Here is a 144,179-nt window from a genome sequence, read left to right on the forward strand (position 1 = left end):
ATCTAGCCATGGCGATGTATTAATCTGCACCCTGCCGATAACGCTCCATATCTGTCCTATCCATGTGCCCAGCAAAACTTCTCTTAAATTGTGATCTAGAACTCGAATTCTCCACTTCCGCTGGCAGCTCTTTCCACACTCTTATCAATGTCTGAGTGAGGAGTTCCTTCTCATGTTCTCCTTATTCATTTAACATCTCTCCCATAATACATGTGCTCATGTTTTAGTTGGATTACGACGAATTACCGAGCGGGACGACACGAATAGTCCCACTATTTCAATCGCAATCAAGGTCTGAAAGTCGAACTTCGCGGCAGATATTGTGAGTTGGGCTGAAACCGCTCACCCAGCAGGATTCATCAGAAAGGATGAATAAAGCAAATACAAGCGCAGTGGCTATTCTTGGAGCGGTCATTCCTTTGAGCGGGCCAGTGTTTGGCATGGCTTTCGCAGTTGTTGCTTTGGTCAGGGAAGGCAGTAGAAATGAAGGAGAATCAGTGGACATGGATTTTCAGAAGACCTTGAGATGAGCTAATGAGGCTAATAAGCAAGACTGGAATCCTTTGTAACACAGCAAAGACACTGACATGAACAAAGGATTCTGTACAGAAGAATTTCATAAGCATAACAGATCACTAGAAGATGTTGGATTGTGCATAGTGGCAGAATGTTTTATAGAAAAGTGAACAGGAGCCTTTGGAACTTCCTGCACAACACTACATAGATTTGCATTGTGCGTAGTGTAATTCGGCACTTTGGAAATAACTGATAAAAAAATAAGCTCGTTTTACGCAGAGAAGCCAAATTGAGAGTGACCATTGTGTGAGGGGCCAGTGCTAAAGTGGGTATTTGAGCCCGTTGCTTAAAGAAGACTAGGAGAGGCAGTGGCTACAGGCAAAGTATTCCAGGTAATTTTCGCTTTCTTTATCTTATTTTTTGCTTCTTTAGCAACGGGACTAACAGTGCAACACATACAAAATGCTTCATGAACTCAGCAGAACAGCCAGCTTTTATGGAAATGAATAAATAGTCAACGTTACTAACCGAAATGCTTCTTCAGAAGGGAAGAGAAATGAGAAGACGCCAGATAAATGAAGGTTTGGTGTATGCAATGTGAACTAGCTAGAAAATTATAGTTGAAGTACGGTGGTTGGGTAAGATAATGGGCTGGAGAAGAAGCATCCTGATTGGACAAGAGAGAGGAAATTGCGAATAGGGCAGAAGGAGGAAAACGGGGCAGGTAATTTTCTGATGGTCTGCAGTAAGCAAAAGGAGGTGTTTGAAAGTTGCCGCCGGGCCGCAGCATGGTAGAGGTCGGTAAACCATGCAACAGCAGTAGCCCGTTTGTCTGCCGGTTGATGATACGTTTGTGTTTGTGCAGAGACAGGAAAGCAGAACGTTCCGCGTGGTTATGTTTCGAGGAGAAGTGAGGATGTAGAATACAGGCTGGTTGATGTCTCGTTGGCAATTAGAACAAGTAGCGAACTAGAGAGGAGTGTCCAATGTCAGGAAGAGGGCTGAAAATAAGAAAACGGGTAGGTGGTGCCGGCTGGACAATACTTGCCGAAGAAGTGGATGTAGAAGGGGTGGAAGAGGAGCCTGGAATCGTTGCGGGCGCGGAACACAGAGAGCTGGGGGTTAAGAGGACGAAAGTAAAGGATCCTGCTGAATGCAAAACGTTCGGACTCCGAGTGGAGAGGTTCATAGGGAATGGGGATCACTCAACTGAGATTAGAGCTGGGATCGGAGGCGGAGAATATTGGTGGCCTCAAAGGAGGCGATTGAGTTTGTTTGTTCACGATAGATAAGATAGGAGAAAGAGGGAGGCGCAGAGCTTCCAAGCCTGAGAGATCCGATATTCGAGGCGAGCGGTAGAAGAAGATGTCCCCGTGGGCCCAGCGGCATCAAAATATGTCTCGGCCTGGAGGGGCTGGTGGTCGAGGTCCGCCAGCAGAATAATGACAAGTTCCTCTTGCAGGATGTGGGAAGGCAAGAGTCTACCAGTGCCACTGACAACTACACCTGCAAGGGTTAATTTAGCATCGAAGAAATTAGACCTGGAGTTCGATAAACTCCGGATTATTGGGGAGGCTGAGGAGTTGATAGATATGACGCATGGGAAATACGGCATAGAAAACGCAGTGGACACGTGCCCGCGGACGTCAAGAGCAGAAATTGAAAATTTTCAGCGGGAGTTTCTGATTGTAATGTGGCTGAGAAGCAGTAGAATCTGACTTGAATGTAGGTTTTCCAGGAGACTTCCAGCCGAGACCAGTTGTATCGAGATGCAGCACCTTGGAGAGCGTGATAGGAAAATTGAGCTGCAGTCTGATGATCTTCGTCTTGCTTGGGAAAGTAGAGAGGTGGGAGACAGTTGTGACAGCAAGGTAGACGTCCCAAGTCAACCAGTTGTGAGCATCCCTGTGCTCGCCCATCATAACAATAAGGAGTCCATTTTGATCTCCGTTGTGGCGGTGGGAGGCGGGGGGGGGGGGCTACCTGGCTCTTCCTCTGGCACTTGAATCAGGCTCTGTGGCTCAGAAGCGAAACAGACTGAAGAGCATGGCAGCAGTAATAGGGGACTCTGTCTTTAGAGGGACAGATGCGCAATTCTGCGGCCACGAAAAAGAAACGGATATCAGTGTGCCTCCCTGGTGCCAGGGTCTGTAATGTTTCCAAACGCTTCCACAATATCCTGAAAAGGGACGGTGATTACGAATTCGTGGTACATATTTGTATCAGCAACATAGGGAAAAAAAGGGATGGAGTCCTGAAAACAGAATACAGGGAGTTTCAAGGAAGCTGATAAGCAGGACCGGAATGATCGTAATCTCGGGATTGCTGCCTGTGTTACGGCGACGAGACAAGGATAGGAATAGATGAGACGGCAAATAAAAGCGTGGCTGAAAAGGTGAAGAACTGGAGCAAGATCAGGGATATAGATTTCTGCGTCATTGGCACTTCTTCTCGGGCAGGTGTGTCCTATACAAAAACAATGGGTTACTCTTAAATCTGACGGGGTTTAATATCCTGCAAGCAGTTTTACTAGAGCTTTATGAGCTGAGGATGAGCCACCAGGTAGCTGATGGATGTAATATGAACGTAAGGACACACAAGCCAATGAGTGGGTATAAATGTATACACTGCAAAGTGTGAAACTGTACCACAGTGGCAAAAATCAAAAGAGCGGGAAGATTTCAGGACTGAAGGTGAGTATTTTAATGCACATAGTAAGGTACATGAACTCATCGCAATTTGAAGTTCGGGGGTTTATCCCGCCTAAAAGAAGGTCATAGTTCAGAGCTTAATAACAAGGGATATATTTTGTTATCGGAAGGAATGCCAGAAGGGCATACAGAGTGGTGTGGCTCTGTTGGTAAAAGATGGAATTACACCTATAGAAAGAAGTGTCTTAGTGTCAGAGAATATTGTAAATTCTGGGTGGAGTTAAGAATCTTCCAAGGTAAGAACACCATGATGTGAATCATACAAGGGCTTCCAAAATAGTAGTGAAGTTGTGGGGTTGAGTTTGCACCGGGAGTTGGGCAAGGGCATATGGTAAGACCATAGGACCATTAGTATTGAAGGAGAATTAGGCAATCAGGCCCATCGAGTCTGCTCCACTATTTAATGAGGGACGATCCTTCTTTGTTTCCTCTTGAACCCCAGTTCCCAGACCTCTCCCTGTAACCTGTGATACCATTCCAATCAAGAACCTATCAATTGCTGCCTTCGGTACACCCAACGACCTGACCTCCACAGCTGCATGTGGCAACAAATTCCACAAAGACACCACTGTTTGGCTGAAGAAATTTCTCCGCATGCCTGTTTTGAAAGGATGTCCCTCTACCCTGAGGCTCTGTCCTCTTGTCCTAGATTCTCCCACCATGCGAAACATCCTTGCAACATCTACTCTGTCTAGGCTTTTCAACATTCGAAAGGTTTCAGTGAGATATGCCCCTCATCCTTCTGAATTCCAGCGAGTACAGACCCGGAGCCATCAAACGCTCCTCGTATAATAACACTTTGATTTCTATAATCATCATTGTGAACCTCCGCTGAACCCTCTCCAATGCCCGTGCATATTTTCTTAGATGACGGGCTCAAAACTGTTCACAGTACTCAAGATGAGGCCACACCAGTGCCTTATAAAACCCCAACATCACATCCTTGTTCTTGTTTACTAGACCTCTGGAAATGAATGTTAACATGGAGTTTTCCTTCTTCACCACTGACTCAACCTGCATGTTAAACTTTAGGGTATTCTGCACAAAAACTCCCAAGTCCCTTTGCATCTCAGAATTTTGGATTTTCTTCCCGTTTAGAAAATAGTCCGCACATTGATTTCTCCTCCGAAAGTGCATGACCATGCATTTTTCAGCAGTGTATTTCATTTGCCACTTTCTGTCGGTTATCCTAATCTCTCCAAGTCTTTCTGCTTCCTACCTGTTTCCTCAACACTAGCTGCCCTCCATCAATCTTCGTATTATTTATATAGAGCAATAAAAGAAGTGTTTCCAACACAGACCCCTGCGTAACACCACTAGTCACTGGTTAATTTATAATGCCACCCCAATCTCCAACGCTACCTTTTACAGAACCCTGGGGTGCAGTTCATCTGTTCATCAGTTCTCTCTTTTTAACAGTAACTGCATCCACGTTTCTTCCTTCCCACACGAGGCATACTGCTTGTGTCTTCTATAGTGAAGCCTGACGCAACATACTCATCTAACTTATCAGCCATCTCCTTGTTCCCCGTTATCATTTCTCTTGCCTCATTTTCTCGTCGTCCTATATCCACGGTGATTTCACTTTTATTTTTAGCATGGAAAAAACATTTACTCTGAACTTTGATATTATTTGCTAGCTGGCTTTAATATTTCATCTTTTCCCTCTTTTAGTTTCTCTCTATAGATTTTTAAGACTTCCCAGTCCTCTATCTTCCCACTAATTTTTAGTTTGTTGTATGCCCTTCCGTTTGCTTTTACAATAGTTTTGACTTCTCATGTCACCCACGGTTGTACTATTTTACTATTTGAGTATTTCTTCATTTTTGGAATACACATGTCCTGCAACTTCCTCATTTTCCCCCCCAGAAACTCAAGCCATTGCTGCTCTGCTGACATCCCTGATAGCATATCCTCCTAATTTACTTTGAGCAACTCCTCTCTCGTGCCACTGTAATCTCTCTCATTACACTGAAATACTGCTACATCAGACTTTACTTTCTACTTATCTGATGTGAATTTCAACACAATCATATGGTAATCATTGGTTCCTTAGGATTCTTTTAACTTAAGCTGTCTAATCACCCCATGTTCCTTACGTAACACAATCCAGTATAACTGATCCCGTAGTCGGTAAAAAACAAACTGCTCTAAAAAGCTATTGCTTAGGCATTCATCAAATTCATTCTATTAAGCATCATTGCAAATCTGCTTTCCCCAAACGATCTGCTGGTTAAAACCGCCCAAAATCTTCATTTCTGGACTCGCTTTTTCTATTTCCTTTTTTAGCCTGTGATCCATCTCTCAGCCACTGTTGGGAGGCCTGTATATAACTGCTATCAAGATTCTTTTCCGATTTCTATTTCTTATTTCAATCCACAAAGATTCAATATCTTCCAATCTAATTCCACATCTTCTCATTGATTTGATGCCATTTTTACCAGTGGAGCCACACACTCCAACGTCTGCCTACCTTCCTGTCTCTCCGATATGACGTGTAACCTTGGATATTCAGCACCCAATTACAGTCATCCTTCAGACACGATTCAGAGATGGCCACAGCATCATACCTGGCAATCTGTAATATTACAACTAGATCACACACCTTAATTCTTATGCTAGCGCATTTAGATACAACTCATTGAGTACCGTATTTGCTATCCTTTCTTATTCTGAATCACACCTGTTTTAATACCCAGCCTGTTGGCTGCAACTACGTCCCATCACCTGCCTACCCTTCTTGAAAATCTGACTGCACGCTATTTTTACTTTTTTACCATCCGCCTTTTCCTGAGTCTGATTTTTTTTTGCCGGTTATCACCCCCACCTGTGAAGTTAGTTTAAATCCTCCCCAACAGCTCCAACAAACCTTCCCCCGAGAAAATTAGTCCCCCTCGGGTTCCGGTGCTACCTCTCATTTTTGAACAGAGCATACAACCCCGGAAGAGATTCCAATGATCCAAGTACCCGAGGTCATGCCCCCCCCCCCCCCCCCGCACTAGCTTCTCGGCCGCGCATTTATCTGCCAACTCATTTTTGTTCTACTCACACTAGCTCGTGGCAATCCAGAAATTGCTAGATGGGAGGTCCTGCTTCTCATTTCTAACTAGCTCTCAAACTTATCTTTTTAGGACGCCATTGCTTCTTTCTTCCTATGTTATCGATACCAATATGTATCAAGACATCTGGCTGCTCCCCGTCCCTCTCCAAAATGTCGTGGGTACGAGCTGAGACATCCGTGACGGTGACAGCTGGGTGGCAACATACGATCCGGGTGTTCCTTTCGCGGCCACAGAATCTCCTGTCTGTGCCCTTCACTATCAAGTCCCCTATCACGACCGTTCCCTTCTTATTTACGTTTCTCTTCTACACCACTGTCTCATCGTCAGTGCCTGCAACCCGGTCGACCAGACATACTCCCGGAGGTTATTCCCCACAAAAGTATCCGAAGTGGCATACTTACTTTTGACGGGAATGGCCACCGGGGTGCTCTGCTCTAACTGCCTATTTCCATTTCTCCTACTGTCACCCAGCGAGATACTCACCTCCTGCAACTTAGGGGCGATTACTTCTTTGAACAATTATATCCACGCTCTCTTGTACAAGCCAGTGCTGCTGCACTGAACACGGTCTTCAAGAAACTGCACCGGATGCAACCTGCAGATGTAGTTCTCCAGGAGACATTTTTGTTTCCCAGTTACCCAAATCTGATAAGAAGAGTACACCACAACCATTTAAATTGTACAGTAACAGAGAGATAACAACAAAAACGAAACCTTAGCAGAAGCTTTCCACAGAGCCAACGCCTCTTCCAATCCGAAGCCTCTTTTTAAATACCCGCCGCTGACCTGCTACATATTCATCTTAGTTGATGCCGGTGATAGGCCAAATACAATGGATAAACGCACGGCAAAACTGCCACCGGCCTGCGACAATTAACCCCTGGTAGACCTTTATTGACACCGCTATTGACCACGTAAGGGTAATATCACAATTGCAATGGGGGGCTTCAATATGCAAAACGATTGCAAAAATCTTGTTGTTGTCAAACCGCAAGAGAGGGAATTTGTCAAATGATTACGAAATGACTTTTCAGAGCAGCTTGTGCTTGAGCCTACTAGGGAAGGCTTACGTAGATCGGGTGCTATATAACAGTCTGAACTTTATGAGGTAGCTTAAGGTAAAGGAACACTTTGGAGCCGGTGATACAATATATTTCAGCATATACTGCAATCCGAGAAAGGAAGCGTAATTCAGGTGCATCTGTATCTCAAAGGAATACAGAGAATTCCAGACGCATGAGGAAAGAGCTTGCTCTGGTGGATTGAACAGGATTCTGGCGGTGTTGAAGGCACAGCAGAGGTGGCTGAAGTTTCTGGGAATAGTTCAGAAGGCGCAGGATAGATATGTCCACAGAAGAAGATATTTTCAAATGGCAGATGCAGGCAACCGTGGCTGACAAAGGGAATTAAGGACTGCATAACAGTGAAGGAAAGGGCATATAATGTAGCAAAAAGGAATGGGAAGTTGGATGATAGGGGAGATATTAAAGTACAACAAAAAGCAAATAAAAGCAAGAAAGTGAAAAAAACTGAAATAAATAAAATAAACTATAATACTGAAAGATTTTTTCATTCATATAGCGAGGAAAAGGGAGGAAAGAGTTGATACTGGACTACAAGAAAATGATGCTGTTGAGGTAGTAATAGGAGACAAAGAAATCGTGGATGAAAACATAGAGAATAGAGACATAGAAGACCAACAGCACTATACAGGCCCTTCGGCCCACAAAGCTGTGCTGAACTTGTTCTTACCTGAGAAATTACCTAGTGTTACCCATAGCCCTCTATTTTTCTGTGCTCCATATACCTGTCCAGGAATCTTTTGAAAGAGCCTATCGTATCCGCCTCCACCACCGTCGCCGGCAGACCATTCCACGCACCCACCAATCTCTGACAAAAAAAAACTTATCCCTGACATCTCCTCTGTACCTACTCCCCAGCACCTTAAAAGTGTCTCCTTTTGAGGCAACCATATCAGCTCTGGGGAAAAAAGCCTTTGACTATCCACACGACCAATGCTTCTCATTATCTTGTACACCTCTATCAGGTCACTTCTCATCCTCCGTCGCTCCGAGGCAAAAAAGGCCGAGGTCCCTCAAACTACTTTCATAAGGTATGTTCACCAATGCAGGCAACATCCTTGTAAATGTCCTCTGCACCCTTTCTGTGGTTTCCACATCGCTCCTATAGTGAAGCGACCAGAACTGAGCCCAGTACTCCAAGTGGGGTCTGAGCAGTGCCCGAGATAGCTGCAACATTACCTCTCGGCTCCTAAACTTTGTCTCACGATTGATAAAAGTCAATACACTGTATGCTTTCTTAACCACAGGGTCAACCTCCGTAGCAGCATTGAGTGTTCTATGGACTCGGGCTCCAAGATCAATTCGATCCTCCACACTTCCAGGAGTCTTAACATTTTCTGTCATCATGTTTGATCTAACAAAATGAACCACCTCACACTTATCTGGATTGAACTCCTTCTGCCACTCCTCGGTCAATATTTGCATCCTATTGTACGTCCCGCTGTAACCTCCGACAGCCGTTCACCCTATCAAAAACACCTCCAACCTCTGTGTTATCAGCAAATTTATTAACCCAATCCTCCACTTTTTCATCCAAGTAATTTATAAAAATCACGTAGAGTAGGGGTCCCAGAACAGATCCCGGAGGCACAGCACTGGTGACCGACCACCATGCAGAATATGATCCGTCTACAACCACCCTTTGCCTTCTGAGGGAAAGATAGTTCTGGATCCACAAAGCAATTTCTGCATGGATTGCATGCCTTCTTACTTTCTCAATAAGCTTTGCATGGGGTACCTGGTCAAATGCCTTGCTGAAATCCATATATACTACATCTACTGCTCTACCATCATCAATGTGGTTAGTCACATCCTCAGAAAAAAAACATTCAGGCTTGTAAGGCATGACCTGTCTTTCACAAACCCGTGCTGACTATTCCTAACCATATTATGCCTTTCCAAATGTTCATAAATCGTGCCTCTCACGAGCCTCTGCATCAGCTTACCAACCACTGCAGTAAGACTCATTGGTCTATAATTTCCTGTGCTTTCTCTACTCACTTTTTTGAATAATGGAACAATATCCGGAACCCCCAATCCTCCGGAATCTCGCTCGACCCCATTGGTGATGCAAGGATCATCGCCAGAGGCTCATCAATCTCCTCCCACTGTAGCCTATGGTATATCTCGTTTAGTCCCGGTGACTTATCCAACTTGATTCTTTCCAAAAGCCACTGCATATCCTTTGTAATAATATCTACATGCTCAAGCTTTTTCAGTCCGCTGTAAGTCATCATTACAATCGCCAAAATCCTCTTCGTAGTGAATACTGAAGCAAAATACTCATTAAGTACCTCTGCTATCTCCTCCAGTTCTACACACAGTTTTCCACTGTCACACTTGATTGGTCCTATTCTCTCACGTCTTACCCTCTTGCCCTTAGAAATCTTGTAGAACGCTTTGGGGTTTTCCTTAATCCTGTCCACCAAAGCCTTTTCATTGCCTCTTCTGACTCTCCTAACTTCTTTCTTCAGTGCCTTCCTGCTAGCGTTATAAACTTCTAGCTCTCTATCATTACATAGCACTTTCAACCTTTTGTAAGCACTTCTTTTCTTCCTGACTAGATTTACAACAGCCGTTGTACATCACTTACAACAGCATTTATGCATCACATACAACAACCTTTGTACACCACGTTACAGCAGCCTTTGTACAACATTTACATAATTCAATGTGTGGAAGACACTAGAAGCGTACCAGAGGTATTTAATAGCCAGGGAGCAGGAGTGGGTTCCATTAATTTTGCAAAGTAAAACGTGCAAGCATGCTGAAAATTCTTGAGATGCACTACATCCCAGATTTCTGAAAAATACTGCTGAAGAGATAGCAGATGTATTGGTCATGACCTTTCAAGAATCACTTGATTCTGGCATGGTTCGGGAGGATTGGAAATTGCAAAAGACACTTCACGCTTTAAGAAGGGAATAAGTGAAAAGAAAGGAAATTAAAGGCGAGTTGACTTCACCTCAGTGGTTGGGAAATTACTGGAGTCCATTACTAAGAATGAGCGTTCGGTGACTTGGAAACTAAAATAAGTCGAAGTCAGCATGCGTTTTGTGAAGACAAAGGACAGGTAGTGGATGCCATTGTATTTTTAGAAGGCATTTGATAAGTTGCCTCACATGAGCCTGCTTAACAACGTAAAGTACCAATGCATTACCGGAAAGATATTGGCATGGATAGAGGAACGCCTGACGGACAGGAGGCAGCGAAAGCGAAATAAAGGGGCCTTTTTCTTGTTGGCTGCCAGTGACTAGTAAGGGGTCAGTGTTGGGAAGGAAAATGTTAACATATTTTTCAATGATCCGTATAATGGAATTGATGGAATTCTGGCAACATTTGGAGATGATAGGAAGTTAGGTGGAGAGGTAGGCATTGTAGAAAAAACAATGCGATTGAAGAATGACTTCAACAAATTAGAAGAATTGACAATAAAATGGTAGATGTAATACAGTGTTGGCAAATGATCAGCAATGCATTTTGGTTAAAGGAACAAAAGCGCTCACTATTATCTAAATTGTGAGAAAATTCAAGCATCATGTGAGCAAAGAAACGTTCAAGCGCCCGTGTAGGACTCTCAGATGGTTAATTTACTGGGTGAGTCTAAAAAAAGCAAATGCCATTTGACATTCATTTCAACTGGAAAAGAATATAAAAAAGAAGCAGATATGGCACTAGTTGTGCCGCATTTGGAGTATTGTCAACAGTTTTGGGTCGCATATCTCAGAAAAGACATGCACGTATTGGAGATAGTGCAGAGGAGATTCGCGAAGATGATTCCGGGAATGAAGCCGTTAAGATATGAGGAACGTTTGGACGCTTTGGACCTGTACTTACTGAAATTTATAAGAACGCGGGTGATGTCATTGGAACCTATGGAATATTGAAAGGACTAGATAAGGTGGATGTGGAGAGGATATTTCCTATGATAAGGATGTTGAGAACTATAGAGAACCTATTAGAACGGCGACCTTTTAGAATGGAGATCAGGAGGATCTGATGTAGCCATAGAGTAGAGAATCTGTGGAATGCAGTGCCACAGATAGCATGCCAAGTCTGTGGATGTATTTAAAGCGAAAGTTTATAAGTTCTTGATTTGTCATAAAGTTAACGTATATGGACAGAACACTTATCAGGATGAGTGGGACATTAGATTAGCCACGATGAAATGGTGGAGCAGACTCGATGGGCTGAAAGTCCTAATTCTGCTCCTACATCTTATGATCTTACGACAGCTAGTTACTCTCAAGTTGCAGGACATAGGTAACTGGGTCACCGTTACAAAGGGAAGTGGGATAAGTCATCAAAAGAGATTACTCTTGTAGCCGTCCCCCCTCATTAATAGGCATGTGGCAAACCCACTCTCTGATTTCTCCCAGGAAGACACTTCTAATCCAATTTGCTTCCACATAGTGAAGACCGAGCGACTGAACCTACTTCACCACTGTCTCATGAAGAACATTTTCAAATGCCTTACTAACTTCGCCCCCTTGCCTTCATCAACTTTCCTGGTAACTTCCTCGAAAACTCCCGAAGATTGGTTAGACATGATCTACCACGCTCGTTGTCATGCTGATTATGCTTAGTCAGTCTATGTCCATTCAAACACTTTTATATCCGGTCCCTCAGTATAGCTTCAAATAACTTTCCACGACTGATGTCAGGCTCACTGGCCTATAATTTCGTGGTTTACTTTGGAACATTCTTGAACAGCGGAACAACAGCGGTTGTCCTCCATTCTTTTGGTGATTCACCTGCCACTATCGATTACTCAAATATCTCTACTAGGGCCGGGCATATTCAGCAGTTATCTCCCGTAGTGTACGAAGGAATGCCTTGTCAGGTTCTGTGGATTTGGCTACCCTCATTTTCAACGGACAAGAAAAACTTCCTCCCGTGTGATCTCTACAGGGTTCATGAAGTTGATGCTGCCTTAGTTCACTTCTATAGATTCGTTGACGGTCTCCTGAACAAATGCAGGCGCAAAAAGAGAACGATCTCCCCCATTCTGTCTGGCTCCACACATGGAATGTCATTCTGATCTTCCAGAAGACCAAATTTGTCCCTTGCAAACCTTTTGTTCTCAACATATCTGCAGAACTCATCAGATACTCTCTCATTTTATATGCCGGGTTGACTACGTGTCTTTTTTTCCGCCTCCTGAATTCTTTCTTAAGTTCTCTTGCATTTTTATACTCCATAAGTGCACCTGTGTACCTGTTATGTACCTTTTTTATGTATTAACTAGTGCCTCAATATCTTTTGAAATCCAAGACTCCCTATACCTTTTATTTTTACATTTTGTTCTAACAGGCATATACAGGCCTTGTGCTCTCAGAATTTCACCTTTGAAGGTCTCCCGCTTGCCAAGCACACTTCTGCCAGAACACAACCCGTCTCAATTCCAGTTGGCAAATAGTTTCTGATATCATTAAAACTGGTCTTTCTGCAATCGGGAATCTAATTCTGCTTACCATGCCTATCTAATTGAACATTCACTTTGAAAATAATGGCATTGTGATCACTAGATACAAAATGTTACCATACACAAACTTCTGTCACCTGCCCTGTCGCTATCTTGAAGCAGGTGATGAAGAGCTGCCGCAGAGGACGAATCTCAAGTATGTGTCTGACACGTGGCAAGAACTGTAATACGCTAGTGAGCTAGCAGCAGTTCCTGTTACCACGCAAAACCAAAGAAGCAAGAGGAAATACGATCAAAGGATTAGATTCTCTCAATTGATGCCTCTGTACAGAAATTTAGGGCTACGACGAAAGCATACGGTGGCGACAACTTGACATCTACCCCTTTAGTATTGGACAGCTAGATGCGACACATGCTAGTTTTCTGGCTCAAGTCAAAGGATCGAAATGTTCCTGTCAATTCACTTTTGCAATCACCTTCCGCCCCTAGGGCAGGAAGTATGTGATGATCCAGAGCCTGACACGGAGCCAACACCTAGAAGCAGAACTCTGTACCGAAGAAAGACAACAAAAAGGCAACCGGCTGACAACAGTGTGCTTTCAGTGGAGAGGGACCAACCACTGAGTACCGTACAGACTCGGTGAATGAGGAAGTAAGACTATGGTATGTTTTATTTTATGAAAAACCCCAAGAATAGACTAAGAGATATCTGAATTTCTAGCCCTGACTCGGGCGTAACGGGTAGGACTTCAAGTGGGCAGGCAGACGTGACAATAGAGAGTGAGTGGAAACTGGGGTCCAATATAATTGGGAATGAATTGAGTTCAGTAAGATGGCCAGGAGACCTGAGATACTGGAAGGTACGAATGATAGACAGGGGGACGCATCCACAAGCAAGAAGTGCCTGAGGCGGAAGAAGTTGAAGCAGCTATACGAAAGTTTCAGAGAATGAGAAAACCCCCAGATCGGCCGACATATGTGCTGCGGAAACAGAGGTTTGCGTCGATCCCAATACTGACATATTACAGTTACAATTAGATTGGGGGGTCCTCAAATCACGGAATTCATTTGCATACTGTATTATCGATAATGCACTAATAAGTTCCAAAGTCATAAGGACATGACTATTGTTGCTGAGGGGAAAATGTAATGCCCTAGATAAGATTTCCTTTGCTATGCAATGAGGTCTTTTATTTTAGCAAATTTCTGTGAAATAAGTGTGTCCTGTGAGAGGATCAGAGCAGATGTCCAGAGGATCGAATATGAAGAGGTGATCTTGATGCAAGATAATGCAAGACGAAAGAGACCAAGAAGGAATGCAAGTTCTATCTGCGATTTGTGATGATATTTCAGCGCTGTGAGCAAAGCTGTGCACTGATCGACAACCGGATTGAGCTCTAACCTTTATGTGCAAATTTACATTGGCTTAATTGTTGTAACCCTCAGGCTCGGCCTGCACGCGTGCTTCTAGGAGAAGACAACTTCTGGCTCCGCCAAACTGAGAAATCAAGGTTGTGTGGATGCTGCGTGATGTGTTACCCGGTTACAAATCCGCACCGCAAAATATCAGACAGTACATCGTACCCAATTAAATGATTGAACTTTATATATCTTAATCTGAATATAGGGTTAGTAAAGAAAAATAAAGAAAATGCGCCCATTTAAGGAAACAGTCAAACGTGCACGTTGGAGCTCACTGATATGGCCCTTCATCAACCATCGACTTCCTCCCAGCGTCGTTGACCTTCGGACCCTCGCTCTCAGTCCACTCCATCCGGTGGTCTACCAGTTCTCTACACTCGCGTCTTCCTTCTTCTACTTTCTTCCCGACTCATAAGAAAGAACAATATTTCTCTCACTGGATAGCCCTCACGTTCCAAAGCCCCGTTATCTCTAGTCATAACCCAAACTTTGCTGCTACAGTGAAACCATTACATTAAAAATGAAGCATTACAGAGGGCCGCTACATTAGCAGTATAAACCTTACAGTGTGTTGCACTGAAATGCGACAGTTTTGCCGTATTAAATGTTTGAGAAAGTTGAAATTAGAAAATATACTTTCTTTATAATTTTCTGTTGATGTACGATGTTTTGTTTTTGGAGTATGATGACTTTGTACGGGCAATACTTGCATAGCATTCGATAAAATCGAGTTTTCTTTAATTGGATTTCCTAATGTTCCTGTTTGATTGAATTCCTAAATCATACCGACCCCAGGTGATTATTGATTAGAAAGGTGGCCAACAGCCCTTCCCTCCAGATGTTAAAGAGATCGAGTTTTCGTGGTCCTCGCATACAACCCCACGAGCCTGCACATCCAACACGTCCTTCTGCCAACTTAACGGTTTCCCACACCAGCCAAGTCTTCCTTTCGTATACCTTGTCCACTTTACACAGGGATCTCTCATGCACTCTGGCTTCCGAATATGCTTATCCCTCCGGATCCAACCCTATCCAACCCCAAACTGTGTTCTCTGTCGCTCCTTATCTACCCTGCACCGGAACAACGTGTAACATCTGTCCTTCAAATCTCAGTTGTACACCATCTAAGGCCCTAATAAGCACTTCCAGTTGAGAGAGGTGTTCATCCCCGTGTACCCCGGCACTATTTATTGCACGTGGCGCTCCTGATAATTTTCTCAGGGTACAGATGAGTTTGTTCACTGACTGGGTGGCCACTTTGCCAAGTACCTTCGCTTAATACATCGGCCATTTTGACCTACCGATTCTCAGCTGCTTAATTCCTTTGGCCGAAACCACATTAACCTGTCTGTTCTCGGCCTTATTCACTGCCAATGCTAAACATATACTGGGTGAACAACGTCCATTTTTACTTCTGCTCTGCCGACTACCCTAAGGAATGAGCAGTAATTTTTTGAACTGGAACCTCTCTGTCCAGTCTACCTCTCTTCCCGATATCCCTGACCCCCTTCACCGTGTCTTATTCCATTCCCTCATACCATCCATCTGAACTCTCCCCTCCACATCTTGCAAAATTTAATTCATGCGCCACCTTCCTCGTCTATTTGAAACGATCAGCATAGTCTCCCAGTTGCTAACGTCAGTACCTCTTTTCCGTCCCCCGTCTGCCTATCACCTATCCTCACGTGTATACAAATATCACCTGTCTCCTTGCTCTACCTCTTTTATTGCACTCATTCTCTTCACTTCTTTTTGCCAGATATATTACTTCTATATTTTTCTGTCCAGTTGAAGGGCCACGTCTGTTTATGTTCCTCACAGACGCTGTTTTGATCGTTGAGCTCTTCCATCATTTTTATGATGACCACAGTTTTACCTGTAGTTATCATAGCTATTCATTCCAGCAATTCCAGGAATGAGATATATCAGGTACAAGGTGAGAATGGAGAGCCTGTGTCTGTTCTCTCTGGGAAAAAAAAACAACGTCACAGTAACATCTTGCTGACCAGAAAAAAAAAAGGCAGATATGGTGGTGACTATCTTGCAGCCGCCATTTTGTTAACTGTTTTAACTGTCTTATTTTCCTCCGCGATAACATAATCAGAGCAATTGGATGTGGACACAAAGAGTTTCAGCTAACGACGTGCTAACTCTGAGCTGATTTTCAGACAAGTGTTATTTATTATGTAAACTGGCTGTCTTGCGGAAGAAACAACCTGTCATTTCAGCGTCTGGGTCACTCGGTTTGACGAGTTTAGACCAGTCAGATGTGCAAATAACGTGGGCAGAGACTACAGAACAATGCTAATTGTAGCCTTGGATCGGAACCCATAAGAAGGTGATTCAGGTGACCTATTGCTAACGGATCGGACATGCACCATTTGACTGATCGGGATCTATATAAGAGTGAGGGGCTTCAATTTCAAAGAAACGACAACACTCCAGAGACTAACCATCGTGGTTGTGTAGCACCTGATGGACACTTGGAGATGCCAGCACACAGTCCACTCCCTGCTAATATACCTTCTCTTCATTGACTCTTCTTGGAGGGTCATGGAATTCCAGTAGGTGTGCAAACCTAATTAAGTCGTGCATATTCATGTGCTCTTCATTTGGAAGAATGTAGTAATTGTCGGTAATTACAGGTACTTTCTGTAACTGATCATTAATAGTAAGGGGTAGGTCCCTGCAACAATCAGAAAGAGCATCTCCAGCGTAGGCAGGATAATCAGAGGGAGACTACTCTTATTAGCAAGAGGATCGAATGGGGACATTGCTTTAAAATGTTGAATAAACAAGTAAATTAAATTAAATTAAAGTAAATTAAAGTAAAGTAGTAAATTCTCAAGCACTATTGTCAATACCTTGACGTGAAACATATTAAAACACAAATCAAACCATTGGTATACTGATTTTTTTTAATCGATTACATCAAGATCGTTAACTCTCATGAATAAGAGAAATGTTTCCAGTGGTAAATCCCAAATAACTGTTGAACTATTTAAGTCACCTTGATTTCTGAACAGGTTTGTACGTCCAGAATCAGTAAAGGCAAAGCCAATATATACAGTACAGCAAACGGCTGTACATATTGATGCTCGTATTTTAAAGTTTCCTCTCATCCCACTTTACCCATAATATACTTCTTTGTGTTTCTCTCCGGTGTCATTACGATAATAAAGCACTTCGGTGCAAAAATGCAGAGCAGCAATCCAAAACTGGACGCCAGGATGGCAAACATTTCAACTGCCACCGTGTATTTCCCAGGAGAACTCACAGAAGCCGGAATAAAAGTGACCCAAACCGCACAAAAAATCAGCATACTGAAAGTTATACATTTTGCCTCGTTAAAGTTATCTGGCAGCTTCCGTGCAAGAAACGCCAAGACAAAACAAATGCACGATAACAGGGCAATATAACCCGACGCTGAGTAGAAGGCTGCAGAAGACCCTGTATCACATTCTAAAATTATCGTCTCGCGGTAATATTTAGTGTTGATCACTGGGAAAGGAGGCGCAATGACTAGCCAAAGTACACATATTAAACCCTGCACTGACGACAGCAGGAAGACACTGATCCTCTGTTGTCTTTGGCCAAACCACTTTATCCAGTTATTGCTGGGATGAGTGGCCTTAAAAGCCGTTAGCACAAGAATAGTTTTGACTAGAACACAAGAGATGCACATGACAAACGAGACACCAAATGCTGTGCGGCGTAACATACAAGACCAGCGTGACGGTTCGCCAATGAATGTGACCGAACACAAGAAACAGCAACTTAACGCCAATAGAAGCAGAAAGCTCAGCTCGGAATTATTAGCTTTAATCAGAGGAGTTTCTCGATACCTAAAGAAGAGACCCGCTGTCAGTCCGGACATGCACACTCCAACCAGGGCAAGTAACACCAACACCATGCCCAGGATTTCAGTAAAAGCCAGATACTCAATATTCTTCGGGATGCATTGATCTCTCTGATCGTTGGACCAGTACAGGGGAGGACACTTGAAACAGTCTGCAGAGTCTGAGAAAAATAACGACCATTATCAGACTGAAAAAGATGTGTTAACATTCTCTTAAGTTAATTTTCTGTCTTTTGGCTAACCTGTCGTGTGGCTAATTTCTCCATCAGCACAGATTGTACAGTCAAAACAACAGTTTGGTTGTCCTTTTCTGGCCGTTTTCCTTGTTCCAGGAGGACAACTTTCAGAACAGACTGCCCGTGGAATCTGAAAAACAGAAATGTAGACAATATTTTATCATTTACATTTCGTAACAGGCAGACTGCCCTCCAACTGTGCGGAAACTATGCTGGTGAACTAATACGTTGACAGTTATAAAGTATTTCGAACTTGTCAGTGCCCATAAATTCTACATCTATTATTCCTGTAACGTTTTCCTGTTTTATTTCTCTCCAACTTTCAAAATCGTTTTTGGATGAACATCGAAAACAGCTCCAAGGGCTTTGAAACTAATTGAAATTTGCTGTTCCTCGGGTTATTGCTCACGCAACCATAATAAGCCGTATCCTTCGGCCGCTAGAAAACATTAGTTAATACTGTCGCCACTGATCCACATCCTGATTATACACAGCAGTAACAAATGCTATGTGAGTAGAACAATGGTGCTGAGGTATAGCTGGCTGGATAGCAATCCTGTGACCTTGACGAACAATTACCTCCATATGACCTGTGCATTTTAAATTCAGGGCTAAAATAAAGCTCTGTGGTGAGCTATCACGACAAATAAGCAGCCCATTCACTCTTTTAGCTTAGTTATAAATTTTTTAATGCGACTCTATAGCTAGTAACATGGCTTAGCATGAAATGACTAAACACTTCTTCCCGTTTTCGGGCCAGTAGGATTGGATAATAAATCTGGAATTAGCAGAGACAATGAGATAAAAAAATAAGCTTCGTTTTCATTTCACTTTTCATAAATTTGTTTTTTTTTAAGTCTTTTGATTTCAAAATCCACAAAGAAATCTCGCGTTACTATATAAAATCTGGTCAGGTCATACGTAGGGTATTCTGGTCAGTTCCCGTGTCCTCATTAGAGGAATGATATGAAAGCTTTAGAGAACGTAGAAAAGAGATTAGCCAGGAAGGTGTCTTGAATATATATGAAAAAAGCATGTTTCTGAAGCAAAAAAAAAAGTGCACGCTATGGGCATTTCTGCTGGAGTGAAGAATGAGAGGGAAATTGTTAGAGCTGCATATTATAAGCTGGATAAATAGACTTGACGCCTAAAGCCTTATTCTCATGGTAGCAAGACTAGTATCACATTTTAGCTGTTTCTGCAGGAAAGTTTACGGGAGACGTTGGAAGTTGTCTATTTCACACAGATTGCGGTATGTGCTGGAAAGCATTGCCAGGCATCTGAAAGTGGGAGATTTAAAAACACTTAGACATGGCGATGAAAGACAAAAAAAAGAGAGAAGTGTTATGAAGAAGGAAGTAGATAGATTGATCGTGTAGGATGTCAGAATGTCAGGACAGGTTTATGTGTTGAAGGACACCTCTGTGCTGAACTGTTCTATGCTCTAGCGTTCTACATTTTCTACAATTTTCACATTTGCTGAGAATTGCATTGACTCAACCAGGTAAAATCCCGTCGTTAGGTAATGAGAAACGTTAATTATTTAGAATTTATTTAAATATTACATCCATTCCACAGCGTGAAGAAGTAACAATCTTTGCGATATATCTCCGTTGCAATGTACAGTCTTGTGAATTGAAAAGTCTAATGGCTTGTAGAAAGAGGCTGTCCCGTAGTCTGTTGGTCCTTGCTTTCATGCTCCGACACTGTTTGCCAGTCGGAAGCAGCTGAAGTAGTACATGGTTAGGATGACGGATGTCCCCGATTTTTTTGCAGTCCTTTTTTTTTGCACCTGCTGCAATAAATGTCGTCAATGGCGAGAAGTTCACGTCCACAGCGCTGGACTGTCCGTACCACTCTCTGCAGTGCCTGAAGATAAAATATTGTGCAGTTCCCTTACCAGGCGGGAACACAGTCAGCTGGTATGACCTCAATGTCGCCCCCGTAGAAGGTCATCAGGATTTGGTAGTCCATGCCGAACTTCGTCAGTCGCCTGTTGTGCTTTCTCTTACCAGACCGCCGTTCTATACAGTCCTGGTGAGAACGTCGGCGAAGAGTATATCGAAGAACTTCAAACTACACACCCTCTCAACTGCAGACCCTTTGATGTCTCTCCAATGTCAGTATATCACTTCTAAAATAAGGAGCTCACAACTGCACACAATACTCCAAATGTGGTTTCACGAGTGCTATATGGACCCTCAACATCAATTCCTGCTCTTATATTCTATACCTCTAGAAATAAATGCCAACATTGCATTCGACTTCTTCACAACAGACTCAACCTAGAGGTTAACCTTTAGGGTATCTTGCAGAAGGACTACAAAATCCCGTTGCATCTCTGCATTTTGAGTTCTCTCCCCGTCTAAATAATAGTCTGCCCATTTATTTCTTACACAAAAGTGCATGATCATACATTTTCCAACATTGTATTTATTTTGCGACTTCTTTGCTCATTCTCCTAAATTATCTAAATCTCTCAGCAGGCTCTCTGTTTCCTCAACACTACCCGCTCCTCCACCTATTTTTGTATCATCGGCAAATTTAGCCACAAATCCATTAATACCGTAGATCAAATTATTGACATATATCGTAAAATGCAGCAGTACCAACACCGACCCCTGTGGAACTCCACTGGTCGGTGCTAAGTTGCCTCATGTACGGCACCTTTGCAAATGTCTGAAAATCCACGTACACCACATCTATTATATCTCCTTTGTCTACCCTGCTTGTAATTTCCTTTAAAAAATTACAGTAGGTTTGTCAGGTAGGCCGTTCCTTTGTGGACACCATGCTAACTTTGGCTTATCTTGTCACATGCCTCCAGGTACTCCGTAATCTCTTCCCTAATAATTGACTCCAACAACTTCTCAACTACTGATGTCAGGATATCAGGTCTATAGTTTCCTTTCTGCTGTTTCATGCTGTTCTTAAATAGCGGAGTAACATAGTCAGTCTTCCAGTCATCCGGTACCATGGCACAATCTATCGATTCTTCAATGATGATCGGTAATGTCTGCGCAATCTCTCCAGCTACATCTTTCAGAACGCGAGTGTGCATTCCATCAGGTCCAGATGATTTATCCACCCTCAGACCAGCAAGCTTCCTGAGCTCCATCTCAGTTGTAATTTTCACTGCACAAACTTCACTTACCTGACGCTCTCCAGTGTCTAGTATACTGCAGACGTCTTCCCCTGTGAAGACTGATGCAAATTGCGTATTCATTTCTTCTGCCATTTCTGCATATCTCATTACAATATCTCCAGCGTTATTTCGTATTGGTCCCATATCTACCCTCGACTCTCTTTTACCCTATATATACTTAAAAAAAACTTTTAACATCTTCTATTATATTTGTCGCCAGCTTCCTTTCATAATTGGTCTTTTCCTTCCTAATAACTTTCTTAATTTCTTCTGCAGGTTTTGAAAAGCTTAGCAATACTCTATGTTCCCACTAGCTCTGGCTTCCTTGCATGCCCTCACTTTTTCTTTTACTTTGGTTCTGATTTCACCAGTCAACATCGGTAGTGTCCTCCTTTCATTTGAAAAATTCCTCTGGTATTTCCTCCAACAACCAGGTTTCGGTAAAGCATAAGATGTTACAGTGCTTCTTTTCCCGTCGGTAGAAGATTCCGCCTCTCAGCTTACACAGCTTGTTGTCTGCACATTTTTCGTTGGCCAGGTGTATGCTAGGGAGCGGCGGCCGATTTGCGCGCCGTGTTAACCTAACCAAGTTACAAGCTCTTCTTCCTTGCCTCCCGCGACGCCTCCTCGGTAATGCCGGTGTTTTGAATGACCCTACCGTGGTTCGTGCGAGCAGAGTGTCCCAGTGGTAGAAGGGCGGCACTTTCTGACTGATTGCCGTCTCTCCGATGTTCAAAATAGTCAATTGATCATACCTGCTGTGACTTTCTGCTTCTTGTAAGAGAAGTGCTGAGAGTAATGGAGGGATAAGCAGAAAATGACAATGCCAAGTGGAGTATTGACAGCTGTGGTGGATGGTTGGGAGGAGGAGTAAGTGATGGTACGGCTGGTTTTATTCCATCCTCTCTGCAGGGAAGATGATGCTAATGGGTGACAGACAGTCTTATGCTATGAGTCACCTTCCATTTTTCGAACATGATAAACTCCATTGAAACGTCCCAACTATCTCCATGTTAACGCTAACACGAGAAAAGAATCTTCAGATTCTGAATAGCTCAAGTAACACACTGAACATGCTAGAGTAACTCAGGAAGTCAAGCAGCATCTATGGATAAGAATAAACAGTCGTCGTTTCGGACCAGCTCCTTCCTCAGTACTCTTAACGTCAACTAATTGCTCTTTTCCATTGAAGCATTCTAGCCTGCTGAGTTTCTCCAACGTTCTGTATATGTTGCTAATTCCATGTTAATGTTCCTTCCCTTTGTAAAGAAAATCATTGTTCACAGATACTTTAGGTTCGTCTGATGAATTCTGTCAAATTTTAACCAGTAAAGCATGGTATTGAGGACTGAAAAAGTAAATGGAATCAGCTATTGCCGAATTGTTGGATGGCAGTATGTATGTCAGTGCCATTCACCCCAATATGTTCCGCTCAGGTGCTGTGCTTTCTCCTAGAGACTCAATGATCCACTGATTTGATGTCCACAATGTATGAATTTACCACACAAGCACGTTCACAGATCATTCACTACATCCGTTGACAGACGAGGCTGTGATAGACCATAGATTTTTCAGCACTATTTAGTTTTGCAAATAATTCAAATTCACTCTGTAATGTGATGTGGTATTTCATAGGTGTTTCGTATGCATTTTAAGTTTGCGTACGTTAATGTTACATTCTAAACACAGCCAATTCCAATTAATGTCATTAAAGCTACGCTAACTCAGAATTTACATTCAGGGGCTGACAGTCCTACCAATGAGCATCTTTAATAGCTTAATATTTTCCTGTACTATTGGTTGTATTAATTTTCCATTATAAAATGAATAATTATAATTAAACAGTCGGCAAGTTCCAATAGACAATCATACCTGACGCTTTCCACCGCTCCAAACGATGTTCTCTCGATTCAGCACAAGTTCTTTACCCGAAGGTGCTGATCCATTGTAATATCCAACTTTGAGTACATCGAGGCTACCGTTTGCGTTCATTTGCCAATTCACAAAGTCGTACGCAGCTGACGGATTGCCTTTCTCATCAAAATACACATTATCCCCGATTTTTGTTGTGAAGTAAGTTGACTTCATGTAATGGAGGAGCTAAAATTAAAGTGCAAGAGATTTTCTTCAGGTCGTATATATAAGAAGTGATTTCGCCTTTATGAATCTATTGCTAATTAAACATTTCTGACTCATAGAAACAAAGAAAGCCTACAGAGCAATACAGGTCTTTCGGACCACAAAGATGTGTCCAACATGTCCCTATCTTAGAGATTACTTACCCACAGCCCTCTATTTTTCTAAGCTCCATGTACTTACCCAAAAGTCTCTTAAAAGACCCTATCGTATCCGCCTACACCACCGCTGCCGACAGCCCACTCCACGCACTCACCACTCTTTGAGTAAAAACTTACGCCTGATATCTATCTGTACCTACTCCCCAGCACCATAAACCTGTGTCATCATGTGGCAACCATTTCAGCCCTGGGAAGAAGCCTCTGACTATCCACACGATTACTGCCTCTCATCATCTTATACATCTCTATTCGGTCTGCACCCATCCTCCGTCGCTTCAAGGAGAAAAGCCCGAGTTCACTCAACCTATTCTCATAAGGATTGCTACCCAAACCAGGCAACATCTTTTTAAATCTCCTCTGCACCCTTTCTATGGCTTCCGCATCTTTCTTATAGCGAGGCGACCAGAAGTGACCACAGTACTCCAAGTGGGGTCTGACCAGGGTCGTATATAACTGCAACGTTATCTATCGGCTCTGAAATTTAATTCCACGATTGATGAATGCAAATACACCGTACGCCTGCTTAACCACAGAGCCAGCCTGCGCAGCTGCTTTGAGCTTCCTATGGACTCGGACCACAAGATTGTTCTGATCCTCCACACTGATAAGAGTCTTACCATTAATACTACATTCTGCCATCATATTTGACCTACCAGAATGAACCACTTCACACTTATCTGGGTTGAACTCCATCTGCCACTTCTCAGCTCAGTTTGGCATTCAGTCAATGTCCCGCTGTGACTTCTGACTGCCCTCCACACTATCCACAAGACCCCAACCTTTGTGTTATCTGTAAATTTACGAACCCATCCCTTCACATCCTCGTCCAGGTCATTTATAAAAATCACAAAGAGTAGGGTTCCAAGAACAGATCCCTGAGGCACACCAGTGGTCACTGGCCTCCATGGGGAATATGACCCGTCTGCAACAATACTTTTGTCGGCAAGCCAGATCTGGATCCACAAAGCGATGTCGCTTTGGATCCCATAACTCCTTACTTTCACAATAAGCCTTGCATGGGGTGCCTTATCAAATGCCTTGTTAAAATCCATATACACTACATCTACTGCTCTTCCTTCATCAATGTGTTTAGACACAACCTCAAAAAATTCTACCAGGTTCGCCAGGCACGACTAGCCTTTGACAAAACCATGCTGACTTTTCTTAATCACATTTTACCTCTCTAAATGTCCATAAATCCTGCCTCTCAGGATCCCCTCTTTCATGTTACCAACCACTGAGGTTAGATTCACTGCTCTATAATTTCCTGGGCTATCTCCACTCCCTTTCTGGAATAAGGATCAATATCCACACACATCCAATCCTCCGGAACCTCTCCCGTCCCCATTGGCGATGCAAAGATTATCACCAAAGGCTCAGCAATCTTCTCCCTCCCCTCCCACAGTAGCCTGGTGTACATCTCATCCGATCTCGGCGACTTATCCAACGGTGCTATTCAAACGCTCCAACATATCTTCTTTCGTAACGTCCACATACTCAAGCTTTTCAGTCTGCTGCAAGTCATCATTGCTATCACCAAGATTCTTTTCCGTAGTGAATACTGGAGTAAAGCACATGAATTTATATAATTTATTCTGTTTCGTGTGATAAAGTGAAGCAGCAGTGACAAAGGTCCTTCGACTAATATGTCCATGCCAATCAGAGCATTCGCCAAGCTTCTACCAGCTACCAGCCTTCGGGCCATATTCATTCATGACGTTCCGCTCCTTGTTACTATCCAAATGTCTCTTAATTGGTGCAATTAGCTTTGGCTACTTTATCGAGCAGTTTAGTCGCTTTGCTCACTACCCTCTATGCAAATCCGTTGGCTCTCAGGTGTCTTTTAAATTCTCTCCTTTAAATTGTATCCGTAGCCTCATGGGGGTCTATATGCAATCCAACTTTCCAATATAATTCTCCTAAAGGGCTGAACAAAACTGCACACGATATAGCGACATTGGCCTCTTCAATGACTTGCATATCGACACTACCACCACCCAATTTCTAAATTCTATCCACTAGCTCACCAGTCTATACTGTAAAACGGCTTCTTCAACCTGCTGTCGGTTTGCACGTCGACTATAAGCGAAAGTATACTTCTATTTTTCACGACACTCTTCAATGCCTTTCCAATCGCTCTTAAACACCAACCCTGTTTTGAATGTCAAGCATGCATCCGATACATTGAAAGATATTTAAAAATATGTGAGGAGAAACGGACCCCGTTGCATACCTGCCATGGCTGAAAGGTTGAAAGACTAGCACATGAGTTGCTTAGGAAAGGCCCTTTGCCTCTTTCACACGAAAGCATATCGTGAAGTGCATGAGCAAAAACGTACACCGCTTTATATACATTGTAAGAGCTCCCGTCCATGGTCATGTCGGTATATGCGTTGCTGATTTTATGTAAACTCTCATTTCCGCTGCACTGCGGGAGCCGAACAAGTGAACCTACCGCATGCGACATGCTTTCTAAACTTAGAGTACACCTGAACGTGGTTTCCCAGAACTCCTTCACTAATGGATTACCGGGAAATCTAGAAGGGTGGACTGAGAGCAGAAAGTCCCTCGCCCCTGGAACTTCCACCGCACGCACGGCAGTTCCGATTGCCCCAGTAAGTAAGCGCCGGCCTCGATCTACAACGATATCCGATGTAATCCAGGCCTCACTGCCGACCCACTGCAAGTCGCTGAGATTTTGCCGTAGAATCTCCTCAAACAAAATGCCCATTTCTGCATGCCCAGCGAAAGCCACCACGACCTTTGTAGTGGCCTCTTTCATCACTTGCACCAACTTGGTGATCTTCTCTGGGGGGTCCGTTCTGTGAAATGATTCAGAGAAGGCAATGCAAATCCCAAAATCCTCAGCAGCCTCTATAAATGCTCTCATCCCAGAGGTGCCATAGTCATCGTTGCTATTAACCGTTCCAATCCAGGTCCACCCAAACGTCTGAACGAGCTGTAACAGCGCCTTGGACTGATGCTTGTCACTTGGGATCGTTCGATGAAAAGTCGGGTATTCGCTCTTGTCGCTGAGACACATACACGTGGAAAAGTAGCTGACCTGCATTCAATCAGACAGTTGATCTGTAGGTTAATGTGCGTGCATCACATGGTAAAATATTATAAATTAAGATGAAAGAAGGAAGTTTCAACACTACAAGGTATCAGTGATAAAACTAAAGCACCAGCCTCGTAGTTCCAAAGTTTCAAAAGTGCATTTAATGTCAGACAAATGCATACAATGTACATCCTGAAATGTTTTTTCTTCGCAACCATCCACAAAAACAGTGGAGTGCTCTGAAAGAATGGATGACAGTTAAATGTTAGAACCCCAAAGCCCTCCCCGGCTCGCCCCTCCCACGCGTAAGCAGCAACAAAGCAAGAATCTCCACCCCTTCCCACCCAGCAAAAAGCACAGGCACCCACCATCGAACACTTAAGCGTGCTGGAAAGCAACCACAAAGACACAAACTTGCAGTACCCCAAAGTCTGCTCATTCACCTGGTATTCGACATAGCACAAGCTCTCTCTTTCCCTAATAAGGGAGAAAGAGGTGTCTCCGTTTCACGTTTAAATACACGTTAACTCTACTTCCAATGAATAGAATCATTTTACCTAATTCTCACCAGTGGTATTTTAAATGGCCCTGTTGTTCTTGCAATGGCAATAGACACCGAGGAGCCAGCGCCACCAACGATGCCGGTGAAATTAAGGGGCCCGTCACACGCTTGATCCAGATATGTTTCCTCCTGCCCATTCACTAGCGCTAGAGCAACCTTTGTTGCAATCACGGGGGAATGACAGTCATCGTGAATCCTGTAGCCCAGAGTGATGTTAGGGAGAAGTTTGTCATCATTGTTTATTTCCTCAATTGCGAAAATCATCGTCTGTAACAGGCGGAATCCCATTAAATCAAAACTGAAAATCAACCACAGATTGGAATTGAAATTGGAATTAGTTTATTACAATTACATGAACTCTGACGGAGTCAGAGGATATTCTTCTGTTTTCTTGATATATTCCTATCTATAAACACTTCAAACTGTCCTGCAGTGAACCAGTAAGTAAAATGTAATCAGAATCCAGTCCGAGTAGTATTATATTATATCTGTCCTCAGTGTTTATGCTATGAGAAAGGAAACATAGCTCTGACCAACAAATACATTCAATGCAAGCCTGCCAGTCGCAACAGTCAGAGTTGGCATGCAAGATGGATCGTTCACGCTATCGTAACGATTTTCATACAACTGTTACAATGCAGGCGGCCCGGGTGCAATTCCACCACTGTGTGTAACGGGTTAGTGCGTTCTCTCCGTTATCGGCTGGACTTCCTCCAGGAGATCCGGTTTCTTCCCATTTTCCAAATAAGTGTGGTTAATATCTGAGAGGTGCTCACATGCTATGTTGATTACGGAAGCGTGGCGAGTGTAGCGGGCTGCCCGCAAAACAATCCTCACTAATTTACTTTAAAGCAAGCGCCGCATTTCACTGTATCTCGATAGGTCGATGCACTTGTATCAAATAAAGCTAATCTTTAATATGGTCTTTAATATCAATTCAGTACTATTTGATTCTTACATTGCCCTGAGTCTATGTTCAGTATCTCCAAGGTCAATCCTCACCGTAATCTGTCCTGCTCACACACGCCTCTGATGCAAACTCTGTACTTCCGAAGACAATAACTCTCTGAATTATGTCACTGCCCAGGTGTTAATGTAAAATCTGAACAGACTTCTTAATTTGGTGGACCGCGATGTTAGACGTTCGACACGACAGGAGGAGGTGCATGAACAAAGAAACATGTTGTCGTTGGGTTGCAGTCAGGAAACCGTAAGAAAGGCAGACAAACCTCCTGTCTTTGAAGACACATGTCATTTAGATATCGTTCCTTCAAATTTACCACAACAGATAATGGTACTGATTCATGTTTAATTTAAGTCATAATATTTAGGTTTCATATTGTGATAGGAACCTGCGATAAATAGTTCGGAATTCCTGGTCCTTAATCAATAACATAACCATCGAGACAACTGATTATACTGTATTGGTACTGTATTGGTTAGTACAGCTGCCGCACACTTCTAATGTCCATTGATATCCTACAGCGCGAAGTGCTCGCAGAAACGCACTCATGTGAATTTAACTCTTAAGTCATTTAACCAAAAAGAAAATAAAAACGCTTGGAGCAATTTCATCCCTATTTTGTACTTTAATTAATAAAATAGAAACAATATTCAGATCCACAAAATATCATACCAAATTGACTAACCTTTGACATCTGGTTTCTTCTGTTCTGTTGGTAAATAAATTTATCTTCTGGAAACTGCTTAAGTGCACAGTAAACATCCCTCCTAATATAACGTTCCCATCTTTAGATATGTTGGGAAGCTGAATTCTTTCCCGAATCTTACAGTTTAGCGCATCCAAATGCAGTGTAAATGCCAACCCTACCAGGACTCTGAACACAAAATGAAACATTGCAGTAATGCATGTGGCGGCTATTGACTGAATACATCTGATTGTGTTCCCTTATCAGTGACAAAAATGATTTCGAGTTTAAATAAGGAAGATGAAACCCTCAATAGGAAACCGTGCCTGCTAGAAATTAATCAGCGTCCCAAATGACTACAGCTAATTTTGTGGCACAGAGAAACAGTCCTTGTACATATTACGTAGTGATCATTTAAGCTGGAAGGCAATTCTAGTGTTTCTAATTAAATACAGGAAAAAAAAGAAACACAGCCATCAAGAATATTGCCGAACAACAATACCGCTTTATCAAATATACGATTATACAACTATAAGATTCACCACGGAGTTTCAATCTCTTAACTTTCTAGTGCTACAACTCTTTTACTAAATTGGAGAGCTCTTTAGTTTACTTTACATCTTGATACACTAAAATTTTTATTCAGATATTGCTCAGTTTTGATGAACTCATCATCCTGAAGAGTCCTTCCAAATCCCCTACTCAGAATCAGGTTTAATATCACGGACATATATCGTGGAATTTGCTGTCTTTGCCGCAGCAGTACAATGTAATACTTAATAATCTAAAAAAAATGAATTTCAGTAAGCATGCTTATATTAAACAGAAAAAGTTAATAAGTAGTGTAAAATAGAAATAAATTAGTAGTAAGGTAGTAGTAATGCGTTATATTCCATTCATAAATCGGATCACAGAGAAGACATACTGTTCCTTCAAGCTTCTGTATATCCTTCCCGCTAGTAGGAATGAGAACAAGGCATGACCTGGGTGATAGTCGCCGCCTTTTTGAGGCATCAGTCCTTGAAGATCTCCTGGATACTATGTAGGCTAGTGCCACTAAATTGATGTTGACTTACTATCGGTATGGTCCTCAACAATGTTGAGGTTAGTGCGTTAAAGTCTCTGGAGTCGCTGTTGCTGGTTATCATAAAGCATAGAAACAGAGAAGACCTACCGCATAATACAAGCATCTTCGGCTCTCAATGCTGAGCCGAGCATGTATTTACTTTACAAATTACCTAGTGTTACCTTTTGCCTGCTGTTCATCAAAGCTCCATTACCTCCATTATCTCTTAAAAAGACCCTTTTGTATCCGCCTGCACCACCATCGCCGGAAGTCCATTCCACGCTCTCACCACTCTCCACGTAAAAAAAAAAAATACTCCTGACGTCCCCTCTGTACAAAGCACATTAAAACTGTGCCCTCTCGTGTTAGCCATTTCAGCCCTGGAAAAAGCCTCCGAAGATACACACGATCAATGCCTTTCATCATCTTATACACCCCTATCAGTTCATCTCTCATCCTCCGCCGATCCAAGTAGAAAAGGCTAAATCCCCCCAAGCTATTCTCATAAGGCATGCTCCACAATCTAGGAAACATTATGTAAATTCAATTTGCACTCTTTCTATAGTTTGCACATCCTTCCTGCAGTGAGGTGACGAGGAGTGAGCGCTGTACTTCAAATGGGGTCTGACCTGTTTCCTAAATAGTTGTAACACTTCCTTTCGGTAAACCCTGTGGCTACCCCTCTGAGCCATAGGGACAGACTCTGTGCCAGTGGCACGGCCACTGTTGCTTCTACACAGCTATAATAAACGCTAAGTGATATAGAGCAGAGCAATTCTGCAGATGCTGGGAATCCAAAGCAACGCACACAAATTCTGGAGGAACACAACAGGCAGGCAACATCTGTAAGAAAGAGCAAACAGTCGATATTTCTGGCCGAAAACCTTCCTCAGTCTAGAAAATTCGGCTTTTCCATAGAAGATACCTGCCCTGCTAGATGCATCCAGCATTTTGTGTGCATTGCTATTTCCATGTTAATGTTATTTCTTCTTTAGAAATTTTATTGTAATTGTTCACAGTAACTTTATTGTCCATCAAAGAATTTTGTCAAATATGAACCAGAAAAACATGGGATTGAGGGCTGAAGTAGTCATCGTCGTGGCTATACATCGAGGTCGAGGATGATGGTCTTCGTTCTGTTGATCTATTTATGGGTTCTTAATTGGCTTATGGGCAGAGAGAAAAATAAAAACTAAATGCGTCAGGGATGGGGAACCATCAGTAATGCTTCAATACCAGTCGAGCTCGGTTTGAAAAGGCGAATAAAACTACAACTTGAGGATCCCTGTTGCACCCGCGGACTCTGTGATCTCTTTCTTAGAGGCCGACCCCAGGCTGTCTTTGATGAGGGCCAATCCTCTTAAGGACGCAGACACCAGAGGAATACCTGTTAAAGCTCTGAAAATGTGTGCCAGAGTATTCTAAGTCTTTTTCTATCTCTCGCTGCTACGGCCGAAAGATCGCAGCTGCTTCAAAAGGACCAAAAAAAATCCATTGCCCAGGAAGAGCCGAGTGAGCTGTCTTAACAACTATCTTTCAGATGCCCTCACCTCCATGCTAATGAAATCCTTTGAGTCACGGCTAGAATCAACTCTTACTTCAACAAGGACCTGGACCCACTGCAATCTGCCTATCGCCACAATATGTCTCGGGCGTATACAATTTCAATGGCTCTCCACGCAGCCTTGGACCAGCTGGATAATACAAGCAGCTTTGACGGGGCGCTGTTTATTGACTATAGCTCAGCGTATAACATTATCATTCCTGCGGTATTGATTAAGAAGCTATTGTACCTTCCTCTCCAACTGGATCCTCGACATCCTAACAGGAAGACCACAATCTTCGCCAATTAATAAGACGATCATAACTAGCGCACTTCAGGGATAGGTGCTTAACCCATTGCTCTGTTCTCCCTATACCGATGACTGTATGACTAGCTATAGTTTAAATGCCATCTACATATCTGATAATGATACAGTCATTGTTGGCTGAATCTCAGGTGGTGAGTACAGGAGCGACATGTTGCAGCTAGTTCAGTGGAGTCACGCAAAAACTTTGCAGTCGTCAGTAAGACGAAAGAGCTGATTGGGGACCAGAAAGGATAAGACGAGGGAACAAAAGCTAATCGTCATAGATGGATCCGAAGTTGAGAGAGTGAGCAATTTCATTTTCTGGGTATGAACATCTCTGACATTCTATCCTAGTCCTAACAGATCAATGCAGTTGTAAAATGCAGTAGTGGACTACTTGACAGATAGACCTCAGTATGTGCGGTTGGGAGACTGTAGGTCTGACACGGTGGTCAGCAGCACAGGGGCGCCGCAGGGAACCGTACTCTCTCCGGTCCTGTTCACCCTGTACACATCAGACTTCCAATATAACTCGGAGTCCTGCCATGTGCAGAAGTTCGCTGATGACACGGCCATAGTGGGGTGTGTCAGGAATGGACAGGAGGAGGAGTATAGGAAACTGATACAGGACTTTGTGATATGGTGCAACTCAAACTACCTGCGTCTCAATATCACCAAGACCAAGGAGATGGTGGTGGACTTTAGGAGATCTAGGCCTCATATGGAGCCAGTGATCATTAATGGAGAATGTGTGGAGCAGGTTAAGACCTACAAGTATCTGGGAGTACAGTTAGACGAGAAGCTAGACTGGACTGCCAACACAGATGCCTTGTGCAGGAAGGCACAGAGTCGACTGTACTTCCTAAGAAGGTTGGCGTCATTCAATGTCTGTAGTGAGATGCTGAAGATGTTCTATAGGTCAGTTGTGGAGAGCGCCCTCTTCTTTGTGGTGGCGTGTTGGGGAGGAAGCATTAAGAAGAGGGACGCCTCACGTCTTAATAAGCTGGTAAGGAAGGCGGGCTCTGTCGTGGGCAAAGTACTGGAGAGTTTAACATCGGTAGCTGAGCGAAAGGCGCTGAGTAGGCTACGGTCAATTATGGATAACTCTGAACATCCTCTACATAGCACCATCCAGAGACAGAGAAGCTGTTTCAGCGACAGGTTACTATCGATGCAATGCTCCTCAGACAGGATGAAGAGGTCAATACTCCCCAATGCCATTAGGCTTTACAATTCTACCGCCAGGACTTAAGAACTTTTTAAAAGCTATTATTAATGCTTTTTGAGATAGTGATTTAGATGCATATCATATTTTTTACTGAGTTAAGTATTGTATGTAATTAGTTTTGCTACAACAAGTGTATGGGACATTGGAAAAAAGTTGAATTTCCCCATGGGGATGAATAAAGTATCTATCTATCTATCTAAAAAAGGCAAGACAACAGCTCTTAAACACAAAGTAACTGCAGATAGACAATAGGCAGTAGGTGCAGGAGTAGACCATTCGGCCTTTCGAGCCAGCACCGCCATTCAATGTGATTATGGCTGATCATCCACAATCAGTACCCCGTTCCTGCCTTCTCCCCATATCCCTTGACTCCACTATCTCTAAGAGCTCTATCTAACTCATTCTTGAAAGCATCCAGAGAGTTGACCTCCACTGCCTTCTGAGGCAGAGCATTGCATCGATCTACAACTCTCTGGGTGAAAAAGTCTTTTTCCTGAACTCTGTTCTAAATGGCCTACCCCTTATTCTTAAACTGTGGCCTCTGGTTCTGGACTCCCCCAACATCTGTATCATTTTTCCTGCCTCTAGCGTGTTCAATCCCTTAATAATCGTGTATGTTTCAATCAGATCCCCTCTCATCCTTCTAAATTCCAGTGTATACAGCCCAGTCGCTCCAATATTTCAACATATGACAGTCCCGCCATACCAGGAATTAACCTCGTGAACCTACGCTGCATTCCTTCAATAGCAAGAATGTCCTTCCTCAAATTTGGAGACCAAATACTGAACACAGTACTCCAGGTGGGGTCTCACCAGGGCCCTGTACAGCTGCAGAAGGATCTCTTTACTCCTATACTCAATTCCTCTTGTTATAAAGGCCAGCATGCCATTAGTTTTCTTCACTGCCTGCTGTACCTGCACGCTTACTTTCAGTGACTAATGGACAAGAACACCTAGATCTCGTTGTTCTTCCCCTATTCCTAACCTGACACCATTCAGATAGTAATCTGCTATCCGGTTCTTGCCACCAAAGTGGGTAACCTCATATTTATCCAAATTAAACTGCATCTGCATTTGCATCTGCCCACTCACCCAACCTGTCCAAGTCACCCTGCATTCTCCTAACATCCTCCTCATATTTCACGCTGCCACCCAGCTTTGTGTCATCTACAAATTTGCTAATGTTACTTTTAATCTTTTCATCAAATTAATGTATATTGTAAATAGCTGCGGTCCCAGCAACCAGTCTTGCGGTACCCCACTAGTCACCGCCTGCCATTCTGAAAAGGACCCGTTCATCACTACTCTTGGTTTCCTGTCTGCCAACCAATGCTCCATCAATGTTAATACCTACCCCGAATGCCATGTACTCTAATTTTGCCCACTAATCTCCTATGTTGTTCTTATCAAAGGCTTTCTGAATATCCAGGTACACTACATCCACTGGCTCTCCCTTATCCATTTTCATAGTTACATCCTCCAAAAATTCCAGAAGATTAGACAAAACATGATTTTCCCTTCGTAAATGCATGCTGACTCGGACCGATCCTGTTACTGCTATCCAAAAGTGCCGCTATTTAATCTTTTATAATTGACTCCAACATCTTCCCCACCACTGATATCAGGCTAACTAGTCTATAATTCCCTGATTTCTCTCTCCTTCCTTTCTGAAAAAGTGGGATAGCATTAGCTACCTTCCAATCCTCAGCAACTGATCCGGAATCTATAGAACATTGGAAAATTATTACCAATGCGTCCACAATTTCTAGAGTCACCTCCTTAAGTACCCTGGGATGCAAGCCATCATCTCCGGGATTTATCAGCCTTCAGTTCCATCAGTCTACCTAACACAATTTTCTGCCTAATGTGAATTTCCTACAGTTCCTCCGGTTACCTTAGGTCTTCCTGCCACTATTATTACATCTGGGATTACTACACCAGTGAAGACAGATCCAAAGTATCTGTTCAAATCGTCTGCCATTTCCTTGTTCCCCGTAATATTTCCACCCGTTTCTGCTTCCAAGGGCCCAACTTTGGTCTTAACTATTTTTTTTTCCCTCTTCACATACCTAAAGAAGCTTTTACTATCCTCCATTATATTCTTGGCTAGCTTATCTTCGTACCTCATCTTTTTCTCCCCGTATTGCCTTTTTAGTTATCTTCTGTTGCTCTTTAAAAGTTCCCAATTCCTCTGGCTTCCCGTTCATCTTTGCTATGTTATACTTCTTCTCTTTTATTTATATACTGTCCTTGACTTCCCTTGTTAGCCACGGTCGCCCCTTACTCCCCTTTGAATCTTTCTTCCTCGTTGGAATTAACTGATCCTGCACCTTCTGTATTATTCCCAGCACTACCTGTCATTATTGTTCCACTGTCATCCCTGCTAGGGTATCCTTCCAGTCAACTTTGGCTAGTTCCTGCCTCCTGGCTCCATAGTCCCCTTTGTTCAACTGTAATACTGACCCTTCCGATTTTCCCTTCTCCCTCTCAAATTGTAGATTAAAACATCATATTATGGTCACTACCTCCTAATGGCTTCTTAATCTCGAGTTCCCTCATTAGAAATTCGGTTCATTACGCAACATTAGTTCCAGAATCACCTTCTCCCTCGTAGGCTCCAGTCCAAGCTGCTCTAAGAATCCATCTCGGAGGCACTCCACAAACTCCCTTTCTTGTGGTCGAGTACCAACCTGATTTTCCCAGTCTACCTGCATGTTGAAATCCCCCATTACAACCGCAACTTTGCCTTTGCGACTTGCTAATTTTAACTCTTCATTCAATTTGCACCCTGTATCCAGGCTACTATTTGGGGGCCTGTGGATAACTCCCATTAGTGTCTTTTTGCCCTTACAATTTCTCAGTTCTATCCATACTGACTCTACATCTCCTGATTCTATGTCACTCTTCGCAAGGGACTGAATTTCATTCCTCACCAGCAGAGGCACCCAACCCCTCTGCCCACCTGTCTGTCCTTTCGATAGGACGTATATCCTTCAATATTCATTTCCTAGCCCTGGTCCTCCTACAGCCATGTCTCTGTTATTCCTACAACATCATACTTGCCAATTTCCAGCTGACCCTCAAGCTCATCCATTTATTTCTTATACTTCGTGCAGTCATATATAATACCTTTAATCCATTACACCCCTCGCTTCTCAAATCGATCGGTATTCCACTGGGCGTCAAAGCAACACGTGCAAGACAGCGACTCGATTCCTTTCGGATCTTATGCAGATTTCTTTTATCACCTAAAACTGTTACAGTTGTATCTTGGAGAGAATTCTGACTGGCCGTATTACCGTCCGATACGACGGAGGGTGTGCTACTGCACAAGATTGAAGTAAAATTAACCTCTTCCATCGTGGGTACTACCGTTCATAAGGTCCAAATATCTTTAAGGAGCGGTTCCTCAGAAGGTGGCGTCCAACATTACGAGTCACACAACTGAAGAGATGCCCTCTTCTTATTGTGACCTTCAGGAAGGATGTTCAGAAGCGTGAAGGCACACATCGGTTCAAGAACAACTTCTGTACGGAGGCCGGTGACTGGTGGTGTGCCGCAGGAATCTGTTCTTGGTACCCATACTCTTTGTTATTATTATCGTGACCTGGATGAGGAAGTGCAGGGATGGGTTAGTAAACTTGCTGATGACACAAAGGTTGGGGTTGTTGTGGATAGTGTGGAGGGCTGTCAGAGGTTAAAACGGGAAATTACTACGCAGGTTGTCAGTGTTATTAGGAAGGTATACGGTGTATTGGCCGTCATCAAACGTGGATTTGGTAATGTTGCAGCTACAATATTGCCGAGAGGTAATCTTGCAACTATATAGGGCCCTGGTGAGACCCCATTTGGAATACTGTGGTCATTTCTGTTCGCCTCACTACAGCGAGGACGTGGAAAAGATAGAACGGGTGCACAAGAGACTTAAACGGATGTTGCCTGGATTGGGGGGCATGCCTTATGAGAATAGGCTGAGTGAACTCGGCCTTTTCTACTTGGAACGACGGAGGATGAGAGGTGTACAGCATAATGAGAGGCATTGATCATGTGGATAGTCAGAGGCTCTTCCCGCGGGCTGAAGTGGCTAGCACGAGATGTCATAGTTTTAAGGTGTTTGGAAGTAGGTACAGAGGAGATGTCAGCGGTACGTTAGAGATATCACCACGCAGAGAGTGGTGAGTGCGTGGAATGGGCTGCCTGCAGCGGTGGTGCAGAGGGAAACAATAGGGTCTTTTAAGAGACTCCTTGATGGCTCCATGGAGCTTAGAAAAACAGAGGAGAAGGCTATGGGTAAAGCCCAGGTAGTTTTAAGGTAGGGACATGTTCAGCACAGCTTTGTGGGTCGAAGGGATCATTGCTACCTATTTTGGGGCAAGCGTGATCTGTACAAACACGATGGAATTCACATTAGTCACAGAGGGCCAAGCATCCTGGAGCGAGGTTTGCTAAGGCTGTTGGGCAGTGTTTAAGCTAGAATCGGTGTGGTTAGGAACCAAGCTGAACAGCAGGTGAAAGAGCGGTTGACTTATAAACCAAGAATGCTAGTAGATAGTTTAAGTGAGAGGACTGGCAGGTGATAGAGAACGGATACGCTCTGACTGTTGGTTTGAGATGTTTCTATTTTAATGCAAATTTTAATGCACGAACAAAGCGGATGAACAGTGCGTGGATCAGTACTTGAGGCTATGATGTTTTGGTCATTACAGAGACTTGGATGGCTCAAGGGCAGGAGTGGCTACCTAGACTGTTAGGTTTTAGGTGTTTCAGAAAGGATAGGGAGAGGGAAATGAGGTGGGGCGTGGCACTGCTGATCAGAGATAGTGTCAAGGCTGCAGAAAAGTACTAAGTCATGAAACAACTGTCTACTGAGCCTCTATGGGTGTAAGTTAGAAACAGGTGGGGGTCAATAACACTACTGGGTATTTTTATAGACCACCCAATAGTCACAGGGATATCGAGGAGAAGATCGGGAGATATATTCTGGATAGATGCAAGAATAACAGTTTTGTTATGGTAGCACATTTTATTTTCCCCAGTATTGACTGGCATTTTCATACAGCGATGGGGTGTAGTTTGTTAGCTGTGTCCAGGGAGGTTTCCTGACACAATAAGGAGATGGACCTTCAGGTGAGTGGCTGGACTAGGATTGGGAAATTGACTTATTCAGGATCAGGGCTCTGAGTGGGAGATCATTTTGGAGATAGTGATCATAATCCTATCTCCTTTACTGCAGCATTGGAGAGGGATGTGATCAAACAATTTAGGGAAGCGTTTAATAAGATTAAGGGGAAATATGAAACTATCCGGCAGGAACTTGGAAGCATAAATTGGGAAAAGATTTTGTCATCGAAATGTCCGTCAGAAATGTGGTAAATGTTCAGGGGATATTTGCCTGTTGTTCCCCATAGGTATGTTCATATTACACAGGGAGAGAATGGTTGGCTGCAGCAGACATGGCGTACAAAGGCTGTTGGAAAATCTGCTCAAGAAGAAAGGAAAAGCTCAAGAAACGTTAAAACAATAGGTACTGAAAGAAATCAAGAAAATTATCAGGCAACCTTCTCATCGGGGTTACGAGAGGCGGGGCTGCGCAGGCATGTGACGTCGGGCAGTGAAGCGCGGAAGATTTCAAAGGAATGGAACCTTATAGAGTGGGGACCGGACTGAGCCCGGAGCAGAGTGAAGGCCAAAAGGGTTTTGGCTCAACGGGCTCAGGTGGAAACGGGTGAGGCAAGGAACGTTTAGATTTCAATTTTTCCTGTTACTTGAGGAAAGGGGGGATTATGAGTGTGTGGGCAGCTTGTCGGAAGTCGGAAGTGAGAGGCCATGGAGTGTCCTAGCCTCCCGACCGTCCATATCTGCGCCAGGTGCGCCAAGCTGCAGCTCCGAAGGGACCGTGTTAGGGAACTGGAGCTCTAGCTCGATGACTTTCGTCTGATCAGGGAGAGTGAGGAGTTGATAGAGAGGAGTTACAGGCAGGTGGTCACACCAGTGCCACGGGAGGTAAATAAGTCGGCCACGGTTAGGAGAGGGAAGGGGAAGAGCCCGGTACTAGAGAGTACCCCAGTGGCTGTACCCCTTGACAATAAGTACTCCTGTTTGAGTACTGCTGGGGGGGGGGGAGGAACCTACCTGGGGGAAGCAACAGTGGGCGTGCCTAGCCACAGAATCCCCCCTACAGCTCAGAAGGGTAGGGAAAGGAAGAGAAAGGCAGTAGCAATAGGGAACTCGATAGTTGGGGGGGGGGGGGGCAGATAGGCGATTCTGTGAACGCAGCCAGGAGACCTGGGTGGTAGTTAGCCTCCCTGGTGCCAGGGACAGGGATTTTTCTGATCGAGTCCAAGTTATCCTGAAGTGGGAGTGTGAGGAGCCAGAGGTCATGGTACATACAGGTACCAATGACATAGGTAGGAAAAGGGAAGAGGTCCTGGAAGGAGAATATAGCGAGTCTGGTAGAGAGTTGAGCAGACGCACCACAAAGGTAGTAATCTCGGGATTACTGCCTGTGGCACGTTACAGTGAGAGTAGGAATGGAATGAGGTGCAGGATAAATGCGTGACTGAGGGATTGGAGCAAGGGGAAGAGATTCGAGTTTCTGGATCATTGGGACCTCTTTTGGGGCAGGTGTGACCTTCAGAAAAAGGGCTGGTTGCAATGAAATCCTAGGGAGACCAATATTCTGGAGGAAAGAATTGCTAGGGGCACTGGGGAGACTTTAAGCTAGAATGGTTGGAGTTGGGAATCAAATTGAAGAGACTAGGAGAGAGGAGGTTAGTTCACAAATAGAGAAAACTTGTAGACAGTGTGTGAGGGAGGAAAAGCAGATAATAGAGAAGGGGAACGCTGAGACCGAAGATGTAGGGGAGAAGGAAGAAAAAGAAGATACTAAAATTGTTTGCACTGTTAGGGATAAACAGAGAGTCAGGGTGGCAATTTTCTTAAATGAATTTATTTTAATAATAGGAGCATTTTAAGAAAGGTGGATGAGCATTGAGCATGGATTGATACCTGGAAATATGCTATTTTAGCAATGAGTGAAGCATGGTTGCAGGAGGGTTGTGATTGGCAACGAATTATTCCTGGATTTCGTTGCTTCAGGTGTGATAGAATCGGAGGGACAAGAGGAGAAGGTGTTGCATTGCTTGTATGAGAAAATATTACAGCTGTGATTTGGCAAGATAGATTAGAGGGCTCGACGAGGGAGATTATTTGGGTGGAATTGTGAAATTGGGGTGTATTATAGACCACATAATGGGGAGCGAGAATTGGAGGAGCAAATCTTAAGGAGAAAACAGATATTTGTAGTAAGCACAAGGTTGTGATTGTGGGAGATTTTAATTTTCCACATATAGACTGGGAAGCTCATTCTGAAAAAGAGCTGGATGTTTTGGAGCTTGTAAAATATGTGCCGGATCGTTTTTGCAGCAATACATAAAGGTATCGAGTAGAGAAGGAGCAGTGTTGGGTCTCCTGTTAGGGAATGAAATCGGTCAGGTGACAGTGGTATGTGTTGGGGAGCACTTCGGGTCCAGTGATCACAATCCCATTCGTTTCAATTTAAATTTGGAGAAGGATAGGTCTGGAGTTGAGAACTCCAGGGTTGAGAATTTTGATTGAAGAAAGGCTAACTTTGAGGAGATGTGAAAGGATTTAGAAGGAGTGGATTGGGACAATTTGTTTTATGGGAAGGATGTAACAGAGAAATGGATGCCATTTAATGGTGCAATTTTGAGGGGACAGAATCTTTATGTTCCTTTTATGTTGAAAGGAAAGGTTGAACGTTTGAAAGAGCCATGATATTCAAGGGATATTGGAAACTCGGTTCGGAAAAGGGGGGAGATCTAAAATAAATATAGGCAGCATGGAGTAAATGAGGTGCTCGACAAATGTAAAGAATGTAAAAGCAATCTCAAGAAAGAAATTAGAAAAGCTCAAAGAAGATATGGGGTTGCTATGGCAAGTAAGGTGAAAATAAATCCAAAGGGTTTGTACAGTTATATTAACAGAAAAAGGATAGTGAGGGATAAATTGGTCCCGTAGCGAATCAGCGTGAACAGCTATGTGTGGAGCCGAAAGAGATGGGGGAGATTTTGAACAATTTATTTTCTTCGGTATTCACTAAGGAGACGGATATTGACTTGTGTAAGGTAAGGGAAACAAATAGAGTATGATGATTAAAGAAGAGGAAGTACTGACGCTTTTAAAGAATATAAAAGTGGATAAGTCTCTGGGTCCTGACAGGATATTCCCTTGGACCTTAAGGCAAGTTAGTGTAGAAATAGCAGGGGCTCTGACAGAAATATTTCAAATGTCATTAGAAACGGGGATGTTGCTGGAGGATTGGAGTATTGCTCATGTGGTTCCATTATTTAAAAAAGGATTCTAAGAGTACACCTAACAATTATTGGCCTGTAAGTTTGACATCAGTGGTGGGTAAATTAATGGAAAGTATTCTTAGAGATGGTATATATAATTATCTGGACAGACAGGTTCAGATTAGGAACAGTCAACATGGATTTGTGCGAGGAAGGTCATGTTTGACAAACCTTATTGAATTTTTTGGCGATGTTACTTGGAAAGTTGACGAGGGTAAATCAGTGGATGTTGTCTATATAGATTTCAGTAAGGCCTTTGACAAGGTTCTGCACGGAAGGTTAGTCATGAAGGTTCAATCTTCAGTTGTTAATAGGCATCCGTTAGTCTCGGAGACTATGGATTTGCGTCCTGGGAGGTTTCCATGGCGCAGGCCTGGGCAGGGGTATATGGGAGACCTGCAGTTGCCCAAGCCTTAAGCCTTCCCCTCTCCACGCCACCGATGTTGTCCAAGGGAAGGGCATTAGGACCCAACAGCTTGGCACCGGTGCCGTCGCAGAGTAATGTGTTGTTATGTGTCTTGCTCAAGGACACAACACGGTGCCTCAGCTGAAGCTTGAAACAGTAACCTTCAGATCACTCGACCGATGCCTTACCCACTAGGCGAAACGCCAAAATAGGTTAATATTGAAGTAGTAAAATTGATTCAACGGTGGCTGGATGGGAGATGCCAGGGAGTAGCGGTGGATAACTGTTTGTCAGGTTACAGGCCGGTGATTAGTGGTGTGCCTCAGGGATCTGTACTGGGTCCGATGTTGCTTGTGATATACATTAATGATCTGGATGATGGGGTGGTAAATTGGATTCGTAAGAATGCAGATTATACTAAGATAGGTGGCGTTGTGGATAATGAAGTAGGTTTTCAAAACTTGCAGGGATATTCAGGCCAGTTAGAAGTGTGGGCTGAAAGATGGCAGATGGAGTTTAATGCTGATAAATGTGAGGTGCTACATTTTGGTAGTACTATACAAAGTAGGACATAGCATGGTAAATGGTAGGCCATTGTGGAATGTGGCAGAACAGAGTGATTTAGGGCTAATGGTGCACAGTTCCCTGAAGGTGGAATCACATGTGCACAGGGTGTTGAAGAAAGCTTATGGTATGCTGGCCTTTATAAATAAAAACATTGAGTATAGGAATTGGGATGCAATGTTAAAATTGTACAAGGCATTGGTGAGGCCAGATTTGGAGTATTGTGTACAGTTCTGGTCACCGGATTATAGGAACGATGTCAACAAAATAGAGAGAGTACAGAGCAGATTTACTAGAATGTAACCTGGGTTTCAGCACCTATGTTACAGAGAAAGGTTGAACAAGTTAGTTCTTTATTTTTTGGAGCGTAGAAGGTTGAAGGGGACTTGATAGAGGTATTTAAAATTATGAGGGGGATAGATAGGTTTGACGTGGATAGGCTTTTTCCATTGAGAGTAGGGGAGAGTCAAACAAGAGGACATGAGTTCAGAATTAGGGGGAAACATTCAGGGAGTGGTAGCTGTGTGGAACGAGCTTCCAGTAGAAGTGGTAGAGGCAGGTTCGATATTGTCATTTAAGGAAAAAAAAATATAGGTATATGGGCAGGAAAGGAATGGACGTTTATGGGTTGAGTGCAGGTCAGTTGGACGAGGTGAGAGTAAGCGTTCGGCACGGACTAGAAGGGCCGAGATGGCTGTTTCCGTGCTTGAATTGTTATATATGGTTATAAGCAGGAAGGAGCGTAAGAATGAAATTAGGAGAGCCAGAAGAGGAGGCCATGGCCAAGAGGTTTAAGAAAACCCCAAGGCATTCGACAAGTATGTGAAGAGCAAGAGGATAAGGCGTAAGAAAGAAAGGACCATTCAAGGTTGACAGTGGAAAAGTTTATATGGAACCAGAGGAGATAGCGTAGGTACTTAATGAATACATAGCTTCAGTATTCACTACCGAAAAGGAACTTGTCGATTGCAGGGTTGATTTACAGCGGATTGAGCAGCTAGAGCATACAGACATTAAGAAAGTGGATGTGCTTGAGCTTTTGGAAAGCATCATGTTGTAGATCGCAGCAGGATTGGAGGAGAGATAACCCAGGCTACCTTGGGAGGCGAGGCAAGAATTTGCTGAGCCTCTGGCAATGATCTTTGCATCATCAAGTCGGGCGGGAGAGGTTTCGGAGTATTGTAAGTTTGTATACGTTGTTCCCTTATTTAAGAAATTGAGTAGCGATAGCCCAGGAAATTAAAGATTATTGAGTCTTATTTCTGTGGTTGTTAAGTTGAAGGAGAAGATCCTGAGAGTCAGGATGTAAGAACATTTGGAGAGGCATTATTGATTAAGAATAGTCAGCATGGCCTTGTGCCTTACTCGTCTGACTGAATTTTTTGAGAATATGACTAAACACATAGATGAAGCTAGAACAGTAGAAGTGGTGTACTGAATTTCAGCAAGACATTTGATAGGGTTATTGATAAAGTAAGGAGGCACGGAATCCAACGGGGCATTGCTTTGTGAAACCGTAATTGGCATGCCCACAGAAGGTAAAGTGGGGTTGTTGCGGGGTCATATTCTCCATCGAGGTTTGTAATCAGTACTGTGTCTCAGGAGTCTGTTCTGGGACTACTTACCTTCGTGATTATTATATATGACCTCAATAAGGAAGTGGAGTAAATTTGCTGATGAGACGAAAGTTGAGAGTGCTGTTGATTGTGTGGAGGACTGTCAGAGGTTACAGCGGAACATCGATAGGCTGCAAAACTTGTCTGAAAAGTGGCAGATGGAGATCATCTCAGATAACTGCGAGTTGGTTCATTTTAGTAAGTCAAATGTGATGGCGAAATATTGCATTTGATTTTTGGCGGTGTGGAAGATCAGAGGGCTCTTGAGGTCCATGTCCAGAGGACGCTCAAAGGTGCTGCGCAGGTTGACTGCGTCGTTAAGAAGGCATACGGTGCATTGGCCTTCATCAACCGTGGGAATGAGTTCAAGAACCAATAGGTAATATTGCAGCTGTATAGGACCCTGGTAAGATCCCACGTGGAGTACTGTGCTCGGTTCTGGTCACCTCACTACAAGAACAATGTGGAAACTATAGAAAGGGTGCAGAGGAGACTTGCAAGGATGTTGCCTGGATTGTGGAGCATGCCTTACGAGAATAGTTTGAGTGAACCATTCCCCTTGGAGCGTTGGAGGATGAATGGTGACCTAATGCATTATATAAAATGTCACTTTATGCGGTTTACCTTTACACTTGCTCGTTTTTGGAAATATCTAAACAGCCTAACCTGTAGCAGCAACTCAATGCGAAAAAGCATGCAGACATGGTGAAGAGAGGCAACTGTTGTTCAGAACAAACTTCAGAATGGGGAAATAATATGATGTAAGTGACCTTAACAGTCGATAGATTGTTGGTACCAGACACAGTGATTTGAGCATGTCAGAAACCGCTGATCTCTTGGATTTTTCACGCATAACGTTTGCTAAAGTTTAAAGAGACTGGTGCAACAAGCAAACAAACAAAAAGGAAATATCCGGTCAGTAGCATTTCTGTGAGAGAAAACAGCATATTAGTGAGGGAGGTCAGAGAACAATGGCCAGCCTGATCAAGCTGTCAAAAAGGGAAAGGTAACTCTTAATAACTACATGTTACAATGGTGTGCAAAAGAGCATCTCTGTCTCATGCACAACATGTCGATCTTGCGGTGGATGTCCTATAACAGCAGAAGAAAAGGAACATGCACTCAAAGTGCTATTTTAGTAGGCATTGGAGGTACGTAATGCTCACTGAGTGTTTTCTTCTCGGAACAAAGAAAGAGAAGGAAAGATTCAACAGTGCTTATGATAATCTCCAGTGCACAAGAGAGAGGCAAGTACCATTAGCAAATGGACAAAATAGAGACACTAGTTTATAAAGTTCAATAAGCATGATTTGCTGCTGTCAATACCCAGACAGTTGCCGTGAAATACACGAAGACGCAAATCAAAACATCAGCATACTAAATAATTTATTGTTTCCATACAGATGAATAATTCTTAGTAATGAAACGATTGGACTCAACACTAAATGACAGATTTACTTTAAACTATTTACTTCATTCCGTAATTAAACGGGACTGTAAGTTTAGAGTCAGTTGCTGCAGATAACCATAAGCACACGATGATAAACCCCGAGACCTATTGATGAATATCATTTAACTTTCCTCTGATATCACTTTCCCCATAATATGTTTCTTCGTGTTTTTCTCCGGAGTGACTATAATAACGTAACACTTCGGTGCAAAAATGCAAAACAACAATCCAAAACTGGAGGCCAGGATGGCAAACACTTCAACTGCCACAGTGTATTTCCCAGGAGAGCTGACAGAGGCCGGAATATAAGTGACCCAAACCGCACAGAAGATGAGCATGCTGAACGTTATACACTTTGCCTCATTAAAGTTATCCGGCAGCTTCCGTGCGAGAAAGGCCAGGACAAAGCAAATACACGATAACAAGGCGATATAACCCGACGCCGAGTAAAATGCTGCAGACGAACCTTTATCGCATTCTAAAATTATCCTCTCCCGGTAATATTTGGTATTGATTACAGGGAAAGGAGGAGCAATGAGCAACCAAAGCGCACATACTAAACCCTGCACGGACACCAGGAGGAAGACACTTATCCTCTGCTGTCTTTGACCAAACCATTTCATCCTGTTACTGCTGGGATGCGTTGCTTTAAATGCCGTCAGCACCAGAATGGTCTTGACCAGAACACTGGAAATACACAGGACAAATGAGACAGCGAATACTGTGCGGCGTAACATACAAAACAAATTTGAAGGTTCACCAATGAATGTGACCGAACACAAGAAACAGCAGCTTAACGCAAATAAAAGGAGAAAGCTGAGCTCAGAATTGTTAGCCTTAACTAGAGGTGTGTGTCGATGTCTAAAGAAGAGACCCACTGTCAGTCCAGACATACATACTCCAGCCAAAGCAAGAACCACCAACAACGTGCTGAGCATTTCGGTAAAAGCCAGGTACTCGATACTCTTCGGGATGCATTGATCTCTCCGATCATTGGACCAGAATAGAAGAGGACACTTGATGCATTCAGTGGAGTCTGAGGGGAAAAGCATCCAAATACAATCATTACATGTTTGAGAAGTCACTGCAAGAAAATGTTAGTGTAGCTCTCATAACCAACATGTATTTGAGCTCACCTGTGGTGTTGCTAATTTCTCCATCGGCACAGTACGTGCAGTCAAAACAACAAATTGGCTGTCCTCTCCTGGCTGCTTTCCTTGTTCCTGGGAGGCAACTTTCAGAACAGACTGCCCGGGGAATCTTAAATGGAGAAATGAAATCAACATTTGATCATTTACATTTCGTAAGGGCTCCACTGCGCGATAATATTCTGTAACCAGCTTCATTTCATAAATGCAAGTTTCTTGGAACTAAACGTGATCGTGATTTTAAACCGGACTAATGCCTAATACTTACTGAAGTAACTTTCTTCTTTATTATAACTTTAGACTTGCTATTGGATGGCGCTCGAAGTCCCTGTCAGACAAATCGTTCCAATGTCTTTCAACTGCTCGCGTTGATGTTTCTCCTCGAGTAATTGCTGATTCATTTGTAAAACATCTTATCCACGTCGATTCGATACTCATCCTTCGGCGATTGGAAATATCAGTTGCTGCTCTCCCTAATAACAAACCTTCAGATTCGGTATAGCTAGAACTAATGCTATATGATTCAGTGTCGAATGGGGCTGCATGTTTATATTCTGGGAACAACAATCCATTGCTTCTGCACACAATTAAATCCCGTTTGAATACTTTCTGAATTTAAATTCGGGTAATAAAATGCACACAATATGTCACGAACAATGACAACATAAAATCTTATTTCGCGATACAACGCGGAGTAGGCCGTTCCAGCTCTTTCAGCCTCACAATTCCGATAAACCCGATTAAGCCTAACCTGATCACGGGACAATTTGGACTGTAGGAAGACACCAGAGGACCTGGATGAAAGCAATGCATTCTACCGTAGGATATACTGAGATTCCTTACCGAACATGGAATTGAACTCCCAGCTTCGGAAAACCTCGAGCTGAAATAGCGCGCGCTTACCGTGACGCCACAATGGCGCATGACAAAGCACAATGTGTTTACACTCTAATTCGGTTTTACTCTCCCCACATTCCCATTATTTTGCCATCCAGATTCAGATTCCCACTGGGTAGAAAGGCCAGGTATGCTCTCTAACCACTGAACAGAACGAGAATGTGCAAACGCCAAAGAAACGGCGCCGGAGGTCGTGATTGAAACTGGTCTATGGAACTGTCAGGGAGCGGCGCCACGCGCTGGCACTTTGTGATGCCTGTCTGATATCCAACCATTCAATGTGACAGTGTCGTTTAAACCAGGTGAGAATTCGACTCCAAATTCACCAAACTCAAAAACATAGTAGGATATGAAATGTCTAAAAGACACACTCCATTCTTGAACAATTGGGGAAGAGGGGTGTGCGAGAAAGGGTTTTATTTGTAAATAGACGAGTTTCATTTTTCCCATTGTCAAGTCTGAAGTAGAATAAAAATATATAAAAAGTATGAAGATATACACTTCCAAAGAAGTGATGGGGGGTGGGTGGGGATGAAGGTGTGGGTGATATTTAACTGCCTACTCTGGACGGAATCTGGTGGTGCTGCGTCACTGGGCAGTTTCATCTCTCCTTCCACTTTCATCATCAAATGGAAACAATCGTAATCTTTTTATGTTGATACTCCAACCTGAATCTATATAATAAACTATATGATTGGTTTCAGATGGGCTGTCTATCTCTTGCCTATGTACGTTTAATAATATAAATGGCACACTTGTACCATTCTTTGCATTACCTTACATTTATAGCAAACAGCAACAATGTCCATTTTCAATAGGCAACCATACCTCACGCTGACCACTGCTCCAGGTAATGTGATGTGGCTTCAGCACAAGCTCTTTACCGGGAGGTGCTGATCCATTGTAATATCCAACTTTCCGAACTACAAGGCTACCGTTCCCATTCATTTGCCAGTTTACAATGTCGTACGCGGCTGTCGGATTGCCGTTCTTATCAAGATGCACCTTCTCTCCAGTTTTTGTTGTGAAATAAATTGACTTCATATAATGGAGAAGCTAAAAAAAATTCCAACAAGTCGCCTTCAACTTCTTACAAATGTTAAAAGATTTTGCCTTCAAGAATCAGTCGCCCAATTAACAGTAATTGAGACTTGTCATGACAGGATTGCTTCTGCTTAGATTCAGAAAGTACTGCAGCGCGGAAATAGCAGCTTTAACTAATGCGATCCATGACAACTACATCATCCTCTTTGCTAGTCAGCTCGGCTCATAAATCTGCAGGCCTTTTTTATCCATGTGCCTATTCAAATACCTCTTAAATCTTGCAATTATAGCTTCTCGGCCATTTCTTCTGGTAGCCCTACGTAAAGATGGTACCTCTGAGGACTCTTTTCAATTTTACCCCTCGTATCTTATGTCTAGGCCTTCTGGCAAATGATATGACCGAACAACAGCTACATATTATTATGAATTTATATCCTTCTGTGCGATAACCCTTTATTCACATGCGCTGCGGGAAATTAATCGTGGCCAAACTCTCTCAACAACTCAGGCTATCTTATCGAGGAACATTGTGGTAAATATCTACTGCACCCTCTCCAGCTTGACAGTTCCTTCCTTTACACTCACAGTGCGGTCTTATCCCTTAAAGGCACGATTAGCGTTATTTTTTCACAGGTGCTTACATCGAAACAAACAGTAAAATGTGCCATTTGCATCAAATCAAACGCGCGAGTATTTTTTTTTTGCTGGCAGCCCGAAATGCCAATGCCAAATAGTATGCTCAGAACTCAGTGATTCTTTCCCCCAGCAGTACGTCTTTGGATTGTGGGACGAAACCAATGTAGTCATGGTAAGACAACATACAAACCGCTTGCAAGTTGCCGCTTGAATTGAGCCACGATCAGTGAATTAATGGAATGATATATCAGTTACACTACCGTGCTGCGATACTGTAAAACTTGATACCCTGACTGGTGAAGGTAAACATACGAAAAACCTGCTTCACCCAAACTGTTTAGTTGTGCTGCCACTATCAGCACAGTGTACAACTGTACCCCGAGGTTTCTCTCCGTTCCACAAGATTTGTCAGTACCCTGCCATTAGCCTTACATATACTACCCTGGTTTGAGTGTAAAACGCACATCAACAACATTGAAAGACGTCTTAAAACGGATGAAGTGAAATGGTCTCTACCTGCCATGGTTGAAAGGTTGAAAGCCGCGCACATGTTCTGTTCAGAAATGGACCTTTTCCACTTTCACATGAAAACATGTCGTGAAGTGCATGAGCGAAAACCTTTACCGCTTTATATACAATGTAAGAACTCCCGTCCATGGTCAGATCTGTGTAGGCGTTTACGATGTGTCGCAAACTCTCATTTAAACTGCATTGCGAGATCCAGCCAACTGTACCTATTGTTTTTGTCGCGTTTTCAAAATTTAGAGTACAGCTGAAGGTGGTTTCCCAAAACTCCCTAACTAAAGGATTATCCGGAAAACTGGAAGGATGGACTGTCTGAAGGAAGTCTCGCATCCCTGGAACGTCGACAGCAGGTACTGCAGTTCCAATTGCCCCTGTAAGGAAACGCCACCCGCTATCGAAACCAACAATGTCGGTTGTAATCCATGCCTCACTGCCGACCCACTGCACGCTGCTGAGGTTTTGCCGTATAACCTCCTCAAATAAAATGCGCATTTCGCCAGGTCCGGCAAAGGCCACAACGACATTTGTAGTCGCTTCTTTCATCATTTGCACAATCTTGATGATCTTCTGCTGGGGGTCCGTTCTGTGAAATGATTCGGAGAAGGCAATGCAGAGCCCAAAATCCTCAGCAGCCTCCATAAAGGCTGTTATTCCGGAGTTGCCATAGTCATCGTTGCTGTGAACAGTTCCAATCCAAGTCCATCCAAACCTCTGAACGAGATGCATCAGCGCCTTCGACTGATGCTCGTCACTTGGGATAGTTCGATGAAAAGTTGGATATTGATTCTTGTCGCTGAGACATACACACGTGGAAAAGTAGCTGACCTGCATTAAAAAAAAACATTTGTTGTGTTGGTTAAAGTGTGGCTGTGACTCTCAAATCAATGTAAATTAATTTCAATGCAAACGCGACAACTGGTAAAAACCTAACGTACCAGCCAGTTTATGAAACATTTGGTTATAAATCTAACGGCGAATTTTAGCCAAATCTCACCAGTGGTATCGTAAAAGGTCCGGTTGTTCTTGCAACTGCGATGGACACCGATGACCCAGCGCCACCGACGATCCCTGGTACATTGAGAGGCCCATCACAAGCTTCGTCCATAAATGTTTCATCCTGACCATTCACCATAGACAGAGCCGCCTTTGTTGCAATCTCCGGCGAACCGCAGTCATCATGAATCCTGTAGCCCAGTGTTACATTCGGAAGGAGTTTTTCGTCCCTGTTTATTTCCTCTATTGCAAAAATCATCGTCTGTAACAGGCGGAATCCCATTAAATCAAAACTGAAAACCAACCACAGATTGGAATTGATATTGGAATTAGTTTATTATAGTTACTTGCATGGCGATCGATTCAGAGAAGATTATTGCGTTTTTCTTGAAATACTTTGTCAAATGAGCACGTCAAACTGTTCTGCACAAAGGTAGTAAATAGCAAAGATGAATTAAGATCCAGATATTTCTGGATGTTATAAGCTGCGATCTTGATGTCATTTTATAATATAAATGAAACATAATTTGATTCACAAATTCCTTTAATTCCAAATACGCCACTCATAATGGATCAGTATGGCAAACAAGGGGCTTCGTTATATTAGTTTAATTTAGAGCAACATTTGCTGAGTCACTGTTCAGTGTGTACAAGGACATTTCTTCCTGCGTCTTCCTTTCTAGCACCAAATGACTGTTATCCCACCCCTATTTGTTATTATTTTTCATTAAGAGTTATAGCACGATAACAGCCCCATCCAGACTAATGATCCCATGCCACCTACTTTCATCCATGTTGCCGAATTACCTGACACGTAAGTCTTTGGAATGTAGGAGGGAAGCGGAACACATAAAGGAAACTCATGCGTTCTCGTGGGAAAAAGTACAAACTTCTTAAAAGTAGCAACACACACACAATGTTGCAAGAACTCAGCAAGCCTGGAAGCACCTGTGGAAAAGTGTCTCGGCCCGTAACATCGGCTGTTTACACATCTCCATAAATGTTACCTGGCTTGCGGAGATCCTCCAGAATTTTGTATGTTTTGCTTGGATTTGCAGCATCTGCAGACTTTCTCGTGTTTGTGGTCCCTACAGATTGCAGCTTAAATTGAATCGCGAACGCTCAGAGATGTAAAACATACGCTATACACAGAACTACTGTTTCGCCCACAATAGATGAGGGAACAAGAACTCACGCGCTGATGTCACTGCAGCAGGTATTAGGAAAAAATGGATGCTTGGCCTTCAAAGATATTCTATTTTTTTTGGAACTCATATAGCTTGATGTTAGAGTTTGATACAAAGGGAAGAGGCGCATTAACATTGCATTAGCAGGCCAGGCCATTAAGGTATCCAAAGTTCTTTCCATCGACGCGGCTAATTCAGCTATTTTGCTTTACTAAATCATCGCGATTTTACAGTTACGTATAGGAAAAGATAGTACACTGTTGTGTTTATTTCGATACACAATATTTAGTTTACATGGTGCGACATAGCCTTTAGGCAATTAGTCCAGCGTACCGGACGCCTCGTCCAATGAAATAGTCACCAATCCATCTGCATCTACTGTATTGTTGATTCGTACACCCACTGATATTCCACAGTGTGAACCGTTTGGTAGAAGTACAATCGTGTACCATAAAACTGTTAAACAAATCGTAATTTTAAACATGAAAGAATAAAACGGATGCTTAGTCAGAACTACAATAGGTAAAGCAAAAATGATCTAACCTTTTACATTTGATTTCTTTTGTCCGTTTCGTGAATGCATTTATCCGCTGGAAACTGTTTAAGTGCACAGTAAACATTCCCCCAAGAACAACATCGCCATCCTTAGATATGTTGGGGAGTTGTATTCTTTCCCGGACCCTGCAGTTTAGCGCATCTGAACCAGGTACAAAAGCAAAACCTACCAGGACTCGGAACATAAACTGAAACATTGCAGTTTTGACAGTGGCGAATACTAGGTGAATATTTCTGTTTATATTCATATGTTGGCTTCAACAAAAAATCCGAGGTTAATTAGGCAAAAAAAGATTCCCTCAATAGGGTACCGTGCCTGCTCCAAATTAATCAATGTCCCAAATGAGCATAACTAATTTGGTGACAGTGAGATACACCTGAATGTCGATTACAAAGTGATTATCCAAGCTGTGAGGCAAATGCAATGTTGCTAATTAAATAGATCAAACAATAAAACACACCAAAGTATGACTTCCTAACAACAATATTTCTTTATTAACATTATTGATTCAATAAATGATTCACCATGGACTTTCAAACAATTTTTTAACTTTTATATCACGCGGAGACATAGGTTTAATGTGCTTGGTGTAGGTACAGTGGGGATGTCGGGGTAGGTTTTTCACACAAATAATGCAGCTTGCGTGGAATGCTGTGGCAGCGACGTAGGTGGAGGCGGATACAAAAGGGACATTTAAGAGGCACTTAGATAAGTATATAGAGCTTAGAAAAATAGAGGGCTATGCAGTAGGGTAATTCTCGGCATAGAGTAGTCTACTTGCTCAGCATAATATTGTGGGCAGAAGGGCCTGTGATGTGATGTAGATTTCTATGTACTATGTGCTATGTTCTTCAATATCATAACTATTTTACTAAATTACATAACCACTTACACAGAACTTCAAAAACTCACATTTTGAATTCAGATGTTTATCGTTATTAATGCACCTGGCCGAGGTTCAAAATTCCATCTAATAATCTTTTTTAGAGATGAGCGGATGAAGCAGAATTTTTTAAGAATCTGGGATGCATCACTGAATGGTTCTCGTCAGTCGAAATGTACTTGTTCACCACTGCGCTCTTTCGTGCATTTGAAAAGGTAGATACATTGGGGAAAATGAATTATAAAGTTGTAACAGTTTGATAAGCAAAGGTTCTAGGTTAAAGGGAGTACAGGTATAAGATAAAGAAGCGGAAATTGAGACATGATATGAAATGTGCCAAATCGGAATATTTCAGATGTAGACCATTGCCACCTTGGAGTACTTGGGCTGTAGGGACTGCTTCAGTTCTACGTTAACATAGAAAACCTACAGAATAATGCAGGCACTTCGGCTACAATGCTGTGTCTAACATCTACTTACTTCAGAAATTAACTAGGGTTACCCATAACCCTCGATTTTTCTAAGCTCTATGTATCAATGCAAGAGACTCTTAAAAGACCCATCGTAACTGCTTCCATCACCGTAGCCAGCAGCCCATTCCACGTACTCACCATTTTCTTAGTAAAATACTTACCCCTGACAGCTCCTCTGTACCTACTTCCAAACACCTTAAAACTGTGCCCTCTCTTGCTAGTTGCTTCAGCCCTGGGAAAGAAAAAGCTTCTGTCTATCCACATGATCAATGCCTCTCATCATCTTATATACCTGGATCAGGTCACCATTCATCTTACGTCGCTTCAAGGAAAAAAGGCCAGTTTCAGTAAAACTGTTCTTGTAAGGCATGCTCCACAATCCAGACAACATCCTTGTACATCTCCTCTGCACAATTTCTGTACTTCCCACTTTCTTCTTGTAGCAAGGTGACCAGAACCGAGCACAGCACTTCACGTCGGGTCTGAACAGGGTTCTATGCAGCTGCAATATTACTTCATGGTTGATGAAGGCCAATGTTTCGTATGCCTTATTGAAATACACCGTCAACGTGAGCAGCAGCTTTGAGTGTCCTCTGCACTCCGACCCCAAGACCCCTATGATCTTCCACACTGCAAAGAGTCTAACCATTAATATTATATTCTGCGACTATATTTGACCCACCAAAATGAGACAACTTACACTTATCTGGGTTGAACTGCATCTGCCTCTTCTCACCCCAGCTTTGCATCCTATCGATGTCGCGCTGTTACCTCTGAAAGCCCTCCACACTATCCACAACACACCAAACCTTTATTTCATCAGCAAACTTACTAACCCATCCCTCCACTTCCTCATCCAGGTCATTTATAAAAATCACCAAGAGCAGGGTCCCAGAACTGATCCATGAGGCACAAGACTGGTTATCGACCTCCATGCAGAAGATGACGCGTGTGCAAGCACTCTTTCCCTTCTGTGAGCAAGCCAATTCTGGATCCACAAAACAAAGTCCTCTTGGATCCCATACCTCCTTACTTTCTTAATAAACCTTGCATGACGTACCTTATCAAATGCCTTTCTCTAATCCACAAACATTAATTACTACTGCTGCACCTTCATCAATGTGTTTAGTCACATCCTCAAACAATTCAATCAGGCTGGCAAGGCATGACCTGCCTTAATCTGTAACTCCTGGAAAAGATTGTGTACATGCGTAAGCTTATACAAAATATTTTGGAACGCTGTTTCTAATTATATAAATATATTTTGCTCTTAAATCAGAACAATGTGATATGGTGAAAGATCCTCGGCCAACAGTAGAAGTTATGCAGGCCACTGGTTGTCAAATATGGCAATGGTGCAGTTGTTACACAAAACTAACAAAGAATCTCTTTTGGTTTCATAGCACACTTCATGGCGAACAGTGAGGAGCGTAAAATTGATGGGAGATGAAAATACGTGTTAAAAGAGGTCGATTGGTTATTGTCTCCTGCAGAAATTAACTATTATAATATATGGAAGCCATAAAGGAGAAGCGTTTCACAGTACGTCAATGTCTGTGACATGAATAAATTAAGTGACTAATTAGTATAGCAATTTACCAATTGTGAACAAACGAACCATAGAATTTGACTGAAATGCTTGACAACAATAGCCGTAGGGAAATGTTGGAATTTGTAATCAAGGGTAGTGAAATATACATCAAAAAGTGGTATGTATTGGTTATGTATGGTTAGTTTGTTCACAATTGGTAAATTGCTATGCTAATTAGTCACTTAGTTTATTCATGTCACAAATATTGACTTACGGTGAAACGCTTCTCGTTTATGGCTTCCATATATTATAATAGTTAATTTCTGCAGTAGCCGTCTCGATTTGGTTAAACTTCCTCGTTGCCGATATTATGTTTTGTAACACGAGAGCTGAAAACTATATATATCTATATATATATATATATATATATATATATATAGATATATATACGCACACAATAATGATCTGGATGATGTGGTGGTAAATTGGATTAGTAAGTATGCAGATGATGCTAAGATAGGTGGCGTTGTGGATAAAGAAGTACGTTAGTAACGCTTGCAGACTGATTTAGGCCAGTTAGAAGAGTGGGCTGAAAGGTAGCAGATGGAGTTTAATGCTGGTAAGTGTGAGGTGCGACATTTTGGTAGGACTATTCAAAATAGGATATACTTGGTAAATGGTAGGGCATTGAGCAATGCATTAGAACAGCGATCTAGCAATCGTGGTGCATAGTTCCCTGAAGGTGGAATCCCATGTGGATAGGAAGGTGAACAAAGTTTTTGGTATGCTGGCCTTAATAATCAGAGCATTGAGTATAGGAGTTGGGATGTAATGTTAAAATTGTACAAGGCATTGGTGAGGCCAAATTTGGAGCATTGTGTACAGTTCTGGTCACCGAATTATAGGAAAGATGTAACAAAGTACAGAGCGTACAGAGGATATTTACGAGAATGTTACCTGGGCTTCAGCACCTAAGTTACTGAGAAAGGTTGAATAAGTTAGGCCTTTATTCTTTGGAAGGTTGAGAGGGACTTGATAGACGTATTTAAAATTATGAGGGTGATAGATAGAGTTGACGTGGATAGGCTTTTTCCATTGAGAGTAGGGGAGATTCAAACAAGAGTACATGAGTTGAGAGTTCAGGAGCAAATGTTTAAGGGTAACACGAGGGGGAACTTCTTTGCTCAGAGAGTGGTAGTTGTGTGGAACGAGTTCTAAGTATTGCACTTCGTTAAAACCAACCAGATTATTCTCTCTCTCTCTCTCTCGGCCCACAACTCTGCCAATCCATCTCCCTCTGGTGCTCCCCTCCCCTTTTCTTTCTCCCTTGGCCTTCTGTCCCATGATCCTTTCCCTTCACGAGCTCTGTATCCCTTTTGCCAATCACCATTCTGGCTCGCAGCTTCACTCCAACCCTTCCAATCTTCTTCTATCTTTTCGCATTTTCCCCTCCCCCTCCTAATTTCAAATCTCTTGTTATCTTTCCTTTCAGTTAGTCTTGACGAAGAGTCTCTGCCCGGAACATCGACAGCGCTTCTACCTATAGATGCTGCCTGGCCTGCATTTTGTGTGCGTTGCTATTCATTACGTACCTCCACTACGTGCTCCTACTCCATGCGCACGTTTCCACTATGGCATCTAATTGATCCTATTCTTCCAGGCTGAACCTCTTGCCCTTCACATGCCTGGAATGCCTTGCGGTTCTTCTTAATCTTACTCGTCAAGCCCTTCTGTTGACCACTTCTAGCTCTCCCAGTTTCATTCTTAATCTACTTCCTGTCTGCTTCCTAGTGTTCTGACCGTTCGTAAGCTTTTTTTCCTTTTCTTCTTACTAGATTTTTGAAATCCTTTGATTATCACGATTCTTTTCTTTTGCCTGTCCTTCCTCACAAAGCCCCCACAAGCTCTGTCTACTTGTCTACCAGTCCATCCTTTGCGTCTTCACTTCTGTTCCCACCCAGAGGAAATTCAATTTAAGCCCTTCCCAATAGCGGTAGAAGATCTCCATCCCAGGAAATTGTTTCCTCTCAGCTTCAGGTGCAACCTGCCCATCTTACAAAGATCACCCCTCCCTCAGAAAGGATTCCAATGATCCAAAAACGTGAAACCATGCCCTCTGCGCCATCTCCTCAGCCACTCATTCGTCTCCTTCTAACCTTCTGTCCTGACCTTCCAGATTTCGTGGCACCGGAAATAGCGGTGAAAACCTTGACCATCCTGCTATTCAGCCTCCATCCTAACTCCCAGAAATTACTGCGCAGATCCTCAGATCATCCAACTCCAGTTCGAGCTCCTTAATGTGGTCCTAAAGCACTGAATTTCGATGCACTTCGCGCAGGTGTAATTAATAGGGACACCATAAGATCCCATGAATCCCCACATCCTACAAGAGGAGCATTCCGCCGTCGTATCTACCATCCTGTCTGCACCGTCCTATGGGCAACCAAGACCAAATCAGCAATGACGAACTGGAAAACCTACACCTCGTACCTGTTTATTAGGCCTCGTCTGTTTTTGGATGCTGTTGAGGGTGGTGACCTGACAGAGGACGACCACGGTAATCGGGTCTCCAGCACTGAGCCTGGCTCCGTGGTGCAGAACGGAGAGAAGAAGATGAGGAATGCGGTGGTCATAGGGGATTCCATAGTGAGATGAACAGACAGGTGGTTCTATCAGCCTGATAGAGATACGCACATGGTGTGTCTCTTCTCAGTTGCCAGAATACTGGATGTTTTTGATAGGGTATTGATTATTATGAAGGGAGAGGGTAAACAGATAGGAGTCTTACTACACGTCTGTTCGAATGACATAGGTAGAAAATGGAGGAGGTCCTAAAGACAGAATTCAGGGAGTTGGGGAAGAACCTGAAAAGCAGAACATCCAGGGTAGTAATTTCGGCATTTCCCCCTGTGCCACGTCCTAACGAGCGCAAGAATATCATTATTATGTATATTAATGCGTGGCTCAGAGACTGGTATAGGGGACAGGGCTTCAGTTTCCGGGATCATCGGGAACTTCTCGGGGAGGTACGACCTATACAAAACAGACGGGTTACAACTGAACCCAAAGATGTCCTATATCTTAGCAGGCAGGTTGAATAGAGCTGTTAGGGAGTGGCTAAAATATTTTGGCAGGGGGATGGGAACCGTAGTGATAGGGCTGAGGAAGGGGAAAAGACAAATAAATCAAAGATACCGTGCAACAGATATGATAGAATCGCACGCAGGAGATGAGGCGCAATCACAGAAAGAGAGATGCGTTACAGGGCAATAGAGGCGTGGTACAGTTAAAAAAAGGAAGTAACAAATACTGGAATAAGTGTTGTATTTGAATGCATTTAGCGTACGAAATAAAATGGGTGATCTAGAAATTCAGCTACAGATTGGCAAAATGGCTAAAGGATGGCTGCCATTGGGAATTGTATGTCCAACAATATATGGTGTATCAGACAGATTTGTAAGTAGGCGAAGGGTGTGGTGTGTCTCAGAAATAATACTAAACCATTAGAAAGGAATGACATCAGATCAAAAGGTGTAGAGTCACAATGGGTTGAGTTAAGAAATGGTAATGGTAAAAGTATCCTAATGCCAGTTGTATACAAACCTCTAAACACCAGCGGGGGTGTGGATGACAAGTAAAAGAAGGAGATAGAAATGACATGTCAGAAGGGCAATGTCATGGTAATCACTTGGGATTTTAACATGAAATTGGTTTGGGACAACCAGCACAGTACTGGACCGCGAGAGAGAGAATTTCTGAGGGATGGCTTTTTTAGAACAGCTTGTTGTTGAGCCCACGATGGTATCGTGTGCTGAATTGGGTAATGTGCATTGATCCGAATGTGCTAAGTTTAAGGAACATTTAGGGAACGGTGATCACAATATGCTCGATTTCCCTTTGAAATTAGAGGACAAACTAAATATCCAAGTGTAGGTATTTCAGTGGAATAAAGAAAATTACAATGGCATGAGAGGGGAACTGGGCAAGATAGAATGGGAAGGGACACTAGCAGGAAAGACAGGAGAGCAACAATAGCTGGAGTTTCTGCGAAAATTCAGGGAAGTGCAAGACAAATATGTTCCCAAGAAGAAGAAACTTTCCAATAGAAGGACACGACCGTGGCTGACAAGTGAGATCAGAGCCAAAGTAAAAGGGGTCCTCCTCTTATACTCTTAAAAAAAACCTGTCACATGACCTCTACTGGCGGGAAAATGACGTCACTCCACCATCACAAGACCATTACCTCAAGTCCAGTATAACTTCAACCCCAGTCACGTGACAAGGGTACCATTGTCACGTGTCACGAGTACGTAACAATATAAAGGGTAAAGGTGAGTTGAGGCTACATATAAGACTAAAAGAAAATGACGTTGGAGATATTGTGCTGAGAGACGCAGAGATGGCAGAGGAACTAACTGCATATTTTGCATCAGTCTTCACAGTGGAAGACATCTGCCGTATACCAGACATTTACAAGTGTCAGGGCAGTGAAGTATGTGCACTGAAAATTACGGCAGATGGTGCTCAGGAAACCTAATGGTCTGAAGGTGGATACATCTCCTATACATGATGGAATGCACCCTCGGCTTCTGAAGGAATGGCTGGAGAGATTGCGGTAGCATTGACAATGATCTTTCAAGAATCAATATGTTCTGGCATTGTACTGGATGACTGAAAAATTGCAAATTCACCATCGCTATTTAGAACAGGTGGGAGGTAGCAGAAAGGAAACTATAAACCCGTTAGTCTGACATCAGTGGTTGGGAAGTTGTTGGAATCAATTGTTAGGGATGAGATTATGGAATACCTGGAGACAAATGACAAGATAGGTCAAGGCCAGTATGGTTTCATTTAAAGGAAAATCCTGCCGGACTAACCGATGCAATTTTTGAGGATATAACAAGTAAGGTAGAGAAAAGAGATGTAGTAGATGTGTGGTACTTGGATTTTCAGAAGGCATTTGACAAGTTGCGACACATGAGGTGGTTTAGCAAGATAAGAGCGCACGGAATTACAGGGGAGTTATAGCACGTGTGGAGCAATGGCTGGTCGGCAGAAAGTAGAGAGTGGGTATAAAGGGATTCCATTCCGGCTGGCGGTAGGTTACCAGCGGATTTCTACAGGGTTGGGTGTCGGCACCGCTGCTTTTTGCTGTGTATGTCAATGATTTGAACTATGATATTAATGGATTCGTGGTTAAATTTGCCGATGATACAAAGATGGGTGGAGGAGCGAAGATATAAAGATGGGTGTTGAGGAAACAGAAAACCTGCACAGATAGATAGATAGATAGATAGATAGATAGATACTTTATTCATCCCCATGGGGAAATTCAACTTTTTTTCCAATGTCCCATACACTTGTTGTAGCAAAACTAATTACATACAATACTTAACTCAGTAAAAAATATGATATGCATCTAAATCACTATCTCAAAAAGCATTAATAATAGCTTTTAAACAGTTCTTAAGTCCTGGCGGTAGAATTGTAAAGCCTAATGGCATTGGGAAGTATTGACCTCTTCATCCTGTCTGAGGAGCATTGCATCGATAGTAACCTGTCGCTGAAACTGCTTCTCTGTCTCTGGATGGTGCTATGTAGAGGAAGTTCAGAGTTATCCATAATTGACCGTAGCCTACTCAGCGCCCTTCGCTCAGCTACCGATGTTAAACTCTCCAGTACTTTGCCCACGACAGAGCCCGCCTTCCTTACCAGCTTATTAAGACGTGAGGCGTCCCTCTTCTTAATGCTTCCTCCCCAACACGCCACCACAAAGAAGAGGGCGCTCTCCACAACTGACCTATAGAACATCTTCGGCATCTCACTACAGACATTGAATGACGCCAACCTTCTTAGGAAGTACAGTCGACTCTGTGCCTTCCTGCACAAGGCATCTGTGTTGGCAGTCCAGTCTAGCTTCTCGTCTAACTGTACTCCCAGATACTTGTAGGTCTTAACCTGCTCCACACATTCTCCATTAATGATCACTGGCTCCATATGAGGCCTAGATCTCCTAAAGTCCACCACCATCTCCTTGGTCTTGGTGATATTGAGACGCAGGTAGTTTGAGTTGCACCATATCACAAAGTCCTGTATCAGTTTCCTATACTCCTCCTCCTGTCCATTCCTGACACACCCCACTATGGCCGTGTCATCAGCGAACTTCTGCACATGGCAGGACTCCGAGTTATATTGGAAGTCTGATGTGTACAGGGTGAACAGGACCGGAGAGAGTACGGTTCCCTGCGGCGCTCCTGTGCTGCTGACCACCGTGTCAGACCTACAGTCTCCCAACCGCACATACTGAGGTCTATCTGTCAAGTAGTCCACTATCCAATCCACCATGTGAGAGTCTACTCCCATCTCCGTTAGTTTGTGCCATAAGATCTTGGGCTGGATTGTGTTAAAGGCACTAGAGAAGTCAAGGAATGTAATCCTCACAGCACAACTGACCCCCTCTAGGTCAGTTAATTTAGAGACGCAGGTAATTTACGGGAATGTGCAAAGAGTGGCATATGAAATACAATGTTGGACAGTGTATGGCCTTGCACTTTGGTGGAAAAATAAACGGACAGACTTTTATCTAGATGGGGAGAGAATTGAAAATGCAGAAATGCAAAGGGACTTGGGAGTCCTTTTGCAGGATACCCTAAAGGTTAACATCTATGTTGTGTCGGTGGTGACGAAGGCAAATGCAATGTTGGCTTTCATTCTAGAGGTATAGAATACAAGACGAGGGATGTGATGTTGAGGCTCTATAAGTCACTTGTGAAACTACAGGGAGTATTGTGTGCAGTTTTGGGCTCAATGTTTTAGAAATTACATTGGAGAGGGTTCAAGAACATTCACGAGAATGATTCTAGGAATGAAAGGGTTACCGTATGAGGAACGTTTGGCAGCTCTTCGGCTGTATTCCGTGGAGTTCAGGAGAATGACGGGGGATCTCATAGAAACACTTCAAATGTTAAAAGGTCTGAACAGATTAGCTATGTTAAGGTTATTTCTCATGGTCCGGGGATCGAGTACAAGAGGGCACAACTTCCGGATTGAAGGACGACCATTTAGAACAGAGATGCGGATGATTTCCTTTCGTCAGAACATGGTAAATCGATGGAAGTTGCTGCCACGAGCGACTGTGGAAGGTAGGTCATTGGGTGCATTTAAGGCAGAATGAGATAAGTTGTTGATGAGCCAGGACATCAAAGGGTATGGGGAGAAGGCAGGGGATTGTGGATGACGGGAAGAATTGGATCAGCCAATGATTGAATAACGGAGCAGACTCAGTGGACCGAATTGCCTACTATTGCTTCTATATCTTATGATCTTATGGAGACATCTAACGGAGACAGCGACCCCCTTGCTTGCGTCTTCGGAATCAGCTCTATTTCCATCTTATATATATTTATTTTTCCCTTTCAATGTTCTTTTGACGGCCATGGCCTGAGGCAACCTGCTGAATTCGGTTCTTTGCGGGAATGGGACCCATTCTTGGAGTTACGGGACTGCCCATTGTTCAGCATGCCACAGAGTCAAGCTCGTGTTTGGAAGCCTAAAATCTCTGGGCTCTGGAGACTGGCGGATCGAGTGTTGCTGTCATGGTAGGAGACCCCTGTGTCGTCGGCGAAGTCAGAAAATCTGCTTTGTGCTCGAAGACCCCGGATCTGTGCGATCTTCAGGCACAGAGCTCGACAAAAGCGACGTAACGGACTTTTAATGCGAAACCAGAGAGTTTTCTGTTATGTCTCCCCGCTCGCGGAGAAAATGGAAACTTTATGAGGGAGAGAGAGAACCTGTGGCATGTCGAAGCTGGTGTGAAACGCGAAGTCTTTGGGGTAACTGGAAGTTTGTGCCTTTGGTATTGCATTGCTCACGCTTGACTGCGATGCCTGCTGCTTTTCTGCCGGTGGCGGGAGCGGGGTTTGTTGCTCACCGCCGCTTACGAGCGTGAGGGTGGAGCTGGTAGGACTTTGGGGTTCTCACGTTTAACTGTCATTCATTCTTTGGGGCACTTCCCTGTTTTCGTGGATGTTTGCGAAGATAAAACATTTCAGGATGTATATTGTATACATTTCTCTGACATTAAATTGGACCTTTGAACCTTTGAATCTTATGGTCTTATGCTGTCAGCTTTTTGCAGAGTGAAATTCTCTAAGATCCCACGCTGACTGTAGCCCCTCAGTCCGACGATGGCCGCTCCAATGATGGCACGTAGTTTTGCAGAAACTGATAGGTTTTAGAAGGACTGAGAGATTAGGATAATGGACAAGAAAGTGGAAAATTAAATGGTATTTGGGAAATGCTTGGTCATACTTGTTTGGTAGAAGTAAGTACGCACACTATTTTCTGAATGATGAGAAAATTCAAAACTCTTAGATACAAATGCAATTGGGAGTCCTTGTGCAGAACCCCCTAAGTGTTAACCTGTAAGTCGAGTCGGTGGTGAGGAAGGCAAAAGGAATGTTCGCATTCATTTCAAAATGTCTAGAGTACAAGAATGGGGATGTGATGTTGAGACTTCATAAGGCATTAATGAGGCCTTATCTTGTACATTTCTGGGCTCCTCGTCTAAGAAAAAAATGTCCTGGTATTGGAAACTGTTCAGAGAAGGTTCACGAGGTTGATTCCAGAAATGTAAGGTTTATCATGTGAGGAACATTTGATAGCTCTGTGTCTGTACTCTCTGGAATTTATAAGCATGTGAAAAGGGTCCCATAGAAATATTTTGAATGTTGAAATGCCATTTTTGTGTAGCTGTTGAAGGGATATTTCCTATGGAGCGGACGTCTAGGAAAGAGGACATAAGTTCAGGATTGTGGAGCACCATTTGGGTTCCAATACAGATATGGCGAAATTGTGTTAGCCAGAGGGTGGTGTATTTTTTAGAATTTATTACCACAGATAGCTGTGGAGGCCCGGTCATTTAATGAATTTAGGGCAGAGCTTGACAGGTTCGTCATTAGACATGGCATTAAAAGTTACGGGCAGAAGGCCTGGGAGTTGATCTGAGAAAGGGAAAGAGGGGTCAGCCATGATTGAATGGCTGAGCAGTCTCGATGGGCCAAACGGCCTGTTTCTACGCATATCTCCTAAGGTCTTATGACATCTATTATAATTAGTTTATCAATGATTCTTCTGTTAAAAAACTCCAATCTTATTCTTGAAATGCTGTAACTAAATCTTTGATTACAGATGCCACAATTTTCCCCCTACCACTTAGATTTTCCAAACATTTAATTCAAATTCTGTTGGTACATTGTTCACTCTTCCTAGGTTGATAAATAGTTTTGTTTATTGCTGTAGCAATATACCGATGTACAGCGAAAATTTTTCTTGTATACCATTCATGTAGCATTATATTACAACCAGATGGACTTTCCAATTTACCAAATTGCCTCTTACTTGCGCATTTCATCTAATAGATCATATTACTGTCCCTCTTGACTTATCAAACATAGATTATATGAGAACTTTGCGGGACAACTATATCATGTCCACCAATCGCCGTCAGCTGCTTCCATTTATTACTTTATTTATTTGCTTATTGAGATATTGGTTTGAAGAGACCCTTCCGGCCCTTTGAGCCATGCCACCTTGCAACATCCCACATATCCATAGACAAAGGATTAAATTTTACAGTGTTCTATTGATCTAACGACCAGTGATCTTCCAAATGTGGAGCACCCTAATGAACCCTACCAGACCACAGTGAGGATATCCTAAATCCTTGCAGAGCGGCGAGAATTGAACCCGGATCGTTGATCCACCGAGGTTCCATGGCCCTTGCTGACATCCATCGCTAAACTGGAATTGGAATTGAAATTGGATTATTTTCGTCATATGTACCAAAATACAGTGCAAGGTTTGTCCAGTATAGTTTTCGTAAAATTCAGATTACACCTCAGTGGACTGCAGCGAGAAAGGAAAGTAATAACCATGATAAATAAAGTGTAACAGCCACACAAACGTACAGCGCGGGCAAACAATCAGGTGTAATATGCTAACCAACTAGATGGTTATATCAAAATTCCAACTTATCGCACGAGTGAACTGTTGAATAGTCTTTTTACAGCAGTATACAAACTGGCCTTCAGCGGAACTAGTATCTTTACAGTCCTTAAGTTTGGTATAGCCTGTTCGGTAGTGGAGGTATGCACCCAATACCTATTAAATGCTCCTAATTTCGTGGTCCTCAATCAGTCTTTGGCAAACGATGTATATCTCCTGGACTTCACAGGTGACTTAGCTATTAAGTCCGTAGGACTTTATTTAATTATTAATTGATCTAGTTATTTATTTATTTTTTGTTTTTATGGGGCACTGGAGCATTCCGAACCACCAGCAACATCACTAATATAAATATCGTAAACTGGAAGATGCAATGTAAAACTGTCCTCAGTGGATTCACAGGACATTCGCATGTGGGACATGTGAGTGGACCATTGGACTTTAGAATAGGAGACAGAGCATTAAAACATTCAGTAGAGTTGCTGGAATTACCCAGAGGGTAGGAACATATACTGGGGCGTGATTATAGGGTCAAAGAGGGGCTTTGTTTTGATCCAGGTAAATATATGCTTTGTCAGATGACAACTGCCATGACACAGACACAACATGCAGATCCCGGCAGAATAATATCAGGACAGAAGAAGCACAATGGATGAAATATGGATAAAACCGAAAGAAATGAGGATTCATCAAATGTTGCAGCAAATTATTGCACACAATTCAGGGTCATTTGCAAGGCTGATAGTGTATACATACAAGGCCAAGGTAATACAGAGCTTGGTACAACAAGGGGTACTAAGGCCAGTAGCTTCCACGGATAACTCAGCCATATGGCCAGTGAGGAAAGCAGAGGAGAGCTGAAAGTTGACAATAGACTACCGAGAGCTGTATAAAGTAACCCCATTAACACTTCCAACTGTGGGAACTGACCCGGAGACAGTGGTCAAGCAAAACCAAAAAGCGCAATGGTTCATAGCTATGGACATAAATAATGTATTTTGGTCTATTCCCTACGAAAGACACTGTCAATACAAATTTGCTTTTACCTTTCACGGACAGCAGATTACATGGAATGCCCTAACATACAGGTTCCATAATTACCCGTCCATATTTCACCAACGTTTAGATCAACGGTTGAAACAGACTTCAGAAGCCGAGTGCTTGGTGCAATATGTAGATGATCTACCCCGAAGGCTGAAACCAAGCAGGAACATTACCAGCTATTGACAGAACTGCTCAAATTATTACTTGCATTGACTTGAGACTAAAGTTAAATCTTAAAAAAAAAGTGATCAAACAAGAGGTTAGCTATTTGGGAATGATCTTGACACTGGGAAAAAATTAATAAGCGAACAGTAGAATCGGCATTGAAACTTCCTGTTCTCCAGTCTTGGGGGAACTCCCTTCTCCCGCAGAGTCACATCTGCCAGAAGTGCATGCGGCTGGGCAATCTGGAAGACCATGTGAGGAATCTGGAGCAGCAGCTGGATGACCTTCGACTCATAAGGGAAAATGAGGCAGTCATAGATGAGAGCTACAGGGAGGTAGCCACACCTAGGTTGCCGGAAGCAGGTCGTTGGGTGACAGTCAGAGGGGCGAAAGCGAAGGTGAGTAGACAGGTAGTGCAGAACACCCCTGTAGCCAGTTCCCTGAACAATAAATTTACCGTCCTGGATACTGCTGGCCAGGACGACAGACCAGGTGTGAACCACGGTGGCAGGGCCTCTGGCACTGAGTCTTACCCTGTGGTGCAGAATGATGGGACAGAGAAGAGGAGAGCTGTCGTCATTGGAGACTCAATAGTCAGGAGAGCAGACAAGAGATTTTGTGGACGTGAGAAGGACACCCGCATGGATTGTTGCCTCCCGGGTGCGAGGGATCGGGATGTCTCTGACCGGGTGCATGACATCCTGGTACGAGAGGGAAAGCAACCAGAAGTCGTGATATATGTTGGTACCAACGACATAGGCAGAAAGAGGGATGAGGTCCTGATGAGTGAGTTTCGGGAACTAGGCAGAATGTTGAAGAACAGGACCTCAAGGGTGGCGTTCCCAGGATTGCTGCCAGTACTACGTGATAGTGATGGTAAGAATTGGAGGAGATGGCAGTTGAATGCGTGGCTGAGGAGTTGGTACAGGGGGCATGGTTTTAGATTTTTGGATCATTGGGATTTCTTCTGGGGAAGGTAGGACCTGTACAGATTGGATGGTTTGCACCTGAACTCGAGGGGGAACAATATCCTTGTAGGTAGGTTTGCTAGATTGGTTTGGGAAGGTTCAAACTAACATGCAGAGGGGATAGGACCCGGAGCAATAGAGCAGGGAAAGAAGTGTATGGTGTAAAGCCAGATCTAACATATAGAGAGGCTTTGAGGAAAGCGGAGCAGAATAAAGGGTGTAAAGGTAGTAAGGTAGAAGGGCTAAAGTGTGTGTACTTCAATGCAAGAAGCATCAGGAAGAAAGGTGATGAACTGAGAGCTTGGATACATAGGTGGAATTATGATGTAGTGACCATTACAGAGACTTGGCTGGCACCAAGGCAGGAATGGATTCTCAATATTCCTAGATTTCAGTGCTTTAAAAGGGATGGGGGGGGGAGGGGAGGAGAGGTGGCATTATTGGTCAGGGATACTATTACAGCTACAGAAAGTGTGGGAAATGTAGCAGAATACTCTTTTGAGTCAGTATGGGTGGAAGTCAGGAACAGGAAGGGAGCAGTTACTCTACTGGGAGTATTCTGTAGCCCCCCTGGTAGCAGCAGAGATACCGAGGAGCAGATTGGGAGGCAGAATTTGGAAAGTGCAAAACTTCAGGGTTGTTATGTTGGGTGACTTTAACATCCCTAATATTGATTGCCACTTGATTACGTTCAAGGGTTTAGATGGGGCAGACTTTGTTAAGTGTGTCCAGGATGGATTCCTGTCACAGTATGTTGACAAGCCGACAAGCCGACAAGCTAGGGGGAATGCCATACTAGCTCTAGTATTAGGAAACGAATATAGATCATATGGATCATATGTAACCTACCAAAAGAACCACCTCACATTCATCTGGGTAGAAATCTATCTGCCACTTTTCAGACTTGTTTTGCAACCTATCGATATCCCTCAGTAACATCAGACAGGCCTGCATATTATGCACAACACCGCAAAACTTTGCGTTCTGTGAGCAAGCCAATTCTGGATCCATAAAGGAAGGTCGCCTTGGATGCCATGCTTCCTTACTTTCTCAATAAGCCTTGCATGATGTAGTTTCTCGAGTGCCTTCCTAAAATTCATATATAACATGATGCTCTGCACTCATCAGTGTGATTAGTCACATCCTCAACAAATTCAAACAAGCTCCTAAGGCACAACTTGTCTTTGACAACGCCATGCTAACTATTCCTAAGCACATTATGGCTCATCAAATGTTTATTAATCCTGCCTCTATCAACTTATCAACCACTGAACTAAGACCTACTGGCCTATACATTTCTGGGCTATCTCCACTCACTCTCTTAAATAAAGGAACAGCATGCGCAAACTTCCACTCTTCTGGAATTTCTCCCGCTCCCATTGATGATGGAAAGAGCATCGTCAGAGATTCAGTAATTTCCTCCCTCACCTCCCACAGTAGCCTGCAGTACATCTCGTCCGGTCGCTGTGACTTACCCAATTTGATGCTTCCCACGGGGTGGAGCAATTACTCTTTCTTAATGTCTATATGCTCAAACCTTTCATTCCGCTGTTAGCCATCCCTACAATCTCCAAGATCCTTTTCAGTAGTGAATACTGAAGCGAAGTAATTATTGAATACCTCTGCTATCTCCTCCGGTGCTACACACACTTTTCCACTGTTACACTTTATTGGTCCTATTCTGTCACGTCCTATCGTCTTGCTCTTCACATACTTGTAGAATGCCTTGCGGTTTTCCTTAAATCTGTCCGCCGAGGCGTTCACATCACCCCTTCTGGCTCTCCTAATTTTATTATTAAGCTCCTTATAATCTTCTAGATCTCCATCATTACCGATTTCTTTCAACCTTTTGCAAGATTTATTTTCTTCCTGACTAGATTTACAACAGCCTTTGCACACCATGAAGTCTGCACTCTCCCATCCTTTCCCTGTCTCATTGCAACGTAACTATGCAGAACTCCAAGTACGTATCCCCTGAACATTTGCCGCATTTCTGCCGTAATTTTCTCTGAAAACATCTGCTCCTAATTTATTGTTTCACGTTCTTGCCTGATAGTCTCATATTTCCCCTAACTCCAATTAAACGCTTTTCTAATTTGTCTGTTCCTATCCCTCTCCAATGCACTGTTAAATCGGACAGAATTGTGATCACTATCTCCAAATTCTGTCCAACTGAGAGATCTGACACTTGATCAGGTTCAGTTCCCAATTCCAGATCAAGTACGGCCTCTCATCTTGTAGGGTTATCTGGATACTGTATCAGAAAACCTTCCTGAACACACCTAACAAACGTTACCCCATCCGAGCACCTTGCTCTGTGAGAAAACAAATGAAATTGTGGAAATTCAAATTCCTCATCATGACAACGCTGTTATTACTGCATCGTTTCAGAATCTGCCTTCCTCGATTTCGCTGTTACTATCGGGTGCTGTATAAAAACACCCAGTAGGGTTATTGACCCCTTGTTCTTTATATCTTCCACCCACAGATACTCAGTTGACAATCCCTCCATGACTTTCCCCTTTTCGGCAGCCTTGACACAATCTCTTATCAGCAGTGTGACGCCCTCACCTCTTTTGCCTCACTGCCTGTCCTTTCTGAAATAACTAAAGCCTGGCGCTCTAAATAACCATTCCTGCTCCTGAGCCATTCAAGTCTCTGTCATGTCTACAGCATCATAGCTCCAAGTGCCGACCGACGCTCGGAGCTCATCCCATTTGTTCATGATACTCCTAACATTAAAATAGACACCTCAATCCATCAATTTGAGCGCATCTCTTCTCTGTCACCTGCCTATTTGCCCTCTTACACGGCCTACAAGGTTTCTGCTTTGGTGAGGCAACCGCCCCTTCCCCAGTCTCTTCGGTTCGATTCCCACCTCTCACCAATTCTAGACTCGCCCCAGTAGCTTGAGCTAAAATCCCTGCCAGGATGTTGCTCCTTCTTGGCCTCAAGTGCAACCCGTCCTTTTTGTACGGGTCACGCCTGCCCCAGAAAAGGCCCCAGTGAACCTGAAATCTGAATTCTGCCCCCTGCTCAAAAGACTCAGTCATGCATTTATCTTCCACCTCACTCTAGTCTTATACTAACTGTCGCATGGCACAAACAGTAATCCCAACATTACTACCTTTGATGCCCTGCATCTCAACTGTACTTAATCTCTGTAGTCTGTTTTTAGGACCTCTTCCCTTTTCCTACCTATGTCTTTGTTACTAACGTGGACCACGAACTCTGGCTCTATACCTTCCCACTTTAGGATTTCGTGAACGCGATCAGAAAAATCCCCGACTCTGGCACCTGGAAGCAAACTAACACCCGTGTTTGTTTCATGCGTCCACAGATTCGCCTGTCCGAGCCCCTAGCTCTGGTGTCCCCTATCACTGCTGCAAACATCTTCCATTTCTGACCTTTTCTGAGCCATAGGGCCAGACTCTGTGCCAGAGGCGCGGCCAATGTTACATCTCCCGGGTAGGCCGTCCCTCCCAACAGCACTCAAGCAGGAGTTCTTATTATTAAAAAGGGGCATCCACAGGGATCCTGTCTAGTATCTAACTCTTTCCCTTCCCTTTCCTGACTGTTCCCACTTATCTGTCTCCCGAGGCCCAGGAGTGAGGACTTGTTTATAGCTCCTGTCTATCACCTCCTCAATCTAATGACCAGACGAGAGTCATCGAGCTGCATCTCCAGTTCCCTGCCACTGTCCCCAAGCAGCTGCAGCTCGACGCACCTGGCTCAGATGTGGCCGTCCGAGAGGCTGGGAGTTTCCTGAACTTCCCACATCTGACACCCAGCACAGAACACCGGCCTCACACACGTGCTTCCTGTCTGTATTCTACACAGGCGACCTGCCTCCCTTAACACGTTACCTCCGAGGCCCCGTTGAGCCAAAGCCCTCCAACTCTGACTAAATCATCGTTTTCCGATTCTAATCTATGCCGTTCTGCTTTAGCACTTGTTGTAATTCTATCAAATCTTCAATTTGATAGAAATTACGGATATTTAAGACATGTGCAAGACAGTGAAGAATGTTTTGCATTCCTATGTTGATGACTGCTTGTGTCCGTGTTCACTGAGGAAGAAATAGTTTCCCTCTATAATGAGCTTCTGTATGTTTTTGCTAAAGGTGGTTCTGGACTCGCAATGTACCGGGTCTGATATTTTCAAGTTTAAGATGACGCTTGGCGATAGTCTATTCACAAGAAGGGGTAAACCTCTCCACAGTTAGTCCATCTATGATCCCCTAGGAATATTTAGTCCGGTGTTGTTGTTTGCCAAGGGGATTCTGCAAAATCAGTGTATGAAAAGTCTTTGCTGGGATGACATTCATGAGTGGATAAGCAGTTTAGAAGAGTTCTGTCGTTTGGAAGAATTCAGGTTTGTTAGATCGTTGAAACTCTTAGATTTTGGACAAGTTACTGGTTCACGCTTAGACCACATTATAGATCCAAGCGAAAATGGTTATGCAGCAATGAACTATCTACTGCCGCATGGCAGGCGTTCGCAATGTTTTTTTTTCATGAGAAAATCTAGTTGAATACGTTTTCCATCCCTCATATGGAGCTCATCGCTGCCATGATGGTAAACCATATGGACACTTTGTGGAGGAAGCAGTTGCAGGTGCAGCTTCACTACTCACATTTTGGACTGATAGTACTTCTCTGCTGAAGTATATGAAGAAAATTCTGAACATTCGTTGCTAACTGATTTTCAGAAATTCTTAAGGCTCGACAAGTAGCTCAATAGATGTATATAAGCACTTCAAGTAATCCAGAGCTGTGGCTCTGAAAGTTTGCAGGTGAAGGATGTTCTGGAAAATAAGCCGGGGTTTGGGGCCAGTACCACAGTATCTTTCTCAGCTTGAAAACGAACAGGCTGTGAATCCTGAATGTCCTGGAGAACATCCGATAGATTATCTGGAATCAAGTGGAATATGCAATAAATGTCTTACATATCGAAGAAGGGGCTAGCCGCTGGCATACGTATAATCCACCACCTCGTCATGGATCCATTTGTGGAAGACAATGCATGGATTGCTAGATTTAAGAACCTGTCCTTGTTTTTAATCGGAAGATGACACGGCTCAATATAGTACTTGTTCAGTCTGACTTGGACAAAGAACAACGAGGGTTTTTTTTTGTAGATAGCAATTGATAAGGTCAGCGGTCATACCAGCAGATATTCTCTTTCAATGGAGGACCTGAGAAAAGCTGATATGGCGATCGTTCTTGTTATTTTTGTGCCAAAGAACGACATTTACAGAAGTATTATTGAGTTTGCAAGGGGGAAGTGTGAAAATAAACAGCCATATTGTCAAGTTCAATCCACTATTTAAAGTTTGTGTTTTGAGGAACAGTGGACGACCTAGTAAGGCAGCCATTCTTGCAGAGTCTGGCAAAGGATCTCCGGATCCACTCTCTAATTCTGAGGCACGTTCCTCAAGGGTTGGGAACGCTGGCCGCAACCGTATGTTATCCAAGTTACACCACTGCACTGGATTCCCGATGCCAGTACCAGCATATGAAGGAAGATGAGAGGTTCGTGAACTACTTTCTGTCAATGTGGCAAGATAACTCGGAGCTAAGTGTGAGCTGGGAGAAGCCATTGAGAAGTGAATTCATTCACTAATCCGTTACGTCCTTCTTCGGAAATAAATTTAGTGGAATTTAACTGTTTCCACATAATTCCTCCTGAAGTAAAGTCTATTACTGATGATCACCCAATTCTTAAAGCATCATCCGTTCCGATGAAAATGTAATCATTAACACGCAATCATCTGTTACTTCTGAAGATAACACCATCCTTACACCCCAAAGAGCTCCAAAATGAAGATATTCTGGTTCGACGTTAAGGAAAGTAAGTCCAATGCATGCCAAAATTTTTTTGTAAGCAGTAGGTCGAGGAATATGTACTAAATCTACAGGGCCGTCAGAAATAATTTGGTATAAAACTCAATTTCATCCCAGGAGATATTTTGTTACCGTTGACGAAACAACACCTCGAAGCTCATGGATCTATGGAAGAGTCATTCATGTTTCTTGAAATAGAAACAGATTTTTGTGGCAGGTGCGCATCGAGACCCAAATCAGCTGTCTGGGTTGGCCAGTAATCAAAATTTGGCTTCTATAGAAGGCAAGGTGCGAGGAACTATAGGTCTTCATTCAAATTTAAAAGAGTGTGGTGTTAAATATCACACTGTAGTGGACTAGGTACAGGTAGACTCTGGTGTAGGTAATTTTTGCATGATTTTTCTGGAAGAATAAAAAATAAATAGATAATTTGTATGAATATTATGATTTAATTCCTCCTATTTTAGAAGCGTTTGGTTATAATCATTATAGTGTAAAAATTAAGGGTTATGATGTACTGAACTATCAATGTATCTGTTTTCTGTCTCTGCCCTGTATCTTCTGTTGCGCATATATTATGGGGAACTTGTCACATAGGTTGGGGCGTTGTGGAGGTGAAGAGTATAGTTACGTATTTATGCTTTGTTTTCAGTTCAGTTTTAGTCTGGTTAGAGCGGCGGTAGGTAGGGGGACTGATATCTTTCCTGGAACACATCGTATATATACGTTTAAATACCCTTAACATTGACGCGTAAACGCATTTGAACAGCTTTAGGGCATGTACGTCTTTAAATAGCCAGTTTTAGTTACATTGATTTTCATCGCAACAAGATTGTTCATCTTTGCTGGTTGCATAATAATAGCCCAAGCATATGTTTTCCCGGAGCGTTTCAAACAGTACCAATCCTTCCTGTTTAACCTCTGATTATTTTTTTTTGTTTCAATTTCATGTAACCGCTACACGACGTATTGCACTAACTGACCATGCACTAACTGTGGGGTCTACACCGTCCAGGAGCCCGGTTTAATATGTATTCAGGCTTTCATAACCTGCCCGATGTTAGTGAATCGTGAGACTTTCTGAAGTTATTTGGCGACATTAGAGAAGCAGCAGGGTAAAAACAGTGTCCGTGAAGCGGAGAATTGTTTACATGATGTGGCGAGCCGCGTCCACAATTCTCAGCAATTCTTGCAGTCAGATGCAGCGCAACTGTATAAGAAGGTGTGATGCATCTGGATAAGGTACATTATAGAGGCAATCAATAAAAGTTGGCGGGGATCAAACAGAGCACGTCAGAGGTCTTTCGCCGCCTGGGGGCCCTCGTCAGTATTCCTAGCTGTGGGATTTTCGTGGTTGTCCCAGAAGAAGAGAATTTCTGTGGTGCTGTAAATCCAAGCAACACACATAAAATGCTGGAAGAACTGAGCAGGCTGAGCAGCATCTATGGAAGGAGTAAACAGTCGTAGCTTCGGGCCGAGACCCTTCAATTTGATGAAGAAAAAAAAGATAAGCCTGAGTAAGAAAGTGGGAGTAGGGAGAAAGAAGTATCAGGTAGTAGGGCATAGATGAAACCGAGACGAGGTGGCTTGGGATGAAGTTGATTGTTGAAAGAGAATGTCCTTGCAAGCGGAACATACTTCCTCCTACTCTAACATTCAGAGACCGGAAGAGTCTTTCCGGGTGGGGCAATTCTGTACATGTGAGTCTATTGGGGTCATCGTTGTATCTGGTGCTCTTCGTGGACTTTCCTGTATATCGATGAGACTTGACGTAGATTGGGCCGATCCCCTACCCTCTGTCCGCTAGAAAAAGCGGGATCTCCTGATAGCCAACGATTTGAATTCTACTTCGCATTCCCATTCCAACATGTCAGTCTATTGCCTCCAGTACTATCGCGATGAAAGCCCACTTAGCTTGGAAGAGCAAAACCTTATATCCTCTCTGGGAATCCCACCAATCCGCCCATACTTCCCCAGGCGTACACGGAATGCAGTCGGGTTCAGAAGACACGGCCCATTGGGGCGCGTGTTCAGAATAATCTTGGTGCAGGTTTTGCTCCCTGGCGAACATAATTCGTGTTCAGTATCAGAATCCCGCACTTGCTCCTCAGCGTGTCACTATCGTCCGATATTTTCCATTATTCTCATAGGCTTTTCTTGTATGAATGCAACTGGACAACTGGATTCCGTTACTGAAGCAGTGGACTGCTTATGCTGGAATCTGAATTGTTTGTTGCCTGAATTCAGTTACCATATGGGAACAAAGACATCGAAACTATCAGATTCTGCTGAAATTTCTTTGCATTGTTTAAATACAAAGCGTTTGTTCTGATTTAATTTTAATGTCTAACTTAGAATGTATTGCAGTTAATCATGAAAAGATCAGGTGACTAACGGCTGTTACCTATCTGGAGTAATTATTAACATCACGAAACATTAATACTCTCCAGGATTCCTTCTTATTTCATAGGAACTTCTTTACACTCTGCTGGGAATGGAGATTTACTCAATTATTCACTGTGAAATTAAACAGCTGTTATCCAGAATTACCTAAGCCAGTCCAACTGCACCTCATGCATTATGTTATCCCTGGAGACATGATGCATAATAATATATGTTGCGATTGTAAACCACTTTGGGATAGCTTTCCGGATCTTGTTACAGACAATATAAATACACGTTCTTCCTACAGATTGTGAGAGATCCCTGCAACAGAGTAATGTCTCCTTTTCTGCTTCTGCTCTTGTTTGGTGCTACACCAGAAACACGGGGAAATTTATGCAAGCGCCGAGTAAAAGATAGTTTGGCTAATTTAGCCAAGAATGGAGATCTCATCATCGGCGGGATATTCACCATACATGAGGAACCGATTCACGACTTCCATACATTCAAGTCTACTCCGAAGATCACTGGATGCAGAAGGTAAGTTTAAATCTTGTAGACTTGCATTTATTCACCACTGCGTCTAGTACACGTCGCTTTTATGCGTTCAGTAGATATTTCAATCGGAGAGCTAATTATGGTTTGACCATTTTGAGTACGTTGTCGTTGCCCTTTAATGCTGTTGAAACAGACTGGTGGAAAAGTAATTTTAAAATTGTAATCATCGGGAATCTAGCAGGGCATCAGAGAACGAGAGTGCCAGAACCGTTAGTGGACAGGTTGCGGAGAAGGATGTTGGTAAGTCCTCAGACAAAGTCAGGAATCAAAAGCTTGAAAATGGTGTGAGCAGTGTCCTGAGTTGTGGTTACTTCGAATCAAAAAGTACCGTACAAAAGGCGGATGAGGTCCGGACATGAATCAATACCCTGGAAATATGACAAGTTGTTTGTGCGACTTGGTTGCAGGAAGAGCAAAACTTGCAGCAGTATACCGGGGGTCCGTTGATTTAGACGTGACGGAGCGAGCGTAATTAAAGGAGGAGTGGCGTTACTAGTCAGAGAAAATGGCACGATAGTACTCCGTCAGGACACACTGGAGAACTCGTCTAGAGAGGCGTTATGTTTGGAACTGAGAATTGCGAAAGGTATGACCATGTTGTTGGGCTATATTACAGACCAAAAAACAGTCCATGGAATTGAGAGGAACAAATGTGTACAAAGATCGCAGACTGCTGCAGGAACCTAAAGTTGTTGAAGTGGGTGACTTCAGCTTTCCACAGATTTACTGGGGTTCGCACACAGTAAAAGGACTGGATGGGATAGTGTTTGCCATTATTTTTCAGTTAAGTTTCCTTTATCAGTACGTAGGTCTCAGCGAGAGAGCGAGTGATATTGGATCCTCTATTAGCCAATGATACAGGGCAGGTAATAGAGTTGTGTCGCGGAACCCATTGCATCTAGTGACCAGAATGCGATTCGTTTCAAAGTAAATATGCAAAATTAGGTCTGCTCGGAACGATGAGCTTCGAAATTGAAGAAAGGCCAATTTTAACGCTATCATAAACTAACTGGCAAGTGTGGAATGGGACAGTCTTTTTTTTTGGCAGAGATGAATTTAGAAATTGGGAGGCCTGGAAAGCGAACATTTGGGAGTACAAAGTTTGTATGCCCTGGTTAGAATTTTAAAAAAAGTAGGTAAACATAACAGGTTGATATTCAGGAAATATTAAGCATGTGTTTAAAACAAAAAGTGGATTATAGGAGGTATGGACAGGTAAAATCAAATAAGTTGCTTATGGATTATAGAAATGCAAGTGAACACGAACAAAATCAGGTCTGAAAAGAAGGCTTGCAAATGTACTAGTTAAAAAGGAGAAGGAGAATCCTAAGGGATACACAGATACGTTAAAAACAAAAGGGAAAAAATTGGTTATTTGGTGGACGAAAATGGTAATTCATAATTGGAAACCAAGCAGGACCGAAAGAAGATGCAGATGGTTGTAAATTTAGTCGGCTCCATCTTGCATACTAGCCTACAAATTACCCAGGACTTCGTCAAGGAGCGGTGGCTCAGAGAGCCAGCGTCCGTTCGTAAGGACCCCCAGCACCCAGGGCATGCCTTTTTCTCACTGTTACCATCAGGTAGGAGGTATGAAAGCCTGTACACACACACAAGTGATTCGGGAAAGAGCTTCTTCCCCTGTGCTATCCAATTCTTAATGGACATTGAATGCGTGAGCACCACTTGCCTTTTCAAAATATATATTATTTCTGTTTTTGCACGATTTTAATCTACTCAATATACGTATACTGCAATGATTTCCTTATTTATTTATTATTACCTTTTCCTTCTTCAGCAAGGCATTTGACAAGTCCGCATGGGAGGGTGGACAAGAATGTTCAGTCTTACGGCATTCAAGATGAGGTATTGGATTAGACATTGGCTTTGTGGGAGAAGCCAGAGAGAGGTAGTGATGGAAGACTTTGCGACTGGAGGCCTCTGAATTGTGGTTTGTCGCAGGGATCGGAGTTGGGTCTTTTGTCATTTGTCATCCACATCAATAATCTCGATGATAACTGGAGCAGCAAATTTATGGATGACAGCAATATTTGGGGTATATTGGGCAGCACGAAAGGCTATCATGTCTTGCTGTAGGGAGTGTATCAGGTTGAATCTGCTGAAAAAATGCAGGCAGGATTTAAAGCAGAGAAGTGTTTGGTTTTCCAGTTTGTTAGGCCAACAAGAGTGGATTCTACATTTACTTTGTGTGCAGAACAAAGGGATCACGGAATACATGTCTATAATTCTTTGTAAGTGGCGTTACAGATAGGGGCATAAAGAAAGCCTTTGGTACATTTGCCTTCAGGAATCTATGTATTGAGTACAGAAGACAGGGCTGAATTTGTATAGTACATCGGTAAGGCCTAATGAGATGTATTGTGTGCAGTTTTGGTCACCTACCTACTGGAAAAATGTAAATCAGCTGCAAAGAGACAAGAAATAATTTGTAAGAATGTTGCTTGGTCTGGAGGATCTGACTTATAAGAAAGACTGACTAGGTTAGGAGTTACTTCCTTAGAACATACAATATTGAGGGGAGATTTGATAGGAGCTTTCAACACTATGAGGGACATAGACATAGTAAATGAAAGCAGGTGTGTTCCACTGAGACAGGGTGAAAATACAACTGGAAGACATTGATTACGGGTTAAAGGTGGAAAGTTTACGTGGAGCATGACGGAATTTTTTTTTCACTCAAAGGGTCGTGTAGGTGGACAATGTGCTGCCTGCACAAGTGGTGCATACGAATTCGATTTTGATGTTTAAGTGAAATAGGGAAGGTAGATAGATTGTACATGGAAGGCTCTGGTCCTTGTCCAGGTCAACCAGAATGGGAAGTTACAATTATTTTGGCATGGATAAGATGGGAGTAACTGTCGCTTCAGGTGCTGTACTTCTCTAGGACTCTACTGTTCTCTTCTGACTTCGTAAGAATGCAGATGTGTTTGCAATGTTACATATTGGGTACCATTCTACGATTAAAGCAACATCTTGGCACAAAGAATGTAGGCTTGTCCAGAATAGTATACGTTATTTAATGTATACACTATACGTTTGTAGTAAATAACAGAACTGAGTCTGTCTTCCAGTCCAGCGATCCTAATAAAATATGAGGGATGATTGATAAGTTTGTGGGCAATATAGCAGGAGATGAGTTATACAACTCTCGTTTCATGCACATGCAGGTCAACTCTTTGCGTAATTAAGCAGAAAGTTTGATGTTAATAACTCATGTCCTTCTACCTTAGGCCACGAACTTATTATGGTGAATATCTTATCGGCTGGTCGTGCGCCTTTCCTGTGACACCTGCGTTATGCAGTGCCCATCGCCTGGTTCAGGAACTGTGTAGTCACCTAAATGTGTATGCCGATCGGACGGCTTCTGCCATGCTCGGTTCTGTATCTGTTAAAGGCTCTCTACAGTGATGCAGCATGCTTTCTGTTAGGTAGTCTATGAGAAATGCTAGGTACTCTTTGGTAGAAGTATAATCAGTGGAGACACGAGGAACGAGAGTTGCTGACGTGAGGACTTAATAGAAATAAGCAGCTGGAGGTATTTACTGGATTGGGCAGTATCTGCTGAAGGAAATGCACAGAAGTGGTCACGTTCAACCTACTTGACTCGCTCAATTCCTCCTGCAACAAGGCATCGGGGAGAGGCAACAGCCATTCGGTGAAACCTGAAGAGATGTTAGATTGGTATTTGATTCTTCATGACTACCAAGAGCAATTGCTCTTGTGCAATATGATCGTTGATTTCATCTTTGCAAAGTGGTGAGCCGACGTATCCAGTACAGAGAGATAGGCTGTTCTAAGACTACCGCTGCGAATTACCACACAGTTTATACGGATATCAATTGATGGGGCGTGCAAATTAATAACTAAATGGTTTGTCTGAGGACACTATCCTCATTTCGGCCCTGCGGTGTTCACAGATAATGATGTAAATCTCAGGCTCGGCCACCAAGTGTCCATCTAGGGGAAGACTACTTCTGGCCCCGCCAAAATGAGAAATCTCGTTTGTGTGGATGCTGCACGATGTGTTGCCCAGTTACAAATCCGCACCGCAAAATATCAGACAGTATACCATATGCAATTAAATGATTGCACTTTATAAATCTTAATCTGAATACAGGATTAGTAAAGAAATAAAAAGAAAAAAAAGGCTCCTTTTAATGAAAAAAATCAAAAGTGCACGTTGGAGCTCACGGATACGGCCATTCATCAATCGTCGACGTTTTCTGACCGTCGCTGACCTTTGGACCCTCGCACCCAATCCACTCCGTCCGGTGGTCTATCAGCTCACTCCAACCGCGTTTTCCTTCTTCTTCTCTTGCGGGAAAAAAATACTGCGATAATCTACTTTCCAGACACACAAGAAAGAACAACATTCCTCTCATTAGATAGCGCCACATTCCAAATCCCCGTTATCTCTAGTCATAACCCAAACATTGCTGCTACAGAGAAATCGTTACATTAGCAGTGAGACATTACAGAGAGGTTATTACATTAGCAGTAACACCTTACAGCGTGTTACAATTGTATGTTCTCTCCAAGTTACAAATGTCCGATTTATGCACGGCCGCACACAGGAAAAATCGTTTCGGGAGTCCTCCGGATGCGTTTAGCGGCTGGAGTGGATTGGCGACATGGTCTCCAGTGTTGGAAGTCGGTTCGCAGCGGCATTTATTACATCGGGTTGCAAACAATTCACCAGATGGAATCCTTTCGTAAACCAATGAGAATCTTCCACCATATACATTCATAATAGCAAGGCGTTAAGGCTTTCATTATGAAATCCGAGAACGTTTGTAACGACTTAATTAATGGATACAAAATTTAAATTTGAACCAAGAACTGATTTTAAGGGGCGTCACGTGATAACGTAGGATCGAGACGTTGGGAATCCAGCTCCCTCGTAAAAAGTAATGAAGTAGGGTTTAAATGAAGAAAAGTTAACATATACCTACTAGAAATTATTTATAAGTAACTCAGGATTATTTTTAGATATGGCTCCTAAACCGAAACAGAAGAAAGCTACTACTTTGAAGACTGCGCAAGTCGGCGGGGAAAAAGACCTAACCGTCTCGGGGAAGCCTCGTACTCAAGCTGGACCTCCTCCCGGCGAAGTGCATGGCACTTCTGGTGGTGCGGGACAGGAAGTTGCGGCAATGTCGGCGGTCTCTAAGAAGAAACGGCAAGAACAACGCATGCGCGAAGAAACAAGTATGCATGAACAGATATTAACAAAACTACAAATCCCAACTACGGCTCGAGGTGAAATTGGAAGTGAACTGGAAGTGGAATCAGATTCTCTGGGAAACAGATGAAGAAGAGGAAAAAGAGGAGATTAAACGAGACATAAGAGATATCCTGATATATATGATGAATGAATTAAAAGCTATAAGAACAGATATAAGAAGGATGCAGATTACACTCGCTAATGTGGTGGAAAAACAAAAGAAGATGGATAATAAAGTTAAAGAGATGGAAGTAAAAATGGAAGAAAACACTGAAAGAATAGATAAGATAGAAGACGATAATCTTGCCTGGACAACAGAAAGAAAACGGATGTTGGAAAAAATAGATGCGCTTGAAAACTCTAGTAGACGAAATAATACTAAAATTGTTGGTCTTATAGAAGGTATAGAGGGAGAAAATCCAATAAAATTGTTCCAAGAATGGATTCCGAAAATTTTGGAATTGAAAGAGGGAAGTCAAGTAATTGAAATTGAAAGAGCACACAGAGCTTTAAGACCAAAACCTCAACAAGATCAAAATCCAAGATCAATTTTGATAAAATGCCTAAGGTACCAAGATAAAGAAATGATCTTGGAGGCAGCTACTCAAGGTGCTAAAGAGAGAAATGGGCCATTGATGATAGAAGGTAAAAAAGTTATTTTTTATCCAGACATAAGTTACGATCCTCTGAAGAGGCGGAAGGAATTTAATCCAGTGAAAAAATCCTTATGGGAAAAGGGCTATAAATTTTTATTGAGCTACCCAGCAAAATTGATAATTTTCCTGGATAACGAAGGAAGAAGATTTTTCGTTGACTACCGGAAAGCGGAGAAATTTGTACAAAAACTACCTGATATCCACAAGGGGGAGTAAAGAATTATAGAAATGAAATGGGCTAATGATGAAGACTGAGATAAGGTTGGACTTGACGGACATTTATAACGAATAAGAAAAAAAAATAGTTGAGTATTAACTGGGAGTAGAGACATTAATTATTTTCTTTTTTTTCTTCACTAATATATTTTTTTCTTTTTTTTGCGGGGGAGCTAGAGGAGCTTCTGATCGATAGCTGCGAGTTTCACGTGCACGATCATGGCGATTGCCATGACCTGTAAAATGGGGGGGGGGGGTAATGTTGTGTTTCTTTTTATTCGCAACATTAGTGGGGGGGGTATTTTTTTTCTTATATATTTGTTACCTTTCTTCTATTTTTCTTCTTTTTTGCCTGGATGGTTGGGGAGAGACACATAGCAACATGGAGAATTTTAAAGAGATTTCCCAAGGTATTATGAATGATTAATTTACTTAATTTTTAAAGCTTTAATGTCAATGGACTTAATGGACTTGTGAAAAGAAAAAGAGTTTTAACATATATTAAGAAAATGAAAGGAGATATAGCTTTTCTACAAGAAACACATTTAACAGAAACAGAACATAAGAAATTAAAGAGAGATTGGGTTGGAAATGTCACTGCAGCTTCATTTAATTCAAAATCGAGAGGATTTGCAATTTTGGTTAATAAAACTTTACCAATTAAAATACAAAATGCAGTAATTGATTCTGTGGGGAGATTTGTGATTATACATTGTCAAATTTTTTTCAGAATTATGGACTCTTATGAACATTTATGCACCAAATGAAAATGATGCAAAATTCATACAAGAAGTTTTTTTGAACTTGGCTGATGCACATGATAAAATATTAATAGGTGGAGACTTTAATTTTTGTTTAGATCCAATTTTGGATAGGTCAACTAAAGTTGCTACAAAATCAAAAGTAATAAAGCTAACTTTATCATTAATGAAAGATTTAAACCTAATTGATATATGGAGAAGAATTAATCCAAGAGAAAGAGACTATTCATTTTATTCAAATAGACATACAACTTACTCAAGGATTGATTTTTTTATTATCAAAAAATATTCAGGATAGAGTGAAAATTGTGGAATATAAAGCAAGAATATTGTCAGATCATTCCCCCTTAATAATGACAATGATAATGATGGATAAGGAGGAATCAATCTATAGATGGAGATTTAATTCAATTTTATAAAACGTCAAGATTTTTGTGATTTTATGAAAAAACAGATTCAATTTACTTTTGGATACAAATTCACATTCAGTTGAGGATAAAATTGTATTATGGGAAGCGATGAAAGCATATTTAAGGGGTCAGATTATAAGTTATACATCTAAAATTAAGAAGGAATACATGGCAGAAATAGATCAATTGGAAAAAGATATCACAAAGTTAGAAAAAGAATCTCAAAGATATATGACAGAAGAAAAACGAAGACAACTTGTTAATAAAAAATTACAATATAATACACTCCAGACATATCGTACAGAAAAAGTAATTATGAGAACTAAACAGAAATATTATGAATTAGGTGAAAGATCACATAAGATTCTTGCTTGGCAGCTGAAAACAGAACAGGCTTCTAAAACAATAAATGCAATTAGAACAAGTGCAAATAAGGTTAATAATAAACCTTTAGAAATTAATGAATCCTTTAAAATTTTTTATCCTGAACTATATCAATCAGAATCACAAGATAAGACTGCTGAGATAGATAAATTTCTATCACAAATAACCCTTCCAAAATTAAATTTGGAAGAACAGAAAGGATTAGATATGCCCTTTACATTAAAAGAAGTTGAAGAAGCTTTAGGATCACTTCAGAGTAATAAATCCCCAGGAGAAGATGGTTTTCCTCCTGAATTTTATAAAAAATCTGAAGATTTATTAATTCCTCCTTTTATGGAATTATTATATCAAGTGGAAAGAATGCATAAACTCCCACAATCTTTTTCAACAGCGATCATAACTGTATTGCCAAAAAAAGATAGAGATCCTTTAAAACCAACATCATATAGGCCTATTACTTTGTTGAATACAGATTATAAAATAATAGCAAAAATTTTATCTAATAGAATATCTAAATATTTACCAAAATTAATACATATGGATCAAACAGGTTTTATTAAAAACAGACAATCAACGAATAATATAAAGCGGTTACTTAGTATAATTCATTTGGCACAAAAAGAGAGGAAATGATTGTGGCAGTTGCTTTGGATGCAGAAAAAGCATCTGATAGATTGGAATGGGATTTTTTATTTAAGGTATTGGAAAAATATGAGTTAGGAAAATCTTTTATAAAATGGATTAAATTCTTAAATACTAATCCTCAAGCTAAAGTAGTTACGAATGGTCAGATTTCAACACCATTTTGCTTAACGAGGTCAACTGGACAAGGCTGCCCATTATCACCTGCTTTATTTGTATTGGCAATAGAACCATTAGCTGAATTAATTAGAACAGATTCAGACATTGTGGGCTTTAGAGTTAATCAAGAAGAATATAAGATTAATTTATTTGCTGATGATGTTTTGATTTATTTAACAAACCCATTGCAATCCTTACAAAGACTATCTTTTAGAATGGAAGAATATGGGAAAATATCAGGGTATAAAGTAAATTGGGATAAAAGTGAAATTTTACCCCTTACCAAAGGAAATTATAATCAATGTCAATTAGTAACTCAATTTCGATGGTCAATAAATGGAATAAAATATTTAGGTATAAGATTCGATAATGATGTAAAAAATTTATATAAGCAAAATTATTTGCCATTATTAAAAAAAGAGGATCTTGATAAATGGATGATGTTACAAATAACATTAATAGGTAGAGTTAATGCTGTAAAAATGAATATATTTCCTAGATTGCAATATTTATTCCAAACTTTACCAATCCAATTGCCTCAGATGTTCTTTCAAGAACTGAATAAATATGTAAGGAAATTTCTTTGGCAAGGAAAGATGTCAAGAATATCATTGGAAAAATTGACATGTAAATTTGATTTAGGAGAGTTACAACTTCCAAATTTTAAGAATTATTATAAAGCAAATCAACTTAGATTTATTGCGTCTTTTTTTGATGAAGAAAAACCGGCATGGATTAGAATAGAATTAGATAAGATAGGAGAAAACATACCAGAAGATTTTATATATAAATGGGAATCCAAATGGATACGGGAAAAAAAGAATCTCCTATATTAAAACACTTGATTGATTTATGGAATATGGTAAATATGGATGATGATAAAGAAATCTTTATTAGCAAAAAGAACTTTAATTCAAAATAGGCTTATTCCTTTTACAATGGATAATAAACTTTTACATAATTGGTTCCAAAAGGGGATTAAATATATAGGTGATTGTTTTGAAGGAGGTATATTGATGTTGTTTGATCAATTAAAAAATAAATATAAAATATCAAACAACACTCTTTTCTGTTATTTTCAATTAAAGGCTTATTTACGAGAAAAGCTGGGTCAAACAATGTTGATGCCAAAACCTAGTGAAATAGAAATATTAATTCAAAAAGGAAAAATTTAAAAAATTACATCCTGTATGTACAATTTGATTCAAAAACAGACAATCAAATCAGAAATTCATAAATCAAGACTAAAATGGGAATCTGATTTGAATATTAAAATTGATGGAAAAAGTTGGTCAAGATTATGTTCTGATAGTATGATAAATACAATAAATGTTCGACTTAGATTAGTACAATATAATTTTTTACATCAATTATATATAACACCACAGAAAATAAATAGATTAAATTCAAACATGTCTGACCAATGTTTTCGATGTAATCAAGAAATTGGTACTTTTTTGCATTCTACTTGGTCTTGTTTTAAAATTCAATCATTTTGAATAAATCTAAGACTTTTATTGGAAGAAATTACTGGAGTACAACTCCCACATAGTTCAATATTATTTTTATTAGGAGACATTGAAGGGACAATACCGAAACTTAAATTGAATAAGTATCAGAAAAAAAATTATAAAAATTGCATTGGCAGTAGCCAAAAAAGTTATCGCACTTACTTGGAAATCTGACTTATATGTAACTATGGATCGTTGGCATAATGAAATATATAGTTGTATTCCACTTGAAAAAATTACATATTATCTAAGAAATGAATATGATATATTTTTGAAAATTTGGCTCCCTTACCTACAAAAGATAGGATTAAATACATAGGTCCTTTGAAGATAAAATTATAAAGTAATTGGGGAAAGTCAAAATTAAAATTAAAATTATTTTGAACTCCATGGAGCATGTGGGGATCCTCCGATATCCAGGCAATCTTTCTCTTCTTTCTTTCTTTTTTTTTCTTTAGATAAGGGTTAAGGGGAGGGGGAGGGTCAATTTATTATTTTTTTTCTCTTTTCACTGTTTTATCATTACATTTACTCTTCGTAATTTTCTAAAAATTTAATAAATAAATAAAAAGATCTGATTTTAAGTGCAATCTTACGTAGTAAAATCAAGTTATCATGAAATATCATTTGTCTTGACTGCAGAAAATTATGTTACCGTCACAGATAGCCAATGAAATACAAGGCATAAAGTGGGAGATTTTGAGATCAAACTCAATCTTATGTAAGAAGGGACAAATAGATATTCAAATAAAAGCGGAATAAAACGTGCCCTTGAGCTGGTTAAATGTGTTTTCAATTTTATTATTTTCTGCCAATGTTATGTGGAGATAAAAAGACTGTACTGGTAAGTGTTGACATTGATTCTGTTGCTCCTCTATCGGGACATCGAAAAGTGCAGACATAGACAGTTGGCTGCTTTCCATGATGTGCTGAGCTGTGTCCACAGCTCTCTGCAATTTACCACGGTCTCGGTCAGAAATGTTCTCATCAGAAGACATGATGCATCGAACAGGATGCTTTCTGTGACGTTTCGATACAAAAATGGGAATTGGTAAAGGGATTTGCCTAATAGTTTAACTTTGAAATGAAGGTTATATTTAATTTAATTTGCAAATAAACTAAACTTTATTCAGAATTATAATACGAATTAGTTTAATATCACGGACGTATTTCCTGAATTCTATTAACTTATCGCCAGCAGTGCAGTGCAGTACAAGATAATACAGAAAAAAAATATAAGTGCATCACCTGCTGTAACATAGAACATAGAAAACATGATGTTGTAGGAATAACTGAGACCGAGCTGCAAGAGGACCAGGGCTGGGAAATGGGTATTCAAGGGTATACGTCCTATCGAAGGAACAGACAGGTGGGCAGAGGGGGTGGAGAGGCTCTGTTGGTAAAGAATGAAATTCAGCCCCGTGCGAGGGGTGACATAGAATCATGAGATGTATTCAGTATGGATAGAACTGAGAAATAGTAAGGGCAAAAAGACCCTAACTGGAGTTATCTACAGGCCCCCAAATAGTAGCATGTATATAGGGTGCAAATTGAGTTAAAATTGGCTTGTCGCAAATGTAATGCTACGGTTTTATGGGGGATTTCAAAAAGCAGGTAGATTGGGATAATCAGGTTGGTACAGGACCCTAAGAAAGGGAGTTTTTGGAGTGCCTCCGAAATGGATTCTTAGAGCAGCTTGTACTGGAGCCCAACAGGAAGAAGGCAATTCTGGATTTAGTGTGGTGTGATGAACCAGATTTGATAAGGGAACTTGAAGTAAAGGAGCCGTTAGGAGGTAGTGACCATAATATGTTAATCTGTAATCTACATTTTGAGAGGAAATCGGAAATGTCAGTATGAGGGTGGAGCTGACAAAAGTTGATTGGAAGGATACCCTAGCAAGGATGCCAGTGGAACAACAATGGCAGGTATTTCTGCGAGTCATACTCTGTATGCAGGATCAGTTCATTCCAAAGAGGAAGAAAGATTCTAACGAGAATAGTGGGCTGCCGTGGCGGACAAGGGAAGTTAAGGACAGTATAAAAATAAAAGAGAAGAAGTAAAACATGGCAAAGATGAGCGGGAAGCCTAGGAATTGGGAAACTTTTAAAGAGGAACAGAAAATAACTAAAAAATGCAATACAGGGAGAATAGATGAGGTACTAAGGTAAGCTAGCCAAGAATATAAAGGAGGAGAGTAAAAGCTTCTTTAGATATGAAGAGTAAAAAATTAGTTAAGACCAAAGTTGGGCTCTTGAAGACAGAAACGGGTGAATTTATTATGGGGAACAAGGAAATAGCAGACGAATTGAACATGTAATTTGGATCTGTCTTCACTAGGGAAGACACAAACAATCTACCAGATGTAATAGTGGCCAAGGGACCAGGCTAACGGAGAAAATGAAGGAAATTCACATTAGGCAGCAAATGGTGTTGGCTAGACTTATGGGACTGAATGCTGATAAATCCCCAGGGCCTGTTGGTCTGCATCCCAGGATACTTAAGGAGGTAGCTCTGGAAATCGTAGACGCATCGGTAATCATTTTCCAATGTTCTTTATATTCAGGATCAGTTCCTGAGAATTGGAGCGTAGCTAATGTAATTCCACTTTTTTAAAAAAGTAGGGAGAGGGAAAATAGGGAATTATAGACCAGTTAGCCTGACATCAGTGATGGGGAAGATGCTGGACTAAATAATAAAAGGTGAAATAGCGGAACATTTGGAGAGCAGTAACAGAATCGGTCCGAGTCAGCATGGATTCACGAAAGGGAAATCATGCTTGACTAATCATCTGGATTTTTTTGAGGATGTAACTATGAAAATGGACAAGGGAGAGTCACTGGATGTAGTGTACCTTGACTTTCACAAAGCCTTTGATCAGGTCCCACATAGGAGATTAGTGGGTAAAATTAGAGCATATGGTATTGGGGGTAGAGTACTGACATGGAAAGAAAATTGGTTGGCAGCGGGAAACAAAGAGTGACTAGTGGGGCACCGCAAAGCTCGGTGTTGGGACCACAGCTATTTACAATATTCATTAATGATTTAGATGAAGGGATTAAAAGTAACATTAGCAAATCTGCAAATATCACAAAGCTGAGTGGCAGTGTGAAATGAGAGGAGGATGTTATGAGATTGCACGGTGACTTGGACAGGTTGGGTGAGTTGGCAGATGTATGACCGATGCAGTTTAATGTGGATACATGTGAGGTATTCCACTTTGGTGGCAAGAACAGGAAGCCAGATTACTATCTCAATAGAATCAAGTTAGGAAAAAGGAAAGTACAACGAGATCTAGTGTCCTTGTCCATCAGTCACTGAATATAAGCATGCAGGTACAGCAGGCAGTGAAGAAAGCTAATGGCACGTTGGCCTTCATAACAAGGGGAGTTGAGTATAGGAGCAAAGAGGTCCTTCAGCAGTTGTACAGGGCCCTAGTGAGACCACACCTGAAGTATCGCGTGCAGTTTGGATCTTCAAATTTGAGGAAGGACGTTCTTGCTATTGAGGGAGTGCAACATAGGTTCACTAGGTTAACTCCCCGGATGGCGAGACTGTCATATGTTGAAAGATTGGAGCCACTGGGCTTGAATACACCGGAATTTAGAAGGATGAGAGGGGATCTGATTGAAGCATATAAGATTATTAAGGGATTGGACACGCTTGAGGCAGGAAACATGTTCCCGATGTTGGGGTTGTACAGAACCAGAGGCCACAGTTTAAGAAAAAAGGGGTAGGCCATTTACAACAGAGATGCGGAAAAACTTTTTTACCCAGAGGGTGGTGGATATGTGGAATGCTCTGCCTAAGAAGGCAACGGAGGCCAATTTTCTGGATGCTTTCAAGATAGAGTTAGACAGAACTCTTAAAGATAGCGGAGTCAAGGGATACGGGGAGAAGGCAGGAACGGGGTATTGATTGTGGATGATCAGCCATGATCTCAGTGAATGGCGGTTCTTGCTCGAAGGGCCGAATGGTCTACTGCAACTATTGTCGAAAGTCTACTGCCCAGTATAGACCCTTCGGTCCACAATGCTGTCCCGAATATGTACTTAGTTTAGAAATTACCTGGGGTTACACATAGCTCTCTATTCTCCTGAGCTCCATGTACCTGCCCAAGAGTGTCTTAAAAGACCCTGTCGCATCTCCCCCCAACACCGTCGCCGGCAGCCGATTCCAGGCACTCAACACTCTCTGCGTAAAAAGCTGCAGGCCAGCCAGTCGTTTTAATAACAGAGATTATTGGGAGCCTGAAATGCACTGCCAGATTGTTCGTGAAGGTAAATACCGCATAACAGATTAAGAACTCTTGGGCACACGGGTGTGTTTGGAATAGGGAGATAGGATCATTTTGAAACTGATAGGATTAGAAAAGTTAGGTATTTAGACAATAAGACCAAAAGATATAGAAGCAAGTTAGACCATCTGACGCATCGAGTCTGCTCAGATATTCAAGCATGGCTAATCTTTTTTTTTTCCCGCCTGGCCTTCGCCCCGTAACCCTTGATGACATGTGCAAACAAGAACCTATCAATCTCTCCCATAAATATACCAAACGACCTGGCTTCCACAGCTGTATGTGGAAACAAATTTCAAAAAAATCACTACCTTTTGGCAAAAGAAATTTCTCCGCATCTCTGTTTTGAAAGGGCGCACCTGAGTCCTGAGTCTGTGCCCTATAGTCCTGGACTTTTCCACCATGGGAACCATCAATTCCACATCTTCTCTGTCTCGGCCTTTCAAAAATCGAAAGGTTTCAATGGGAGCCACCATCATCTTTCTAAATTGCAGAGATTACAGACCAAAACCATCAAAACTTCCTCCAATGATACTCTTTCCTTTCTGGAATCATCTTTGTGAACCTCCCCTGAACCCTCCCCAATCCCAGAGCATTTTTACTAAGATGAACGGCCCAGAACTGTTCACAATGCTCAAGGTGAGACCTCACCAGTGCCTTAAGAAGCCTCAGCATCACATCCTTTCTCTTGTATTATACGCTTCTTGAACTGAATGCTAACATGGCATTTGCCTTGCTCACCACCGACTCAACTTTGCCATATTAACGTTCAGGGGATTCTGTAGAAGGACTCTCAAGTCCCTCTACATCTCAGATTCCTAGATTTTGTCCCTATTTTGAAAAAAAAACTATGTATCTTTAGGTATTTCAGCACTTCGAACTCCTTCTCTCTTATAAAAGTACATACACCCACTTCTCTTCCTTCACACACTACCACATCGGGCATTTTGCTGGTATTTTCCACAGTGAAGACAAATGCAAAGAACTCATTTAGAAAAATAGTAAACTTACAATACAATACAGGCCCTTCGACCCACAATGCTGTGTCGAACATGTACTTACTTTAGAAATTTCCAAGACTTAGCCACAGCTCTCTATTTTTCAAACCTCCATGTACTCACCAGGAGTCTCTTTTAAGACCCTGTCGTATCCGTCTCCACCACCGTCGTCGGCAGGCAATTCCACGCACTTACCACACTTTGCGTAAAGATCTTACCGCTAAAATCTCCTCTGTACCTATTTTCAAGCACCTTAAAGCTGTGTCCTCTCATGTTAGCTATTTCAGCCCAAAGAAAAGCCTCAGAATATCGATACGATCAATGTCTGTCATCATCTAAAACACATCTATCAGGTCACGTCTCATCCTCTGTCGCTCCAAGGGGAAAATGCCGAGTTCATTCAACCTATTCTCGCAATGTAGGCTCCCCAATGCTGCCATCATCCTTGTAAAATTGCTCTACCCTTTCTATAGTTTTCACAACATTCCTGTAGTGAGGTGACCATAACAGAGCACAGTACTGCAAGTGGGTCTGACCAGGGTTCAGCATTGGTGCAATATCACCTCTCGCTTCCAAACTGAATCCCACGATTGATAAAGACCAATGCATTGTATGCCTTCTTAACCACAGAGTCAACCTGGGTAGCAGGTTTGAGTGACCTATGGAATCAGACCCCAAGATCCTTCCGATCCTGCAAACTGCAAAGAGTCTTACCATTAATACTATATTCTGCCATCATATTTGTTCTACCAAAACGAACCACCTCACACTTATCTGAGTTGAACTCAATCTGCCACTTTTCAGCCTAGTTTTACATCCTATCGATATCCCTCTGTAACCTGTGACAGGCCCGCCGCCGTATCCACAAAACCCCAACCGTCGTGTCATCAGCAAATCTACCAAGTAATTTCCACGCTACCTTATACAGGTCATTTATAAAAATCACGAAGGGAAATGGTCACAGAACAGATCCCTGAAGCACACCACTGGTCACCAACCTCCATGCGGAATATCACCCGTCTACAACTATACTTTACCTTTTGTGAGTAAGCCATTTCTGGATTCACAACTCAACATTCCCTTGGATCTCATGCCTCCTGACTTTTCCAATAAGCTTTGCATGGTGTACCTTATTAAATGCCCAGCTGAAATCTATATACACTCCATCATCTAGCTTCATCAACGTCTTTAGTCACATCCTCAAAAAAAAAAGACAATTAGGCTGATAAGGAACGACCTGCCTTTTAAAAAGGCATGCTGCCAATTCCTAATCATTTAATGCTTCTCTAAATGTTCATAAACCCTGCATTTCAGGATCTTTTCCATCAAAAGCCCAACCAGTGAAGTAAGATTCACTGGGCTATAATTTCCTGGTTTATCTCTACTGCGTTTTTGAATATGGGATCAACATCCGCAACCCTCCAATTCTCCAGAACTACACCTGTCCCCATTGATGATGCAAAGATTATTGCCAGAGGCTCAGCAATCTCCTATCTCGTCGCTCACAATAGCCTGTCGTACATCTCGTCCGGAACCAGTAACTTATCCAGCTTGATTCTTTCCAAAAGCTCCAGATCATTCGCTTTCTTAATACCTATATGGTCAAGCTTTGCAGTCCGTTCTAAGTCATATCTACAATCGCCAATCTCCATTTCTGTAGTGAATACTGAGGCAAGGTATTCATTTAGTACCTCTGCTATCTCTTTCAGTTCCATGCACACTTTTCCACTGTCACACTTGATTAGACCTATACACTCACCTCCTATCCTCTTCCTCTTCACATGTAGGATGCCTTGATGTTTCCCTTAATTGTGCCGGTCATATAACCATGTAACAATTACAGCACGGAAACAAGCCATCTCGGCCCTTCTAGTCCGTGCCGAACGCTTACTCTCACCTAGTCCCACCTACCTGCACTCAACTCATAAGCCTGCATTCCTTTCCTGTCCATATACCTATCCATTTATTTTTAATGACACAATAGAACCTGCCTTTACCACTTCTAATGGAAGCTCGTTCCATACAGCTACCACTCTCTGAGTAAAGAAGTTCCCCCTCGTGTTATCCCTAAACCTTTGCCCCTTAACTCTCAACTCGTGTCCTCTTGTTTGAAACTCCCCTACTCTCAATGGAAAAAAGCCTGTCCCCGTCAACTCTATCTATCTTCCTCATAATTTTAAATACCTCTATCAAGACCCCTTCAACCTTCTATGCTCTAAAGAATAAAGACCTATCTTGTTCAACCTTTCTTTGTAACTTAGGTGCTGAAACCCAGGTAACATTCGAATAAATCTCCTGTGTACTCTCTCAATTTTGATGACATCTTTTCTATAATTCGGTGACCAGAACTGTACACAATGCTCCAAATTTGGCCTCACCAATGCCTTGTACAATTTTAACATTACATTCCAACTCCTATACTCAATGCTCTGATTTATAAAGGCCAGCGTACCAAAAGCTTTCTTCACCATCCTATCCACATGAGATTCCACCTTCAGGGAACTATACACCATTATTCCTAGATCACTCTGTTCCACTTCCACTGCATTCTTCTTAATGTCTGATCAAGGCGCCTTTTAGCTCTCTTAGTTTCATTTCAGTTCCAAGAGGCAGGCAAAGGAGTCGCTGCAAGGCGCCAGCATCCCTCCTAAGCTCCACCTTCACATGCAGAGACAGTTGGTGAATTATCTCATTTAATTAAAAATCTGTAAGCATTTATCAACTCATCTTATATTTACCCACAGTTTTGAGTTTGCAAATTTCCGGCTGGCGCAGACGATGATATTTGCCATTGAAGAAGTAAACCAGAAAGTGAACTTCCTCCCGGGAATTACACTCGGGTACCAGATCCACGATGACTGTTCATCCCCCGCGATCGCCTCGAAGGCTGCATTCGCTTTGATCAATGGAGAAGAAGAATCAATTGAATACCCTGAATGCAGAGGTTCCTCCAACGTCGCTGCTATTGTTGGCTGCGATATATCTACAAATTCCATTGTTACAGCAAGGACAATTGGATCCTACGGAATTCCATTGGTAATGTATCAAATATTCAATTTAAACAATAGCGGCACGAAATGTTTACAAACAGGGAGCCTTAACGTAGCCCTTATCCTCTTTTACTGTAAGAGATCAGAGCACACTGAGCATAGAACAGTACAGCCAGGCGCTGACCATTCGGTTAATGATGCTAAGTGCCGAAAGAAACTAATTCAATTTGCCTATACGTTGTGCAGATCAGTCTGTTTTCTAAAGTTTTGAGTAGCTATTTAGGAGCCACTTAAACGTCTCTGTCATATTTGTCTTAATTCAACAGCTGGCAGCGCATTCCTGGGGCACCCACCTTGAAAAAATGAACTGTCATATTTCCTTTTAAGTCAATACCGTAAATGCACGCCGTCCCATTTGGAATATTCAATCCTGGAAGAAAGATACCGGCGGTCTTCACTTTCTATGTCACTCATAAGATCCTGAAATATCACCTCTTCAAGGAAAAGAAACAGTTGATGTAGCACATACCCTTTGATCCTGGCAGCATCCTGGAAAACCCTATCAGTACACATACCAAAGCCTTCCCATTGTCCGATAATTGACCAAACGGAATTGAAGACAATACCCCTGAGGAGGCAAACGAGACTTGTGTTATCAGAGCAAAAATTAAGTAGTTTATCAATCGTTATAAGTTGTGCAATAAATGTCAGTAAATGATGATATGTTGTATATTGCTGATGTTATAATTACAATATTATAGTCATGTACACACATAAAAATGCTCACAATAGACCCTATGTCAGTCACAAACATTTTATAGCTCGACCCCAGTATTTATCTATTTACTACCTTCTCCACAGGTTAGTTATTTCTCTACCTGCTCCTGTCTCAGCGATAAGAGAGAATATCCCACGTTTTTAAGAACTATCCCCAGCGACCAGTACCAGTCGAAAATACTTGCTGAATTGGTGAGAACCTTTGGCTGGACTTGGATTGGAACCATTAGAAGTAACACTGATTACGGCATTTTTGGAATGCAAGGATTTGTGGAACATGTTGAAAAATTTGGGATTTGCATTGCCTACTCAGAGTCATTTTATAGGACCGACCCACCAGCTAAAATCAAGAAAATTGTCAATACGATTAAACAGGCATCCACCAAAGTGGTGGTGGCCTTTGTTCACGGTGGTGATATGCGAATTTTATTGGAGGAGATTTGGCGCCAAAATGTAACCGGCGTACAGTGGATTGGAAGTGAGGGTTGGGTGACAGAGGATCTTCTCCCGCCTGAACAAAGATCAATCTATCTCGCCGGGACAATTGGTCCAGCCACCCCCAGGACCGAGATAGCTGAACTCAGAGATTATCTTCATACAGTCCAGCCTTCCAACTTTCCTGGCAACAATCTGGTAACGGAGTTTTGGGAAAACCTCTTCACTTGCACTTTTACCACAGACAATCGGAAAAATTTTACAGGTCAATTTCGACAATGCACAGGGAAGGAACAGATGGAAGGGACAAAAAGTGCTTACCTTCCGGAGATAATGGATGGAAGTTCATATCACGTGTATAAAGCGGTGTACTCCATCGCTCACGCACTCCACGACCTGTTAACGTGTGCAGAAGGCAACGGACCATTTATGAATGGAACATGCGCGCATATTGCAAATTTTGAGCCGTGGCAGGTAGGAATATATTTCCTTTGCTGAAGTCAGCTCCGTGTTGCCAAAGTGGACTGGCATGATTGTAGTATGAAGCTTATATTTTCTTGTCAGAGTAATCATGAACTGGCGACTCTACTTTAGCAACTAGTTATTTCAGTAGTGTCCAATTACTTATTCTCAGAAAAAAGTTGAAATGCTGAAGACAACAATCCGTTATTAATTGGGGTATGGAACAGCTAATATATAGTGATTGAATGGACACAATAACATCGTGATTAGCGATTTAATCATTTGCGGAGTGTGCGGGCTGAAAGATGAAAATTTGTAATTGTGAGCAATTTAGACTCTATCTCGGACAGCATGTACTGAAAACGCAGAGGGTTTAAAGAAGGTTCCCGTAAACGTTTAACGGCTTGTCATACGAGGAGCTGCGCCTGTATACACTAGCATTTATTAGAATGAAGGGTCATCTAAAATCAGAGGACACAGCCTCAGAATGATGTTCCTTTAGAGCCGATATGAGTAAGAATTATTTCAGCCGGAGAATTCCGAATCTGTGGAATACGTTGCCACGGCAGTTTGTGGCAATATCTTTAATAGATGCATTTCAGAGAGATCTTTAAGACTCCTGATTGGTTAGGGCATAAAGGGAAATGACGAAGTCGGGCTAGGCAAGAGAATAGGATTGAGCGGGAAAATGAATGAGCCATGGTGAAATGGCGAGCCGGACACGATTCTGGCATAACCCGGAGAAAAGAGACAACGCTGACCTGGAGTTCTTCATAATCCCAATGGAATTTCCATGTTTCCAACGGGGGTCATCCATTTCTATGACTGCATGTCTCCAGAGATTTGACGCTACATGTGCTCCCGAAATTATCCATTTTTATTACCTTCCCTGTCGATTATTCTCTATGATGATTCAATTTATTTCACTCAAGGTATCTGACTGACGTGTGTCAACTTCTCATTTGGAACTGGCCCAAGACCACAAGCAGTACAGCGTTAAGGCTCTTCCTTCAGCCTTGTTCCTTCGGTAATGTCTACTGTTCTGCCCTAATGAGACCTTTTCAAACTAGTCTAATCAGGCTGACGAAACACTGGACTCAAACAATCAGATCACAGCCTCTTCTTTCTGCAAAATAAACAATTTGTTATATGAAAATTGTTTCAAGTTTAGCAAGTTATTAGCATGAACTTCTCCTGCCCGAGTTTAGTTGCTCTGAGTAAGATATCCCGGAACAAGATACAGTACATCAAATAGTTCACAAAATGGCGACTACAAATATACCCTCACAAAATGGCCACCTTCAATCCTGCAACCACATAGCAAGGAGAAACCCTTTGGCTTTGTCTACCCCACGGCCCTTGTTCCATTCGTGTTCACAGATTTGTAGGATGTAGTAACCACCTACAAATATGTAACTTTTTTTTTCTGCCACACCCCCCTTTCACGAGAAATAAGTAAGCCATATTGACGATCTGCTTCCAATATAAATGGCAAAAGTTATGTTCGCAAAATTCAGAGGTTGAGGCAACAGCCGCCCGTCGAGGGAAACGGATAATTGACCATTTACTCCAGATTGTTTCCCTCCCGATTCGAGCATCTACAATCTGCAAGACACGTGTGTTTTAAGACTATGCGACTCTAGACACATGAACAGAATTAGGCCCTTTAACCGAAAGAGTCTGTTTCGCCATTTTATCATGGCAGATCTAATATTCCGCTCAGCCCTGATTTGAAGCCATCTCTCTGTCTTCTTTAATGCCATGGCCAAAGAAGAGTCCATCAAACTCTACCTTAAACATACATAAAGACTCTGCAGCTGCATGTGACAAAGAATTCCACAAACGCACCACTCTCTATCTGAAAGAAAATCCTCCTCATCTCCGTTCCGAAAGGACGCCACTCTATTTTGAAACTCTGTCTTCTGGTCTTAGCCTCTCCTCTCATAAGAAACATCCTCTCCTCATTCACTTTATCATGGTCTTTCACCATTCGAAACATTGCAATGGTGTCACTCCACGTTCTTCTGAATTCGAGTGAATACAGGCATCTTCATATGACAAGCTTTTCAATTCGAAAACCGTTTTCATGAAGCACCTTTTCATGACACCCCTTTTAGTTTCAGCACATCCTTTTTAAGAGAACAGGGCTAAAATTGCTTACCATTCTCCAAGTGAGTCCTCACCTGTACTTTGCGAACTCCCAATATGACATCCTCGCTTTATATTCCAGTCCTCTTTTAATGAAGCTACGATCGCATTTCTCTTCTTCACCATATCCTAGACCTGAAAATTAATCGTCTTGGAATCCTGCACAAGGAATCCCAAGCCCCTTTGCAACTCAGTCTTTTATATTTTCTCTCAATTTTGAACCATTTAGTCAAATATTTCACTTTTTTACCAAATACATGGCCATACAATTACAGACACTATTCCAACTGCAATTTCAATGCCCGTTCTCCTGCTCTATCTAATACCCTCTGTACCGATTGTACCTCCTCAAAACTGCGCCCTTCCACGTATTTTCACATCGTCTTCAAGCTTTGCAACAAAGCCGTGAATTGCATCATCCAAATCACATAGCGTAAAAAAAATAGTCCCCGCATACATACCCGGAACAACCCGGACACCGGCAGCCGTCTGGGAAAGGCTCATTTTATTCTGACACTTTGCCTCCCGCAAAACAGCCACTGCTCTATCGAAGCTAGAATCTTACCTGTATTACATTGGATCGGAGGTTGTTAACTAGTCTCCTGTGTGGCATTTTGTCAAAGAACTTCTGAAATTTCAAGTGCACAATATTAACCGATTATACTTTGCGTCACCCATTTGTTACTTCTTCAACGATTTCCAACGTATTTGTCAGGCATGATTCTGTCTTGAGGAATTACGCTGACTACGCCCCATTTTATCATGTGCCATCAAGTACAAGTACTCCTTAATTATCTACGCCAACATTTCCCCAAACACAGTCAGACTCATTGAGCTATAGTATATTTTCTTATGCCCCCCTCCCATCTTGTGGAATGGAGAGATATTAGCGATATTACAGTCTTCTGGAACCATTTCAGAATCTAGTGATTCTTGAAAGATCATTACTACTATTTCCACATTCTCTTGAGCAACCTCTTTCAGAACCTTGTGTCTACACCATATTCTCCGGGTAAGTTATCTAACTTCAGACCTCTCAGTTTACTAAGAACCTACTCTCCAATATTTCACCCTTTTCATAACCCCTGACACCATACTGCTAGTGTCTTTCACAGTGGAGAATGACGGAAAATACTTATCCCGTTCTTACCCCATTTTGCTGTCCCATGTCATATCTCTTCATCCGTCTAATATGCAGTCTCCCCTTAATTTACACTTTATAATGACTGAGTAGCTTTCTTTCCTTTTCCAGTTTTATCTTCTGAACGACTTTTTAGTTACCTTCTAGAAACATGGAAACATAGAATACATACAGCACGATACAGGCAATTCGGCCCACAAAGCTGTACTGAACATGTCCCTACCTTAGGACTACCTAGGCTTTACCCATAGCCCTCTATTTTTCTAAGCTCCGTGAAACCATTCAGGAGTCTCTTAAAGGACCATATCGATTCCGCCTCCACCACACCGCTGGCAGTCGATTCCACACACTCACCCTTCTCTGCGTAAAAAAAGTACTTAACCCTGACATCTCCTTTGTACCTACTTCCAAGCACCTTAAAGCTATGCCCTCTCGTGCAAGCCAATTCAGCCCTGGGGAAAATTCATTTCCACGATTGATGAAGGCCAATACACCATACGCCTTCCTAACCACAGAGTCAACCTGAGCAGCTGCTTTGAGCGTCCTATGGACTCGAACTCCACGATCCCTCTGATCCTCCACACTGCCAAGTGTCTTCCCATTACTACTATATTCCGCCATCATATTTGGCCTACCAAAATGAACCACTTCACACTTATCTGAGTTGAGCTCTATCTGCCAATTCCCAGCCCAGTTTTGCATCCTATCAATGTCCCACAGTAACCTCTGACAGCCCTCCGCACTATCCACAGCACCTCCAAACTTAGTGTCATCAGCAAACTTACTAACCCATCCCTCCACTTCCTCATCCACATTATTTATAAAAATCACGAAGAGTAAGGGTCCCTGAGCAGATCCCTGAGCCACACCTCTGGTGACGGAACTCCATGCAGAATATGACTCTCTTCATAGTTCCTTCCCGTAATTATATGTTTCCCTAACTTGTGTGTTCCTATCCCTCTCCATGCCTATGGTAAAGGAGATAGAATTGTGCTCACTATCTCCAAAATGCCCCCCAATGAGAGAACTGACACCTGACCAGGTTTATTTCCCAATATCAAATTCAGTACAGCCTCTCCTCTTGTAGGGTTATCTACATATTGTGTCAAGAAACCTTCATGAGCACATCTAACAAACTCTACTCTTCACCCTAGGGAGACACCAATCAAGATTTGGGAAATTAATATCTCCCACCACAACAACACGTTATTTTCATTCCTTTCCAGAATTTGTCTCTATATCTGCTCATCGATATCCCTGTTACTGTTGGGTTGTTTATATATTAAAAAAATCCAGTGAGTTATTGATCCCGTCCTATTCCTAACTTACACACACACAGACTCCATAGATAACCCCTCCATGACTTCCTCTTTTTCTGCAGCCGTGACACTATCTCTGATCAGCAGTGCCACGCTCCCAACTCTGTTGCCTTGCACCCTATCCTTTCTGAAAAATCTAAAGCCTGGCATTGAAGTAGCCATTCTTGCCGCTGCACCATCCAAGTCTGTGAAATGGCCACAGCATCATAGCTCCAAGTCCTGATCCACACTCTAAGCTCATTCGCTTTATTCATGATACTGCTCGCATTAAAATAGACACATCTGAAACCATCCGATTGAACGCGTGCCTTCACTATCACTTGCTTATCCTCCGTTTCACACTGTCTCCAAGTTTATCTATTTGTGAGCCAATCTCCCTTTCCTCCGTCACTTCAGATCTGTTCCCAACCCCCAGCAACTCTAGTTTAAATTATATTGGTTGTTAAAGGCTTTCCGGTTCACTATTATATTTGTGGTCTTATATATGTTTTATACTCGCTTTCTGTTGTCAACCAGGGTCATGGCACCTTGCCTTTAGAACACTTATTACTCTTTGGGATATACATATCCTGTGCCCTAGGAATTGCTTCCAGAGATCCATTCATGCTTGTTCTGCCGTCATCTGTACCAGTGTTATTTTCTAATCAATTCTGCCAACTCCTCAGCCATGCCTCTGAAATTCCCTTCACTCATCTGTAATATTGAAATTTCAGACTTTCGCTTCCCTTTCTCAAATTTCAGAGTGAATTCGATCATAGTATTATCACTTGCCTCGAAGGGTCTTTTGCCTTAACCTCTCTAATTAATTTTGTTTCATTGCACAAAGCCCAGTGCAGAATAGCTGATCGCCTAGTGGGCTCAAACATGATGTGCTCTGAAAGGACATCTGGCAGACAATGTAGAAATTCCTCTCCTAGAATTCAGCGCCACCCTGCTCTACTCGCCCCCTATACCTGCATATACCCGCAATCACTCATGACTGTTGTAGCTGTGCCTTTTGTCAAGCATTTTCTATCTCCAGCTGTAATTCCTGGACATCCTTACATCGATTTGGGCGTCCGTGTTTATGTACATATTATCTTCAGTCATTTACATGTGGAGGCACATAATTACAGTATATTAACGAACGGAATCACGCCCATATTTGCCGTCCCGAGCTGTTATTATTTTTCCTACATTTTCCACTGAAGTCTCCTGAACCATAGCTCTCTATTATCTCTCCCATCCATTTCATTCTTGATATTTCCGAAAAATATTGCAATTAAATGAACAAACACCCATTTAATACTCTCCGAAACTTATGAGTTAAGTAGTGTCCCTCAGCTTCCCGTTAAATACTTCACCGCTTATACTTAACTGATGTCCTGCTGCGTTAAGTATGCTCTATATCCGTTGAAAATGTGGATTCCTCTGTAAATTTCCTCTCATTCTGCTACACTGCGGGAAGAAAATCCTAAAGTATCCAACCTCAGGTCTTCAAAACCTGGCAACATTCTTGTATATTTTCTTTGTATTCTTTTAATCTTATCGATATGTTACTTGTAGTTAAGTAACCAGAACTGCACATAATGATCCAGATTTAGTCTAAGCAGCGTCTTCTCAATTACGATACAGATTCGCAACACATTCTCAGTACTCTGATTTATGAAAGCCATTATAAAAGAGGAAACTGAACGCCTGTATTGACGCATCTCTGTTTCACGCCACTGATAGCCATCATTTATTGTTGCGCAGTTGCTACACTACCTTCGCACGGTGAATTTCACAACAAAAACGGGAGAAGCCGTACAGTTTGATGTAAATGGTGACCCTGTGCCAAGATACGAACTCGTGAATTTACAAAGGAATTTCAAGGGGAGCGTTGATATTGTAAATATTGGTTATTATGATGGTTCCGCTCCGACAGGGCGCGAATTAGCAATGAATGTCGAGCAAATTGCATGGAACACAGCAGGAAATACGGTATGACCCTTCTTTTACCATGCACTATTTTTCGCAAAGTGAACCGTAATTGTATACCTGGGGTGTGGATTATATTGTAAATACAGGGGTCCTTTTCCAACCATGGACACGCTTTATGCGATGTGAAGTGTAGTCTCGACAGGCTGGCTCTGTTCTCTTGAGCGTTTAGGAGCAATATGGAAGAAATTCAAATATACAAGGACTACGGGTAAATGTTGAGAGCAGTGGAGCAGTGGAAGAATTTTGGTCCACGATAAAATTTTCACGAGATATCTTTTTTCAATCAATTGCATTTAAATTCTCAGATGTTGGTGAATCTCCTGTATTGTTTGCTATCGAGAAATGTACAGCAATTAACAGTGGTTATGGCCAAAAATTGTGGGTGATGGAGAAATTGCACATATATGCATTTGAGGACTGTGCTGATCAACCATCAATCTGAATGGTGGGACAGGATCGAAAGATCGAGTGGCCCTCTGTTACATCATAAGAAGAGTCCTTGTGTGATTTTACATTCCATTGCTGTTTACATTCCTAAGCAAAATAATTTCTTAAAGCTATCTTGGCTTTGTATTTGTATTTCCACAGAATTAGAACATACTTTACCATCTCATTGTCTAATATGGTCACAGTTCCATTCGACTTAATTGTGACCTTTTACCGCTGTTTATTCTCTTACTTCAGGGAACTATTTTTGATTTCAAACTCGATAATGCATCGCCTCCTCTATGAGTCATAACTGTCTTGTTTTTCCAGTCCCAAAGCAGCTTGGTAATAACCCACGTTTGTGAAAGACAATGCCTGGGATTATTTTAATTCAATGCAGATTTGACACATCGTTTACATTTCCTTCTCAATCTCAATTTCAAGAATTTTTGTCAGCTGCTCATCACGCTTGATTAACTTTCACACCCAATGGATACTATCAGGGTATCTTTTTGTTGCTTTAGATCCCACAGGCAGTTTGCTCAGAACCCTGTCTTCCTGGAACAAGGAAAATCAGCCGGAAGAGGCAGCCAGTATGTTGCTTTGACTGTGTTCAGTGCGCCGATGGTGAGATTAGCAACGTCACTGGTAAGTGCAGAGATGCACAGCAATGTCTCTCAATTCGGCAGCTCAGTGGTTAAATGCATTTCATATTAAATGATTATATTTTTTTCAGATTCCACGGATTGCATCAAATGTCCCTCAGAATATTGGTCCAATCAGAGAAAAACCCAATGTGTTCTCAAAAAGGTTGAGTTTCTATCCTTTCATGAATTTCTGGGGCTTGTATTAGTCACGCTTACTTCAATAGGAGTTTGTGTTACATTGGCTACTGCTGCGATTTTCTTCCGATATCGAGAAACACCCATGGTCAAAGCGAACAACTCCGAGCTCAGTTTCCTGCTGCTCTTCGCTCTTTTGCTTTGCTTTCTTTGTTCGTTCAGCTTTATTGGAAAACCATCCGGCTGGTCTTGCATATTGCGCCGCATGGCTTTCGTTGTTGCGTTCGTTCTTTGCATTTCCTGCATCTTAGGCAAAACCATTCTTGTCGTGGTTGCCTTTAAGGCAACTCTACCCAACAGCAATGTGATGAATTGGTTCGGACCTGCGCAACAACGCCTGGGCATCTTCGTCCTTACATTTTTGCAAAGTGTGGTTTGCGTTGTCTGGCTGTGTATGTCGCCTCCGTACCCTCTGAAAAACATGAGCCATTACAGAGACATCATTATTCTGGAATGTGACGTAGGCTCGTTGACCGCCTTTTATTTAGTCTCGGCCTATATTGCTCTATTGTCAACTGTGTGTTTAGTGCTTGCATTCTTTGCCCGGAAACTCCCGGACAGTTTTAACGACGCCAAATACATCACATTCAGCATGTTGATCTTTTGCGCTGTTTGGATAACATTTATTCCAGCTTATGTCAGCTCCCCAGGGAAGTATACCGCAGCTGTAGAAGTGTTCGCTATCTGGGCATCAAGCATCGGTCTGCTGGTCTGTATTTTTGCACCTAAATGTTACATTATCTTACTGAAACCGCAGTATAATACAAAGAAGCATGTGATGGCTACAGGAACTTAACTATAACAACCAGCACCCATTTGTATCATTGTCGCATTAGTGTGTGTAACCTTCGTTCATTAAACGATTTACATTTATGGAGAATTCATGATTAAAATACTCATACTTTATCTTGTCAGTAGTGATCTCAATGTTACAGAAGCCACATCCTATGCCTGTTCATTCTCAAAGCATGAAGATTAAACTTTGCCTCATACTTACTTAATTGTAGAATTTTAATAAACTTAGACATTTGTCATTAGGTTGCTGCTGTTAACAGTTAAACGTTTGTCTTTGCTATCTGAACTCAAATATATTGGGTCGAGTGTATGGAAGATTTGAACTTGAACAAATATAATATACCTGAATCAGCACGCAATAAGTACTTGCGATGCTGCTGTGGCGGATGCTAGTCTGAAAACTGACGGGTCCCAAGGATACGTAATCTAAATATCAGTGTACTGAAACTGATGCTGTTAGACACAGTAGATATTGCGGAGAAGTTAATTAGATTTATACAAGTTTCCTTGGATATAAATTGAAAACCCAAAATTTAATAGATTTAGTGAAAACATACAACTGCCAATCTGTTGGTATGGCTTTAAGAGAAGCGTTGTAAACGTATGGAATCAATGGTAAAAACTGAGATATTAAGATGTCGGGAAACAAGTAAAATGATTACGCTGAGCAAATGTGGATTTATGAATACTGATCATGTTTACCTAATCTTACTGAGTTACGATTGCGTGACAAGGAACACGTGGATAATTATGAAATCAGTTCAGAGCAGTAATAATTTATATTCTACTTAGTGACCAATACGGTCATAGGGGGGGGGGGGGGGCGGCGAAGGGAGCGGACCTAAAAGCAAGACACAGACACAGAACTACCAGCAACAGGACTAGGCATGAGAAGGAAGCAAGGGAAGTGAGGAAGAAAGGACGCTGGATATGACAAAGCCACCGGACGAGACAAGGATTCCGGGCTTGGGCTAGGAATTGACGAGGATAGCGGAACCAGGACATGGAACTGGGAACTAGGAATCTGGGCTTGGACTCCGATGCAGAGACTGGACAAGGACCCACAACCTAAGTCTTGACTCGGGTTCGGACTCCAGAACCAGGCGAGGACAAGACGTGGTTACAGGACGAGGAGAGGCACAGGACTGGACGTGAGACTCCTGGACAGGACATGGGGACCCCAGCAGAAGACGAGGGAATCCCAGCACTGGACTGGGCAAGGTACTCCTGTGCTGGGCGAGACACATCGACAAGACGAGAACACAGAGCCCTGGTCGAGGGACAACAGAAACTCAGAGCACAGAGCCTTGGTCGAGGGAGAACAGGAACGCAGAACACAGAGCCTTGGTCGAGGAGAACAGGAACGCAGAACACAGAGCCCTGGTCGAGGGAGAACAGGAGCTCAGAGCACAGAGCCCTGGTCGAGGGAGAACAGGAACGCAGAACACAGAGCCTTGGTCGAGGAGAACAGGAACGCAGAACACAGAGTCGAGGGAGGGACAGGAACATGGAACACCGAGCCGAGACCCTTCGTTGGGTACAAGACGCAGGATTGGGACTCATTACACAGAACACAGAGCCGGGACCCCTCTTTGGATACAGGACGTAGGGCCGGGACTCATTACACAGAACGCTGAACACGACGAGACAGTTTTCAACGCTAGGTAGTGGCAAAACGGTTGGACCTAGCGAAGACGTGGGCACGGACAGACAGTTCCAAACAGGGCGAGGCTCCAGACACAGGCAAGGCGAGGCAAGACCAGGCCACAGACGCAGGTGACAGACAGGGCTTCAGGCGTAGATTGCAGGCAGGGCGTTGGAGGAAAGAAATGGAACAGTCCAGCCTCAGAGTAACGGCAAATACGGCCTGACATACCCAACGGAGGCAAGGACCGGGAGGATCAGATCCCACCGTAGGGTAACGGCAAGGACGGCCTGACTTACCCTACGGAGGCGAGGACAGGATACTGACGGGACAAACCCACACAGAGCCAAAGACATGATACCGACGAGACGAACACCACAGAGACAAGGACAGGATACTGACCAGACAAACCCGGAAACAGCCTCGATTCTAGGGCCACTTATGTTCCCGGCCCCAAGACGAGAATCAGATGCCTACGATCTGGAGACCACTGACTGGACCATGACATATACTTTATGATAAGTGCAAATAAATTTGCTGAAGAACACCTGTATGGCAATGGTTACAGAATTAAACATTTTAATTGATTTTGTTAGCTGCACTGATTTGTCATCCCACGCTTACCTGTTACATAATTGGGACATGTTCGATCTTGTGTGTATAAGAAGACGATATTCGGTTGATGGAGAGAACTTCATCTTTGGACCCAGAGAGTGAGTGGTGATTAGTCCCATATACAAAGAAGTACTTATATTTGTTGTTGCCCTGAATTAAGAACGGATTTAAGAATATTGTTATATGGGACAACTGTTTGTTTGCATCAATTGCTTAGAATTCTCTTATGACCTATTTGCAGAAGTCGGATCAGAAGCGATTAGAAATTATTAAGGTTTCCGAAACCGGGTGACCACACATGATATGGTTGCAAGGGCTCGTCGGTGGGATTTCCTCGTTATCAGTAATTGCTTAAAAATATTATTGAACACAGTGAATCTAACAAAATAAATAGAACAAATCAGAATTGTCCAAGAGGTTGGTGGACGAAATTAGAGTAAATAGATTTCATGCTAATATATTATCTTGGAATAAAAATTGGAATAATTGGGTAGCCTTTATGGAGTAATATTGTGACGAATTCGCAGTCGCTCCGAATAATCGGATCTTAGTATTTGTCAATGGTTTAGTTGAGGGATTATTGCATTTCCAAAGCATGTTTGAGTCACCCGACGTGAAATTGTGTCTTTTGGCTCAAATAGCCCATGGCACCTGAGATCCCATTCAAGCCTGTCCCACTTGCCTGTGGTTGACCCATATCCCTCGAAACTTTTTTTTCTCGTATGTACCTGCCCAAACACATTGATGGATGGCATAAAGCTGAGGAACTTGAGTAATAAACATAGAAGGATATTAAAGGGATACAGATGTCTTACTGAATGGTAATAATGCAATAGGAGCACGTAGAGTATAAATGTAGGTTCTCCCCTTGGTACGGAAAAATCAGGCCAAGTATCTTTTCACTGGAGGGATTTTAAATCCTTTCCGCTCAGACGGACCTTGGCGTTCTCGTAGATGGATCCTTAACAACTGACACTTAGGTTTATCAGCAAAGAGACTAGGGAGACACGTGGCTGGTAAAGTAGCATCGGAAGCGCACAAAGGCACTTCCCATGTGTTAAGGTCCAAACACTACATCACGTTTGCTTCCACGATACTGGTGGTACTGAAGCCGTTCAAGCTCAGTCAGCCCAGTACGTCAATAGATAATTGTATTTCTATCCTCCCTTACATTTTAGGGGGCCTCCGATTTGCAGACGAATTACATATATCGATATATCTTATTTGGAAACTTCCAGTATCTCGTTACTTTTGATTAATGTAATCTATCTATATAGCTGTTGCGCTTTATCAAGTTTCATCATCCCTTTCTTAATAATTTACACTAAGCCAATATTCTCTGCACCTTTTGGGACTATCGTCTGTTGTGTTCCTTTAATTTCCAACTCATCTTTCTTTTTTTATTCCTTATTGTGCTTTTCCCTTCTTGTCATCGCAAAGGACCTATAATGGCACTTGTTTATCTTTTACTTTCCAATGCTAATTGAAGCTCAAGTTTGTTTTATTTTAATTGACTCACCAATTTTCTTTAACAATGCCTCCCTCACATCACTCTTCACTCTCTGAGATGGAGTGTAAAATTCAATCTTAGACTAACGGCTGCTGTATTCGTGTGACTTAACTGTGAGATCAGTAGTTATGTATTAACACTGAATTGAGTCTTAAAGCCTGCTCTCGGCTGGATCCAGGAGAGACTGCTCAAAGAAGCTCTTCACAAAACATATGGTCTTATAATATAGGTTATTTCAGCGCGACTGTATACTTTAATCTGTAATTTGAAACGACGCATAACGATCTTTCTGACAACTTCTATTTATTATTCCTTTGTATACAGTTCTAACATATAGTCTTTCAGCGGTCTCTACATATTCAAAATAAGATATCAAGTTTGTATTACCATTTTAACCTAACTTACTACATACCATTACTTTATTTTAGAACTAGTGATCTACTGATAAGGTAACTATTTAATATCCATTCGTAATCACCATTAATGAGCAGTTATTTTCAGAAGATTGTTGGAGTGCTATTGGGCAAGGCGTTCTGGTTTTGGCCATGCAGCATTAAGCAAACAATTCTGTTCCAAACTAGAATAGATTGCAACCTGCTCATTATCTGGCGGTGGCGTTCATAAATGCTGTCACCATTGGCCTTGACATGAACAGATGTGGCTTCAAAAGGGACTATTGGTAGAGCCAGCTTGAACAACTGCAGGCTATTTTGTGATTCTGCAGCGATTGTTTCCTGATGTTGACTGATAGCTCCACTTTGCTATAATCTATCATAACTAACAGATCAACTTTATCTGTTATTTTTTTCTGCCTTCCCTGAATAAAATGTATCTTTAAATTCGCCTGTTCACACCGTTCCATTTCTTGCCCATGTTTGGTCTTGTTGCTATCTCTTTCCGCCTACTAATCTACCTTTCACTGCCGGCATAATTCATCTTTTTTTAATTGAGTTCCTATTCCTCTAATCAAGATATCTTTAGCCCTTCCAAAAACTAACAATTCCCTGTGGATGCTGGTCCGTGCCTCTGAGTTGTAACCCGCCCAGCACTCACAAGTTCAACCAAGCTGTAGAACAAGTACTAATAACTCAGAAATCTGAGATATGTAAATGTTAGAACATTCCAGAATATATAGTTATGGTATGTACTGAATAGTATGCTACGGTAAATCATTTAGGGATGAAATGATGGAGATTAATTTTGCATACACGTGGTTATACATGATGGAAGGGAATAGTTCTCTTTCGTTGCATGTTGTGTAGAACAGAGACAGATCTCCGTTAGAATCAGAAAAAAAGCAATATCACTGACGTATGTCATGATTATTGTTTGCTGTTCTCATCCTGCGAACACGTTTTCATAGTGGATTCCCTATTATCCACAGATTTTTTAGTTTTGATGTTGATGCTAATTCTTCTGCAGAAACTTCCAAATGGGGTTACATTTACCTCGCAGAACAATGTTGAACGTACTGGACATAGGACACAGCATAGTACAGATTCAAAAGGATTCAGACAATTCATTAGATTCAGAGACACATTTATCATCGAATTATTTATGCAATAAACAACTCTGATATTACGAATTAACTTTTCTAGTACATCCATCCGGGTATGATATTGATATTGCTGTGGGCTTCGAAGCCAAACTCTGCCATCCTCATCAGATATCTTCCGGTGGTAGATATCGTCCGTCCCTCCTGGTTGGTTGGTGTTCAACTAATGAGGTTTTCGCTGGCCCATCCTGTTTAACTTTGTATTTCGGCTCTTAAGTTTTAGTTAAAACGAGAACTTTCGGCTTTATTAAAAAGCTTATTCTCTAGTCTTATTTCAAATGCTGCCTTCACCGGGACGTCCCAAAAACTACTGACGCAGCACAGTAGTTTTGTACTGTGCTGTCGAAGATAATCCTGTAGCCGTTGCGTTTGCTATGTTTGAGACCGCCTACTTCTGCGGATAACCCAAACAGGTACACCTCTTACTCCTCCTTTCCACCGTGCGGACCGTCTGGCCGATGTAGATTGTGCTGCTCCGGATTCACAGCGGATCTTGTAAAAGCCAGCAGACCTGAGTCCCAGGTCATTTTATCACGACTAAACCGGCATTTCAGCTTTCTTAACGGGTTTCTGGGTGGTTTTAATCCGGTAAATCTTTAGTATCCTGGATATCCCTGCAGAAACCGTGGAAATATAGTGGAGACAGGCGATAGCGACGGTCCGTACTTGTTATTGATTTCCTAGTTTTTCCTTCGACGATTGATACGGAACCTATTTATTTCCTTGTGGCGTCACTCCGGGTCAGAAATATTTCTGCTACGGATACTCAAATTAGAACAAATCGCTTTACTTTGGGTGGCATGATAGCGGCATTTATTGTTGGGGTGCAAACCCGTGTGATGATGTTTCTGGTAGATAACATAGCCCAACCGACATCCGGTTTTCGTTCTATTAATATGTCCAGGAAGGGGTGGCAGCAATTCTTCTCCAAATCCATCGTAATTGAATGCTGTTCAGATGGTTGTGAAATTGTTCGAATGCCTGCAATCTATGAGGCCACACTACAAATGTGTCCTCGAACTACGTAAATAAACACTTTGGGATTAAGCCGATAAACCTCAATACCCTCTCCTGAAAATCCGTCATGTAGAAATTAGGAATATCCGGCGCCAAGGGCGACGACATGAGCACTCTGTTCTTTTGTTCATAGTTGATCTCCTTATAGAAGTACGTTGATGTAAGACAGTGTTAAACAATGTCGATCGTACCCTTATCAAACACTGCAGTAGCAGCAAGGTCCTTAATGGAATTCTCTTAAACAGCGGTACAATTTCGAAAGTGATCATTATGTCCTCCGGAATCAGCTGAGAGTCGTTTATCGCTTTCATGAAGTCTATCGAATTTGTAATGTGTTGCTGACAGTCCCCAACAAAGGGTGACAACATGGTCTTTAAATGCTCAGCAAGATTGTAAGTGGCCAATCTGTCGCACTGACCTTAGGTGTCAGGAGGGAACCTTCCTCTATATGTTATGGAGCAGAAAATCCTTGGCGGTACTGGCGCCTGAAATAACAGAGTCTTGCAGATGTCCAATTGAATCCGTGGAATGCTGCCGTCGGTCCCTGTGGGCGGGATCGTACAGAACCTGCTGGACGTCCTTGCAATATCCCTCCAAGTACATCAGAATCATCTCAATTCATTTCTCCCCTGGTTAAATTATGATGGTCAGGTGATTGATAGAACATTCTCAGGTCACCGTTGCCGAAGGTGAACCAGGTTCTCGAAGGAACACCTCGAGGAGGTGATGCCACAAGCTATCCTTACAAAGTACAGCCATTCCACCAGTGGACCCAGACACGATTCCCATCAGTCAAACTGGGTAAAGCATCGATAAGGCGGTCTAGGGCTAAAAGAAAATTCCTCTGGTCTTCAGAGTTATGCCTTATAGGAACAGCATTGACGACGTAGAACAAGCAATCCGAAAGCTACCCCTGAATACCCCGGAGGAAGTAAGGATAGACATCAGCATGCCCTCAAAAGGGCCGTTTACCGAAAGCGAAATTTGCGAAAGGAGAGTGAACGCTTCTCCAAACCATACAACGAAACCTAGCGGTAAAAGAAATGTGACGGTCCTGATGTCCTCGGAGGAATACAATAGGAAAGTCCTAAAGATTACGCATGATTCCGCCTATAAAGTTCCACAGAGAAATCTCACAGATTTGATTGTGAGGATGATCTCCGCTTTACTGAAGAATTCCTGACTGCCAACAGATATATGCAAGTATCTTTTAAATCGTGCGCCCTAATACACACGAAGATGGTTCTCCACCGAGGACTGAAATCAGTGCAATATTTTCTCCGACTTCATGTCTTTCTAAGTATTTAACGACTATGCTCTCTCGTTTTTTTGGGTACTGTGCTTATCACTTCACGAAATCCACCGATTTCGTAAAAACGATAACCAACATAATGATCAGTTTCGATGTGGTGTCGCTGTCCAGGAGAGTTCCCATTAAGGACATCTCAGTTATCCTGTGGTGAAGTTTTGATAAGAGTACCATTGACCGTTCTGAATACACCCTTACATCAACGTACTTCTTCTATAAGGACAATTAATATGAGCAAACGGAAGGAATGTTCCTGAGGTCGCCCGTGTCACCGACTAGTGCTAATATCTAAATGGAGGACTTTGAAGAAAGGGTGCTGGGCTCGACGCTCTTCCGTTTCTTCTAAAACGTCAATGACTGCTTGGTAGTCTGGCCTAATGTACTCCTACCGTTCCTTGACCATTTGAATAGCAAGTATCAAAACATTTAATTTACGTTTGAATTCGAGAATGGTTGCCTCCCGTTTCTGGATATTCTAATGCGATGAAAACCGGACGGTATCCTCGGGCATGGCGTCTATTGGAATCCCACTCAGACGCACTGATGCCTCAACTACAACATTCACCATTAGGCCTCCTCACATAGTGCTTTCTGCTTTGATTAACCGGGCGAAAATTATCTTGTACCCGAAGCATCTCGATGGAAAAATAAAAAAAATAACTTATGCACAACGTTTCTACAGAATGTCTGCAATACGAAGGAAAATAATTGGGTCCTTAAATGGCTTATGGGGGAAAGCTGGACACACAACCACGAGGAAGAACACGTCGCTACCGATTGTATACCCGGTATTACCAAGGTTCCTGGAAGAATCGCGAGGATCCTGAAGAAATACCGATTTAATAACATCGGGCAACCCGGGCGGTACCCCACATCAAGGTAGCAGAACATTACATACGTAATGGACCCAGGTTTGACTTCGACGGCACAAAACTATTGTGCTGCGCCAGTGGATTTTGGAACAGTAGTGAAGGAAATAAAGCTAGAAAATAGGAACTTAAATAAAGATGTTTTGATCTAGTTAAGAACTGGAATACAATTGTAAACAAGATGGAGGTGTAGAAATCTGATTGGTTGAGAATTCCCCCATCAGGACTGTAGACAAGGGTATATATACCATCGGAATAGATGTGCCAGGCATCATCAGTGAAGATGATGGCCGTGTTTGTCAGTGAAACCTCAGATAAATCGATATCTGTGCCCAACTAGAAGCCCGAGAATAATTTATTTATCAAAAACGCCGGGAAAGTACTAAATCATTTTTGAACTCTGAGGTTCATTTAGAATGGAAATCAGAAACAGAGAATATATCAATGTAAATTATATAATTATATGAATAAGTAATCCAAAAATGTATGACAAAAAGGACCAAGTATATGCACTCCTTACGCACGCGCATTTACAGACACACACAGAGAAGCATTGCCTTGTTATTCTGCCGTCGATGTGCTGGGTTTATGTATTTCAATGCCTTCCCAGGTCTATTTTCATAATGCGTCTTCAACAGAGCTGATGCGCTCGGGATGGCTTTATTTTGCCTTTCCCGCCATACATGGCTTAATATTATTTTTATTTTAGAGCGGGGGCTATGTAAATGTGAATATGTTGTTTGTATTCTGTATTTAATGTAGATACTTCTATTTATTTGTATTATGGACGTAACTGCATTGTTGGGTGCATAATATTATATTTCATGTAGAATCAGAACTGAACTTTCTTGGTTATTAAGGATGGTACTTCCGAGTGTACAAAGGTGATTATTTCCGCAGTAGAAGACGGACATTAGGGCGCTCAGGAGTTCACATTGCCCATGAATAAGGACGGAGGTATTATTCTGTTTCTGGTGATATTTCTATACACACACACACACACACACACACACACACACACACACACACACACACACACACATATATATATATTTGTAAATTTTGGCAAAGAATGCGATCAACCTGGGGGTGAGCGGAATTCTGCTACCAACTCTTAAACCAGCTGAGGCGAATAAAGTACAGATGGTTGGGCTTTTGCCTGATAGGAAGAAGTACCTCATTCCAGGGACAAAGGCAGGCCAAAAGCCGAAGGGACTTCAAGGGCACTAACTCCGAACACACCTTGGAAAATCTGTTGGGAGACTTTTCTCCCTGCCCAGTTGATGCGCTTAAGAAGGAACTGCAAAGCCTGCCGAAAGGTTCCACCATGCCATTCTGTCAACAAGGTGACGGCATTGGGAACTATCTCCTTCGTCAATGACCAGCGGATGAGTAAGTCCTGCGGCTAGTGACATTACTGACATGCAAAGCTCTCGAAGCCGACGTTACAATTGATAAAGAGAGGTTAATAACTAGTCTTACCTGAAGGAGGCACAGCAGGCTAAAATAGATATCTCAGCAGAAGGCTATCACCAATGCTTCTGTTCCTGTACTCTACAAGACGGGGAGTCATTCACAGAGTTTTAACATTCCCTGAGGGTGTTTTACCGAGGCTTGATAAACCATATCATCCATTCCAGTACTCTACCACCAGTGGAGACACCTACTAACACGTATCGTCACTCGAGTTGTCTCTACCGCTGAATGATACGACCAGAGCAGAAATCCAATGACGAAACTGGTAATGCCATTGTTTTAGAGCAAATCATGCAGCCTAGTCACCCAGATACGAGAATATGGTTCCGAGAGCATGATGAATGCACTGCGCCCCGACATGCAGTGTAGTACTTCGCTTCATGCAAGAAAGCCCGATCATGACCATCAATCCGAAGTAACATATATCCTAAACGAACAAATGACTTCCAGAGTAACTGTGCGGGATTTTGAGTGGAGAAATCAAGAGGACAATAAACATTATTATTTTCTTCTCAGACTTTTCTTTGAAAAACATTGTAAACAGTCAGGCCGATTAGATCATAAGCCCATGAGACATATTAGCAGAACCAGGTTCATGCAAAACAGTTATAAATTGGGCGAGGGAAAACTAAGAGAAAATTAGACAGAAACGAAAAGAAGTTCATCTGCAACACGGTTTTATTCTGGCAAGTGCACATCAAACATGTGGAAGGTGTTTAAAGGCCATTTGCACAGAGTTCTGATAAAGGATGTTTCTGTTGGAAGAAAGGGTAAAGGTGAAAAGGTAAGAGAACCCTGGACGTTCTGAAAGGTGCTGAATTCTGTCAAATACAGAAAAAGGAAACATATGTGAAGCCTCGTAGGTTAAGATTAAATGGAACACATGAATAGCATATGTTAGGACACGGCAACAATAAATATGGAATTGAGACAGGTTTTTTTTTATAAACAATTAAAACATTTATTAACAATGCTCAATAAAAAAACCCAAAAGTTAACAAAACGACTAACTTATCCGGAAGTTGACGGCTATACGGCAGCTCGAACAGTTCTTAAAGCGATAAATGTGAACACAGTTTTTAAAGTAATAAATGCAACTGTCCAAATGATTTACACAATCAGTTAGGAGAGACTTTCCTGAAGTAATGAATTCCTCGACGACATGACATTACTGCTGATCTCAGCCGAAATATGCCCTGCTAGAAGGATTTACGACAAAGGAAATAAATCGGCTTTAAGGCACTGAACTTCCCTTGGCGAAACGTTGCGCCCAGCTCTTACTGCTTTCACAATGCAGGAACCATCTCGGATGCAGGTTACTAATTCCTTGAAAGAAAATTAAATAATGTCGATCCTGTATTACCACCGATGACACCAACTTTACTCGATCCTTCGGGTTTTCCATACTTCGGTAAATTCTTCACCCTCCGACAAGACTCAACTGGCAGCATTGCAGCAAAACTGCCGGCAATAACATTTGATACTTATGACAGAAAGTAAAACTCCACTTTAAAACAAAACTGCGTCATGAGACGAATATGCAGCATAACGGAGTCACTGACGAATTAAACTACGAACTTACCTGCGTCACAGCAAGGCTTTCCCCTTTTATACCTGTTGAAATAGGGCATCACACGACCTCTCACAGGCGGGAAAATTACATCATGTGACCTCACACTGGCGGGAGATTATAACACCCCACCGTCACAAGACCATTACATGATGCTCATAATACAGTCACAAGGTACCCAGCGGGTATATAAAACCTCCCTCCAAAAAAAAAAATCGGTGTGTCATGAGCAAAATTTTAACAATTAACTATTTACAAAAAAAAACAACTGTCCATAATTTACACCATACACAGTATACACAATATTATCATACAACACATTACAAATTATTATACAGTAGCAGTGTTAGAAAAGTTAAAATATTACATTGTACATTCAACATCTAGATACACAATCAACAATCACATTATCTTAATATGAGTTATCAAAATAATGTACTCCTGTAACATCAAACTCTTGATGCTAAATTGGAGTCTGATGGATTTCCTTAACCAAGCCCGGACATACAACAGAACCAAGGTAAGTCACAGTGGCATGCCCAAATTCACTTTTCGATAGGTTAATAATTAAGTTAGCTTTTGAAATTCAAATAGTTTCTGCACTTCAGTAATAAGTGCTTCCCAAGTATCATTTCCTGTAACTAAATTATCAACATCCGCATCTATATCTTCTAACCCTGAATCAGAGAGTTAATCGTCTGCTGGAAAGTACCTGGGGCATTCGTTATCCCAAATGGAAGAACATTATATTCATATAACCCAGAGGGAGTTACATATGCAGAAACCTGTCTACCTCTATCCGTCAATGGAACACACAAATACCCTTTCAATAACTCAATCGTTGTAAGAAACTTTGCTTATCAATTTTATCGACACAATAATCCACTCCAGGAATCTGATACACAATTGTTTTCGTTATAGCTTCCACCTTCCTGTAGTCCGTACAAAACCGAATACTACCGTCTGAATAAGGCACCATAACACAATGTGAACTCCAATTGGAATTAGAAGGTTTAATAATATTATTCTCTAACATATACTTAAGTTCATTCTCAGCAAGTTCACATTTTTCCATGTTCATCCTGCATGGATGTTGCTTTATGGGTTTAGCATCTCCAACATCAACATCATGCGAAGCTATTGTGGTTCATCAAGGAACATCTGAAAATAAATCCTTATATTTAAAAAGTGATTGCTTCATCTGTTGCTTCTGCTCTGGCTGTAAACGAGCTAATTTCTCATCAATATTTTCCAGAATGGTTGAGTTATTTAACCTGGCAGAAACTATGTTGGATTTAGAATGAGTTTCAGATGAATCATCCATTAAATTTCTCGTGATATCAGACTCAATATTATTGACCAAAACAGTAATAGTAGCAGACGGTTTCTCATAATGTGGTTTTATCATAGCTATATGACAAAGTTGTGTTGGCTTTCTACGATCTAGAGTTCTTATCACATAATCCACATCATTATCTTTAGACATAATTTCTTAGGTACCATGAAATTTAGCTTGTAAAGGATTCGTTTGCACCGGGGAAAGAACCAGAACCTTATCTCCAGGCTTAAATGCCCTTATCCTAGCTTCTTTATTATACCAGGTTTTCATTTTCTCCTGTGCCGATTTTAAATTTTCCCTGGCTAAACTACAAGATTTATGCAATCTGTCCTTACAATTTGAAACATAATTTAGCAAATTAGTGTGTAGTTCTGTATTAATCCATTGTTCTTCTAATAAGGCCAAAGGTCCTGGAACTGTATGCCCACATACAGGTACAAGTGGACTGAAACCGAAAGACCTGTAGCAACTCACAATAAATCGTAATCATAGTTTAGAGAGTAGAATGAAACCTCTCCAAGGCTCCTTGCGATTCTGGATGGTATGCGGACGACGTAATCTGCATAGCTCCCAGTTTATATGCTATCTGTTGAAACAATCCAGACATAAAATTACTACCTTGATCTGATTGTATTTCCTTGGGCAACCCAAAATAAGTAAAGAATTTTATAAGAGCCTTTATTACAGATTTAGTCGTTATATTCCCAAGTGGTACTCTGGAGACGTAGACGCAGTGCACATGATAGTCAACAAGTACTGATGGCCAGTTTTTGTTTTTGGTAATGGGTTACACAATCTATAATAATTTTGGAAAACGGTTCACCAAATGCGGGAATAGGTTGCAGTGGGGCCACTGGAGTAGCTTGATTAGGTTTACCTACAATTTGGCAAGTATGACACGTTCTACAAAACGTCGTCAGGCCAGTAAAAATATTTAAAAATCTTGTCCACTTTTTTCCTCACCCCGTGATATCCACCCAAGGGCACACTATGGGCTAAAGTTAAAACCTCATTTCGAGAAACTTTAGTAACTACTACCTGGTGAAAAACCTTCCATTCACCACTTGCAGGAATAGTAGGCGACCTCCAATTCATCAATAAAACTCCTTTCTCAAAATAATATCGTACTAGCACCTTATCAATTTTACTATCCAGAAGAGTTTGTTCCTTTAATTTCATAATCTCAGAGTCTCCTCTGCTCTGCTATCATCTCCTTCCGAGACAGAGACAAATCGTTATGGCCAGACTTACTCCAAGTATCTTGTTCGAACAATGAAGGTAAGAAAGTTTCTGACACATCCTCAAAGCTCGACTCCCGTGATGAACAGTCATGGGTAACAGCCTCATTCTGCACATCAAGCTTTTTAGACATAGCTCGAGTTACAACACAGGAGGAATCCGTGTTAGATTCCATTCGTGGTTCCTCTAATTTTACTGTCAAATGCACTTCAGGCAGAACGTGTCCATCTGCCAATTCATTTCCTAACAATAAAGAAATATCATTCATGGGTAAGCTTGGTTGCAGTCCTACTTCAATAAGTCCTGTAACTAACCCTGAACTTAAATTTACTCTATGCAAATGTACAGGCCTAAGGCACCCCGAACACCTCGTATATAGTTTACCTCACCAGTATCAGACTAATCATTAAACTTTAACACACTGTTTTATATCAGTGATGGAGAAGATCCAGTATCTCTAAAGATTTTAATTGGCACCGGAGTGGATCCATCTTTCAAGGATACAAAGCCTTTAGTTATAAAATTGTCTCATCCACTCTGAACTTGGTCAGACTCTACCAAAGCTTCATTTGAACTCATCGAACCCTATGGATTTACAGGTGTTTCAGTATGTTTCACACAAGCATCTGGGACTGCTTCCTTCTCCTTCTTCTTCAATCGGAAACAGTTAGCAATTACGTGACAAGCTTTCTTACAATAATTGCATATAGGAACAAACTGTCTTTCCTTCACATGTTTTTCTTACTCCTTACCTTTCTCATTAACTTCTGATTTACTTTCTGGTTTACCTTGACTCTCTGCGCTATTTTTCTTCTTAAAATTTCTGCCCTGATAAAATTTATTCTTATGGATTAAAGCATACTCAAAAACTATTTTAGCAGACTCCTGTAATGTAGCAGTGTCCCTCTCATTTAAGTATGTCCTTACTTCAACAGAGATGCTCCTTTTAAAATTCTCCATTAAAATCAGCTCTCTCAATTTATTCTTGTCCCCATTTACATTTTCAGAGGATACCCGTCTCTCAAAACAGACAGCTTTATCGTAGGCAAATTCCACATAAGTTTTTTCCAGGGATTCGGCAAATTTCTCAATCTTTCTCTATACGCTGCCGGACACAGTTCATATGCCTTTAATACATGCTGATTCACAATATCATAATGAAGAGCCTGCTCAGCAGTTAAAGCTGTATGAACTTGTTGTGCTTTGCCTTTAATTACACTCTGTTACAACACAGGCCATTTCTCTCTCAGCCAATCTGAAATCAGAGCAACAGTTTCAAAATGTTGGAAGTATTTATTTACTTACGTTTCACTAAATGGAAAAAACTAATTTAATTTCATGACTAACAGCAAACGGTTTTCTAGAACAAGATGACTGATCACCGGGCCTTAATTCCGCCATCGCAAGTTCAAATTCCTTCATTTTATTTTCAGCTTTTAACCGAATTAGTTCTAAGTTGACTTCGAATTGTTTCTTTTTAATTTAAGCTTGTAACCTACATCGTTCCAAGTCCGCTTTACTTTGTTCTAACTCCATTTGTTCGATTTGTAACTGCATCTGTAGAGTACTTATTGGAAACAGATCTAAAACCGCTTCATCAAAATCATCCGACTCTACACAGTGTGAAGCGATTTTTCTCTGAATTACAGGCTTTGTTGTAATCTTCCAAATACCTTTAAGTTCCAACCTGCTAGCAATCTCAGAAACATCACTCTTTTTAGCCTTCGCTAAGAACTCCGGGACTGGCAATGCCAGAAAGTCGTAAATATTTATTGCTGCCGAATACCACTCACAAACGAATCACACACAAAAAATCGGGTATTTCCCTTTTCCAAAACACTGATCGATAATTAAACAAGCATTTAAACTCAAAAAGCAGTACATTTCCCACGAACCCTCAGTTGTTATGATAGGGCAACAATGAATATATAATTCAGACAGGCTTTTTATAAACAAATAAAACATTTATTAAACACTGCTCAATATTTAAAAAAAGAAAACTAAACAAACGATTTACTTAACCGGAAGTTAACGGCTGGACGGCATCTCGAACGGATCTTAAAACGATAAATGCGAACACAGTTCTTAAAGCAATAAATGCAAAAGTCCAAAAGGTTTACACAGTCATTTAGGAGAGACTTTCCTGATGTATCGAAATCCTCGACGACGTGACGTTACTGCTGATCCTAGCCGAAATATGCCTTCCCCGAAGGATTTACGACGAAGGAAACAAAACGACTTAAAGACACTGACCTTTCCTTGGCAAAAACGCTGTGCCCAGCTCTTTGTGCTGTCACAGTGCAAGAGCTATCTCGGATGGAGGTTACGAATTCCCAAAACGAAGATTAAATAAGGTCGATCCTGTATCACCGCCGACGACACCAACTTTACTCGATCCTTCGGGTTTTCCGTACTTCGGTAATTCATTCACTCTCCGATTGGTCTAAACTGGCAGCGTTGTAGCGAAACTGCCGGCAATAACATTTGATATTTCTGACAGAAAGTAAAACTCAACTTTAAAACAAAACTGCGTCATGAGACGAATACGCAGCATAACGGAGTCACTGACGAATTAAACAGCGAACTGACCTGCGTCACAGCAAGGCTTACCCCTTTTATACCTGTTGAAACAGGCCATCAAATGGCCTATCACTGGCGCGAAAATTGCATCATGTGATCTCACACTGGCGGGAAATTGCATCGCCCTACCATCACAAGACCATTACATCACGTTCATAAGACAGTCTCAAGATACCCACGGGGTATGTAACACATAAAGAAGACAAAAAAGAACTGAACAGGGAAATTAAGAAAGACATTAGGAACCATGAAAGGTCCCTGCAAGTCAGATTAAGGTTAGTCCCAAGGCATTCTACGTGTATTTAAACTACTCACCTGGCTCGAAAGCAAACTTGGCTCGTCCGCTGAATCTGCTAACAGCCACGAGACTCAGCGGTGAGAAGACACCTTTGATAAAAAATATACGTCTAGTGTCTGCAAGATTTGGGGATCAGCCACACGGGATCCTCGTGATCTTTCGTCAAAGAAACCTGGATGTGAGCTTATGCTGTCTAATTACTAGCAACATAGAAACACAGAAAACGTACAGCACAATACAGGCCCGTAGGCCCACAAAGCTGTGCCGAACATGTCCATACCTTAGAACTACCTAGGCTTTACCCATAGCTCTCTAATTTCCTAAGCTCCATGTAGCTATCCAGGAATCTCTTAAAAGACCCTATCCTTTTCGCCTCCACTGCCGTTGCCGGCAGCCCATTCCACGCACTCAACACTCTCTGTGTCAAAAACTTACCGCTGACATCTCCTCTGTACCGTCTTCCAAGCACCTTAAAACTATGCTCTCTCGTTCTATCCATTTCAGCCCTCGGGAAGAAGCTTCTGACTGTCAACACGTTGAATGCCTCTCATTATCTTGTACACCTTTATCAAGTCACCATCATTCTCCGTCGCTCCATGGAGAAAAGGCCGAGTTTACTGAACCTATTCTCATAAGGCATGTTCCGCAATTCAGGCAACATCCTTGCAAGTCTCCTCTTCCCCCTTTCTGTAGTTTCCACGTCCTTCCTACAGTGAGGCGACCAGAATAAAGCACAGTACACCAAGTGGGGTCTGACCAAGGTCCTATATAGTTGCATAATACTGGCCTTACACACTTGCTCGTCAGCAGGAAATAAAAGATTTACACTGAGTAAAATTTAAAGAAAGTACATTTACAAACTTCAGGTTCATGGGACAGTTAGTAAAAAACAAAATAGTAGAAAACTTCCATCGAAATCTATCCCGAATAAACGGCTCTCTCTCGATTAAGTTGTCCCTCCTTCTTCTAGGCATTCATCTGAACAAAGTGTTTCTTGCAATAGGGTCGTCCATTCCCTTGGAATTCTCAGCCATCTTCCCTCCTGTCCTCTCCGCAATTCCGGCCAAAAGCGGGACCGCGAGCCACTCACTGTCCGTCATATATCTCACGCCGCTGAGCTATTTCTAGAAGCTTCTACCAGCAGGACACACTGGTTTTGCAGAAGTTGCCAAAATGAAATATTTGCAGCGTAACAGCAGATATATCAACCAGGGCATTAACACTCCACCCACCAAAACGTGTCATGTCCTCATGAACTTGAAACATATAGAACCATTAAAATAACAGAATATTCAAATAAATGCCGTGATTTCAAGACACTTAATAAATAGATGTAGCATGCCTTACTATGAGAACGGAAACAACGCTATGCTTTCCAGGCGCATTTTCTACGAGCCTAACTGGGGGTGTCCTGAGTCTATGAGACTTTCGTAACTCATCTTCAGCTTCTTCTGTCTCAATCACTCACTGTGATCCCTCCCTCTACCAGAAAAACAAATCTCCCCCACCCTGCTTATCAGTTGTATTTTCCAGCGACTCGGGACCTTCTATGCCATGACTGAACATAGTGCCCTGTAGCTTAAGCAGTTGTTTCTGCACATTTTAAAACTTTGATGATCCTAACGCGAAAGAACTCACTTGGAAAGGGATATCGTCGGTTAAGTTTATAGTATGGCAAATATTTTTGGAGAAACAAGCAGCCAACTTGCCAGCAGAAACCGTTTTGTCGCGTTCCAACATTTTCTCAGTTAATCTTTTCCCTTTCTTGGAGTCGGTTATTCACGCATGTTGCGTGACTTCCATGTCTATTTCCTCGATCCAGATTGCTTCGCTTCCGTTTCTCCCGGAAAGCGGGACACTACAGTCAAAGCAAGAGGAGGGGCAAAATGTCTGCGGATATCGGCTCTTCTCGGGGTCTTCCTGCTAAACACTCTTATTGTGTTTACGTGCACAGCCTTATATATCTGCGTATTGGTATCACCAGGACTCCTGCATGTAAGCGTGCCTCTTCTTCCTGATCTTAAATAATGTCCAATTGGCTGGCCTTCCGTTGGGTATTCAGGCAAATGTGGGGAATCCCGTCACTCTAGTTACGTATTCCAGGACATAGCATTACAAGTGTAGACTGTGTGTACCACGCAGTTCCCCGTTTCAGCTTATCGTCCTGCTGAGGAGGTACTTGCATCTTCTCAAAAAGAACCCTGAACACCGGATGAATGGACAAGGTTTTCAAAAAGTTTTTTTTTTCCATTTCCCTTCTTGCATACTCCCAGTATACCCCTCACAATGGAAGTATTCCTTCCCACAAGAATCGAAGCTGCATCATTTTCAACCGGGTCCGAGTTGACCAACACTGGCGTGTCAGTTAATCTAACATCTGCTTCCGAAAATTCCAGTTTCAAAGACAATAAACCATCGCACTAATGCCACCTTACCACCGAACGTCAGTACTAATCTCAGGGCATTAAGGGCGGCAATGGAAAATGCATCAAGCGCCACTTGTAAAATCATTTGAAAGTAACGAGAACCTGTGTCAATAATCGGCTCTAGCACAAATACCTTTAGTCGGTATGAAGACTAACGTTTGATCACACTAGACCTTCAGGAATGCTAGAATTTCCATTGATGCAGTAAGTTGATGGTATCCGCCGCCGAGTCGGCAGCCCGTTCCTTTACTGGGCCCCTACGCATCTTTTCCTTTCTCTTTGATTACAGCTGACTGACTCTTCGAATATTTTCCTGCCCGTCACAGTCTCCCGGGAAATATCCGTTCTGTCCACATTTATAACAGAAAATACCAGTCGCCTCACTAATCACGAGACCTTTTCCAGCAGTGGTGCACTGTGTCACAATCTACAGGTGGGTCGACTTTGCCAACGGACTAGTCGGATGTATAGCGGAAACATTAACAGACATCCATCGAATCAGTTCACCTCCAACATTTTCCACCTCATTCTGCGAAAGACCAATCTCAGTGTCATCAGTGGCCACTTTAGCAACCAAGGGTACCACTGAAGACCCTACTCGGATTTTGGAAAGGTCCCACATCTCAATAAAGGTTTCCTCCTCCCTAATCTCTCTGAGTAACTTGATAAGTAATGGACGAGGGCGGATGCATAGAGCAATCATGTTAGCTGACAACCCTTTCTTCACAACTTGCTCCATCCTCAAGCAATTGTTTTCAAACAGTTGAATGCGTCTTTTGTGCACAGAAAATACAACAGTGTCTGCAAAGTGAATATATAGACAAACAGCTTCTAGTCTTCCTCCTGTAATGTGTGCCTTACATCATCAACAGATAGATGATAGCCAATGGACTTCTGCCTTTAGGGCGCTCAGTATATCAACCGCAGGACTCCTCTTGTTCTCTATCGGTCTGTGTTGGGTTTTTCTTTCTTTTTCTGTCAGAGGGCATGTAGACCCCAGCTAGCTACATGACCACTTGATAAAAAAAACGTAGTCTGCCCATGGAACCGCCTCTCTAGGATATCCAAACCAATCTGACAGCGTGACTTCATTCATGTCAAGACATGTTTGTCTTAAGACGCCCTTAACACCTAATTGCTCAAAATGCCGTTAAATCAGAGGAACTTTTTCCAAAACTTCTGCATACCTCAGCACACTGCATAAAAGTTTATCGGGAATTCAGACATCCATCCAGCTCAAAATCTCTTTGAGTCGCGCCAAACCTTCAACCATGTAGAAAAAAAATAGTCACTTTCCTCTACAGTGGTTTAAACACTTGCTTAAGCACACAAAGTGTTTAATCAATCCTAAACAGCAATTACGCACCATTCACCGAATAGCCGGACGATAGCCCCAAAAAATATAATACCGTCAGGGGTTTGTTTGCAACCTTGACTGGCTTGTCGGCACTGTTAACAGCCATGCGGCACTGCAATAAGAAGACCACCTTTCATAAACAATAATCATCCATGGTCGGTATCATTTGGGGTTCAGGCCAAACAGGAATCTCGTGATATTCCGATTAAAGACAACAGGATTTGAGCTAAAAACACAAAATACTGGCAGAACTCAGCAGGCCAGACAGCATCTATGGGAGGAGGTAGTGACGACGTCTCGGGCCGAAGCCATTCATCAGGAGTGAAGTAACATGGGATGGTCGAGGGAGGAATAAGAAGTGGGGGGAGGGATAAAGTAGAGAGCTAGGAAGTGATAGGCTGGAGGGAAATGGGTTAGGGGGTAAGGTGGAGAATTATGGGAAATAAAATAGAAAGAAAGGTAGGGCTGGGGGGAGATTATAGTGAGGGGGGCAAAAGAGAGAAAAAGAGAACCAGACTAAAATAATAGATAGGGATGGGGGTAAAGGGGGGGATGGGACTCCCTTGTACATTCATTCCCCCCCCCCCCATCCCTCCCCACCGACTTCCCTCCGGGCACTCATCGCTGCAAACGGAAGAAGTGCTACACCTGCCCCCACACTTCTTCCCTCACCACCATCCTAGGCTCCAGAGAGTCCTTTCAGGTGAGGCACCACTTCACCTGCGAGTCAACTGGGGTGATATACTGTATCCGGTGCTCCCGATGTCGCCATATATACATTGGGGAGACCCGCAACAGACTGGGAGACCGTTTCGCCGAACGCTGGCGCTCAGTCCTCCAGCAGTGGCGATATCTCCCTGTGGCCACACACTTCAATTCCACAGACAACTCCCACTCCGACATGTCTGTCCATGGCCTCTTCTACCGTCAAGATGAAGCCACACGCTGGTCGATGGAGCAATACCTTATCTCCCGCCTAGGTAGCCTTCTAGCCTCCCCTGCCCCCCTACCCCCATCCCTATCTATTATTTTAGTTTGGTTCTCTTTCTCTCTCTTTTCTCCCCCCCCACTATAATCTCCCCCCCAGCCTTACCTTTCTTTCTCTTTTATTTCCCATAATTCTCCACCTTCCCCCTAGCCTATTTCCCTCCAGCCTATCACTTCCTAGCTCTCTACTTTATCCCTCCCCCCACTTCTTATCACCCCTCGACCATCCCATGTTACTTCACTCCTGATTAAGTGTTTTGGTCCGAAACGTCGTCACTTCCTCTTCCCATAGATGCTGTCTGGCCTGCTGAGTTCTGCCAACATTTTGTGTTTTTATTTATTTCCAGCATCTGCAGATTCACTTGTGTTGCCTAGGATTTGAGCTAAATTTCTTTAATTATTGCCTAAGCAAAAATGCCGGTCGGCAAGAGAAAACAGATCGTCACTGCATATATTTTTTAAAGAAAGTATATTTACAAATTTCAACTTTATTGGAACAGTTAGTTGAAAAAAAATCAAAAGGGCCAATTTCACTTTAGCCAGTCCAAATGTGCACTGGCCATGTGACAAAAGCACACAGCACATTCCGAAATTCGCTCGAGCTCTTTATCAAACAAATGCCTTTTTCTTTGACGCATTAACCATTCCTATTTGGGGCCCTTCATCTGCAAAAGCAATTCTTGCAACGTGGACACTCTTTTCCAAAGTTTTCTCTGCCATCTTGTATCTTGTCCTCTTCACATTTCCCGGAAAAAAAAACAGGGAACCACACTCCTTCACTGATCTCACTCAGCACTGTTCTCTCAGGAACCTTTTTCCAAGCCCGCCATCCTGATTGGTTGACGAAACTGTCCTGAACTGAACATCATAGCTTCTTACCTTTAGCCGACATCAAACATTCTACCAACCGGACACACATCTTTAGCAGAAGCAACTAAAATGAAATATCTAAAGCATTACCGCAAATACTTTAATCAGGGCATTAGAGAAGAATCAAGAGCGAGAGAATACCTCGGCAGAGAGTAGGACCACTCTTGGATAAATGGGAGAAGGACACTTTCGATTGGATACATAGAATGTGAGTGACGAACTTAACGACTAGTTTGCATCAGTATCTACATGGAAAAGATGATTAGAAAATCACTGTTGTGTATATAGATATGTTAAGGCATTTATATGAGAGAGCTGTGGACTTCTAATAATAGTTAATTCTTATTAATCTGAATTGTGTTTATCACAGGTTATTGAAGGAGGGAAGAGATGAGACTGCTGTACCCTTGACCAGCATTATTCTAGGCACAGACGAGTGGCTAATGCTGTAGCTCAATTCTAGAAGCGTACAAAGGAACCAGCGTACTACGATTCGGTGCGTCTCACGTCAGGTTTTCGGGGAAGTTCTGGAGAGCATTCGTAGGGGTAGAGTATATAAGCATTTGGAAACCCGTGGTGTAATTACGGAGAACCAGAATGACTTTGTGCGGGCAGGTGGTGTCTGAACAACTTGACTTTTTTTTTCAGTCTTGGTGCTCTATGTAGATGTGTGTGATAGCAAGTCCGCGGATATTACCAATATTGGTGGAGTTGTGAAACATAGACACGTAGAAAGCCTACGGCCCCATACTGCCCCTTAGGCACACAACGCTCTGCCGCACATGCACTTGCTTCAGAAATTATCTAGGGTTACCGATAGCCCTCTATTATTATAAGCTCCATGTACCTTTCTAGGAGCCTTTTCAATGACCCTATTGTGTCCTCCTCCACCACCTTCCGCGGCAGCCCATTCCGTGCGCTCACCACTTTCTGAGTAAAAAAATGTACCCCTGACATCCCCTCTGTACCAAGTACCTTAACACTGTGCCCTTTTGTGTTATCCATTTCAGCCACGGTGAAAAAAAGCCTCTGTCAATACACATTGTCAATACCTCTCATCATCTTATACACCTCTGTCAGGTCACCTCTTATCCTCTGTCGCTCCAAGAACAAAATGCCAAGTTCACTCAGCCTGTACTCTTAGGGTATGCTCCACAAACAAAGCAACATCCTTGTAAATCTCCTCTGCTCCCTTTCTGTAGTTTGCACATCTTTCCTGTAGTGAGGTGACCGGAACTGAGCGCAGTACTGCAAGTGGGCTCTGACTAGGGTCCCATGCAGCTGTAACATTATCTCTCGGATATCGAACTCAATCCTACGGTTGATAAAGGCCAATGTACTGTCTGCCTTGTTAACCACAAAGTCAACCTGCCCAGAAGCTTTGAGTTTCCTTTAGATACGGACCCAACATCGCTCTGCACTGCCAAGTGCCTTCCCATTAACACTATAATTCGCCGTCATTTTTACCTAGCAAATGTACCACCTCAGACTTATCTGTGTTGTGGATGGTGTAGAGATCTGGCAAAGAATGCAGTGCAAAATAAATCAAGTGCTATGGACAGAGAAATGGCAGATGGAGGTTAACGCATATGTACGTGAAGTGCTGCACCTTGGTAGGACAGACGCAAAGATACAGTACACCGTTAAGGGCAAGATCCCTAACAGTGTTGCTGAGCAGAAAGATTTGGTGATCCAAGTTCATAGTTCCCTGAATGTGGTTTGTTTTTATTCGTCGAGGCGTTGAGTAGAAGAAGTTATGTCACAACTTTATTAAAAAGCATTCAGTTCACATCTGGAATATTACATACAGTTCGGGTCGCCCCGCGAAGGAAGGATGTTCATGCTGTGGAGAAGGTGCATGAAAGATTTAACAAACTGTGCCCGGCTTAGAGGGCATGTCATATCATGAGAAGCTGGATAAGCTTTTATTGTTTTAAAGTAGCGGTCTATGCTTGAGGGGACGTCTGACAGAAGTGCATATGATTTTTAGAGGCATAGCGAACAGACAGGCAGTATCTGTTTCTCACTATTGAAAAGCCCAACACGAGAGAGCATGAATTGAAGTTCAGAGGGGATAGGTTCAAAGACGATGTGGGGCATTTTCTTTTACTCAGAGAGTGGTGAATGCCTGGAAAGAACAGACGAGTATGAAGGAAGTTTAGAGGCGACTGTGAGGAAAATAATTGGATAGGGACAAAGTGTAGGCAGGTGAGATTAGCATTTGGGTGTTTTTGATTTGCTTTTCAGCTGGTTCTGCACAACATTGGGGCCGAAGGGCATATTCCTGGGCTGTAAACGACCCTTTCTTTTGTTTTGCTGACATTGACGAAAACGTTGCTTTCGTAGTATCATGTTATATCTCATTCCTTCATTTTGCCTCCTCATTATTTTTGATGTTGCCCAGACGATGCTATCATCCGAAAACCTACAACGGTAGTTAATGCAGAATCTGCCCGTAAATTTGCAAATGTACTGCGAGTAGTGTCCGTTGACGAGTACACCGTTCTATGGGGCAAAAGTGTTCAGAAAAATAGCAGCGGAGGTGTTTATTCCTCTCGAACGCAGTCGCGCTCTGTTTCAGACGCCCGCTGTAGCTCCTAAAGATGTCATGATCGTCTGATATTTTCAAATACACTCAAAAACTTTTTGCATGTGGATGCATCAGGATGACTGAAGGCCACGATGTCTCAGGAATAATTTGATTCTGGCTTGGTCCCGGAGGACTGGAAGCTTGCAAATGTCACTTGGCTCTTTAAGGCGGGCGAGAGTGTACAGAAAATAAATTATTGGCCAGTTAATCTAACCTCAATGGTTGGGAAAATATTGGAGGCCTTTGTTAAGCATGAGATTTCCAGGAACTCGGACGCTAATGATATAATAAGTCAAAGGCAGCATGGTTTCTGTGAACGGAAATCTTGCCTGACAGATCTATTGGAGTTCTTCGAGGAATTAACAAGTAGGACGGACAAAAGAATGGCAGTGGACTTAAGTTACTTTAATTTTCAGAAGGCGCTTGATGAGAACAGTTAACAATATAAAATCATGTATCATTACAGGAAAGACGCTGGCAGGAATAGCGGAATTGCTGTTAGGCAGGAGGCAGCCAGTTGGAATTAAAATGGACATTTCTGTGTGGATGCTGTAGAGTAGTGGTGTTCCTCAGGGGTCAATATTGGGACCGCTGCTTTTCCCATTGTTTGTCAGTGATTTAGATAAAGGAATTTATGGCTTTGTTGCAAAGCCTGCGGATGATACAAGGATAGGTAGAGGGGTAAGTAGTGCTGAGGAAACGATGCGAATCAAGCAGGGCATATAAAATCGAAAGAATTGGCATAAAAGTGGCAGACAGAATACAGTGTCTGGAAATGTATGATATTGCACTTTGGCAAAATGAACAATAGTGTGGACGATTATCTAAATGGGGGGCATGGTTCAAACATCACAGATGCAGAGGGACTTAGGATTCCTCACGCAAAACTCCCAGTAGGTTAATTTACAGTTTGAGACAGTGGCAAATGCAATGTTGCCGTCTATTTCAAGAAGAATAGAATATAAAAGTAGGAGATAATGATAAACTTTCTTAGACACAAATCAGGCCGCACTTGAAGCATTTTCAACAGTTTCGAGTCCTATATCTGAGAGTGAATATGCTGTCATTAGAGACAGTCCAGAGAATCTTGACGAGGATGATTCCGGAAATGAGGGAGATAAAATATGAGGAAGCTTTGGGCATGTTCTCACTGGAATTTACAATAAGGCGTGGAAATCGCATTGAAACCCATTTCATTGAAACTAGATAATAGGATGTGCAGAGGACGTTTCCTCTGTTGAGGGTGTCCATAACTAGACGGAGCAGCCTCAAAATTTAGGGGCGACCTTTTAGAACAGAGGTAATGTGGAATACTTTTAGCCAGAGAGTATTAAATCTGTGGAATAGTCTGCCACAGACTGCGGTGGAGGCCAAGTCCGTGCATATATTTATGGCAGAAGTTGATCGTTTCCTGATTGGTCAGTACATCAAAGGATGTGGTGAGAAGCAGATGTATGGGGTTGAGTCGGATCCGGGATCCGCAAAGATAGAATGGCGGAGTAGTTAATGGGCCGAATGGTCTAATTCTGCTCCTATGTCTCGTTCTATGATGGACTTAATTCCTTTTATGAAGCAATGGACTGCGGATGCTCGAAAGTGGATTGGATTCTATTGCCTTATGGGCGAAATAAGAAACAATTAGATTTTATTCATCTTCAATTTCTTTTTCATTGTGAAATACATAATATATGACGTTATCTTGAGTTACATTTTCTAACTTAAAATGTATGTGATTTAATCATGATGGGACCAGGTGACTACCGGCTAAACTGCATACCTTATGCAATTATTAGCTGCAAGAAACATTCATAATCTCTGAGGTTCCTTCTTATTTTATATCATCATTTTGATTTTCCATTGGGAGTGCAGATTTCCCCATTAATTCCTTGTGAAATTATTCAGTTGTTATCCAGATGTGCCTTAGTCAATACATGTGGCCCTCGTGTGTGGTGCCATTGGAGACTGAATAAATTACAACAGTTGCAGCAGGTGTAAACCGCTTTGGGATATCTTCGGAGCTTGATACAAGCAATATAAATATACCTTCTACACTCTCATTGAGACAGGCCCCTGCAGCAGGAGAATGCCTACATTTGTGCTTCTGTTTTTGTTTGGTGCTACGCGAGAAATAAATGGAATCCTCTGCCATCGTCGAGCACAAGACAGTTTGCCTAATTTAGCTAAGGATGGAGATATCATCCTTGGCGGAATATTCACTATACATTTGGAACCGATTCACGACTTCCATACATTCAGCTCTACTCCGAAGAGCACTGGTTGTAAAAGGTGAGTTTGCATCTTCAAAATGGGCACATTCTCACCACTCGTTACAGTTCACATCTCTACAATCCATTGAATAGATCTTCTAATTCGAGAAGTATTCATTGTCTTACAATTTGGCGCACTGTTGTAATCGAATTTTAGTGTTACTGAGACAGAATGGTGTAAAGCGAATTTGAAAATTGTATATTATCGTGAAATGATGGAATTACCGATGTCCTGTGTCTTCGTATTTCTTACTTAACACATTGGCAGAGTTTCTCCGATTAAAACAAAATTATGACAAAAAGAATGCAGATATGACCGGAATAGTACACGTTATTTTATATCAGTTATACGGTTGTAGTGAACAAGATAAGATGATCTGGTCTTCTGCTAAGAGATTCTAATAACATACAGTGAGTATTCTGCCGGCTGGTGGTGTGGTTTTTCTGGGAACCCTGATTGATGAGGACCAGTTTAACAAGCAAGCCGGAAAAAGGAGAATTCCGCTTTGCAATTGTGCAGCCTGTGGTTTGTTTGAATACGTTATCTCCACTTCGGCCCGCTATCATTGAGAACGAAGGTATATTCTGCCCAGGATAGGAATATTTCAATTATGTACAGCCTAACACGAGAAAAAAAAATCAGAATGATCTACAGGGTGGTCTTCCTGCTGATGTGGGATTGAGCGCAGCTCCTGCAATGTTAGAACTAACTTAGCAAATGCAATTATGATGTCGGGATATGAAGAATTCACTTAAACAGATTCCTCATAACCCAACCACGATCTTTAACTATATTATTTAAGTTATACTGAGCTGGTCGATAAGGCTTCGACTCTGAGGATGAGATAAAGTTTGAACCGATTCAATTCAGGGCTGCAATTTTTTTTTAATATAAAGATCAAACCAACTTTGCATCCATATCTGTGAACTAAAGTCAACCCGTCATGATAAACGCATGAGATGCCGAACGCTACCTCTCGCTTAGTCCCACCGACCTGCACTCAGCCTATAATCCTCCATTCCTTTCCTGCCCATATACCTATCCAATTTTACTTTAACTGACAATATCGAACCTGCCTCTGCCACTTCTACTGGATGCTCGTTCCACACAGCTACCACTCTCTGAGTAAAGAAATTCCCCCTCGTGTGACCCCTAAACTTTTGCCCCCTAACTCTTAACTCATGTCCTCTTGTTTGAATCTCCCCTACTCTCAAATGAAAAAAAGCGTCAACTCTATCTATCTATCCCCTTCATAATTTTAAAAACATTACATCCCAACTCCTATACTAAATGCTCTGATTTATAAAGGCGAGCATACCAAAAGCTTTCTTCACCACCCTATCCACATGATATTCCACCTTCAGGGAACTATGCACTATTATTCCTAGATCACTCTGTTCCACTGCATTCTTCAATGCCCTACCATTTACCATGTATGTCCTAGTTTGATTATTCCTATCAAAGTGTAGCACCGCACACTTATCAGCATTAAACTCCATCTGCCATCTTTCAGCCCACTCTTTTAACTGGCCTAAATCTCTCTGCAAGCTTTGGAAACCGACTTCATTATCCACAATGCCTGCTATCTAAGTATCATCTGCATACTTACAATCCAATTTACCACCCCATCATCCAGATCATTCATGTATATGAGAAACATCATTCGACCCAGTACAGATCCCTGATGCACACCACTAGTCATCGGCCTCCAACCTGACAAACAGTTATCTTTGGCATCTCCCATCCAGCTATTGTTGAATCCATTTTACTACTTCAATATTAACACTTAACGATTGAAACTTCCTGACTAGCCTTCCGTGCGGAACCTTGTCAAAAGCCTTACTGAAATTCATGTAGACAACATCCACTGCTTTACCCTCGTCAATTTTCCTTCGTAACCGAGTACGGATCTCAAAGAATCTGACTGATTTAACAGTGGAAGTACCTTATGTAACGCCCTTGCTGTGATTATTAATGCTATGTTGTAGGAATTTATTTCAGCAGTCCCGTAAGAGTAGTCTGTTCTGCTTTCAGCCGGGTTGGGCTTGAGCTGATATAAGAGGCTTTGATATTCAACTGAGGAATGTTATGTCTTTCAATAAAGACGGTGAAATTCGGAGTTTTATTGAGGAACGCTGTTTTTTTTTCTTTTGGTGAGTGCTGGGAGAAGGCAGGAGGGAAAATGGCTGAGGATCTCGACCCTGTTACACCCTTTGTGCAGATAAGTGGCTTCAAAGGAAGGAGAAATCCTCTCATGGGAAACCTATTTGTTCGAGATGGAACAAGATCACAATGAATGCCAACTTACTTGCACATTTAACTGTTTCAGAATAATGGACTTTTTTGGTTTCTTTTCTTTCCTTCAGTAACATAGAAATACAGAAGACCCACAGAACAATACAGTCCATTCGGTCCAAAACGTTTTGCCGAGCATGTCGTTACGTTAGATTTGACTAGACTTACCTAAAACCCTCTATTTTTCTAAGCTCCATGTACCTATCCAAAAGTCTTAAAAGACTCTGTCGTAACCGGCTCCACCACCGTTGCCGGCAGACCATTCCGCGCACTCACCACTCTTTGAGCAACAAACTTACCCCTGACATCACCTTTTTACTTACTCCCCAGCACCTTAAATCTGTGTCCTCTTGTGTCAACCATCTCAGCCCTGGGAAAAAAAAGCCTCTGACTATCCACACGATCGATACCTCTCAACGTCTTACACACCTCTATGAGGTCACGTCTCATCCTCCTTGCCTCCATGAGAAATGGCTAAGATCACTCAAACTATTATCATAAGGCTTGCTCACCAATCCAGGCACCATCCTTGTAAATCTCCTCTGCACCCTTTCTATGGCTTCCACATCCTTCCTGTAGTGAGGTGACCAGAACTGAGTACAGTTCTCCAAGGTGGGTCTGACCAGGATCGTATATAGCTGCAACATTACCTCTCGGCTCCTAGTTTAAATTCCACGATTGATGACGGCCAGTTCATCGTACGCCTTCTTAACCACAGAGTCAACCTTCGCAGCCGCTCTCAGCGTCCAATGGACTCGGACCCAAACGTCCCTCTGATCCTCCACACTGCCCAGAGTTTTACCATTCATACTATATTCTGCCATCATACTTGACCTAAAAAAATTAACCACTTCACACTTAGAAACATTGAACCATAGAAGATTACAGCACAGAAACAGGCCTTTTTGCTCTCCTTGGCTGTGCCGAACCATTTTTCTGCCTAGTCCCTCTGACCTGCACCTGGAGTATATCCCTCCATACGCATCTCATCAATGTACCTATCCAAGTTTTTTTTTAATGTTAAAAGTGAGCCCGCATTAACTACTTCATCTGGCAGCTCATTCCACACTCCCGCCACTCTGTGTGTGAATAAGCATTCCCTAATATTCCCTTTAAACTTTTCCCCCTTTACACTTAACCCATGTACCTATTTGAGTTGAACTCCATCTGCCACTTCTCAGCCCAGTTTTGCATCCCATCAATGTCCCACTGTAATCTCTGACAGCCCTCCACACTATCCATAACATCTCCAACATTTGTGTCATTAGCAAACTTTTTACTCCATCCCTCCGTTTCCCCATTCAAGTCATTTATAAAAGTCAAGAAGAGTAAGGGTCCCAGAACAGTTCCCCGACGCACTCCACTGGTGACCGACCTCCATGCAGAGTAAGACCCGTCTACAAACTCACTTTGCCTCTGTGAGCAAGCCAGTTCTAGATCCACAAACAGTTTCCCCTCTCATCCCACGCCGCCTTACTTTCTCAATAATCCTTGCATGGGGTAACTTATCAAATGACTTGTTGAAGTCGATATACACTGAATATACTGCTCTTCCTTCATCAATGCCTTTAGTCATATCCTCAAAAAATTCAATGAGGCTCGTAAGGCGCGACCTGTGCCTTCGCCATGACTATCCTAATCATATCATATCTCTGCAAATGTTCTTAAATCCTGCCTCTCAGCATCTTCTCGAACAGCTTACCAACCACTGAGGTAAGACTCACTGGTCTGTAACTTCCTGAGCTATCTCTACTCCCTTTGTTGAATAAAGGAACGACATCCTGCATGATAGCCTCATAATTCCCATTACTCCAATTAAACGCTTCTCGGACTTGTCTGTTCCTATCTCACTCCAATGCTATTGCAAAGGAAATAGAATTATGATAACTATCTCCAATTCTCCGGAACCTTTCCTGTCCCCATTGTTGATGCATAGATCATCGCCAGAGGCTCAGCAATCTCCTCCCTCGCCTCCCATAGTAGCCTGGGTAACATCCTATCGGTCCCAGGGACTTATCCAACTTGATGCTTTCCAAAAGCTCCAGCAGATCCTCTTTCTTAATATTTACATGCTCAAGCATTTCAGTCTGCTACTACTCATCATTACAATCACCAAGACCGTTTTCCATAGAGAATACTAAAGGTATTCATTCAGTACCTCTGCTGTTTCCTCCGATTCCATACACATTTTCCCACTGTCACACTTGATAGGTCCTATTCTTTCACGTCTTCTCTTCTTTCTCTTCACATACTTGTAGAATGCCTTGGTGTTTTTCTTAATCCTGCCCGCCAAGGCCTTCTCATGGTCACTTCTGGCTCTCCTAATTTCCTTCTTAAGCGCCTTCCTATTAGCCTTATAATCTTCGAGATCTCTAACATTACCTTGCTCTCTTAACTTTTTGTAAGCTTTCCTTTTCTTCTTGACTAGATTTATTACAGTCTTTGTACACCACGGTTACTGTACCCTACAAATAACTTCCCTGTCTCATTGGAACGTACCTCTGCAGAATTCCGGACAAATATCCTCAGAACATTTCCAACATTTCTTCCGTACCTTACCCTGAGAACATTCGCTTCCAGTTTAAGCTTCCAAGTTCCTGCATGATAGCCTCATAATTACCATTACTCCAATTAAACGCTTCTCTAACTTGTCTGTTCTTATCTCACTCCAATGCTATTGTAAAGGAGATAGAATTATGATAACTATCTCCAAAATCCTCTACCACTGAGAGATTTGACACCTGAGCAAGTTTATTTCTCAATACCAAATCAAGTGCAAAATCTCCTCTTGTAGGCGAATCTACATATTGTGTCAAGAGACTTTCCTGAACACACCTAATAAACTCTACCCCATCTAATTCCCTTGCTCTCGGGAGATGTCAATTGATATTTGAGAAATTAAAATCTCCCAGAACGAAAACTTTGTTATTATTACACCTTTCCAGGATATGTTTCCCTATCTGCTCCCCCATATCCCTGCTACTATTGGTGCCCTATAAAAAATACCCAGTAAAGTTATTGACCCCTTCCTGCTGCTAACCTCCACCTACAGAGACTCCGTAGACAATCTCTCCATGGCGTCCACCTTTTCAGCAGTCCTTTCACAATCTCTGATCAACAGTGCCCCGCCCCACCTCTTTTGCCTCCCTCCCTGTCCTTTCTGAAACATCTAAAACCCGACATTTGAAGTAACCATTCCTGTCCCTGAGCCAGTTTCTGTAATGACCACCACATCATATTTCCAAGTACTGATGCACACTCTAAGCTCATCCGCGTTGTTCACAACACTTCTTGCGTTAAAATAGACACATTTAAGCTTCCGGTCTGAGCGTGTCCCTTCTCTATCACATGCCTGTTCTTCGTCTCTCACCGTCTACTGGGTTACTCTAATTGTGAGCCAGCCTTCTCTTCCCCAGTCTCTTCATTTCGGTTCCCAGCCCCAACAATTCGAGTTTAAACACTCCCCAGTAGCCTTAGCAAACCTCCCCGCCAGGATATTCGTCCCCTTGGGATTCAAGTCCAACCCGTCCTTTTTGTACAGCTGACAGCTGCCTCAAAAGAGGTCCCGATGATCCAGAAATATGAATCCCTGCTCCCTGATTTAATCCCTCCGACACGGATTTATCCTCCACCTCATTCTATTCCTATTCTCACTGTCGCATGGCACAGGCAGTACTCACGAGATTACTACCTTTGCGGTCCTGCTTCTCAACTTCCTTCCTAAATCCCTTTAGTCCTTTTTCATGACCCCTTCCCTTTTCCTAACTATGCAGTTTTTTTTACCAATATGTACCACAAACTCTGGGTGTTCTCCGTCCCACTGTACAATATCTTGGGCGCGATCTGAAACATTCCTGACCCTAGCACCTGGGAGGCAAACTATCATCAGAGCTTCTTTGCTGCATCGGCAGAATCGCCTGTCTGACCCCTAACTCTGGAGTACCCTATCACTGCTGTCTCCATCTTCTTTTCCCTACCCTTCTGAGCCACAGGGCCAGAGGTACGGCTACTATTGCTTCCCCCAGGTAGGTTGTCCCCCCCAACAGTATTCAAACAGGAGTACTTATTGTCAAGGGAGACAGACACATGGGTACTCTCTGGTACTTGACTCTTCCACTTCCCCCTCATGATTGTGACCCGTTTGTCTGTCTCCCGTGGCCCCAGTGTGACCATCTGCACATAACTCCTTTCTATCACCTCCTCTTTCTCTCTGACCAGGCGAATGTATTCGAGCTGTGTCTCCAGTTCCCCAACTCGGTCCCTTAGGAGCTGCAGCAGGACACACCTGCTGCAGATATGGTCTTCCGGTTTATAACTGTTTGCATAAGTTAGCATTCTTAAATCAGAATCAGAATCGTGTTTATTATCATCGGTGTATGTCGGAGATAAAATTATTAACAACAGCAGCAGTACGATACAAAACACAATATAGAAGAAGATGAAAATCTATCAATCAATAAATTACTGTGCATATATATTGAATAGATTAGAAACCGTGCAGAAACAGAAATGTTATATATTTAAAAATGTGAGGTAGTGTTCCTGTGGTCAATGTCCATTTACGAATCGGATGGCAAAGGGGAAGAAGCTGTTCCTGAATCACCGAGTATGTGCTTTTAGGCCTATGTAACTCCTACCTGATGGTAACAGTGAGAAAGGCATATGCCCTCGGTTCTGTGGCTGCTTAATAATGGACGCTGTCTTTCTGATACTCCGCTCCTTGAAGATGTCTTGGGTACTTTGTAGGCTTGCACCCAAGATGGAACCGACTAAATTTGTGACCCTCTGCAGGTTCTTTCGATCCTGCGCAGTAGCGCACCCATGCCAGACAGTGATGCAGGCTATCCGAATGCTGTCCACGGTACATAGATACAGGTTTTAGAGCGATTTTTGTGGACATTCGACATATCTTCAAACTCCTAATGAAATGTAGTCGCTGTAATGCCTTCTTTGTAGATGCATCAATATTTTGGGACCAGGATAGGTCCTAAGAGATCTTGACAGCCAGGGAGTTGAAACTGTTCACTCTCTCCATTATGATTTCTCCATGAGGATTGGTATGTGCTCCTTCGTCTTACCCTTCTTGAAGCCCACAATCAGCTCCTTCGTCTTACCGACGTTGAGTGCAGGGCTGCTGCTGCGACACCATTCCACTAGTTGGTATATCTCCCTCCTGTACGCCCTCTCGACTTCATCTGAGATTCTACGAACAATGGTAACAACATCACAGAATTTGTCATTGGTATTTGAGCTATGCCTTGCTACAAAATCATGTGTATAAAGAGAGTAGAGCAGCGGGCTAAACACACTCACCTGAAGTGCACTAGTGACGATTGTCAGCAAGGAGGAGATATCACCAATCGGTACTGATTGTGGTCTACTGGTTGGGAAGTTGAGGATCTAATTGCAGAGGGAGGTGCAGAGGCCCTGGTTCTGTAACTGAACCATCAGGATTGTGGGAACGATTGTTCAAACTGCTGAGCTATCGTCGATGAACAGCATCCTGACATAGGTGTTTGTATTGTCCAACTGGTGTAAGACCGAGCGAGGAGTCATTGAGATTGCATCTGCCGTTGACCTATTGTGGCGATAGGCAAATTGCAGTGGGTCCAGGTCCATGTTCGGACAGGAATTCAGTCTAGTCATGACCAACCTGTCAATGCATTTCTTCACTGCAGCTGTGAGTGCTACTGGGTGATAGTTATAAAGGCAGCTCACATTTTTATTCTTGGGCACTGGTATAATTGTTGCCTTTTCGAAGCAAGTGTGAATTTCTGCCCGTTGCAGTTGGAGGTTGAAAATATCCTTGAATACGCCCGCCAGTTGGTTGGCACAAGTTTTCATAGCGTCACCGCGGGGGGGGGGGGGGTGTATCCGCATGTGTGAGGCTTCACCATCTTTAAAGCTAGCCTAAAATCGGCCCCTGAGAAAGTGAACACAGGTTCGCCGCCTACAGCAGGGATCTTTAGAGCTGTTGTTATATTTTCCCTTTGAAGGCAGACTTAGCAGTGGCATCTGACAGAGTAAGACTGGCTGCCATTCGTGCTGTTGCTGGGCTGTTTCGCTTTGTGTGAAGTTAACATGTTTTTTTATAATTGTATGCAATGACGAATCTGTTATTTTGCTGACAGGCAATTGCCGGGGTCAGTGAATCACACAGCAGTCAGACAAACCGGGATTTGGGTGAGTGAGTCGACCCAGACTCACAGATTAGATGGAACCAAAGTCGTACACGTCTTAGACGTACGAAGCCTGACAAGTTGGGTTTCTCTCTGCGGAGTGCAGTGGCTTTTCGTGAAGTGCTAGCGAGCCGCATTTCCAGACAGCTCAATAAAAAAAAACACAAAAAGAGGATTTATTGAAGGTGCATCTTCCCGCGTTGAATTCTTTCAACTATTGCCGATAGAATTGATTAAGCGGGTTTGTGTTTAACTCTGTTAAACTATCCGCCGACAAAGAGATGATCAGAATCATAATCAGAATCAGATGCATTATCACCGACATGTGAAGTGAAATTTGCTAACTTAGCCGCAACAGTTCAATGCAATACATAATCTAGTAGACAAAAACAAATAATAATAAAATAATAATAATAACAATAATAATAACACGTGCATACATACACAAGTAAATCAATTGCGTATATTGATTAGAGTTTTTAAAATTGCAAAAACAGAGCTACTGTACATTAAAAAAAGGAAGGTGGTATCCAAAGATTTAATGTCCATTTAGGAATCGAGAGGCACAGTGGAAGAAGCTATTCCTGAATTGCTGAGTGTGTCCTTCTACCTCCTAACTGATTGTAACGTGAGAAAAGAGAATGCACTGGGTGCTGGAGGTCCTTGATAATGGATGCTGCCTTTCTGAGACACCCCTCCCTGAAGAATTCCTAGGTACTTTGTAGACTAGTTCCCGAGATGGAGCTGACTAAATTTACAGTCCACAGCCTCTTTTGGTCCTGTGCAAGAGCCCCTCCATACCAGACACTGGTGCAGCCTGTCCAAATGTTCTACACGGTACAACTATTGAAGTTATTGTGTGTATTTGTTGACATGCTAAATCTCTTCAAACGCCTAATGAAGTATAGCCGTTGCCTTGCCTTCTTTATACCTACATGATATGTTGGGACCAGGTTAGATCCTTAGCTGCTCACTCTCTTCATTTCTGATCTCTGTATGAGGATTGCTATGCATTCCTTCGTTTTACACTTTCTAAAGTGCACAATCTTCTGTTTCGTGTTATTGACGTTGAGTGCCAATTTTTTGCTGGGGCACCACTCCACTAGTTGACATATTTCACTTCTTTATGCCCTGTCGTACACCACCTGAGATTCTGACACAAGGGGCTGTATCTTCAGCAAATGTATGGATGGTATTTGAGCTATTGCTAGTCACACAGAAATGTGTTTATAGAGAGTAGAGCAATTGGCTAAACTCACGCTCCTGAGATGCGCCAGTGTTGATCGTTAGCGAGGAGGATATGCTACCACCAATTCGCAGAGATTATGGTATTCTGGTTAGGCAGATTGTAGGGGGAGGTTCAGAGACTCAGGTTTAGTGAGAGATATTTCTGACGGTCGAGGAGATTTGTTTTGACAAAAGCTGGGAGAAGACAGAAGACAAGATAGTTGAGGATGCCACCCCTGTTGTACAAGCTTATCATCTTATTGCCTGAACACACGGTCCTCTTTGAGCAGCGTCAGGAGATTTGTAGAAGCTGCAAATTTTGAGCAACACTCACAAACGCTGGAGGAAATTAACGGACGAGTTAGCGTCTCTGGAGGGGAATATTCAGTTGATACTTTGACCTTAGACCCTTCATCATGACTGGAGAACGTGTTAATCTCCAGCTCTTCGACCACTTGAAATACTGCACCTTCCTTTCCAGTCCTAATGAAGTGTCTTGGACAGAAATATCCACTTTTCATTTCTCTACATAGATACAGCCTGAGCTGCTGACTTCGTTATCCGAATATGTGGGTTGCTACGTACAAGTTATCCGAGTAATTTAATAGTCAGCTGTCTGTTAATCGGGACATGGTTCATCACGATCTCTTGATGGAAGCGTATTTGGTATCTTATTCTGGTTACTGCTGAAATTAATAACAATTAAATACGCAGCCTAGTTCAGTTCTATGAATACCCTTTATGGACAGCAAAAATATATACGTTATCGTTTGAATATCTGGTGTGATATCTGATTGATCTGATGAAATCTGAAAATATTTATCATCCCATTTAAAATTCATCCCACAGTTTTGAGTTTGCAAATTTTCGACTGGCGCAGACGATGATTTTTGCCATTGAGGAAATAAATCAGAATAAGAATATCCTCCCGGGGATCTCACTTGGGTATCAGATACACGATGACTGCTCGTCCTCCGCGATCGCCTCGAACGCAGCGCTTGCTTTGATCAATGGAGAAGACGAATCAATTGAATACCCTGAATGCAGAGGTTCCTCCGACGTCGCTGCCATTATTGGCTGCGATATATCTACAAATTCCATCGTAACCGCAAGGACAATTGGATCATTCGGGATTCCGCTGGTAATGTGTCAAATATTCCAGTGCAATGTTACAATGGCGGTTCAGCCAGTTCATGAAGGGGAGGTTAACTTAGTTATTTTGTTAATTTTCGCGGTAATAGAACATAGAACACAGAAAATAGAACATTACAGAATAGAACAGGACTCTTCGGCTCAAGTTTCTAAATGTTAAACAAAACTAATATAATTGTCGGATTCATTGTCCGTTCATGATACTTTCGACCAACTGTCTAAGAGCCTATTTAACACATTTGTCATAGTTGTTTACAACGCAACCTCTGGCAGCACCTTCTTTGCCACCCAAACGTCTGTAAAAACAAAAAAGTACCTGACACGTCTCCTTTCCACTTGGGCTCTTTCCCCTTAAGTGTAAGCTATTTCGTCTTAAACATTCCTCTCTGAAAACCAGATATCGGAAGTATTCTCTGTCTATGCCTCTGATAAGCTACCACCAAGTATCCATTCCATGGAAACAACCGAAACCTGTCCAACCTCGTCTTGCAGTAGACGTCCTTTCATCCAGGCAGCATCCAGGAATACTGTCCTGCAATCCTTCCAATACCATCATATCGTTGCTATAATGGAGCGAACAGAATTGAGAACAACATTATAAATGATACCAGTAATTCCAGTTAATAATGTTATATATGTTGCATAATCTTCGTGTTATGTATAAAGATAAAAAAAAACTGATTCACAATCAAATGTTACGGTACAACACTCACAAATGTTTAAGAGCCGGACATATATATTAATCTATTTACCTCCTTCTCAACAGGTTAGTTACTTCTCCACTTGTTCCTGCCTCAGCGATAAGAA

The 144,179-nt window shown here is 42.2% G+C and overlaps 4 protein-coding genes across 4 annotated transcripts in view; 2 read left to right on the forward strand and 2 right to left on the reverse strand.

Moving 5' to 3' along the window:
- Positions 1–17,336: 17,336 nt before the first annotated feature.
- Positions 17,337–30,206, reverse strand: LOC140724630 (extracellular calcium-sensing receptor-like). Its single transcript, XM_073039053.1, has 6 exons — positions 30,202–30,206; positions 27,385–27,676; positions 26,211–26,819; positions 23,331–23,558; positions 18,320–18,443; positions 17,337–18,238 (listed from the first exon to the last, which is right to left on the reverse strand). Exons 1-6 carry the CDS (start codon positions 30,204–30,206, stop codon positions 17,337–17,339), a joined length of 2,160 nt encoding a protein of 719 aa, XP_072895154.1.
- Positions 30,207–45,704: 15,498 nt separating this feature from the next.
- LOC140724631 (extracellular calcium-sensing receptor-like) lies at positions 45,705–93,354 on the reverse strand. The gene is made up of 7 exons (XM_073039054.1): positions 93,209–93,354; positions 50,827–51,118; positions 49,932–50,657; positions 48,456–48,683; positions 46,719–46,829; positions 46,482–46,618; positions 45,705–46,269 (listed from the first exon to the last, which is right to left on the reverse strand). The coding sequence occupies exons 1-7, from the start codon at positions 93,352–93,354 to the stop codon at positions 45,705–45,707; spliced, it is 2,205 nt and encodes a 734-aa protein (XP_072895155.1).
- A 1,126-nt stretch (positions 93,355–94,480) lies between these two features.
- Positions 94,481–105,000, forward strand: LOC140724632 (extracellular calcium-sensing receptor-like). Its single transcript, XM_073039055.1, has 5 exons — positions 94,481–94,738; positions 95,554–96,378; positions 102,709–102,936; positions 103,887–104,010; positions 104,099–105,000. Exons 1-5 carry the CDS (start codon positions 94,481–94,483, stop codon positions 104,998–105,000), a joined length of 2,337 nt encoding a protein of 778 aa, XP_072895156.1.
- A 38,088-nt stretch (positions 105,001–143,088) lies between these two features.
- LOC140724633 (extracellular calcium-sensing receptor-like) overlaps positions 143,089–144,179 on the forward strand; it is a 10,688-nt gene continuing 9,597 nt past the window's right edge. The window contains exons 1-2 of the mRNA XM_073039056.1: positions 143,089–143,361; positions 144,139–144,179. The exon at positions 144,139–144,179 is cut by the window's right edge and continues 784 nt beyond it. Of these exons, the coding sequence (XP_072895157.1) occupies positions 143,104–143,361; positions 144,139–144,179 (299 nt within the window). The 5' untranslated portion in view covers positions 143,089–143,103. The remainder of the gene's footprint in view (positions 143,362–144,138) is intronic.

This window comes from Hemitrygon akajei, chromosome 3, assembly GCF_048418815.1.
Source record: "Hemitrygon akajei chromosome 3, sHemAka1.3, whole genome shotgun sequence".
In the NCBI taxonomy this organism is placed as follows: domain Eukaryota; kingdom Metazoa; phylum Chordata; class Chondrichthyes; order Myliobatiformes; family Dasyatidae; genus Hemitrygon; species Hemitrygon akajei.

Coding starts and splice junctions, on each gene's coding strand:
- LOC140724630 (XM_073039053.1), bottom strand. Junction 26,820..27,384: donor GGCCATTTAAAATACCACTG/GTGAGAATTAGG, acceptor GATTGAATGCAG/GTCAGCTACTTTTCCACGTG. Junction 18,239..18,319: donor AGAAATTAGCCACACGACAG/GTTAGCCAAAAG, acceptor TATTTTTCTCAG/ACTCTGCAGACTGTTTCAAG.
- LOC140724631 (XM_073039054.1), bottom strand. CDS start 93,354: ATGGAGATTGGCGATTGTAGATATGACTTAGAACGGACTGCAAAGCTT. Junction 51,119..93,208: donor GAGATGTACGACAGGCTATT/GTGAGCGACGAG, acceptor GTTGGTTTTCAG/TTTTGATTTAATGGGATTCC. Junction 48,684..49,931: donor CTTACATTGTATATAAAGCG/GTAAAGGTTTTC, acceptor AATTTTTTTTAG/CTTCTCCATTATATGAAGTC.
- LOC140724632 (XM_073039055.1), top strand. CDS start 94,481: ATGATATTTGCCATTGAAGAAGTAAACCAGAAAGTGAACTTCCTCCCG. Junction 94,739..95,553: donor GATCCTACGGAATTCCATTG/GTAATGTATCAA, acceptor CCTTCTCCACAG/GTTAGTTATTTCTCTACCTG. Junction 102,937..103,886: donor GGAACACAGCAGGAAATACG/GTATGACCCTTC, acceptor TTGTTGCTTTAG/ATCCCACAGGCAGTTTGCTC.